Source organism: Xiphias gladius, chromosome 23, assembly GCF_016859285.1.
Source record: "Xiphias gladius isolate SHS-SW01 ecotype Sanya breed wild chromosome 23, ASM1685928v1, whole genome shotgun sequence".
NCBI lineage: Eukaryota > Metazoa > Chordata > Actinopteri > Istiophoriformes > Xiphiidae > Xiphias > Xiphias gladius.
The window spans coordinates 1,786,931-1,931,109 of record NC_053422.1 but is presented as its reverse complement, the minus strand read 5'-3'; positions in this window follow the sequence as shown (position 1 = coordinate 1,931,109).

Genomic DNA, 144,179 nt, shown 5'->3' with positions numbered 1-144,179 from the left:
AAGAGTTGACAAATGAGTGAGCATTGATTGAGAGAGCAAGTGGATGAAGTTCATTTGCTAATATTTCTGTGTGGTTTTGTATGTTGCAGAAAGGTCTCTCTCCTTTCTGGTGTTTTGGTCTCCTTTTCCAGCATCCGATCAAATACCACAGTTATCCAACCATAAATTGGAAATGAAAACACAAAAATCTTGATTAAAAAACTTTTTTCTTTTTTGAACTTTTCATGGACACCTCTGGGACTTCCTTTGAGACACAAAGAAAATAACACGTACCAGAAAATGAAATGTCAAGCCCAACTTGAATCTCAGATTTTGACCTGGTGGACTCCTGGAACATAGAAAATACACAGAAGACAGATCAGGACACCATTATCTTGACCAAAGCCACCTGATTCCCTGTGTTCAGTAAAGCAGGGAGGCCATAAACACAGTGGGTCTTTGGTTCAGTCCTGGGCTCGTGGTTGAACCTGTACGGAAGCCCCAGATGTTGAGTCAAGCAGCAGCAGGGGTCCGGTTGTCTTCACTGGTGATCTCAGCCCAGGTCTGCTTTCTGTTCCTCTTAATTTTTTCCATGAAATGGCAGATCTGCTTTGTCATGAACGAGTTCATTACAGTGAGGATGAAGGCGGAGAGCAGGGGAGGAAGTGAGTGAGTGATTACATGCATCCCACCTATCTCTCCTGTTCTCCGTGATTAAGATGCATCTGCCGTGTTGCTCGCGCTCTGACTGCTTCGTGCATTCATCAACATCAGTTTAATGAAGTGATCAGAGGCTGAGATCAGACGCAGCCCAGAAATGCGACTCCATTAGCCTTTCCAAGCTTTCTGCAAAACAGGAAACACTGACCCGAGGCATTAGGCTTGTTTTCCCTGGTGTTGTCTAAAAAAATAAGATAAAATAAAAATAATGATAATAAAACACAGAGGATCAATATGAAGTGTAACTGATTACCCGCCCAAGCTCTCAAAACACAAACCACCTTTTCTGAATAAGAGGACAATCTTTCATCCTTGCAATTCAAACAGGAGGAGCAGAATACGCCCACACCGCCTCTGCTGCTGCCGCCGCCGCCGAGCGGCCCAGGCCTCTCTCTTGCGGCAATGATGTTAATAAACTGTCAGCGTGTGGCACTTTGTAATTGGGTTTGTGCCTTGTTTAACAAAGAGCGATTGGATAGTTAGGAGGGAGAGCAGCAATCTATCCGCCTCTCTCGTGAAATGAGCCGAGTGTCTCATTCATGAATGTGTTATCCCAGAGGAGCGGCGTCTGAGATGTGTCTGTTATCCCTGGTAAATAAACCGAGGCGCGGAAAAACAACTCCCACCCTCCCCACTCCTGACATCATAAAGTCTCTGTAATGCTGTCATAAACATGACACGTCGCACACAGTAACTGTTTGCACCGCTTCGTTCGGAACAAATGAGCCCATGGCATTTATTTATGTCGTCTTGTGATTTAGCGACAGCGGTAACCCTGCAGACACTCGACAGGAAATACAGGTAGGTTACAGATATGACACGGGGCCCACAGCTGGCAGATAATGCCGGCAGAGGATGCTGCTGCCCCCTGCCTCAGACTCCAGTCAACTCATTTTGGTTTGGGACCCCCCCCAAAACCAGGGGATGTGCCAGGCAGATTTCGTAAGCGTGACAATAACAACAATTTAAGACTCTACAGCCGTTCTAGCGGCTCTGTGAGGCTGTAAGTAGGCACAGTGCTTTTTTGAGCTAAATGCTAACCTCTCGATGTTAAGCCGGTATTGTGTTTACCCTGTTATCCATCTTATTTTTTTCTGCATTAGCATGCTAGTATTTGTAAATTAGCAACTACATGCAAAGTAAAACTGAGGCCTACAGGAATGTCATTAGTTTAAGCCAAAGTATTGGACAAATAAAACTTTTGACCTGATGATAGTGCTAGTTGAAACTGAGTGAGTTTCACCAAATTAAATAGCAATCAATTCAATACCTGCAGAGATACATCATGCAAGACGACAAATATCAGCCTTACGGTGGCACTACAAGAAAAGTCAGTGGGCCAACAACGTCAGTTGGATTCATGCACCGAGGATCTGTGAATGTCTATTAAATTCCATGGCAATCCATCCAGTAGTTGTTCAGAGATTTCACTCTGGACCCAAGCAGTGGATCGAGTGGCTGACAGACGAACACTGCCATCCTTGTTAGCATGTCTAAAAATTTCAATAACCACCAGTTCAACTTTGATGTTTGCTAGTTTGACATTACAAAGTTTTGTGGACCAAAACCCGTCTGGATTGCTGGGTTCTTTTATCCATCTTTATTTTTTTGGCTCATTGTTTTGGTTTTCACGTTTACCAGCCCTTTCCTGGGAGCTGTTGCGTGCTGGTGATGTCAACCTGCACTGTGCTCTGAACACCAACTTGCTTTTAGCACAGCTCATATGGCTGATCATGTGTAGAGAACTTAAAGAGTGGAACGTGCTTACTGAAAATGCACAGGTGTAGTTCTGTGAGGTTGGCATGGCTCTTTTCTTTTATAGATTTTGGAAAACATTGGAGTCGTTATATTAGAAATGGTATTGTTATTTCCTTAAAGTGATATTGAAACATGATGTTGGATTAGGGTTTATCATGGTTTTGATCACCTTCAGGTCACTGCCGTTTTGCAAGAAGTATCACTTTTCCGAAAATTTACATTTCTATTTTCATTGGACCTGTAACAAGTCAAGTTTCATTTCTGCTGTTTCAACCTTCTCCTAACAGGAAATTGGATCAGCCAATGTTTGATCAGCAGGGACACACAAAAGCCTTGAGATGGTGCGTGATAGTTTCGGTGACCTCACCCATAATGCCACCTTTTTTGTACATATATCCAAAAGATGTTTACGTGTAGGCCTAACTTCTGCACACTCTCCAGGGTCGAAGTTCATTACGACCCACAATAACAATGTAAGTGCTGAGCAAACAACTGCCAATCTTTTTATTCTATAAAAGCAAATTTGACCTGAAGGTGATGCTAGAAAAGATATAATGGGTTTATTCATTTTACTGTGATGTTGCTTTTCGTTAAAATGTTATATGACCCGTAAAGTGTCATTTAGACTGAAAACGATTTTCATGAGGCCAAAAAGGCAGCCAATAAAACAGCATTACAGCAAAAAACAAAAAATATGCCATTACTACAGTCACAGAGAACAAAAGCACATGAATATTATTCAACAAACACAGCTTTCAGTTGAGTTATCTTTTAGAGTCCATGCTGAGCTATTTTTAACTCAACATGGACCCGCAAAGAAAATCCAGCCTTTGGCCTTCAACGCTTTAGAACCGGCCCTCTATGGTTTTAAGGACTATATCATCCAATAAACTGACTGGAGCTCTGTCCAGTTGCTATAGAGTCCATGTGACTCCAGCAGGCAAACCCCCCTCTGGCCACTTCTTACTGTGATAAAGCCATCAGCCACCAGCTCCTGCCTCGCCCCCTGCTGCCATCACTGTTTGGGGAAGACACAACCCAGTGAGGGATGATGGGAGATGGTTGGCAGCAAGTGACAGCTGAGAGAACCCCCCCCCCAGGTGACACCTCAGCCCCGAAGCACTGACGCCTCCTTATCACTGCTGACATGGAAAAACTGCTGACAATCCCCCCTCACATGAATCTGCAGTTTTTCAGTATTTATATGCTGACCATGTTCCTCCAAGAATATGCTCCGTCGGCCTCATAGGGGAAAAAATAAAACATCGTCTTCGCACTTTGTTTGGGTGCAAGGCGCAGTAAAAGCGACGTGATGCCTTATGGATGTGGTGTAGCCGAGCTGGCATCGTGGCTGGCGTCGGGGCAGTGTCAGGTGGTAGGAGCAATGCCAGGAGGAGGAGGGGTTTGACAGCTGTCAGTGATAGTTTCCTGTACGGAGCGAAGGCGACAGCCAGCAGAGCTGACCGGTCTGCAGCGCTGACAGCCGCCAGCTTCTCAGAGGAAAAGAATGAAACGAAGATATTCGAGACTCTCGACTCACAGCAGCAATGGCCTTGACAACCTCACTGCTGACACACTGCTGTCTACAGAGGGAGTGTGTTGCTGCCTGCAAAATGCAGAAGCCCATGTCTGAGGAGGGAGTGATAGTGCATCATAAAGGGTTGACCCTAATAGCTTCTGACATAGTAAATAAAAACTTCCTCATTAATCATGCAGGTGTAGGCTGAAATGCAGTTAGGGGACTTATGCTGTGTTACACCTCGATAGCACTCATATACTCACTTACATACGTATACTACTAATATCTACGGATTACCCCCAATCGATTAGACACTTGGACATTCAAGTCATACTGACATCTTTAAAGTAAACTCATTTGCCACCGCAGAAAGCTTTAGTGCTTGGGGGACGATTCGTCATGTGTAGTGACAGACAGGTGCGTCTTCCCTCATACATGCCTCAGAGCTCATATCACACGGAGGTAAAGCTGACAGGCTGCTGACGTGGCCAGCATCTCCGCTCTTTGACTTCCTGTCTGATTGGTCTCCTCCTCCTCCATCAGAGGACGAAGAGCTGGGACAATGAATCAGATCTAAAATCTTTTTTTCTTGTCCCTGTCTGAGACGCAGCACTCCATTGAGCCGTCCTGAACTCTCCCAGGACTGTGCTGGCTGCCTGACAGCAATAACAGCACAAAACTAACTTGTTAAAAGTCTTGGCCATCACTCAGCCACTCTGATAGACAAAATCCATCTATAGTAAAATGCCAAGGGCACAGAAAAATGGCAAAATGGGAAAAAAAAAACAAAAACAAAACTCAGATGGATGACAGAAGTTTAACTTTAGTTTTCCTAAAGAAGACTCTGGATATAAGTTTGTGTAAAACTGACAGTCTACTTTTGAAATAAGTATGTCTGTAAATTGGCTCTTAACTCATGAACAAAATGTTGGAGAAAAGTGAAATTTGTGCAGGACATGTCACAAATACTTAAAACAAAACAAAAAACAAACAAAACTGCTGACTAATTAGAAACCAGATGCTAGATCGTTACCAGGTTGGTGTCGGGGTGTCACTTGATTAGGCAGCTACGCCGTGGTTGCTTAAGTGGTCAGTACCTGTGATGGCTGCTAGGGACCGACTGACTATCTTGACAACAGCATACAACAGAGTCAACAGCTACACCAGCAGCTCTGTTAGGCTGCAACGCACGACCAACTTGTAACATGAGACGAAGTCAAGGTCCGAAGTTTGTTTTTCGTCCTTCGCCGTCGGCGTGAGGCAAATAAATTGTGGTGGTTGTAATGCCCAGCAGGAGATAAGACACTGACCTGAGAGATGATATTCACTGTCCAATCGGACGGTGCTAAATAAAGTACATGTCACCCGTGATTTGAAGTACTCATCTCTATCACTTATACGTATCAGCTTTGTACATGATGAAAATTGGACATAGCTTCCAATCTGAAGTGGCTCTGTAAAGAACAGTTTTTCAGGTGATTTGTTTTAGGCTTGGGAAGATATAATCGATCCTTTTTAGTAGCCTCCATTAGATTGTGCAGTTTCTGGCTTTTGTTTTTTTTCAAGCTAGGCTAAAAGAATTCAGATTACCCAATCAAATACTGATTCTAAAATAGGAACCTTGGTGTTGACAACTAGCTGGGATAGTGTGGATGGTGTTTTGACAGTGCTAATGTGACACTGTATGTGCATGGTGCAGAGATAATCCAGCAGCTCTGTTCAGTTGTTTTTGTTGGCGGAGTATCAGCCAACAAAAACAAACTCTACACACAGACTTCTTTTATCAGTCCTCTACCTCTCTGTTAACCCCAACCACCGATGTGGGTTTCTGAGTAAACTGAAACCTAATAAAAGCCAAACATCCCCACAAACCGGATCCAGATCCCCCTCAGTAAAGACAGAACTGACAGAGTTCCTTTTATACCCTCATCAAGGTGATGGCTAACACCTGGACCCCAGAGGAACAACTGAGAGATGAGGCAGACAGATTTTTGGAATAAACCGTGTCATTGGCTGCTCTGCCCCCCCCCCCCCCGCCAAAAGTCAGTCAATCAATCCACTTTTAATTATCCTTGTTTGAACTCGCCGTGGGCAGCCTCTCCTCCGTAATCTCTCCCTGAAGGAGCCTGGAGGGCGGAGGCAGGTCATCAGGTAGACCTGGCTCACCTGGTCTGATTTGGTGGTTTGCTGTATTTATTATATTTCATGTGTTCGCGTCGTAGACGCCGCTGACGTTGCTCACAGTTGTTCCTACGTGTTTTTTTAGATTTGTTTCTTTCCTAGTTTGTCACAAGTAAACCTTTTATAAGTTACATCTCGTGTGTGCTTGTGAATATGAATGTGATGAACTTTCCTAAAACTCATTTGTGATTTTCTCAAAGCGGGTCCAACCATACTGAGAGTTTTGCATTTTTTTTCCTCATAGTTTTAGAAAATTAAAAATGTTCACTCATTTAGGTTATTGTGCATGTAAATTTGATGCATTTTCCCCACAAATACATAAATCACAAATTACACATTTTCATTTACATTTTTTTTTCTAAATGATTCTTGAATTCTAATTTGTTCCGTTTTCCTTTCTGCTGGATTTTTTTCCTGTATCTTTAATCATGTTTCTTTCAACTGGGTGAATACTGAACAGTTGGGAGCAAGAAATATTTAGATGTGAAGTTGCAGATACTTGCTTTCACTCTTTCTAGTATAATATCTGTTTTTCACTACAAACTTACTCTAATGTGACCCCAACTCTAACCAAGGTCTTCGTCACTAAAATGAAGACCATACTCAAACACAATTAGGCAGGGCAAGTTATGTGTGCATTGTATATTCCACGTTTAATGTTTAAAGACAATTCATCATGATTTACATCATGATTTATAGATGTTTCATTTAGTTTTTGGTTCTTTAGTTTTTCTCTGTTTTGACCTGGTCTTTGAATTGAGTGTTTCTAATTGACAAGAGTCAGTACTGATCAGGCTCATCAGTCCCACCTGAACTGGTCCCACTGGGTAGGTAGAAGTAAGTGAGCCGCAATATGGTTTGTCCACACCGACGGAGGCGTTTATACTGAAATGTCTGTCCCTGGGCTCAGCCATGTAAGTTACTAAATAAAGTGAAACAGAGAATTCTGAGACGTCTTTCAGCGGTTTTCTTTTGCATGATGCATGGACATTAAATAAGACCAACACAGGTTAATACATTAGAAATTAATTCTGCAAAAAATCTGCTGGCATTCTCCTGATAAGTCTTTAGCAGTTTTACTTGACATTGTATCGCAAATCACCAAACAACATATGACAGGCGCAAACACGCGGAAGCAATTAATCACAACTTGCAGGAGAAATTTTGGATGCTCACCAAAGGCATTCTGGGAAAATGTGTCTGTGTTTTGTTTTTGTTTGTTTGTTTGTTTTTTAACACAGGAATAAGAAATTTGTCTTCAAATGAAACACTGAAAAAATCAAAAAAATTAGGAAACTTAAACCAACACCTGGCTCCGTGACCCAGCCCACCAGCCCCAGAACCCAGGTTCGGCCCCGGGCCATCATTCGGCAGCAGCTCTTCGGGCCCGGCGGCTTCTGTAGCAGCAGGATGGACGTGGAGCTCATCCAGCTCCATCGCTGCACTAATCCACCATTCTTCCACTGAATGGAGCATTAACATAAACGCTTGGCAGCAGGAAGGGGCATTGTATTCCAGAAAATCTCTGAGCCTCTCAAATGCGCATTGTTTAAATTCACCTGTTGCCTGGGAGATGAGAATGGACCATTCCCCGCGGCCGGGTCCATTATGTAATGTACTGGACTTCGGGCTCCTAAACCGTGGCCCCAGAGGCTTGTCCAGTCAGGCAGGACGTTTCGAAACCGTGCAGACAAGCGGTGCCAGAAAGCACGGGGCTGCTGTGTGTCAGGCTGTTTGGTTTAATTGAATTGTTGCCTGTGGGCTCCTCGCAAATGAGCAAGATTATCTGTCGTTTCAATTGTTTCTTTTGAAGGCTTCCACTGGTTCGGATTCTGCTGCTGACACGGTCGACTTCACAAGTTACATTCACATCCAAAACCGCTCTGCGCCCTCTGCAGCACTGACGCTGCAACAGAGTTTTCCTGCAGGTCGGGGGATAATTTGTGATCAGTAAATTAATTATGCAATGAGTAAAGTCCAGCCCAAGAGATCTTTCAGTTCTTTAGTCAAAATAACAACAATATGCAGATTTACACTGTTCACACTTCTGCTTCCAGAAGATGAAGCCTTTTGAATTTAATGACCCCATGAACTTCTGTCTAGTGCAGAGGTTTTCAAACTGTAAGGGGCACTACCCTAAGGTGCGGGAGAGTTTATGAAAATAAAAAATGAAAAAGTGTGTGTGTGTGTGTGTGTGTGCGTCCTCTCTCAGAACACACAGACATGATAAACATTTTTAGATTCAGTGGGACTTAGTTACTACAGATTTCATTTACTGATTTCCATTGCAAATAACATCCGAAAAACAGCTTAGAAATCATAGAACAAAGATAGTTCCGAACTCCAGAACTTGTCGGAGAGTAATCAAATTTTCAGTGATAGTTGTCTGTACATCAATGGGTAAATTGCAAAAAGGAACCGCTAATAAGTAATTCAGCAGACTTTTAAAGATGGCAGTTTGTCGAAACGTTTGGTTCTAATTTTGTGACGTATACTTCGTGTTATCTGTTTAATGTTTTTTGTCTGTAACTCATTTTTATAGCTGCCTATCTTGGCCAGTTCACTCTTGAAAGGGAGACCTTTTTTCTCAATTAGGTTTTCAAGCTTTTAAATGTAAAATAAATATATAAAAATACACTACATTCTGTCCAACCCTGACATACTGATGTTTGCATCCCATCTCGTACCAACAGCCAGTGTTGGTCTCTAACTTTCCATTTGACCTCGTGCCGACGTTGTGTTTACCATAGAGGTGGCAAGTTTTGGCCACATTCGCTTCGGGAGGCACTGACAAACAATGTCGTCCCACCAACCGCTGTGTCAGATCAGAAAACACACACGCACACACACACACACACACACAAACCACCAAAACAAACAAACAAAGAATAAAACAACGTAGTTTAGGTTGTTGACTTTTATGCAGCCCCTATATGGATTTCTTTCCCTCAAATTTGCATGAATTATTTTGGGGTTACTGGACGGCAGCAGAGAAAGCCAAGAAACACACCATGTGACATTATCATCCTCAAGAGATATTAGGGTTATTTCTTAGCAAACAGTAACCAAACCTCCACATCCAGCGACATGATCGTCACATTCGAGTGGGTTTTTTTCCTTGTTTTTTTTTTTTTTTTTGGTTCACCTGATGAATTTAACTCCGGGATCCAGTAATATTCTCCCCCAGTTTCTCTGGTTTAGTCTTCACCAACTCTCTCTTTCGCTGCTAGATGTTTCACTTTCTTCACTAGCTGAACTCTGACTGTGTCTGTTAGAGACACAGTCAGAGATCTAATTTGTCGAGGACAGTGGCTCTAACAGAGCTGGTTTGATAAGAACAGCTTCCCGCTGCTGCTGCTGCACACACTGAGACTGCAAAACCGATACTAGGAGCTCAAAGAGGCTAAAAAGGCCCTCAGAGCTGTAGAGTTGGCGCTGGTGCAGAGAAGTACAGGTAACATTTTCACATTACAGTTTTTTTTCCATAGTTACATATATTTTATACACATAAAAGTCGACTAGTGCCTTTTTTTAAATGTTTTATTTGTGTAGTAGTAGTGACCAATACTTTTACTGTTGGTGTCTTAAACATCTCATCAGTTGCCAGCTATACTGGATGGTCAAAGTGCCAGATGTGGTGGTAAAAAAGCCAAACATCCGTCAAATTCAAGGGTCAAAATCAGCTGTATAAACACTACCACATACTGACAACCGGGTGGTTTATTATGCCATAAACGGTAATGATTCACAGATAAAAGAGGAGAAATAAACCAATGAAAACAATGTGGAATTCAAAACATTTTGAAAAGCCCTCAGAAATGTTAGACTTCCTCTGCATTACCATGGTGTAACAACTGGACCAAATAGACAATGGACTCAATGGCACGACTCGGAGACAGAATCTCGATCCAAAGAACACAGTCTTTACTTGCAAACAGTTCGGTACACATGGGGTCAGTCAGGAGATCAGGTAGACAAAACAGGCGGGGAGAAGGCAAAGGCGAGGTCCAAGTAAAACAGGGCAGAGACCATAGAGACCAGAAGAACGAAGACTGGGACAAAGGCTGGAACGCTTGATTCGGAGCACAAAGACGAACTGGGACCGAGACGGGGTAACAAACAGACTAAATATGACGGACAGGTGAGACTAATAAGGGCAGAGCAGGCAACGACACAGGCAGGAAACACACAAAGACAGGAAGTGAGGGATCTGAAACAAGAGGAGAGCTGAGCGTTACAAAATAAAAACGGGAAACTATGAATGAATGATATGAGACAAAAGAAATCATGACCTAGGGAGCGGGGCGGGATGAAGCCCGTTCACATTCAGGTTCAGAGATATTACCAGATCAAGGAAAGTTCAACTCAGAACTATAAAGTTCATTTGCATTCAGAAAGCAGCAGGGCACTTCTTTTCCCTCCACTGAAGATCATGAAATCAAACTTTGAGACTAATGAGAAAAGGAGTGAGACGGAGTCTCCTCTGTATCGTTGAATCCCTGAGTCTTCACTTCAAAACCCTAATATGAGACGAGAGCAGGAAAGCAGGGAAGAGTTTTGTTCCACAGAGCAGCTCCGGTGTCTCTAAAGTGTCAGGGACCACGACTATCTTTTTGTTGAAGCACTCCATCAAATAATCCGTTTCTCTCTTTCATGTTTTTACTGTGGAAGGAGGAGAGATGAAACAGAAAGTCAGGGATAAATCAGCGCTCGTTCCCTCGGCCGTATGTGTCTGCATCTGCCCACGAGATGAAATCCTTTTTATCACAATTTAGAGGCCAAGTGGTGCAGTTATGAGAATTATAGCGGCACTTCATGTAGACGGGTCGTTACTCAAAAGCAGCGGGACGGCCTCCAAGTAGGTCCATCTTTTATACACGCAGGGGAAATTGCATATTGATTGCAATCTGTGTGTGTGTTTACCGGCATGCGTGTAGAAGAGAGTGTGTGCGTTTCCAGTGTCGGAGCATGTCGCCGGATTTGATGACAAGCCAAAAACCAGAGGGAGAAATAGCAGGAGGAAGGTAGAGGGACAGAGACCGACAGGGAAGGAGAGAGCAAAACACAGAGACAGACAGACGGACATATCGCTGATATACAGGAAGTGTCTTTGGACATACTTGACTGCTTGAAGACGCGCTCTTTCTGAAACTTCTGACTACTGCGATCCCACTGAGACGAACTGGTTGCCATCTTAAATGTTGCCATCATCAATGGTACTGTGACTGTACACTTAGGAGCCAGTCAATGAGAGGCAGACATTGAGAGAGAGAGAGAGAGAGAGAGACAGGGAGGATGGATGATGGAGCGGTGGCCTGGTTTGAGGGGGCGGAGGAGTGGAGGAGTCCGTTTTCACTCTAATCTGTTTACTTTGCAATTTGTGTTTTCAGAGTGAGTCCATTCATTCTGCTTAACCTGACACTTCACTCACCAACAGGAAGAGTGTGTGTGTGTGTGTGTGTGTGTGTGTGTGTGTGAGTTTGAGCGAGTGAGAGAGAGACCGAGAGAGGAATGAATCTCATTTAAAGCTCTCGTTTATTGAGACGTGTTTGCCTGCATCTATATACATATGTGAGTGTGTGGGTCTGTGTGAAATCTCATTCAAATCCTGCTTTATTGTTTTTTATGTTTTTGTTTATTTGTGTGTGTGTGTGTGTTAGAGAGTGTGCGCGGCAGACACCTCATTTGTATCTTGAAGGTGCACGTGTGTGTAAATACACGTTTGCTAAAGTGTGTGTGTTTGTGTGTGTGTGTGTGTGTGTGTGTCTGTGTGTTTGTGTCTGTGTGTGTGTGTGTCTGCGTGTCCGTGTGTCATGTTAGCGTCCATTAGCAGTGCAGAGTTGGACTGTAATGATTCAGCAGTGAAGCCATTAGCCGAAGCAACAAACAACAGTCTGTCCTTTGTATTATACTTCCTGTGTCTCTGTCTGTGCCGGAAATCATTCATTCACTATTCATTGATCATTATCAAGGCAGTTTTATGGAGGGGGCCGTACGGCGTGTTCACAGCGTGTGACGCAGCAGCAAAAATGGCCACTTTTCTGTCCAAGCAGTCGGCTCACTTAGTTTCATTTTTCTCTACGATACTTTGTCAAATATTTTGAGTCCGCGGCACAGGGTGAAATATTTCTCACGAGAACTTCAGACACCACTTAAAAATTGTGAATACACTGTTTTGGACAGTATAGTCTGTAGTGAAGGATTTCAGACACAGCCCCCGTCTGCCTCCGTACCAAACCCATGACTGTATTTCGCTGTTGCTAGCGCCGCGTTCTCGCAGCGTAAGCAGAACGGGAATAACCGGAACGCCAGGAACACCGATTTGGGATTGTTCACACCTTATTCAAAAACGGTTACTTTACACCTTTTGAAGCCTCCCATCGAATCAGTCAGTATTTAAAGTTTTGAAATATAGTTACTGCTGTTAGACCTGGCAAGGTTTGATTCTAGCACGACACTACTACACTTCTGAATGACAACAGTGGCAGATTCATCATTTTTCAAACTGTGAATTTCAGACAGGAATAGACAAAAGCAGCTCATCAGTTTCAGTCGGCATTTGTCCGTTTTTTTCCCGCTGAGTTGACTGCTGTCGCTGGAAGGTTTTATCAGCCGAAGCTCGGTGGACGGCTAACGTTGATGCAAACTCCGTAAGTTGGCTGGAAACATCCCAGCTGCCTTTTTTTTATGTTTCCAACTGACTCATATGACGGTGAGTTTCCCGAAAAACGGTCTTAAATATGGACACGACGGTCACATTACGATGTAATGATGCCAAAGTTAACAGTTCCCTGGAAAAAGTCTGCCTCCTTACCTGCTGATGGTCCATATGGAAGACATGGAAATAAAGGAGAAGTAATGTGTACAGCAGGGTAGAGCTGGTCGGCCCCAGTACCACTGCACGGTATTGTAGGGAACATTTAGCTGAATAGTTCGCTGACAATATGTTAACTATTCAGCTTAGAAATAATGCTAGGTTATTAAAACAATTAGTAAACCACACATACTAACATTACATATGACAGCAGAACATCACACTGTTTTGTCGACTTCACTTACACTTCAGTCTAATGTTTTTGAATTGGGAAAGTCAAAAAAAATAAATAAATGCAACCCCTGTAAACTCTTAGCATGAAAAGTATGACTGTATCTACAGTCCCATGCACACTGCTTCGGCATGTCGGGTACCCCTCCCTGAAACTGAGGCAGTCTACTAGAGCTCCAACCTTCATAAAAGCTATGATGTTCAGTTGTGTTAGCGGCTGTAGTTCGGGCTGTGTTGAATTTATTCGTTACGCTGAGAGACGTTTCTGATATTTAGTCTAACCTCTCTGACACATCCAGAGTCAAAGTCGGCCACAGTCAGACTATTTTGTGCACGTAAACACCGCAGGTGTCAGCCACTGGTTTCTGGTCAGCCAGCAGAGTGAAAGTGAGGGTGCTCCGACAGAGTCTTCCTGCAGAAATGGAGCTGAAAGGCATGTTGTGATAAGCCACCTTTTTAACACGCAGCGATAAAATGAGCAGTAATAACTTTTCCTGAGGTAAACAGTCATACATTTTTCAATGCAGAAATGTGTAAACAGGCTTGTCTTGACCTGAACTTCTTTCGAAGCTCTCAGGTTATATATATTTAATGCTAAAGTCAGGCCTGACCTGCCTGTTTCTCCGAGTTTCAGAGGCACAACAGACAACAGGACGCTGGCTCAGGACGATGGACGTGTCAAGGAGCTGTAATCCGAGCGGTAACTGCCGCAGGAATCGGATGAAACCTGAGGGAAGACGAGACAAGCTGAAGGACAATGCAGAAACACATCTACCTCGCCACAGAAAGAGAAGAAAGAGAAACTGCAGTTCTTTGAAAGCAGTGTGTGCTGTCAAAACAGAGGCTGGTCAAACATGCACTTTGTCAACAGCCATTGTACAGCGGCGCGTCTCTCTGTCGAACTTCAGTCAGAGCAGCGAGGATAAACTCCGGCATGACGCACGCTCACGCTCGGCAGTACCTGCGTGCAGCTCAGAGGCTCTGACAGTCTGGGTTTTCTTCTCTCCAGTCCTCCTCACCCTTCTCCTTCGCTGTCAGACGGTGGTTTGTTATGTCGAGTGTGTCAACACGAAAGAGAAAACCTTGAAAACCTTTTTTTGTATTTGATCGGGTGAAGGGGGGGCATGTTGCAGTTTCACAGCAGTGCATGATGGGCCGTGGTGAAAACACAAAAGCACAGCCGAGCTCTCTGCCGTTTGGGTGGTTTGCAGTCTGAACAGGTTAAATTCAGTTTATCCAATAATCATCTCTGACTGATATGTCGGTTAAATGATGTTGATTTTGATCAGTGTCAAAGTTAGAAAAGTTCATATTAAAGTGACTGGAACTGAGGAAGTTTTGAAATTATTACTAACAGAGGGTTTTCTTTCTTTTCTCACGTTGACTTGGCCTCTTAAAGCAGCTCATCAACATTTTTAAACTAAAATGATGGTGTGTATGTTAGAGATGTTGCTCGTTGCGGCAAAGCCACAGAGAATTATCGCTCAACTCTGCAGTCTCCATCTTACACTGCTTGAACTGAATTGGTTTTCCAGCCTGCAACTCTCACCTCCCGCTCTTCTAGCACGGTGGCCGTTTTCATCAGCTCTGACGAACCCACTTTACATGACCTGCTCAGCACCAAGCGGCAGACAGACACGAGCTGGTGAAGAAAGTGGAACACCGAGGACTGAAGAGCCAGGTAGTTATCTCAGGAATTGGCAGAGCAAAGCCAGAGCTAAAGGGAGATTAGATTAGGTTAGATTCCTCAGGTGGACACAAACACCTACCCCCAGCTATGCTAACAAGCTCACCATACCACCTTAATGGCGATAATGTCAGTGCTGTGTTTACAGCTTGTTCCGTCACAATTTCCATTTTGGTGATTTAACCCTCTGACTCCGGAGGGGAATAATCTCCTCCACTTATCTGAACATAATTCAGAATGCATGAACTAAAATTAGCATAATAGCAGTAACAATATTTTACAGGAAAATTTGAAATGTTAAGACACAAAATATAAGAGACAAGCGAACCATACAAAGCCTATAGAATATAATGCTCTGCAAAGGTTCAAACTGGCCAATGATACATTGAAAAGCTTTGGAAAATCTGTCGTATGTTGAAATGAGTCTGATGCATTCACGCAACCAGAGCACTCTCAGTAGAACAATTTTCCACAGTGTGAACGTCATATTCCTGATACATTTTCTTTGAATCGCCTCGACAGTACTGCTCCACCAAAGAGGCATAGGCTGCAGGTAGTCACGAGTTGATTGTCGAGTTAGCAACCAAGTAGCTAGTTTGCTAACTGGTAGTAATCTGACCGGTAGCTAGTGCCCACACATTACCAGGTGACTAGCATGTTTCCACCTAGTTAGCATGCCACTAGTTAGTTTGCCAGATACAGTCATTTACCAGCTAACTTTACTAGTCAAGCAGCTGCCACTAGGTCACAAAGCTTCCGACGCATTTTGGGAGGACTTGAAAATGGATTTCACAGAGCCAGTTTTTTTGTCTAAAAAGGCACCAACTTTGTTCAGTCCCCACAAAACTCCACCGTGCTGCAGGTGAGCTACAACTTTTCTGCACGACATATCAAAACAGTTGCAAACACTGTTCCGATTCAGTTGTTGGAAATACACTTCTGTTTATTTATCCGTGCCTAGTTGAAACTGCACTTTCCAAGTTGTCATCGAGAGAAAGATGAAGATATATGACAGGGGTAAAAGTAAAAGCAAATGTGCTGAAAGTCCTCAAACCGAAATCTGACCATGGAGGAAGAAAGTCCTGCAGGTAACAACGTTTTGTTGTTGTACCATATTTCATCTTTGTGATTGCTGAAAAAAGCTCAGGCTGCTTTGAGCTCGTTTACTGTGAGTCTGCCGGGCTGCTTAGAAACCACGAAAACTCCCGATCGTGTACAGGAAGTCCAGTGTCAGTCCTCAGACGGGAACGAGGATTCAGATCAGACAACAAGTCTGTCAACAGGACTCAGACTACTGGATATTCAGCAGAAGACTCTGCTCTCAGCCGAAGGGCTCCGACAAAGGAATGAACTGTCCCCTCTGGAGAGAAACCTTGACGTGGGTAGATTGGGAGGTGCAGCAGGTGACGGATTCAAACATCTGTCACTATGGAGCTGCTGTCTGTCAGACTGACTGACAGCTCGACTCGTATTTATTCAAACAAACTTTTAATACAAAAGTTTGTCTCAGAGGGCTACAAAGAAGAAAATGGATGAAAAACAGCTTCCAACTTTTGATTTTATTGTGTCCGTTTCACGTGATCAAATTTGCACCGAGGGTTTCATCGCACAACAACTGCTCACAAACATAAACACATTTTAAGATCCATAAAATCAACGTGTAAATGAAAACAGAGCCCATACATACATCAGACAGCCTTCTTACTAATTCAGTTTACTGCTCAGTTCTGTTCCACAAGCAAAGTTCAAACTCAGATAAAGTTTTCTTGAGCTTATTGTAGCTTTGAGGATAAGATCTTCATTGGGTGTTACACCAAGTTCAAAGGGCCACTTCACCAGTTTTACATGTCATTTTACAAGTCATGTGGAGTACTACTCAGCCTGTGAAAACAGTTGTATAATATCTTCTGTGACTACGGAGGAGCTTTTTCAAGTCTGAAAAAATAACCCTGATGACGTGGTAAGTGTTTTATCAGCTTAGGCTTGACAACCTCAGATTAAAAACAGAAAGCCGGTGTTGCAAACTAAATGCTGAGGGGTTGAGACAACATTTACCAAACATGGAAAGTCTAAAGCAAGGCTATCAAATTGAGTTATTTGAATTGTAGGATCCAGTTTTTATGGAGCATGACCTAAACTAAGGGATAAAACTCAGGATATTTCAGCCTCTGCACCTTTACCAATGTTTTGTTTTTTTTTGGCGGTGGGATGCTACGTTGCTGGAGTACGCTTGTAAAGGTTTTACATCTTTTTACATCTTGTTTGCAGTAAGCGGAGCTTAAGGGCATGCAAGGATACAAGTGCAATCGTATGTTAATATAAGTACTGAAACTGGACCTTACTTATCATACACATGGCCCCAGCAGCACCACTCCACCCATCGGGGCACAAACAGGTGCGTTTGGAGCCAGGAAATTACCAAACATGGGCAAGCACAAAAAATAAAGGAGGAACCGAAGAACACTGCAGCTGTGTATGCACCGCGGCTGTTGCTGAAACCATCTACCTTCATGGTTTTTAGGAATCAATTATAGACAAAATTGATTTGTTAAGATGTTTTTTGTGGCGCACTCCAGCCACCTGGAATACGGTAAGCTGAAAAGTAGATCCTGAAAAAAATCAGAAGCAGCTTTGTTGTGCAAACATGTCGGTGCATACAAGGAATTTGACTCCAGTTTCTGAGGCTCTGGATGCACTTACACACAGTCCACAGCGCTAATAAGAATGTCCAGGGAATTACACATGGACATACAGCAAAAACAAGGACAACAAAGCTGAGCAAAGATAGATAAACATTAACATATGACTAAACATACAGTGCAACGTGTAATTACAAATCAAGCAGTAGAAACAGGTGTCGCACAGCTGAAATAAATATTAAGGGGGTAGTGTAATAAGTTACTTTATCTACGTACAGTGGGTGGTCATGTACATTCATGTCTTGTACCTATATTTAACACGTGATGGATGATATATACATGTTATTGCACAATGTGAGTTTAAAACTAATATAAATATCATTTGCAGGTACAGCGAATGTTGTAGTATTACAGGGTTATAGCACAGGGATTGTTCTTGATATGATAGGACTGATTAACTGCTCATCAGAGTGATGGCTGTTGGCCTAGACACCGTCTCACAGTGCTCTGCAGCGCCTACCAGAGGGCAGGAGCTGGAACAGGTTGTGTCTTTTCTGCCGTCTTGACTGCCCGTCGTAGTCTGTTCTTGTCCTGTTTAGTGGCCGAGCCAAACCAGACGGTGATGGATGTGCAGAGAACAGACTCGATGATGGCAGTGCAGAACTGGATCAGCAGCTCCTGAGGCAGGTTGACCTTCCTGAGCTGGTGCAGGAAGGTCACACACGTGGCCCCATTCTAGTTCCTGGGGGACCGCGGATCCCAGAAGCCTGAAGGTTTTCCTCAGCCGACACAGTGCTGTTACGTACGGTGAGGAGGCTGCAGTGGGGGGGGGGGGTCATCTCCACACTTTTGAGCGTGTTCAGCTCCAGGTTGTTGTGACTGCACCTGAGGGCCAGCTGTTCCACCCCCCGTCTGTACCCTGACTCGTCACTGTCTCGGATGAGGTCCTGTTAACACATGGGTCTGCTGAGGTGCAGTTGTTAGTGTAAAGTGAGAAGAGCATATGTGAAGACTGCTATTTAGCTCTTTATAGAAAATCAAAGATGAAAACAGCACAAAATGAGTAGAGGTTCTCTAAATTCCAACATGGCACGGTCAACGCAGCCTAAAGGGACTTGACTGTTTTCCTTGGCAATAAGAGATTAGTAAGACTAATAATGGTTCAAGCACTAAATACATTTGCATTGAAATGAAATACATTATTCATTTACTTATTTATTCTTTTCAACATACATAAGCAGAATGTTTGAAAATGGTTGAAGGGGCCACCCTGGTGTCTCTGTGGCCCTGACTGGGTGTGTACTTCGCTTGTGCCTTTGGCCAACTCTGCATACGTCCATAAAGTGAATAAATAAATGTGTGTTTGAATGAAATTCAAATGTTGAATACCCCTGAACTCTCTCTGTAAAGTTTCCTCTGTGGATCTGATATCAGCCTCCGATCTCTGTTTGTCCTTTTCCGAGCTGCCCGGCAAAATGTCAGCCCGGCTGGAATGGATTGCTTTTTTTTTTAAACCATAAAATTTTGTTTTTCACTTTCACTTCAATCTGCAAGCTCACATCACTCCAGCAGCTGCCCTGACATTTTTTTTTTCTGGATTGTCAGGTGGACACATTGGGGAAAAGGCCCTTGACAGGCTGAAAGAATCCGCAGCCTTGAGCCAGAGAGTATGCAGCAACAACGGCGTCTGATTGGCTGGCGGCCCCATCCTCCAGCCGCCATGCTTATCCAAGCTCATGAAGGGAGGACCCCCCCCCCACCCCCCACCCCCGTGACAGGCTTAACGGTGATATGAGGGGATGTGTTATCTGCCGACTTCCAAATTCATAAATCTTTGAGATCAGATGAAATTGAAGTGGCTTGAAAAGCTCGGAGGGGAGATTGACACGTCTGAGTGGCTCAGCGGGCGCGCCGCTGCAAACTGCATGCTAATGCGCCATCATGCATATGTTTGTATGTACTCAGTATGGCTGTGTGTTTGTGTTTTCATTACTTGTATGCATTGTGTTTCATGCTACCCCCGTATACATGCAAATGCATGAGGGTCAACGCTCCACTTGTACACACTGTGGAAATATCGCAATTTTTTCTTGTCGGTCTTAAAAATCTTTTTTTTTTTTTTTTCCTCTTGGCGGAAGGGATTCTGAACTAAGAGAATGATTTCTCTGGCCCCTGGTTTGTCAGTAAGAACAGATATAAGAACTGAAACGAGTATTAAACTCCCTTTTTGTACATTTTGATCTCAGCTTCGTGACATGGCGTGGTTTTTTGAGGGTTTGAGCCATGTGGTTTGTGTGTAAGGCTGGGTATCATTTCAGCTTCTTATGTTTTGGAGCCATGGGTGTAGTTCAGTTTTGGTACCAAAACAATTCTTTTTCAACTCCTCACACTGACAATACAGAAATGTTTTTCTACAAAACCCCTTTTTTTCAACTTTCCATTTGCAACAGTGTTTTTTTGTCTTAACATATATGCTGTGAAGCAGCCTTACAGGAATTTGTGTGGCGGTCTTATGGGACAACAACATCATTAGTAGTAACATTGGTTGGTTACTTAGTTAGTTGTTAGACTGCAGTTAGGTTCTTTTTGAGATGTGATTTTTACTTTTCTAGGGTGTAGCTTACTATATGATTCCTACCGGCAATTTTATACGTGATTGTATTATTGTATTTTTTTTATTATTCTGATGATTCCACTTATTTCTGTTAGTCTACAACTCACTGTTACTGTTCCAGGGGACTCTAGGCCAACCTGGCTAAATATAGGATAAAAGATTTAAAGATTGGTGTCACTCAAAATCAAATGATTTCAGAGACTGCAAATGGTTAGCATCTGCATGTAGTTTGCAGCTGAGAAACTGGGGTTCGATAAGGGGAACTAGGAGCATTGTGTTTCCCAGGAATTTTTCCCAATATCTCCTCCTTTTTCCCAGGAAAAATACCTACCGGAACCCAGGATGTTTTCAGCATGTATATGCTAGTTTGTGTACTGAACACGAGACCTTTTCCACAAACCTCATCAATGCTGACACAAAACTGTCATAGCTACTCAACTCAATACCAATGTATGGCGGGAAATCCCAGTTTTCAGGGAAAAATATGGATAGATTCCAGAGAAATAACAACATTTAAAATAGAGGAAAACCGTCAGCCATATTTAGTCAAGAATCTTTGCAGTGAGTGTGTCGAGGCAGTGGCGTGTTGGGTGTAGATTGAGTCTGAGATGGAGTGTGAGATCTGAGCACTCTCTGCCTCCTGATAAAAACACCCTCTCCCTCTCTCTAATTCATTTTCCTTCCTCTGATTTATCGTGTTTTCCTCCGTCTCGTCTGCTCATGCTCAGATAAAATCCCCGAAAATTGCATCACCCACCCCTCTGTAGCTCTTGCCTCTGTTTCAGGCCACAGGGCGCTGAAACAAAAAATAACAATGCATCTGTATCTCTTAGATTTGAGTTGTAACACCATTTATAGAGCCGACAACTCTTTTGATGTAATTATCTTGCGTGTCTGTGCCGAGGCGTCCGGAGATGGTATAGATATCGCGGAGGGCTTCGGCGGCCTTGTGCTCCGCCAAGAACGAACCAGCAGACAGCGGCAGAGTCTGGAGAGTTACTCCAGCAAAGTCACAACTTTGTAAAAGTTTTAAAACGAATAACACTACTGCACAGAGGAAAGTGGCCCAGTACGTTTCTTTTTGGTGTCTGTCCAATTAAAACTCAAGCAACTGCTGAATGTTTTTGTCTCCGAGTTGCTCATTAAAGTCAGAGGTCTCAAGCGGTTGTAGTTGCGGAAAAAAAGGATTTGAGGTGTGTTATCTTGTGATTGTGACTTAAAACGTTACTTCAAATATTACACGTCTTCCTCTCATCTGTTGTGTTTAAAAATCAACGAGAAGCTCAGGTTGATCAACACGAAACAGCTATACTAAGCAATTAAAATACGAAGAAAATACAAACTGGCTGCTTCTCCTGTAATTTCAGTCCCGTCTGGAGCAACGTCCTTGTACTTTAAGTGGATCTCTGGTTTTTTTGGGGGTTTTTTTTCGTGTGAAGAAAATTTTTAATCAGTCCAGTGTGAAATTTGACTTCTGTATGAAAATGGAGTAACTCATAATTGTTTCTGGTAATCTGATAAAAACATATCCCAACACCAATATATACATACAACACTTAACTATATGTTACTTATATAGAGCAAAAGTAAACCCAGGAGAGCAAGACCCCGTAAAAGCTCATCAAATGTGCTGTTGTCATGTCAGCTACATGTCGGTCCTGCTGTTCCCCTGAGAGCCCTGTCTTTTCAGCCTATATTTGATTGCAATATGACAAACTGTCCCCATTAAAAGTCTGCTGGATTAGCCAATAGCAGCTCCTGTTTGCAGTCAACCCTTGGATGTACAGACAACTATCACTGGATTACTGTGACACTGAAGAAGCTGAGACAACATGGGCCCACGTTGTCGCACGTGTCTCGGATTGAAACGCATCCAATTTAACTCCATTATCTGACCTACTAATTTGGAAGACGAAAAAAAACCATACGCAACTACTTTAACGACAGAAATTTAAAGCTCAACCAGGGAGTTTAAGATTAAAGGAGCTTGATTTATTTCCCACATTTGTAGCATCAGACGGGGCATTAGTTTTAGATCATATTTAATTTGCAGTGGCTCTTTTCTTTGGCATGTTCATCTGACAACATGCTTCCCCTCCTCGGTCCAGTTTGTTTCTTTTCATCTGATTTTCAGTAGAGACTTTTAATAATGACTAAAACACCTTGGGAATCCATTGCTGAAGTGTTTGTAAAGAGATTCGCAGACTGAAGCGCAGTGAAAAACTGGGCTCTCTCCCTTTTTGTTTACAGTATGTTTACTATTAATTGGCTTGATAGTCAGTTGAAATTATCTTCCAGTTTTCACATTAGAATGTGAAATGGCACAAAGCATCGGATGAGCCAACCTTTGCCAGCAGGTTGCCTCAGTGTCTGAGGGCCTGAGAGTGCCCGTCTGCTCCTCAGCGGTGTGATCAGCTTTCAGGTGCAGCTCAGTTAATCCTGATCACCTTAAACTCAACAACTTGCGTTTTTACTGTACTTTTCTTGAGCAATTCTTCTTGAGCCTCTGTGGTGGAGAGCCGCCATCACGGGACGATGCGTGCGTTGATAGACACATCCAAATGAATGAACAGTCTATTGAGAGGTCCGTGGTATATCTTTTTCACATCATTACTGGGAACATCAGTAATTTCCATCATGAATACTGCAGCGTCCCCTGACAGGCTCTCATCGTGCTCCGACATCCATCGGGGGAAATGACGGTATTAGACAGGAGGCAGGCTCTCGGGGTGATGCTTTGTGATGAAAGGGGGGAGGGGGGGCTAATTACCCTTTTATTACTGGGGACCGAACCCCCCTCCCAGGAGGCCTCGCCTGGCCCTATTTGAGACGAGGAGGATACGGCACGCGACATTGCCTCACTCGCTCAGTCTTCTCTCAGTGATGCCTGTCACATTAAGAGCTGCGTGTACATACTGACTGTCGGTTTCTATCGGGCCTCTTCTTTAAATGCACACATTTCATTTACACCTCCAAATGGTCTGCCATATTATTTGGGTGTAGAGCAGGCCGGCAGCGGCAGAGACTGCTAAGATTGATTGTTTATTTTCATGCAATGCACAAAGTGTGAACAGCCCGTGCAAGCTGATGAGACACAAAATATGGAGTAACAATGGCGAAACAAAACCTGCTGTTGTAAACAAAACCCGACGAACGAAAATATCTGTGCACACTTGAATGTCTGACGGATGATTCCAGGGCCGTAGCCGGAGTTTTGAAAATACTGACCTGAAAAAATTCAACCATTGTCGTCCAGGTCGTAAGGTAAAGGACTCACCTTTTCTTTAAAATAATCTATAGCCCATCACATTGTAAAACTAGGGAAGCGACAAGTTGCCGATTTTTATCAGAAAATGGTAAATTCACAGTTTCATCAACCCTAAATGGTCCAAAAGTCACATACCTGATGAACTTTGTTTAGACCGAAACCTCATGCTAAACAAATAAATCAGCAGTAAGCAAGACGTTATTCAAAGTGTTAACAGAAGGTTCTGATCTCAGAGAAACTCTTTTACCTATTTTTACAAAAAAAATAAATGCATCTGCTTGGCATGGATATTGTATATCACCTTAATCCATTAAGAATTTAGCAGGTGTGGTGGCATATGAGAAATCTGACGAGACTTGGGAGTCATGGTGTCAGAGGAATTGAATAGGAATAAATACATGGGCTATTTTTACATGAAATAAAGTTAATAAAAATAAATGTAAGTCATTCGGTGGTTTAGTACTGCACTGCCATTGATTTGGGGATGTGAGCGGCAGAGTCAAAAAAAGAGGTCAAACTAAAAGGGGCAGAAGCAGAGAGATCCTGACTTTTAGCTGCTCTCATGGATCCAGCTTCCAAAAATCAATGGATCCTACATTCCCCATAATGCAACTGAATGGCATCTTTCATCATACTCTCCATGCCCGTTGTCCACATCTGTCCAACTCAGTAATATTCCATGAGTAGACTGGAGCGGATGTGTGAAATTTGTGAAGCGCCACTTTGATGGGAACTGTGAGGCAACAGACATACGAGGGGGCATGAATTTCACATGAATTGTATATCAAACAAAGTGATTGTTCCTTTAGGAAACATTCAAAGTCCCGTTTTCATGGCTAGTGGAGATGTACCTCGTTCGGCTTAGTATACTGAATGTTTCTATGTTGTGTTTATTTTTGATACAGCAGTAAATTCTTCATTCAGATGAAAGATGGTCGCTGTTGGCTGGTATCTCCACAACAGCTGCCGCCTCCCGGGCTGTTCTTGGCACAGTGGCACCCGAGGCCTACCAAGAGAAAATAATGTGACAAACAAAAAGCATCTGACCGGTGAGAGTCCTCTGGGCTGAAACGCATTACCGATGAGCGATGCTGAATGAGAAAGGCTGCAGTCAGTCAGGCAGAAAGCAGGTGAACTACAGACATCGGTACATGCTGAAACATCCCCGTGCAAAAGAAATGGGAACCGAGAGTTGAAGTCCACTGAACCTTAGGGAGCACCACAAAGCGTTTTACAAGCTGACAAGAAAAGAACCAGAGAGCCCATACTGTCCATCCGACGAGGCGGCACACTTCTAAGATTGAGGGGTTTTCTTGTTTTATAATTGAATCCGAAATGTAATCTGCATCTGAATCCAGCCTCCAACTAGACAAAGGCACGACATGCACAGCAAGAGAATACGCTACTCTCCTATTTCCCAGCACCGGCGGCTATAGACGCTCTTGGAAAGCAGCGCTATTATATATACACTGCACCAATAAATATTACTATTTAATGGCCGCCAGGTATTTATTTCGTATGCAGTCCCATGCCAGTACTTTGATATTCCTTTATTCTGCATTATTCAGTGAAGATGTTAGAATACAAAACAAAACACAGGTACAGGTAACATGCTGACGGTTTAACCCGTTTAACCTGTCGGTGGCACTAGGTGAAACGTCGAGGGATGACCAAAGTCCCACGGAGTCATCCTCGGGGAACAATCCGTACCCTGGTTCTACAGGTATTTCACTCTGGACTGGAATGTTGAACTGACAGTCTGTGGCCACTAAATCCGCTAAGGCGGCTGAAAAGTGTATTTAAAAACACGAAGAGAACAGGATCTGCCCCCAGTCTGACCTGAGTGGAGCTGGTCAGCTGTGACCGCACTGAGCCAGAAGCTTAAAGACCGAAACCCAGACGCTGTATTCCGCAGCAACTTTCACCACACAGCAAACTATGCAAAATCTGGAACATTTGTAGCTGCCAACGAGGCTGCGTCTCGTCCAAATGTGTCAAAGCCCATAATAACAGTTTTTGGTCCCCCCCGACCTAATCCTTCCTGCAGACTTTGTGTTGCCACAGAGCGATGCGAGCATGTTGTTGATGCTGTAGTACACAGCCAAGTTCTGATTCGACCCCCTCGTTAATGAAGGGAACACCATCCATGGGGCTCAGCTGTCACTGTTCACATTATAAGTTCATAAGCCCATCTCTAATTCATGGAGGGTAGATTACTGTGTGGACCCTGTTATGTGTTTGGGAAGAGTTTCAAAGGGGAGCTCGCTGGTTGATTTCGTGCTTTCCGCTTCACATGGGTTAATGAGGCAGACTCAGAGAGACAGCCAGAGTACGACACTCGTGTTCATGTAGCTGGAAGCTTCCAGGAGAAGGCAATTTATTCTGTTTTATCTCATTTCTATGTAAACAGTGGGTATTATCATTCTGCCCGTATACTTTTTGAGGTTGAACACATTCACATTTCTCCACTCTGGGTGTTTTTGCTGTTATTATTATTAGTAGTAATATTGGGTGATTACTGACGAGTCAGAGCAAACACTGCTCCGTCTGAGCGTGATTCATCTTCGAGGACGGTTTTTGTTTCAATTGCGGTAATTTTAATGAAACATCCTTCAGGGTTTGCATTCATGATTAATAGCAGTGCCTGTAAGGACTTTGTCACTGAGTATTGTCTTGTACCTAACATGCTTAATCCGCTGCCACAGTATGCTTTTTGGAAGCGTACTGCCATGTGACCGAGGGGTTTGCTGTGTCTACTGTGTGTGAAAGGAGGTGGTGTGTGTGTGTGTGTGTGTGCATGTCTGTGCGTGTGTGTGTGTGTGTGTGTGTGTGCGCTCGAAACATCATCATATGCACAAAGCATTCAAGAGCCATCTTTTATAAATAAAAACAGAGGAAAGATGAAGAATCTGGAGTGAAGAGAGTGCACAGCGTTTGCATTCATCCCCCATCTCTTCAAACGCTTAGCCCCATTTCCGTACCACATACTATACACCACGTACTGTCTGCTGATTTTCAAAGTATAGATTTTTTTGAGAAACCAATGTACTTTAGAGTTTTCTACAAACCCAATATGATAACACATGTGCTGGGTGCACTGTTGGCGGTTTGAATCCAAACAGAAACCCATGTTGTGTGTCAACCCCCTGCCCATCGTTGTACAGACTGATAAAAATACCACAGGATCCAGAACTGGGCCCTGAGAGGATTTTGGCGTAGTGGTGCCACTCACTACTGTGAGATCACATGACGTACACTGTCCCAAAAGAAAGAAGAAATATTTTGTCTGTGTGACTAAATATACAATTTATGTATAACAATTTTGTCCTAATAGGTGTGAGAGATCAGAAAATACTTCCTCTGTCGTTATGCAGAGCGGTGATTGGTGGTTAATTTGGACTACACGTTAGCCAGGGGACGTCTCCAATGCTCAAGTGCTACGGGCCCAGGAAAAGCACAAACCTGAGAAACCATGAAGAACCTTTTCAGCGTGTTATGCCCAGTGAGCTGCTTTAACGTGGATCAGATCAGCCATTGGGCCAAAAAAACAACAACTACAAAAAACTAAACACTTTCACTGAGGAACAAACTGTAATCAAGGGATGTATCACGGTTCTCCCACTTGAGTCTAAAAAGCATGTTTTAACTCTAACTCCTTTCCAAGTTGGGGCGAGATTAACCCTCTATCCATTTGTTTCCTCTCTAATCTACCTGCTGTGCCACAACAAATTGTAAATTAAAGAAGTAACATGCATCTCTGCCACAGGAATGGAGATAGCGACTAAAAGAGAGATAAATAAACAGATTTACTGCATCCGTCAGTGGGTTAAGAGCGAACGTTCACTGGCTTTGACAGTTGGCAACAGAACAATATGATCCTGTCTGGACTGGACACATGGAGATGAAACTGATATTGATCTTCTCATCTGACTCCGGGCAGAGCAACAAACAATAACATGACCCAAAATGTCAGTGTGCTCCTTTAATTAGGTATTTGTACACTATCGGAATACAAAAGCGAGCGGTGATGCTGATGATGATGTGCAGTCAGACACCTTCACCGGGACACGACGGCTCTGAACACTCGGCCCGATGTGAAATTGAGCCCCTCTGGCAGCCGTCTGCTGCAGAAAATACCCGACCCTCATAAACAAACACAGTCTGCTCTCACCCCGCCACGCTGCTTCGGGCCTGTATTCACACACCAATCAATGAGGGGATCCCGCACGCTGATATATAGGCTGAGAAAATTGGCTTTCTGCTTCTTCAGAAGATTCTGGTGATTACCTATATAGTGCTGTTGATTGGAGATTGATCGCAGGTTGAAATTAAGCAGCAGTGGGTCCCCGTTTTTGTGATTTGTGCAAGGCTCGATGCACTGATAGAGGATGACAGGTAGAAGAGGAGGAGTAGGGGAGAGATGGAGGAGCTGATAACTGAAGACACACTCCAAAAAATCTCCATCTTAACAAGTCATCTAGTTTGTTGTGAAGTCCTAAATATCTTATTTTCTTAGAACAAGGGAAGAAATATGACAATTTGTGTTTTCAGCACAATTCCACTGAATAGTTTTTTCATTAATCTGCTGTTTTTTTTCTTTCAGTTGGCGTTCCATAGACTCCCTTCAAATGCAACGTGTTGAATGAAATGGCGAAGATCAAAGTGTTCAAAGTGTTCACCTGTGATCCACTGTCAAACCCAACAGCTGTCACAACAGAGTAACAACAGAAGGTCTCTCCTGCTCAAAGACTGAGTCATCAACAAGATGGTTCAGTGAAATAATTTGTAGAGGGTCAGAGAGACAGAGCCTGTTTTTGCAACTGCACCAAAAAAAGCTAGAACAGATATATCACTTCACTTGACTTTAAAATTACCACACAGCCAAGATGGTGGAATTTGTTGACGGCACAGTTCAAAAGCCACGATATTTTCATCACAACATTATCCTGGTCAACATAGTAATTTAGCTCCAAACAGCATGAAATAGTTACGCTGGTGATTGAAAACACAGTTTCATTCCACAGCTCTGTGTGTTTGTGGACGCTCATTCTTGGTTGGGACAGCGCTCGGTCTTAGAGGTTAGTGCTTTCTGGCCCACTGTCAATCAATAAACATGTTGGGGCCGTTCATACAAATTAATATTTTGTCAATAGTTGATGTGCTGTTTGGTTTGCTGATGTGAGCAGATGTTGTCTTTTGACCGTGAAGCATTAATATGCACCAATAACCGAGCTCTTGGTTTTGATTGATCTGCATTTAGAACACGTAAGCAAGGCCAACTGACCCTCAGGCACTCCAGGTCATCTCTGTGGTATTCTGATGAATTGTAAATCTGCGTGTAACGTAGTGGGTGTCATGAGCTGGTTGATGGTGTATAGAACATTTCCAGTTTATTGTAATGGTAACTGTAAAAATGGCAGTAAAATGCTAAAAAAGACAATGGACTTCAGGGTTTTATTGAAGTATGCATCAACTGTGATTCAATAATGTAAAGGACCAATATGTTTAGGACAAATGTTTGGCTCTGGCACTGGCTTCCAGTTATCTGAGTATGTTATGAAAATCATTCGGCAGACTTTAAAACCTGTGTCACATGTGGAATCAATCACTTGAAAAATAAAGCCTAAATGGATATTTATCAGTTACTAACTTATGTGGTAATGCAGTTGAAGCGCTGATTGATTGGGAAAGCCTGCGCTGCATTACTTCGTAATGATAACAAAACTTATCGGAACGTCTCGGAAGTGACTGCTGGTTAACATGTCGTCTTAATGGGCCACGTTTCAGTCACTGTTTCATACTTGTTCCGTCGGCTGACAACAGAAACAGAAAAACATGTAGATGACAGCAGCTTTATTGGGAATTCAGCTGGTTAAAATACTGTATATGTGAGCACAGACAGTAGGAGAGAAGCAGACAGGTGCAGGGTGGTCCAGCCATGTTTTGACAAGTCTTGTTATTCAAATTCTGGCTCTGCAAGGCTGCAATTCTGCAGTGGTGGTTTTAATTTTAATTATACTGTTATTCTCAGTCTGCTGTATTGTGACAATTTCCCTCACGGAATCAATAAAATCAATCTTTCTTTATATCTGGTGAGCAGACCGGGTGCACACCCAGAACGTCACTTTATGTAGCAGCCTCAACATTTGACGGACATTGTTTCTTGCTGAAGGCCAATACCAAGCATTGATGCCCGCTTCATTTTTTTAAAGTGTGCACTACATCTCTGAAAGTATACAAAAACATAAAGCAGTAGAAGAAGAAGTTTCTGGACCCCCCCTCTCTCAGTGATGAGCTGTGACTTTGGAACGTGAATGCGAGACAAGGGAGGTCACCACTGCTGGCGGAAGAACATTTTCATTGTATCCCCAGAAGCAATTGTATTCAGCACAGAGTTAGAGAGAGCTATTTTGTAAGAAAACGTTCTGAAGTGCTCTGTGAAAGACGGCCGGCTCCCCCTTTCATTATTTGCAGTATCTTAAGCAGAGAGAGACACCGCCATGTTAGCGGGAGGCTGACTGAGAGCTAAGGGCCCCGACTCTGACAGCTCTGCACAAATGCATATCAGCCAGAGCCGAGATGGGAACTACAGAGAGGTTTAACTCATAAAACATTTAGGGGCCTGCCTCAGATTGCACTTAGAAAGTATTTAGAGCAGTATACACAGCGAAAGATAATGAGAATGAAAATGTGGCCCCATGTGAACCTGGAGTGAAAGTGTGGCTGGAATTAACACGGAAAACCTTAAAGACACTTGGTGCTTCATAGAAGAATTTGCAGACGATATCCTCCTGGCAGAGGACGCTTTAATCAGTATCTCTGAACACAAGCAGAATCTAAAGAAACCACAGAAGCTCGAGTACAAGACAAGAGCCGCTCTATATACAAGCGGAGGGATGAGCTGCCTTCATAGGCTCATGTTTGGAGTTTTTACGCACAGATAGACTCAATTTTACAACAGCGCTAACCTGATCTGAACCAGAAAATGGACCCATACGCCCGGAAAATCTCTCAGCAGGCTCCCACCGTCATTTCTCCCAGTAAGCCTTAGTGGAGCTCTACAATATAGGGAGAACAACGGATTCCTGCACAGTGCACAGACTTGTTTCATCCACTGCAACCAGGGATAGAAACACAGTGATAATAAACTTTACTCATGTAGAATTTGGGCTTATTGTCTCCTGTAACCCCTTAAAACTTCAAAATTCATTTCCAAATTCTCTCACCATATCTCATGTTTTATATCAGCTCTTATATGCTGTACACTGAGTGAGTGTTTATTTTGAATTTGAAGTTTAACAGTTCTTGGCCAAAACGATGTGAGTTTTATAAAGATAGAGCCACTGAAAGCACTAAAACAGAAGCAGTTTTACACTTAGTAAAATAGTAAAAGTCAGTTGTGAAAATATTTATTGTTAATAAAATATTAGTGGTGCCCATCGGTGATGCCAAAGTCTTTGTTTTTTAAAGGCCTGGTCGTTTTACCTGCCTAGCCTACCACTGGTACACTGCCATTCTCAAGTCATCTGGTTTTGTTTCGCAGCTGAAGCGTGTGTGAACCCGCCCTCGATGGCACTGCGAGGACGGGTCTCCGCAGGGCTAAGCTAGCTGTTGATGGTCAGTAAACACGTTCAGACATCAGGCAGCAGGCTTTTTTCTTTCTTTTTTGTATCTACGTCTGTTAAAAACAGAGGATTCAGCATGTGGCCGTGTAAGTCATCTGACCAACACTGTTTATAACCCTGCAAAGTATATGTATATAGGCAGGTGTTCACACCAACAAGTTGCGAAGGCACTCAACTGCAGGTAACCATAGCAACAGTACTGCTGTTTTAGGTTCACACATGGGTAAAACCGGTCACGAAAACACTTTAGAGGAGATCCTTCTCTATGTTTTAAAGAGCATAAACTATAACAACGCTTTTCATTTAATAAAGTTGTTGCTCCCAAAGTTTATGGACTTTGATTGTAACAACACAATGAGCTTTGATGGGAAATTTAAATTAAAAAAAAAGATATATATAGTATATAATGTATAATATATATCATTTAATCTCTAAAAATAAAATGAAGGCTAAATATGAGAATATGATCACTTGTTTTGTGTCCATTTAACCTGGCTAATGTGTTGTGAACCAGAGATGTGTAGACCTGAACCGTGTGAGGAGGAAGGGAAAACACACATGTAACTGACGGCTGAAACTCAGTTTTGCCGCCTTTTAAAGCCTTTGCTCAAATGCAAAAGAAAAGAAATTCAGCAGTGCGGCCGGTGGGAAATTCCCTGGGTGGGATGTTAGCAGCATGTGGTTAAAGGCTGCATGTCTGACTTAGTTTGCCCTCCTGTGAGAACAATTTCATCAACAGAAACTCAACAAGACCTCTTGGAAAATAAATTCAACTGGGGTAATGAAGGAGCGGTATGTAGCAAGTGCAGGCAGAGAACATTTTTGACTTTCAAATCTCCATTTTTTACACCCAGCCCATTTTTGATATCTGGGGCGTCTGCAGAAATCCTTCCATGTCGATCGTCCAGTCGAGCCTGTCTGAAGGTAAACCCCCCAAACCGCGGGGGAACGACAGCGGCTTAATGCCGATGATGTCAAGTCACTGAAACATTTTCATCATCCGGCAACAGTGGGGAAATGTTTTCAATTAATTCTTTTCATGATTTAGTAATTCCAGTTTCACTGAACTTAAACGGATCAGAGGAGCTCTTCCGTCCTTTCTTCTTTTTTTCTCCTTCGCAACTTTTTGTTTTCTATTTCTGCAGCCATTATTTTGTTCATACTCAAAGGTGTCTCACTGCTTCGGTGTCATCATGTTAAGGTCTTTCTTTTTCAGGCAGTTCCAGACCTACAATTCAGAGCACTTGTGATTCTCTGCTCCCTCTGTCTGACAATCCTATCAACCCCTCCATCTACCTCTCCGGCAGCCACTCCATTCTCTGCTTATGTTTGTTTAATACTCGGTGGAGTTGTCTGCCCAGGATTGGGTGTCTGAGGTGTGATGCTGAGAGATTTCGAATTGATGGGATGGAAAGGATGGGAAGGAGAGAGGGGAGAGGAGGTTATAGAAGTGGAGGAGAAAAGAGAGGAGAACGAGTCAATGGGCAAGCAAAGTGTTTTGGTCCAGAAAGCCTTGGGGTGGACTATTTACCACAGAGAGAGACGGCCAAAGTCGAATGGAAACTGAAAATACTTCAGTGGAGTGCTGGGAATTCATTGTACATGAGAAATTGCACAGTTTTGCACCAATGTATTGAACCGAAATACTTAAATCATTTTTACTATGAAAGGCAATAGAGCTCAGCATTAAAATGATGAGCTGAACTCTGCTTGGCTTCCATGAAATCCTTGGCACTGCTCCTTTGAACAAAATAGGTTGCGATTTTTGGTATATCCACTGGGTTTGTATGGATGAAGTCAAAACTAATCAGTTTTCACCTCCTTGGATAACATCATGTTGGGGTCAAAAGGTCAGAAGATGAAACACGAGAAACTTCCTACCTGTTTCTAGTCAGGTGAGCATCCACTCATACATTCTCTCTGGACAGGTATGATCCGTATAGGTTTGATGATTTTATCTGTTTCTGGATATGGAAGAAAGCATTATGTAAATACTTACGTTTCGGTCAAAATGTTAGTGGATCTGGAGGTAGTCTGGTTTGGATTATGATCCAATCTCAGCCAGGTGGAAAGCTTGATGTATACTTGATGCAACAGGTTAATGACATACCTCCAATGATACCTTGCCATTCATAGTTCATTTGGAATGGTGCATGTGTCCACCTGATGAACTTACATCATAAATTTGGTTAGATTATCACCAGCTGGTCTCTGATTGGGTCTGTCTGCTGTTCGCTGCTGAGCAAGTAGTGGACGGTGACTTTTTACAGCTGTTTCTCTGAAAACAGCTGCCTGCTGGGGCTGCAGATTCAGCTAATAATTCTCCATAGGTTCGTCAATATGAGTGATGGTTTCAAATTGTCATTCAGTGCATTGTAATTATAAAAGATATCCGTTATAGCTGCGTATTCCCCACCATAGCAGTGACATTCTTACTTCACTTTGTGTGCGGGGCAGTAGTGAGGCTTTCTTTAGCTTGCATGATATTTTTATTCACTATCAACATTCCCCAACATCAAAAACCTAAAGGAGAAAACACATGAAGTCCTTGTCACAACTCCGAAGACGCTGTAGCCCTGACATGTAGTTGCAATTTTGAGGCCGGGCATATCAGGTCTGGCATAGCTACGTACGTAGGTTCTGTAGCTACACCCTGACAACTTAACTCACAAATTAACTAATCAAATCCGTACAATTTGGCCACGTTCTTAGTACATAAAACGTCTAACAGTCATCTTGACCGGCCACCTACTTCTTTCTTAAGCAAGCCTGTAAAATAGGCTACAAAAAGTAAGTAGCAAATCTTCCTTTGCAAATTTGTTTTTAAATGGATGACTCCCATCCTTAGAGTAAGGAGTAAATGTGTAGCTTAACAGCACTACTGGAGGATAAAGACGCTCAAGCAAAACAAGAGGCATGTGGGAATGAGGTCGATGTGTTCAATGATTCCATCCCATGCTTGGCCTCTCTTGTTTAACACTTTGGTCCAAAGCAAAATCTCTCAAAAATTAAAGGCCAAAATGTCATGGAATTTGGCATTGACATTTACAGTATGGTCCCCAGCAGATGAGCCCTTATAATTTTGGTGACTCTTGACCTTTTGTGTAGGGCCCGCATCAAATTAATTCTGATCACTTTCGCTTTATCAACATGACAAGGTGCTACGGAAACTGGATTTTCATGACGCTTTTTAGCCTTGCTAAAAAAAAAACAAAAGAAAATGGAGTCTGCAGAGGGTTAGTGTTGTATATCAGGCTCAAGTCGACCATGTTCAAACCTAACTGAGACTGTGTGTTAGACTCTACAGATACTACAGGACAGGTCATGGGATCATAAAAGCGTGGTGATTCATCATCTCCTCGGGACCATGAATATTCTCAGTCTATTATTTCTGAGACTGTGAGATAACTTGTGGTTTTTCCTAGGGATGGCTCTAGCAGTAAGTGAAAAAGAAAAAAAAGAAGCCAAGCTCATAAACATTAAACATTTACCGAACAACCCTTTTTCCATGAACCTTGCCTAAATAAAACAGTCCAAAATTGGCAAAATGCAAATCAGGATATATCTGATCAAAGAAGTGAACATGAATATGAAACTAAGCTGAAATTCATTTTTTAATATTTTAATACAATTGCTGTGTATTTCTGTATGACACACTTCAGTTAGTATCAAAAACGGTTTGATACCAATCGCTACGAGCCGCTCATCAGATTTTAAAACTGTCTTGGCACATCTGGAAATTCTGGCCTGATGGTGCTAGGTCAAACGATGGAGGGCTCACCAAAATCATCAGAAGTTTCATATAGATCTCCTCAGGAAGTTTTAAGATACATTGTCATGGACCAAAGTGGAAATTCTGAACTCAGGTGGAACTTAAAAAACTGTCAGAGTTCAGAAATTAGTTCATCCCTGTAGGCTACAAATATCCAAACCATACTTCATGAAAATCTGTCCAGCGGTTGTGGAGGTTATCGTGCTCCGGACAGACCAACTCACACGACTATCCTTAGGCCTCGCTGCAAGCAGCTCAACAGTTGAGTCACATGACTGTGCTCAGCTGTCGACCCTGAAGGAAGATCCCTCAACTTGTCAACATCTGTCACCACCAAACAGATCATCCCAAATGTGATTCTACAACATCTCTGAAGTGCAGTCAAACTTTTACATCGGCAGCCACAGAGGGGAAAGCCCCGAGGGGACAAGTGTTACTGGAACGCCGCCTCTCTCTCACATTCCATCACCGTCAGGAGGAAGGTGCCATCTGATTGCTTTGCCCTCCCTGCCATCCTCCTCCTCCTCCTTTCACTAAACGTTGGAACTCGTCCAGACACTAATGAAGACTGGCTCTTGTCGTTTTTCTGCAGATGTGGCGTCTTTTCTCCCCCCTCTGTCATAAAGCGGCGGCCGGTAAACGGTGGCGACAACGGTCTTCAAAATGTCAGAGATGAGAAAAACGGCAAGGGAGCCTGCGGTCAGCAGTTTGGAAAGAGGAGGAGGAGGAGGGATGTTGTAGTAATTTATGGTCCCGGTGTGGAAATGCAGGTCCTTCCCAAACATGTTGGACGTGCTTCTGTTAATGAGCACTTTAAGTACCCTGCCAGCCCTCTTTAAACATCCCCATCGTGATGCAAAGTGGGGAAAAGAGGCCGCTTTTAAAAGGCAGCATATGGCTGCAGAGGATCTTCCACTGATGTATTGTCATGGGAGATTTCCCCTCCCCGGCTCTGCTGCTGAGGACGGGCTCTGAAACTGAGCCAGATGTCCATGTCTTCACAGGTACAAGCACCCCCCGTCCCGATGTCTCGCTGCTTTAATGGCATCAGCGTGCAGTTGGTCGTGACTGTTAAGGATGTTGTGACATGGTGATAGTAATGATAATGACCATGATTTTTATGGTTATGGTATTGATAACAGATGAGGATGGTGATTAAAAAAAGTTGCAGGTACATGAATTATACAGTTGGGAGAATGATTGGATACCAACTTTGATCTATTTTTCTTTTCACTGGTAGGGTTTTATGTTCTTGTGAGAACCCAGGGAAGCAAAATTTTAAAAAGTAAAGTGATGAAAGAGCTTTGAACATGCCCACCTACAAGTACCAGCTTTCATAATTTAATCATGTGAGCTGCTGAATGTCTGATTTCTCCTCCATTCAGAGGAGAGGATTTTTTTGACCTCTTCAGTTGTTTTTCTCCTTTGCCTGCATCTTTTCTTTCTACATTTTCCTCACTGACTTTCATTATTTTCATTTCTATTTCCTTTCCGCCACTGCAACAAACAAACAGACAAACTGAAACTAGCTCATCTACATCAAGTTTATACAGAAATATAGAGAGGATCAATTCAAATATTAGGATGTTTCTGATCACCTTGGATAGCTCAAAATCTAGGTGTGAAACGCTCAGAATAATGAAATGTGACGGTTTATGTCCCATTGAACTAACCTTGGACCGGATCTCTAAATTGCCACCAACATCTACGATTTGTTCAACTATCCAAATAGTTCTAGTGTTGTGCAGGCTGTTGTTCAAACTTCACCAGATTACTTGAGTCCGGACCTAGAATCATTGTTCAGAAATTAGTGATAATGTATCATAGATACATCTTGGTTTTTTAGGTACTACTAGCAAGTTGAGTATATAGGTCTTAACAGTATGTAAATCCAAAAAAAAAAAAAAAAAAAAATAACAATAGAACAAAAAACAAAAAAACTTTTCTTTCAAATGCATCTAGAAGCTATTCAATTTGAAAATTATGGAATCATTGGAATCAAGGGCAAATTTGTGCATATGCTTTCCATATCTGTGTGTATGCATCCAGGCATGTTTTTGTATTTGGGTGGGTGTAGTAATTATTAAGTGCTTGTATGTATGTCAGAGATATATTTATACACTGATCAGAAAACCAATAATTGGTTTTAATGTTGTGGCTGATCGGCGTATGTGTGTTGTATGCTGCCACTGAGTCCTATTCTTTAAATATGGAACGGATTTCCAACCATGCAAATGATACCTTACTGTACATTGACAACCTTTGGATGTAACAAAGCTTCCAGCAATTTCGCTGAGAAAAGAAAATGATCCATTTATTGAAACATAGGCACAACTTATAGACAGAAGGTGGTTGCAAACTTCAACTTCAAGCCTTAATTTGTCAATCTTCCAACATCCAACAAGAGATATATTTTAATACAAGAAGAGTCTTTTATTTTTCATCTCTCCTTTCTATCAGGTCTTGGTCTAGGGTCAAAGCCAAGGCCTGAATCCAAATGTCCTGACCTCTCCACACTTTGCAGACTTTAGGCCTCCACACCAATTTAGGTTTATAAGTCATCAAATCTGTGAGACCTAAACCTTTCAATTGAATTGCTAAAGACTTTGAGAGAGTCCGCTCCAGGGTCAAACTTCAGCAGACTTTGTGTGGAACATTAAACATAATTTGGAAGAATATCAATATGATGAAAATATAATTATATAATTATAATGATAATACAAGGAGTGACAAAGTGCGAGTAAGATGGACAAACTTTAAATATACAGTACATAATTGACAGCTGTTTAGATGAAACAAATAAATATCCTTTGTTTGTTTGATGTGAGCCTTTTTCAGACAAAAGGGCATTGGTGAATTCCATCAAGAACCATTTAGAAAAGATTCTGATATGGATTACCCGGCGACATCTTCACATTGGTCATATCCATGGCAAGTGAGTTCTGAAGTCTGGTAGACCATTTTATTCCCGCATGGCAAAGCACCTTCACAGACTATAATTAATGACAGTGAGCCCATCAGACATGTCAGAGTGTATGTGACCGTGAGAGCCCAGTCCATAAGTCTGAAGGGTAGACATTTGGATTCAGCCAGTGTCAGATGTGAAGCAGCCTTTAGTGCATAAACAGGCAGACAGATAAATCTGAGGGTCTTGCAATTTGTTAACAGCTACAAGAGCAATTCAGTTTTTCAACATAGCATTTACATAATGACACACCTCTGACCAAGTTAAACTGTTTCGGATTATTTAGCAGAGCTTTTTTTCGTGAAACATTTGCTTGAAATACAGTGATTTCTACTGTGGCACCATAGAAAAGTGTGACTAATTTATTGACTTTAATGGAATTATATAGAGAACATGTCGCAGTTCAAAGATTTCAGGACCCAAGTGCAGACACACACACAAAGGCAGGTAGGGGCAGTAGGGGCATGAAGGTGCTTTATCAATGAATAAATCTTGGTTATAGGAGGCGGATAGATGAGCTGTAAAGCAGAAACAGGAACCCAAAAACATGGAAACGCCAGAAACACTAAGAACACGCGCAGGAAACAAAACAGGTAATCCAACATAGGTAGAAAGGCCACAGATAAACACAAGGGAGCGAACACAAACCACCAAGGAGTGAAGGAAACACGGAGACTTAAATACACTAGTGAGGGGACGACAGGTGGGGCAAGCGATCACAAGGGGCAGGAAAGAAAACACATACAGGAAGTTAAACAACCAACAGACAAACGAGGGGATTAATTTCAAAATGAAACAGGAAATAATATTACAAGAGTCCAGGAAGGCAGTCACATAGTGGGCAGATCATGACAGAACATGTACGGTATCAGAAAAAAACAAAAAAACAATGAGCAGTAGGCATCAGGAGAACTATTACTGTAATAGATCTTCTTGCCTCACTTGGACTCTTCACATCTTACCTCTAACATGACAAAGATGAGCAGGGATCAGCTCACTTGTCCCATCAAATACCTAATATCACACAGCCTGAAGGTAAGACGGCACCTCAGTGACGGTGCACATCAAGGAGATGACTCTTTGCCTTTTAATTGGCTCCAGCGGGTCATCTCTGCTCGACTCTCATGTGTCTGGGATAATATGCGAGACACATTTGGATTTAATTCTCCCACACTTTTGCTCATTTGATTTTGTGCCGGGCCCGGAGAAGAAGAAGAAGGGAAGGAGGAGGAGGTTTAATTGAGAGGGAGAGTCGGTTGAAAGAAGCCAGAGAATGACTGGAGGTGACACATGGAGAACAAGAGTGTGGATTTAAAACATGAAAGGCAGTGAGGGGGGATGAGGGGGGGTGGATGACTTGGCCGACCCGTCGATTGAAACACCCAGAGATGGAGAGTGACTCATCTGAGATAAAAGAGGGAAGTGAAGGCTGCTGCTGCGACAGCTAATGAAGAGCTCCTCCAGCCACTCTCTTCTTCACATCTAACCCTCATTGTTTATTGATGCCTTGCTCCAAGCTTCAGACCAGAGCAGACGATCACCACTTGCCCATCACGCCGTTTAGAGGCCTTTAGCATGAAAGCAATCATTTTTAAAGGCTTTTCCTTTGCTGCACTTCAAAAGGGGCCTCGGTGGCCCTGGTGTTGGGGGAAACAAGTCCTGCCGTGTTCCCGAGCGGAGGGGGAATTTGAGTCGCCGCCACTGCCACCGTCTCCTGGACTCCTGCAGACTAGATACAGAAGACTTTGATGCAGCAGAGAGTGGTGAAGAGCCTCCCTCTGAAAACTAAACAAATACCCTCTCGATTGGCTGTGAAAAAGAGCAAATTAGGCCTGTCTGTTGAAGTCAGAGTGCTACATAAGCCACTGAAAAGAGATGGAGAGGAGGTAAATGAGTTTTTAGCTGAACTGATATGCAAATGTGGCACATTTACATGACCCACTCATACCAACAACAAAGAAGACTTAAACCGCAGACACTTTATTTTAAATTTTGATGGGGTTGGAACAGTGATCGCACACACAGGAGCTGCTCAGCTGCAAGAGGAATCAGTTTTATGTCTTTGTACTTAAATTGCATCCATTCAAAGTATTATGAGGCTCCAAGGTTTTGTACAGGTTACAGTGGGGTGGTCAGCTGGTGACTGAACAGGTCCCTGTTTCCAAAAACCACCTTTAGACTAAGATGGTCATAAAATCTTTCTGCTTAAGCTTAAGAGGTGTTTCCTGAAAGCATTGTAACATAAGACCCTCCTAAAAACAACCATCGATTAAGGACATACTCCATTTCTTCTGTCTCGTTCTATTTTATGGTGTGTATGCTCTTTACCAGTTAATTATAAAGCTCTAACACAGAAATGGTGACAGGGTGACATCCACCAGTGTTGATGGACATATTCATTAAACTTAAATGATCCCTGCTTGATTTTAGGTTAAATATCTTCTCGATCGATCAAAGTTTACTCACAAAAGACAGCGAGTTGGAGGCTCTGACTGAACATGAACATTTGTTTCCATATTGAACAAAACAGTGTAAGTGTGTTTTTTACAACTTAAAGCATGTGTTATATTTATATTTTTGATATGTAATCCGGCTTACATACAGTTAAATACACCAAGTTGAAGTGTATTCAGCATCCTCTTGTTGGCATCTGCTTTCACTTGCTTTTAAGTGCTGCTTTATAAAAGCTGTGTGAGAATTTAAGAGCTTTCTGTGGAAATGCTCTTCTGAGGTCGATCCCTATCAGGAAACGAGGCTCACTGCTATGAAATCTCCTGTGGGCATACAGTGTCCCTAGAGGAGATATCCTCACCTTTACTGTGACCTCCACATCTTCACTAGGAAGTAGGGGCACCACTAATCGGGGGCCCACATCTCATTGTTGTCACCAGGCCCCCAAGCAGGTTAATCAAGCCCTGAGCAGGTAATGCTTTCAGTTTTTACTGCAACATCGATGGATGACATCGACATCGACTCTTCGGCTACATGCATGTAGTGCAACTCATTTGGACTAACATAGTATTTGTCATTGAGAGATCACCAAATGATGCACTATAAACTTATCCTTGAAGGCTCTGCGAGACAAAATCCAGGGCAGATCCACACTGTTCTTTTGGTGCATATTATTGGCATATTTATTCACACAGTTTTGCAACTGTCCAAGAATTGAATCTATTGTTCTTTCTAGCCTTTAATAAAATATATCCACTGATGATCATTAGTGCAAACTAACTAAGTGTATTTGCTCAAGTGCTGATTTGAGGTTCCGCTACTGGTATTCCCTTTTTATGCTACTTATTTTTACTTTACTACATTTGGGAAGCCAGTATGTTTTTCTGACTATTGCTATTATTATTTATGTTACAGCTATAGCTTCTAGTTTCCAGTTTAAGAATTTACGAATAAAACTTACATTTGGGTTAAATATGATGTTTTGTTGTAGATTAACCACCCAGCAGTTTTGATAATTAGCCAACTCAACCATTTACAACCATAAAAAGCTATTAACAAATGTATGCATTAATTACATCGAGTCATTTAATTTTATGTAAGAGTCACAGGGGCCAATCGTCTGCATAATGAATACTTTTACTTTTGATACTTTAGGTACATTACAGTGATATTAATTCAGCTTTTTCTCTTTTTTAAATTTAAGTATAAAGTAAATATAAAAATATAAGGATAACTATGTTTTCCTTTTTTTCCTACACATCCATCTATTTCAAATTTTATTTTGTTTGTTTTCACTTTGTTCTATAAATATACAATAAATAATCAGTCACCAGAAAAAAATAAACTACCTTGGGTGTATTGGAAAAACCTGCAGGGGTGTAAATATATAGACAACAAGTACAGACGGGTGACAGATTAAAGGAAAAACCAACATAAAGTTTCTTACGTGTTGGGCCCCCACGAGCCGCCAGAACAGCTTCGGTGCTCTCTGGCATTGATTTTCCAAGTCTCTGGAACTCTCCTGGAGGGATGATCACCATTCTTCCATTTGGTGTGTTGATGATGATGGTAGTGGAGAGCGCTATCTAACACGTCGGTCCACAATCTCCCATGGGTGTTCAACTGGGTTGAGATGTGGTGACTGTGAAGGCCATAGCTCATGACTCACATCATTTTCATTCTCATCGATCCATTGAGTGACCCCTCGTGCCCTATGGAGGGGGGCCTTGTCTTCCTGTTTCTCCACCAATTTTTCAGGTTTTTCCTTCAATTTGTCACCCATCTGAATATGCATACACACACTTATGCTCCGGGATACTGTATGTAATATATCTGTATATCCACTAAGAAACACTCACTTACTAACACCCAGTGCTCTCAACATCATGTAAACCACCTCAGTCCCTCTTCTCTTAGATGGGTTTACTGAAATAAATATCCCAGATATGGCTCATATCAAGGGACCAAAATAAAACATAAGGCAAAAACTGAAGTCCATAATAATGAGGGCTGCACTGACCTAGGGCTCTATGGAGAATGATACCAAAAGTATTACAACAGTATATGATGGTCCTGTTCACCTTGTAACACTGATCTGATACCACTTCTTGGTCAGCCTGGAGTCAAGCGTAAGCCTTCCCACATTGCTAATTAAAACCTAGAGCTGTTCATAGTTGGTGTGCTACAGGAGAGGATTATGCAGGGGATTTTTTTTTTAAATCTCCATCATCTACAGTTCTGCGATGTAAAAGCACCAAAAAGTTTCCTCAAAGTCAAACTCAGCCTGAGTTCGTCCTGTGTCACCTTCGCAGTTTTTCCAAGGTGGTGAAGTGCAGGTTAAAAAGTTAAAAACAGCACAACAAAAAGTCATCGTTACCGCAGCTAATTAGCAGGTCCCCCTAAAAAAAGACAGACATGGAATGAGACGAATGGCTGCCTGCGGGCCTGTCGTCGGGGGTGATGGATGGATGACACCGATTCCCGGCGGCAATGGCAGACGCTGAGCTGAGCTGAGTGGGGGGAGGGTTGGTGTCGTCCAGAGGACAGCGGGATGGTAAACAGGTCTGTAGGACAGCAATGGCGTCCGGTTCTGCTGCTGTAAGTCCCTGCTGAGTCGGATATATGGAGCACGGAGCATCACCTCTGTGTATCTTCCACTGCCACCTGGGAAAGACTGTGATGCTTTTAAAGTTCAAGCCATGCGGCTTAGTAAGTGATTGAAGGTACAATATGCAAGTTTAAAAGATTAAAACAACAGTAAATCATAGGGTGTTAAGGGTTTTATTCCACAATAAGAAATGTTTGTGTCTGTGTCATCATGGCAAAATGTGGTCGTGGAGACACCTTTACAGCTGTGTAGTTGGGATCAAAATGAAGGCCGAGTGTGAAGATGAGTGTGGTCCGAGCAATGGTGCCACCCTTATTTTACCAACTCTCCCACTGGGAGCGCTCTGTTTTTCATATCAGTGCCATTTCGTGCGGCCCCTGAAAACTGGAGGGCTGGGCCCCAAAACTTGTTTCCAGTCAGCTGTATCCTGTGGAAGGCTCCATATACACAACTGAGAACAGTTCAAAGACAATATACTGCAAATGCTTCTACTACTAGATCACTTATGTGTAGCTTAGAATTTGTTTAGCATACCACCACATTAGTTAGTCTGACTGTTTCCTGACTTCATAATAAACCTCTGTGGTGTGGCTTGATCACCAGTAGTTCATGAAATTATTTCTGTCTTTGTTTTTCCTTATTTTCGGAGCTTGTTGCCACTAAAACAAACTTTGAGAGACTTAATGCGGCTTTGTTGTTATCAAGCAGTTTGAGGAAAATAAACGGTTGACTGGAGCCCAGAGTGCAGATTTGTGCTTCATTCAGTACAAAACTGCTACTGTAGCAGGACAGATTGTCATATTCCACTATTCATGAGAGAACAAATTAGTAGGATGACACAGGTGAATATTGCAGATCTACGAAATCATTGGTGAATGTTAAGACTCGTCAGTAGATACGATAAAATGGGTTGTTTCAGCGTTCAAAAACTCTTTGCAGGTTTTTGGTTATTCAACCAGTTTAAAGCCGAAACTGGGAGCAGATGACAGGAAGAAGAGATGAAATTATCGGTTTTTTATGGTATTTCATAAAAACCAACTTCCATTTTCAGTGAGTCATAGCAAGGCGCTGCATCAGTTTTCTCATCGGTATGGGAGTTTGAGTTTGTCGCTGTGTGTGGGAGAATATCAATGAGAAAACACAGACCGTCCCAGAATACCGTGTTCCCTTTTAAAAATAGGGCTGTGTGGTTAAAGTGGGGGGTTTCCTTGCTTTCCATGCAGAAACATAGACTTACACACACACCACCACGCATGCATGCACGCACACACCCGCAAAAGCACACAGAGTCAGTCTCTGGGGTCTTTCCTCAGTAACCTCTGACTCTAAAGCTCTTTTCATGGTGGTGAAGTTGAGAGCGGCAGGGTGGAGGTTTGGCTCATCCTCCCATGGAATTGGATTATTTCTGGATGAGGAGAACACCCTCCTTCTTCTCCTTCCTCCCCCTTCCTCCTCTTCCCCGCGGAGACGGGCACATGCAGTTCATCATGCAGAAACTCCCCCGCTCTGCTGATGTCGGTGGACAGGAGGGAAGATACCAGTGCTGCTCTGGTCTCTTTAAACACCAGCAGGTTTTAGAAGTCCCAGATAGTGAAAAATGCATTTTCTGTGTTAGCTTCTTTTCCGGCATTTATACCGACCCAGAATCCTTCCCCAACTCTTCTCTGTCATTATAATGAAAGAAACCATCAATGAGAAAATACACACGTTCCGTGTTCCTAAGCCTGTAGATTAATCTCGTTACCCCCTGTGGTCCAAACACCCAGGTTGGGAACCACAGTAAGCTAGAGAGCAGAACAGCTAAGAAGAATTTGTGGCATTTGAGTCAGTGGCACGATGCATGAACACATAAAGACTTGTACAATGTGACGTTAACTGACACAAAAATGTTTAAACCAGCAAACAGTGATTGATATTCCAAAGTTATATGACAGAGACGTATAAATGTGAGTTTTGACCAGATGGATTGATTTCATCCTCAGGGGACCATGAATGTCCATACCAAATTCCATGCTAATCCATCCATTAGTTGTTGAGATATTTGAGTCTGGACCGACAAACTGACCCCCCCTTCCTGTGCCGCTAATGTGGCTGAAAACAACAGGACTCTCCAGAAATGCGTCCATTTGAGCTGCAACACAACTTTCTATTTCTACTCCACCACATCTGTATTTTTTATTCCACTTCATTTTTTAAAGGGTGTAATTAGTACTTACTTGACCGATCAAGATTTCACACAACCCCCAATTAACCATTTTAAAATGGCATCAGCTTTAATGCGTTTTGTCACCTTGCCTTGCAACACTTATACACTATGAGTTATTAACAATTAACATCCACTCTGCAGTTCTAAGTGACTTTTGGCCTCTTTTAGCTCATTGTTTTGATTTTCTTTGAGCACAGGGACTGTATGATTGAGTCCTTCAGGCTCTCAACAACTCCAAGGCATTTCCAGAAATCAAGCTCCGATGAGCTGAGTGTTCACTACCTGCTCAGCAGACGGACACAGTCAGAGACCAGCTGGTGAACCTGGTGGAGCATTTAGCAGCTAAAGAGCCAGATACTTTTCTAAAAAGCTGGTGGAAACCAAACCAGAGTTCAATGAGAGTGTATATTGGACTCAATTCAACAGGTTGACACAAACACTCCAATGAGATGATTATGTTGCTCTGTGTGGAAGTAGGCAGATGGTTGCTACGGGTGGTTGCTTGCTTGGTACGGAAATAGCTTACCAGGACTATGGTTCTCTCGGCGCTTTTTTTGAAGTCTTTCTGCCCCTTAAGGGTTAAAAATGTTTTGTTGTTAGAACAAAATGAAAATAGTTTGATATTGTGATAGTAATATAAAATAAACAACATATAGACACTTACAAGCAGTGACTGTCTGAACCGTTTTCCATTATCCTTCAAAACAGAAAAAAACTATTTCAATTTTACTGTTATGAGCTAAATGAGCGCCTTTGTTTCCACAGTAACAATATATTTGACACCGGAATTAAACACATTTCTGTGTCACGAATAACAGGTAAATCTTGCCTACTGCGGATTGATAAATTGGCACAAAAACCAGAAACCTTCCACCTGTTGTTTATTCATAGCATATCGGGGTAAAATAACTCAGACAAATGTAAAATGTCACTGTACAGCTTTTATCCAGGACTGAAAATGATCCTTACAAATGTCAGCATCGGTTAACCTTCACGCTGAGTGGAAACTGCCATCTGATCAATTACATCTGCCGGCCCGCTGACCTTTCCCAGCATTTGTTTAAGGGAGAATGCCATTTGATTAGCCCTAATTGCTCCACTTTAGCTGGCTGTCGTAACGTTGCTGTCGTTAACGAGAACGTCCTCTTCGCTTCCTTTGCGCTGTGATTCGAAGGTGGAGTTTGAGTCTGAGAAATGACCTTTGATGAAGTATAGGCTCCATCTGATTGACTAGACTCCAAGCTAACCAAGGTCAAACAAGCTTAGGTAGAAGAACATCAGCAGAGCAGGAGGTAACTGCTTTTAGATTTGTTGTAGTCACTCGTTTCTCCTCTTTTGGTATAGGCTAGCGCCTACCATGTACCTCAACCATATCCCAGACCAGTCCGCCCACTGAACACAGACACCAAACTGATCTCAGCGCTCATCAAACTCCCAGTATGAGTCAAAGTAACAGACCATTACTGGGATTAGTAACCGAACGTAAGTACTGGATTTCAAATTGTATTCCCCTATACTACTCATTTGATGACCGAAAGGGCGCCAGCTCTCCAAGCAGCTCACTACTGTGTCTCTAATGTTGTCTATTAGATACATTTTAATGCACTGTATAGACTAGAGTTTTGAGGCACTTGCTTGACAAGCTTCCTGGGGACTGGGCCAGGTTTAGTTTTATCTCAATACGTACTGTACATCCACGCACTTACTTATTATACAGATTCATTAGGTTTGCTAGCTAGGGTTTAACTTTCGTTAGTGACAGGCGGATGAGACTTGAAATTCTGAATTTTAAAAGGTCCTCTTTATTTATTTCGTTGACTTGACCTACAGGCCCTGTTTCCTTTGTAGTTCACATCTTTTGTTGTTATTTGTAAATCCAAGTTATTTAACAAATCAATCCGTGCAATAAATAACATTATCTTACCGAAGTCCATCTGTTTTTTGGTTTTTTTTTTCCTTCCCTAGAGAGCTGGGTTGTACCATACAGTATACTGAAAGGTTTTTCTTATATTTTGGACACCGCATTCATATCATTAAGGGTAGACCAGTTTCATTTTTCTTTATTCTACTGCAGCAACACAGTAATTTCAGAATTCCCCGGAAAAAGATGATTTGTATAGGATGGTGTTTGAAATTCTATTAGTGCATTTGGCTTTTTTTTTTTTTTTTTTTCGAAAAATAAGGTTTATAGACCTCACCAAAACCATCCTGCTGGCCTGGACATTCAATCAGAAAGAACTGTTAACAGCCTGTAGCCTTTGTCGCTGTCAGTACTGACGATGCTGCAAGTACGAACGCATCCCTGAATGTGTTACCGTGTCCTTCATTTCAGCAATGGATGAAGCTCGCTGCAATACACAGGAGATCCTCTGTTGGCTTCCAGTGTCATGATGAAATTGGTTGAAAGACAAAAACTTTACCCTTGTTTGTCCATCTGTCACACACAATATCTCAGGTACACTGATTGGATTAAGACATTCATTTTTCTTCATTCTAGTCCACTTTTCTTATTCTGTCTTGTCTCCAGATGCTGACACTTCTCTTAAGAAATGTCTGGAAAGAAGTTGACTTGAATTGAAAACAGGCTGAAGTAATTTCACTCCATGAGCAGGTTTTCCACTTGTTTTAGAAGGTAAGGTTTTTAAGGACTCTATATTGGACAAATTGACATGGGATGAAGGAATATGATCCAGTAAAATACACGTTTTCTTGCAGTGTCCCAGAGATCTGATTTTGACAAATTCAGGGACTTGATGCATCTCATTTTAGCTGCAATCCAGCATCTAAAATGACTCTGATTGGCCCGGTGGGGGACACCAGGTACAAACTGAAAACAAGACGTCATATTTGTCAGTGATTGGCCCAGCCTTGATGGGGGGGGTGGGGGTTACTGCAGCTTGTTTTTCATCAAGCCTCACTACTACAGCTCATCAAGCTTCTCCCAAATATCTCCAGAATGGAAATAATTGATGTGTCATGGCATTAAATGTTCATGCATGCCAACAAAGTCCATCTGCATGATGCCAGCATGTAGATGTCACTGACGGATGGTACAGTATGTACTGTGGGAGGGGGAGGTAAGGGGGTCTCTTTGCTTTGTACATTAAGGCAGAAGCTTCATAGCTGTACTTCTATCTCATAAATGCAAGAAAATGTAATTTCCTAGAGGGAAATGTAAAAAGTAAAAAAAAACAAAAGTAAATGCTTCTTAATCAAAAAAAGTGGGAGTGAATTTGAGGATGAGTAAACAAACATTGTAAGTATATTTAAAAAAAAGAAAAAAAAGATGGGAGGAAGAAAGAAAGGAGAGGGAATAGAAGGCTAGAAGTAAATAATGAAAAGATGAAAGGGTACTACAATACAAGGGAACAAAATAAGAGAGCAAAAATAAGGAAGACATGAAAAATAGAAGAAAGCAAGGATGACTATCAAAAGATGCAGAGTCAAACTTAGACTTTTAGCTGTTTGAATTTGGCAAGTTGAACTCAGGAGTCCAAACTCCTTGAAACAGGAGGATGCAGTACACTCAGTTTGTAACTGGGACAGCGATGTTCTGACGTCACCAGCTCAGCTGGACTCAGGTGAGTTACAGTACATTAAAGTTTATCAATTCAGAGGTCCACTCCTCTTTTTAGAGCTGTTAATCGCGTTGACAATGAGATGTGCTCTACAGATACACCTGTTATTCCCACTGTAATGTATACTTAAAATATACAAAATGTAGAATCATACACTACCCTCCCTGTCATCATTTTTAAATCGTTTTCACTTAGGTGTTGCCTGATTTAAGGTCCACAGAGGCACAGATGCAGCGCTGTAATACAACGATAACTGTCCAATAAAAACATGAACCTTAGCTTTACCTTCAGACAACGAATGTGGCAGCAACAAATAATAGATTTCAACTCTGGGACCAAGGTTTATCTTCCAAAAGTTTTTTTATGTTATATGTAAAATGCCTCTGGTAAATTACCAACGAGCTGTTGGGATGAGGCTGTTCTCTAAAATAATGGAGGCGTCCGAGATGACCCGCTGATCTCGCTTGGCTAAGGAGTCCTTAACACCCCCAAAATGTCAAAGCTAACTTTCAAGTATCCATTATTTTTTGAATCTAAACCGATAGTTTTGAGACGCAATTATAGGTAAAAATTATAACTGTAAATCTGGATTTGCCTCATGCTGGGATACTTTTCTACCCCACAGAAGTCGACTCCCAAAGTTTTTGAATGAGAAGAAAATTTCAAGGCATTTGAACCGTACTCGGCTAAATGCGGAATTCAAATTGGAACAGTACCTGGGATATGACTGAGGACGTTTCATGAAAACAGACGAGAGGTCCTTAAGAGACAGAATGGAATGATGAAAAAGCAAAGGGGAAAAGATAAGATGGGAAGAAAACCAGACAGAGATGTGGTGGAAAAGGAAGGAAAGGTACAGATAAAGAAGGAAAAAAAATGAAATACAAGAAAAGAATAAACCAGTCAAACATGGTTAAAAATCAAGATGGAGTTGTGTATGGAATACATGCAGGGCTTGAACTCTGTGATAAATCACCCAGGATTCACTGGGACGTCAACAAAGTGTCCCAGAGCCTCAGAGCTGCGGCTGCTGCATTAACAGGAGATGGATGGAGATGTACAGAGTCCTGTTGTACACAGGCTCATGCTCTTTGCTCTTCACCCCACCATCCATCATGATTCTAAACTCATATGCTGCTGCATGCGTGTACACACATCCATCAGGGACGCACTCAGGAAGAGTAAAAGCAGGAGATCTGCTATCTTTCATTTCAAACAACAGAGCTGCGCCTCAAAAGAAGAAAAATGAATAAATAAATGAATATTTAAAGTCGTCTCCGGCTTTCATCTACTGATGAATATCATTTTGACATCATCTTGACAAGGACAGACTTTGGTTATCAAGCCTGCAGCACTTTAAAGAAAAGTACACAATTATTGTGGCTACTGGCTATCACTGACTTTTTGCTAACAGTTAAGCTAACACAAACCCAGGCAGACCTAGCTATGAGTTAAACTGACAACTAACAAACGTTAAAATACCGATGGCAATTTGATCACCACTTCTGTATTTTTCCTTTGGTACTGTAACTGGTCGTGGTACAAGCGGATCTCCTACCACCAGTCGAACTTGCGAAGTTGTGATTCAGGGACGTTCTTGGTGCCTTTTCTTTTAGACTCGTACGTACAACTTGCAGTACATAATGTTTGTCTCTGGTGTTTTAAACCCTCCTTCAGACAGGATTGGGATCGACCAATCAGCTCGCGTGACACGCAGGTCAGTACGATGCTTTACTGAGGTTTTAAAAGGTGTGCATGTCAGCTCCTCTGCAAACCTCTGCGACCTTCGGTTACCCATAACACGCATTTCTCTGTAAGTTTGCGGAGACGTTTATGTGCCTCTTCCCGGAGGCATAATTCAAGCTACATACTGCAACAGCAAAGCCGCTTCCAACAACAAGCACAAACAACAGGTTAAGAAGAGATTCTGAATATTATACACAACACAAACACTGTAAGGTCACGAGGTGAAGCTGTTACCTTGGGCTGTTGAGATTTAGCCTATTCAGAGCTCCGAGTCACTGCCTACATCTCTGATTTCTTCAGCGATACAAATAGGTCTGATTGGTGGTTCACACTGATGGATGTTTTCTCCAGTTCGAAAGCAGTTGACTAATCAAAGCTTTTTAGGTGGGCTAAGTATGGGGCTGTCAGTATTCTTGATAGGTAGCTGCCTAGCTACATTCAAAAAAAACAGTAACATAATGAGAACGATACAGCTGTATAGGTTTCTGCAGAAATAACTCCTAAATTGATATTTCTTTAGTCACCATGATAAATGGTATGTTTACTACTCCTACACATCTCCCATGTCAACTGCAAGGGATATTGGTGGGACAGATTTGTCACTAGCTATTGATGAGTTGGGACAAAAAAAAAAAACAAAAAAAAAATCCCACTCAAAAACAGAAATGAACTAACATAAACAAATGTCAGGTTCACTGATGCAGTGAAAAAAAATGGCAGTTGTGTTTGATTATCAGGCTGAGGAGCCACTGGTTCTGGAAGTGTTTTTCCCCACAGTAAATTCTTTGAAAGTTTTCTTTTAATGATCTCCTCAATTTTCCTCCACAACACAGTTAAACTACACTTTCATTAGGAACACCTGTACACCTCCTTATTCATGCAATTACCCTATTAGCCAATCATGTGGCAGCAGTGCAGTGCATAAAACCCTGCAGATACAGGTCGGGAGCTTCAGTTCATGTCCACATCAAACATCAGAACGGGAAAAAAAATGTGATCTCAGTGAAGATGACCGTGGCGTGATTGTTGGTGCCAGACGGGCTGGTTTGAGTGTCTCTGAGACTGCTGATCTCCGGGGATTCTCACACACAACAGTCTCTGGACTGGTTCAGTCAGACAGTCTCAGAATGGTGCCAAAAACAAAAACACCTTGTCGAAGAGAGAGGTCAGAGGTGAATGGACAGACTCTTTGGAGCGGACAGAAAGGCAGGCTATCTCAGATAACCACTCTTTAAAACTGTGGTGAGCAGGGAAGCATCTCAGAATGAACAACACGTCCAACCTTGAGGTGGATGAGTGAAGTCCACCTTTTGTTCCACTACAGAAGTCTGAGGCTGCAGTGGGAACAGTCTCACCAAAACTGGACAGCTGAAGACTGGAAAAATGTAGCCTGGTCTGATGGATCTAGATTTCTGCCGAGGTAGCAGACGGTAGGGTCAGAATTTGGCTTCAACAGCATGAATTCACGGACCCAACCTGACTTGTGTCAACAGACCAGGCTGGTGTTGGGGTAATGGTGTGGAGAATGTTTTCTTAGCTCACCTTGGGCGCCTTAGTACCAATCAACCGTGGTTTGAATGCCGCAGCTTATCCGAGTGTTGTTGCTGACCATGTGCTTCCCTTATTGGCTGGAGTTTTCCATCTTCTAACGGCTACTTCCAGCAGGATGACGCTACAAATTTGTCGCAGCGTGAATGTGCAGCAGGCAAATCGGCAGAATTGAAGTGATGCCGTGTCAGCATGTTTCAAACATCTTGTGGAATCCAGGCCCACGATGAACTGAGGCTGATCTGAGAGCAAAGCGAGGCCCTGCCCAGTATCGGTATGGTCTTCCTCATATTGCTGGGTGGGCATGCCTCTGTGACTGGCTGTTTGTTTGTGCTGCTGAGATTCAGTCACAACATCTTTTAATGTTGTGGCTGAGCATCAACCACTTCACTACTGGAAAGAACTGCAGGTTCTGCTTCGCTAGCCTGTAGGATTGCAATCAAATCAGCCAGAATGAATGGGGCCTCCCAGAGTGTGTGTGCGTGTGTGTGTGTGTTAGTGTGTTTGAGGAGCCGTGCAGCGCAGTTCGAAATGTCAGGGCCCGATTGATTTCTTCTCCTTCTGATTAATTCATCTTACGCTCTAATATTCTGCATAGAAAATTGTTGAATGGCATTCAGCGAGATTAAAACCACAAACAGCGCTCCTCATAATTTGACAGGTGATTGGCAGGAGGCAGACTCCTGGATGATTGCATCATTAGGAGACTTTGTTTTTCCCGAGGGAGAATTAAGCGCACCATCAGCCTTTTTTACATCCATATGGCCTCGCTCAAACACTGCTGCGCCGCCTGTCAGTTCACTTAACTCTCACGCTATTTGAGTACTTGAACGTGGACCGTGAATACACACTTATTGTTGTCTGGAGTGTTCTAAGTTCTCCATCTCACAGAACAGTTACACTTCCATTTCAATGAATGTGTCAATCTACAACAACTGAGAGCTGATCCACAATAAATGACCCGGCCTGTTTTAAAATCAGCCATTTTTTTAGCCACACTAGGGAGGTGGTCCAGACTGAAGTGTCTCCACAACTAACGGCTCTATTGCCATGAAATTTAGAGCAGACGCTTCCAAACGATGCATCCTAATGACTTCTGTCCCTGACTTTTGTCCCAGTGCCACCATGAGGTTGTAATTTTTAGTTTTGAGTGAAATGTCTCGACAGCTATTGGGTGGATTGCTTTGAAGTCGGGTTCAGAAATTCATGTTCCCCTCAGGAGGAATTGTAATAACTTTGCTAATCCCCTTTGCTTTTTTATCTAGCGCCATTATCAGGTCAGAATTCAAATTTTTTGTGGATAACCAAATACCTGAAGACATTCCTGTTAACCTCAGCTCTAGTTTGGGTTTAATGCTAAATAAGAAATTTTAGGAGACTAACGTTCTAAACTAAGATAGCGGACATTGTACCTAGTAAACATCAGCATTAGAATTGAATTGTTTAGCATTCGGCCCGAAGCAACGCTGTTCCCGAGTGCAGCCTCGCAGAGCTGCTAGTGTGGCTGTAAACTCTCGTGAAACTTCCGGCTCTCTCTATCTTGTCAGCATATGCAGGTGATTATAACTGACCAGGTTATCATTGTTATGATGGTCAAAACACACACACACCCAGTGTGTGTTTTACTGAACATCCAACGTGCAGCTGCTGGTTAAGAGTTAATATTGAAAATACAGAAAAATACTTATTTTAACAAAATGTGCTTATGGACAGACTGTGTAGCAGGAGCTAGTACAGACGTAGCCTCATTTCCCAGATCAGCAACATGACCATTAGTGTGTGTTTAGTATGTGTATATTTTGTATACACACACACACACACACACACACACACACACACACACACACACACACATTGATCAGCCACAACATTATAACCAGTTACCGGTGTTAATGTTGTGACTGAATGGTGTTTTTCTCGTTGTTTTTTTTTTTCTTTTGTAACCTCAGTTGTTGCTCAACCATCACCTTCTTACCTGGATCAGGTGTGTTCAGCCGACCAGAAGCTAGAGGAACCAGAAGACCTGGGACAGATGGAAAACTATGCAAGTGCTGGGACTCTCCAGGACCAGGACCATCAGAAATGTGTACCACTTGTTTAGGGTTTCTACATAATTGTGGTACAAAATGTTTAAAAGAGACCTGTTCTAACTAGAGGAGACAGGATGGGAATTACAGTCTTCTGTGTCGCAGTATTACACTTTGTGTTCTGGGTACTACATGTACACAGAGAACTAGCTCCTCTTTTTAGATTTTCATTTTTTTTTTTCTTTTAATTTCAGTTCAAGCAGTGGTGGAGCTACAGGAAAGTTCCCCTACACGTTCTGAGACTGATTAATAGCAGCGACTGGCTTGTTGTAATTCATGACCGCCTGAATGTCTCTCCTGTCGGTTCACTGTCGTAGTCACTCGCTTCTAAAAGTTGCTCCTCCCTCACCTTCAAGTACAGAAACGAGAGAGTCAATGCAAAATATTACAGTTTCCTTGTTATTGTACAATACGCTATGCCAACTGTGTGAGTCCACACACCTGCTCATCTTACTCTGTACATTTTGCATTTTGTTTCATGTTTCTGTATTTACTATAAACTAATTCCATACATTCCATAAGTGAAATTAAGATGTTCATTGGTTTTGACCAGTAGCATCCTTTTTATGTAATGTGTTCAGATTCTATCTCCAGGCCCTTGAAAACAGAATGACAACAAAAATAACCCGCCGACTTCTGAGTCTTAAGGACCTGGGCCCTCAACATGAAGTCACGGGTCAAAATACTGTCCCTCTTCCTTTACTGCAGGGGGTCATATTTACATGTGGTGTGTTGTAACAGCACAGGTCCTGATTTATCTTTGAAGCATAATTTTGTCCGGTAAAACACTCAAAAAAGAAATCAATTCACCGAACTCATTAAAGTTGACTGTATACAAACACCTGCAGCGACTAGAGTATTTAGACCGGGGCAGAAAATCCAACAGGTCCAACTGCTTCAGCTCCATCCATCGTTTTTTTTTTTTTTTTTTTTTTAACTGTTTCACCCAGCATGGAAGTCGAAACAATGAAAAAGTGATTTATGGTCTTCAAATGAATAAAAATGTCAGCACGCCTGGCTGTGAGCGATTTATAATTTCAGAAAAATCCACTGTAAATTCTGCACGACAAATACCTCCAGAGAGCAAGTAATCACTTCACAAATACGCTCCCTCGCTCCCTCTGTCATACCCAGAATGCTTTGCTGAAACATGAAATATTCAGAACCAAACTACAATTGTGGAAATGCGATATGACAATAATAATAACCTGCAGTTTGTAAACATCCGCTGAGGTACGATGCAGCATTCACATCCACATGGCTGCTCCTTATTTATCCGTTTGAATAAGAGTGCGATAATACAGGAGGACTGCAGCAGTCTTTGGGAAGTTTAATCATTCATGGTGGGAAAATTGCTCCTTTATGTGTAATAAATATTGATTTATGCCTCATGCATATCTGGATGTGGCGCAGCCTCACCAGGTCCTCCTCATTGTCCATATTTTACTGCTTTGTTAGCTACTCCATCTCTTTCTCTGTCTGTGTGGTAACTTAGCAGTTTTGCTTTCTCAGGAATTACCTCATCATGTTTACAGCTCCTCTCCGTTTTCAGATTCCACCGGCACGCGAGGAGGCAGATAATCCTGCCACCCGCGTCACGTGAATGCTTTTCGGTCACTTTCGACCTTTTATTCACCCACAGTGCTCTCTTGAGATGAGAATCTCTTTTTGGACAGAGAGCGTGGCTGAAATGGCAAAATAACTATGTTCCATGGAAATAACTCACACAAAGGAGAGGGATGAAGAAGAGATGGGGGAAGCATCGACATCAGGCACTAAAAGATACTAAAAACATCATACAGAAACTACACGTTAGAATTGAAGTCATGCCTCTACTGCGGTTAAAACAACTTTTATCATCATGGATTATTGTGGATCTTGTTTCTCCAACAAGATCTCGCTTTATTTCAGTGTTTTTCTGTGCAGAAGGCCAAAACTGACTACCAAGTCCGGGAAATCACTGCTCCTAGCCAAGTAATAGACCTGCACATAAATGTGTGTGAATGTGACAAGAAGATTGTCTCTGCTGTGTTTTGAAATGTGTAAAATCTAGTGTTATATTTCCTAGTTTTCCAATGTCTCCTTAAGTAAGTCAGTATATTTTCATGTTGTAATGTGCAGTTTCTACAGACTTTCCTATGAGATGGAATGTTCTAGTTTTTTTTACATGAAGTCTAGTGACTCTTTTATTTTACGTACCGAACTGTATTCGTAGCAATTAGCATAACGTTAGAACCAGTTCCCGGTTCTATTGTTGTGGCTGATCGGTCTAAGTCTGCGTCATATGTTTTGCCACCTCTAAGTTCTCTGCGTTACCATACATTAAATACATGAGATGTGCGGTTTGTGTGATAGCATGCATGCTTCTGTACTCAGTCTGAAAGCATGTGTGCTTATGCCTTAACTCGTATTAATCATCTCACGTAGGTATTGACCTTCTGTTAATATGTATTGTATTGTTATAAAAGATATTGTACATCTGTTAGCTGTCACTGCGAGGACTCTCAATATGTCATTGTGCCTCACAAGTACTCACGGACTTGACTTGCCGCAGGCCTGACCAGAGCAACTGAATGGCGGAAAGCCCTTCAGATTCTCAGTACATCAGTGCGATGGAGGTGACAGAGTGCCTAAGTGGGACATCAAACCATCACTATACTGCAGCTGTAGGTGTTGTGTGGAGACAAACTGCTCCCGAGGCTCCGTGTTGTCCGTTACCGTCAGCTCTCCTCCCGGGTGACTTGGCCTCCCGTAAACCTGCTGTCACGTTTATTTGCTCCTTTTGGCGGCGGTGGCGGCTGCAGTGGCAGCGGGGGAGTTTGTCCTGGATGGGGGCCGTGATTCAATGACCCACAAGGAAGAGAATGATGGATCCCCGGGCCCGGCTCGAAGGGGGGCCACCGTCACGGAGCTCGCGTGGTCATTAGAGCGAGCTCCAAACACCGGCAGCAGCAGGATGACAAATCACAACAAACTCCCAGCATGCCACAGCTCTCTCTCTCTCCGAAATCCGTGACTGAACCAACGCAGAGTGTTGGACAGTTTCTGCAGAACTATGATTAAGTTGTCACCGTGGGGAGGCCCGTTTGTCAGCAGTTGGGATCTCTGCAGCAATTTCTTTAGACAAGTCTGCCTTAATTGAGTATTCAGTCCCAGCGCGCTCCTGGTTGGTTTCACCCCTGCCTGTTCCCTCGAGGCTAAACAAACGGCGGCGCTAGCCAGCTACGGCTTTCCACAACAACATCAGAAGCTGGCTCGTGACCAAAGCAGCAGCAGCAGCGGCGAGGGAGCAACATTGTCAGTCTTGTTCTCTCACAAAACAACCATCTGTAAGACTTTCCCCCTTCCTATTGTTATGGGAGTGGAGCACAAGGGCGTTTAGCCGAAAAAAAGAAGAAGCAGTAAATAGGACAGGTACGAATCCTTTTTTTATTCAGAGCAGTTTGGCTTTCAGAAAGTTTCCTGCAGCGTTCTTGCATACTTTTTGGTCCCTGGGGGCCCCCCGCCCGCTGTTTGCTTGGCTAAAGCAGAGGCGCCAGCTGATTGGCCAACCGGAACTCTCAGACAAGCCAGTTTTCACCTGTACTCCACTCTAGCTGCCCAATTACCCACAAGTCCGGGGGGTCCTTCATTACCCAGAGGCCCAAGAGCTTCTTGTGTGCCAACGTCCTAATGAGCAAGCGGAGAGACTTGAACTTGCAGCAGCACCGGGGCTCTGATAGTTCGGCCTCGGACCGAAGAACATCACTTTACACAGAAACTGAAACAGATCCTGCACAGACCGGCTGGTCTCAGAGAAGAAAATATGCTGCGTATAATTTCCTCATCAGTAATACTAACTTAAGCTACTATGTGTTCACCCTGCGGGCAGAAACGGCTCCAATCTAATTATTTCTCCTGAGAGAAGATCTGTTTTTAACGGCAGTGCGAGCCAAATCTTTAACAACGACTGTAAAGACAGAGGGAGGATACAGGGTGATTTTGTAAAGCCCTGAGAGAAAACTTAGGATTTGGACTTTTATAAATAAACTAATATCAATTTCTGATTTCCTTCTTGCATCCAATGCAAACGCGGTGTTAACGCTTGTATCGGAGTTCATGAGACTAAAGTGGCACTGACGTGACCTTTGCCCTTACTCTGTGGTGGCGGAGGAGAGGACAGGGTGATGAAGGTGGAGGGACAGTGAACTAGTTTAACTCTTTTTGTGTTTCTTATACTGTAGATCTTGTCTTAATGCCTTTTCATGTCTTATGTGCAGTCCTTTACATTGACTAATTGTGGAAATGGGTTTTAAAATGAAACTCCGATTGCCTTTTAACTTTCATGGATTAATACGCTTTGGTGTGTTTTTTCTTCACATTAATAGTTGTGCATGTGCACGATTACCAGCAAGACAGCACTTCTAGAATTAAAATAAAGTCCTGTGGGTCCAACTAAAACCCCGAGCAAACAACATGAGTTTGTAAAGCTGAAGGAGCCAGCCGAGGGTTTGTAGGGTGGAACAGTGAAGGACCTGAGTGCTTGTTCCTGCTCTGCTCAGCAGCAGTGATAAAGTTTAAACAGAACAGATGCATGCTGGGAGAGTTTATCACATCTGCAACTGCACCATCTGTGTCAGCGTCTTCATTAGCTGTCCTTGTTTTAAGAATTACAGCGCCCAGGATCCCTGAATTTCCAAGTTCTCTATGAAGGCAACTGGACTTGCTTGAGGTTCTTGAAGATGTTTCACCTCTCATCCGAAAGGATCTTCAGGTCCAAACTGGACTGAACTGCACTGAACTGAGGGATTCCTCTTGGATTAGAGATGAAACGTCCAGTTCATATAGCTCTCAGAAATACCGTGACCTGGATGGTGCTTGTTTTCTCTGCAGCCAGCAGACTTCGTCGTTCTTCCTTTCTTCCCTTATTGTCCTTCTTCACTCTGTCTCTTATTTTCTTGTTTCTTTTGTCGGTTGATCTGAAATTCCCAAACTTTTACCATGAGGGGTTCCACTGAGAGAATATCCAACATGTACTCTTTATTTTACTCTGAGTACTTTAGATCATTTTTTACAACTTTGACTTAACATCTGAATACATAACGATTTGTTTCTCCACCGTGCCTCTATGACTCTAACTTAAGGATCTAAACCCTCACGGGTCTGAATAAACACCAGATAAGGCCAACCCTGCACCCGAGACTCGGGCTTTGGCTCGACAGCGACAAAATGGTCTTTAGTCCCGGCCAAGTCTGCAGTGTAGATCATCCAACTGCCCAACAGTTCATTAATTGTCGGCACTCAGATTTCTGCTGCTGCAGCTCACATCAGAGACAAACACGCTGCTTCTGTGTCCGATCCATTGGACCGCAGGACGGCAAACGCCCTGACTCAAGCCCCTCCTCCTCCTCATCACCGTCAATGTGTCAGTAAGTGTCTGCTGCCTGGTGGAGGAAGAAAGGAGTCAGCAGCAGGGGTGAATGAATGTGTTTTGGCACAGGGGGGGTGTCAATAGTCTTGATTTGACTCGATCAATCCTCTCCGGTATGCCTTGCAGTCAAATTACCCCTGAGAAGGAGCGAGCAGGAGCTTCCTCTCCAGCAGAAAATAAAAAATAAAAAAAAACTGGAGAAAGTGTTGAGGAAGCCAAGGACTGAGGAGGGGAGAGGGAGGGAGGGGGAGAAAGTAAGGAGGGATGGGTTGTGTTCAAAGGATCTGAGGCTTCGCCTCACTCACATTATCACCACAGTACAAAGGGCCAAATATATTCAGTGGCTTTTCTGTGGCACAAAGCTGATTAGCGGAAGGTAGCCCCCATTGTGAAGAAAATCACTTCCACGGCTGTAAAGCAAGTGATTTCATATCCTTTTTTTATTTAAGATTACACAGCAAGTGCCTAATCAGCTGATCCTTAATCATCAGCATTGTGCCCCTTCATGTTTCCTGTAACCTCCCGCCTCCCCCCGCCGACTGCCTGTGTTGCCTGGCTTTGCCGGCTGACGACAAAGGTTATGAGAAACCGCTGGAAGCCGAGGAGGGAAGAGAGGGAGAAAGACGAGGGAGAAGAAGAAAAATCACTTCCAACATAATCGCCTTAAACAGCCTGGCTCCGTTTCCATCTGCAGCAGCAGCACTGGTTACTTCATCTGTTCTCATATCATATTAGAGCTCATAGAGGCCTGTTGGGGAGGGGGGTTGATGGTGTTAGAGCTGAGGGGGGTAAAGAGAGATAATGAATCAATTATCAGTTCCAGGAAATTAGCAGCAGGTCTGAAATCCAGAGCATCTGCATCCCCGTTGTTTGACTGAACACGGTCTTGGTACATGTAATCCCAAAATAATTCGCTCGCTCGTCCGGTTTCAGATGTTTCAGCAGACTTTGGAACCTGGCCGCAGGGACTTGTCCACGGTGCTGAACTGTAGTCCTGTTGAGACGAGCTCAGGAGAAGTTACAACACCATGCGATTGATGGCATGTTTACATCCATGCATGTTTCACTGCGAGGGTGGAAAACTTACTTGTGCATGGGCACCCAGCTTCACAATGGCTGAGATTTAGAAAGCACAACCCGGCTCATGCATAGCTTTAAAAATAAGACAGTTTAACGCTGCATGCGTTTAACGCAAAAGGTTTTAAGTGTGCTATTAGCACAAAGATTCATTCTGGCAAATCACTGTGCAAGCCTCCAGGCTCCAGACTACGCCACACAATGCATTTTACAACTTCCATGCAAAATGGATACAGTAATTATGTGCATGCTTTATAGACAGATGACCTAATACTAAAATGAGCATAGTCACAGGTATTGTTGTAATACAACACAATGGAATATGAAGGCATACTTGAATCATTATTTCTGGCATATATGGGCATCAGAGTGCTGCCGTAAACTTTAGATTTCAGGCCACTTGACACACTTCAACCCTGCTCTCATATAAATTATATAGAGAAGCCACAGTTCAAAAGCCATAAAGAAAAGAGACAAAATAGGGAATAAAAAGCCGTACAATTTGTCACTATATCGCTTCCTGCAGCTGCAGCATCATCAACCTCTGCAGTCACAGCAGGCTTTTATGTTGATGCTTTTTTTTTCTTCTACGTTGTGTGTCACAAAGAAAATATTAAAAAAAGAAAGAAAAAGGAGAGAGACTCAAGTGCTCATTCAACAGATCTTATTTTTATCCGGTGGGGCTTTAAGAGTCTCCAGCAGACGAGTTCTGAGGGTAAATGAGAGCGCAGCAATAAAAATCAGCTTCTGCCACTGCTGGAGAAGAGGGATGGAGGAGGCCACCAAGAAGGGGAGATAATGGAGAATTTATGTTCTCTCAGAGAGGGCCTCTTAGCTGGATTTAATTCTCTTAATAGTGGCAAGATCTCAGCCGGCAACACTTGGGCTCTAACCTGCCCACAGTTTGAAAGCCGGACGTGGGGGGGCGGAAGCAACAGATGCATAATAAATGAACAAAGCCCTCTGGCTATGGAGAGACGTAATTGCTCTTAGCACCGTTAATGTTTCATGATTTTAATAGCCGTGTTCAAACGGTTTCGCTGAGACACTCAACGAATGTGCTGATGTCACCGGGATGGTGATGCGGGTGAAGAGGTGAGAAGCGAAAAGGCTTTTCCTCTGAGTGGATGATGTCTTACGCGGGGTTACACAACACACTGCAGCGTCGGCAGGGCAGAGGTCCACACAGAGCAGACTGTCGGGGGCCTGCCGGGAGGATCGGATTTCCTCGGCCAACTCGGGTCTTCGTGCAAAGCTGGAAGGAAAGATTTAAGTTCCGATTTGTAATGAGTCTGGACTGTGCTAAGTGTACGGAGTACAAGCGACGTGTACAGTAGCGATAAGATGATAGCACCTGCATTACGAAAGAGTTGAAGAAGGCTTAACATTCATTGAGAAGGCACCTCATTAACTTGCACATTTTGGCTTATTCAGCTATAGAAACAAAATTAACTTAGATAGATATACTCTGTTTCCAGTTTATTAGGTGCAGCTAGCTCGAACTAATGCAGTCTTATCCACCAGTCTTGCAATAAATCCCAGACGGTAATAATGTTCTTTTTTTTGTTGAAACTGTTTTAGAGAGGTGTTTAATTCAGCTTTATGATCATTTTGGAGGCTGCAGTTTGGGCTGCTGTTCAGCTGTCTGGCATCATACAATGGCTTGCTTCTGTTATTTAGCCTATCCTGGAGCCTCGATCGAAATGAGGGGGACAAAATAATAGAGGCCCCTTTAAATCAGTGGCTAACAAGTACCTTTGGATGTACCATTACGTTTTGCAGTGAAGGATCAAACTGTGCTGCAGTTATGTGGAGTTTGATTTATGTGGAGTTTGATTTAAAATCTTTGTGGTTTCAAAATGGGCCAATTTCCATGTTCACCATCAGTGGTTCGCCTTACATGTGAAAATCTGTTTTCACGTGTGAAAAGTTGCAATGGCGGAAGAAAACTGAAAAAAACCTCCTGTTTCACTCCAGTTTCTGACTTTTTGGTGCTTTTGTTCAGACAGTCCCTACAGTGAGTGTCTGAGTGTTATTGCCTGTAAAACTACCCCATCTTTTCTTCCTCCTACTTCTTCTGCCCCCTTGGCTCTTGACTCATCTGCTTCATGCCCCACTTGACTCTGATGATATGAGATCTCAGTCCCCATGGCAACCGGCGGGACTCGTAACCATCCCCACTTTCCTGTCTCTAATTCCTGCCCCCTTCATTTGCATAGAAATAACATTTTGGGATAAATGAGCGGTCCCCTCCAGTCCCAACCTGTGTCTGTCTGAGCGCTTGGAGCATCTTATATGTGTTCCTGCCTGCCTGTGTCAGCGCGAACATTTACCTCGTGATGTGAATGATGAAGCTGACGGCGTAGGGGTGCCGATGCGATCTCTCCAACCTCTGGGCCTCATTTTAATATTGCCTTTGGCCATGTATTTTTATTACTCACATATTTCATCGAACAATCTCACCAACAAGCGGGTAATGACATAATTAACCTACAGGGGGGAGTGCCCTCGCCGTCGGGACGATGGATTTAATTGGGGAGGCATCAAAGCAAGGCCGGCCAATTGGAGAGGTCGGAGAGAGGCGGGATGGTGAGCGGAGCTTTGACAATGTTCACTGGAAACAGAAGGCAGGAGGCGGTGACAACAAGCACAGACTTAATGAGGTTTTAATGGTATCACATTTGAGGTCCAGGTAGTGCTGAGCTTTGTGTTTCACATCCAGGTCAGTGATACTAAGACTATTAAAGTGCTTCGCTTTCTAAAATACAAAAAATAAACATTAAAATAAATCAAGTTTTTATCTTTATATTTTTATATTAATTGCAGTTTCCCCAAAATGCAGATTGTAACTCTTTAGACATGGTTGGCTTTTGAAAGCGAAGTATATTAAGACGAATTCAGATAAATGCAGATGCTGTTTTATTGCTTCTGTAATAAAAGCTTATTATTCAAATCCACACAAGGAGCTGCAGTTGGACTTTTTGCCAGGTACACTGTTGGCGCTCATAATTCTTCCCAGTCTTCCTCTTGGTTCTGTGTTAATGGACTACGTGAAGGCTCCCTGCACAGTTTTCTGTTTTGAATAGGATTTGTACACCAGAGGTAACTAATAACCTACATGAGCTTCATTTTCTACCAGTGGAGTTTCTGGGTTTTGTTGTTTGCTTTTCCCCCACTTGCCACAGGACCTAAGGATAGTGACTGGCCTGTCCAAGCCACCTCCACAACTCATGGTCAGGTTATACTGAAACTTGTTACGGGTATTCATGGTCCCCAGTGGAATTAATGATTTTGGGGGATCCCCTCACCTTTCCTCCAGCAGCATCATCAGGTCATAATTTATTCCTGAGCACAAAAACATATCCAAGTGTGATGCAAAGATTTGCATGGAACTTCCTGATCCCATTCTTGCTCCACAGAGGACAAACCATCAGGACAGACTTTACCTGTTTAACTCCATTTCTGGTAACGTTATAAGAATAGCTCAATCTTTAGTATGTTGCTCCAACATTTTAATATTGTGGGGTGTCATAAACAAACCCGAAGCCTCTACCGGACATCAATGGGATCTCAGACTGTTAAGTCTGCAGTGACTTACCTTTGGAGTTGTTTGGAGGCAGAAGAAACAAGTTGTTATTACAACACTGGCATACACCCATCAGCCAGTAACTAGTTTAAAGTTGGGGCTGATCGGTGTATTATCACCTCATCGAACGTGTTAACAAACAGACCCATTTATACACCCAGCACAAACGGAGTATTTGGACTGGTGTTGGTGTCCACACGATGAATTCAGTCCCAGTATTAACTCTCCTTCATTCCTATATCATTCCTACTATGTTGACATAATACTCACAAAACATAGTCTTGTCATTCCAAGATGCCATATTATAATAATAATAATAATAATAATAAGTGTACAGTGTAAACAGACGGGCAAGAGTTGAAAATTTCAGGAAAAATATCCGGCTCCAAAACAAAGAGCTGAAAGACACTGAAAGCTCCACAGAGCCTGAGGGGAACCGTGGGTTTGTCACCGACCGACTCTTTGAGCCTGGAGGTTGTCATAGGAGCCACTTTCATAATCCTTTATGTGTGGCTTATTAAACACTATTAAGAAAGGCCCAAAAAAAAAACCTTATTTCACTGCATTTACTGCAGAATCACCTTAAGGTCTTTGGGTCTTTTTTCGTGAGTTTTTAAAGCAGAAGATATTCCTACTGACCCTCTTCTCCAGTTACCACTCCACTGTCGAGACCGGCTTTCGGAGCGGCAGCGGCAGATAGCGAGAAGGAACGGGCGCTCTGAAACCCCGCAGGGTCACAGCGGCCAAACTTAGTCTGAGAAGAGACTGAGAAGTCAACTGACTGGCTGCCTAAAAATGCCTAATCTCATAAGAAGTCTGCTGCCTGCTGACTGGGGAGCGCTGGGACACCAAATACAACTTTAAAAGCTTTTTTTTTTTTTTTTTCCCTTTTGCACTCTACATCCCTTTATCACAGACAGGCCATGTGTTACAGGATGAAAGGCGAACACACCAGAAGACTGCCTGGCAGGAGACCCCAGTGAAATGGGGAGGTGGGGGGGGGCATGCGTGTGCATTTGTGCTGCATGTTTCTTTTCTTTCAGCATTTCTGTCAAACAAACAAAAAAAAAAATCGCTAAATATTTAATGTTATGAATTTCCTCTGGAATAATGCAGCTTTTGTTTTTACATGCTTCCCCCCACTGTAGTTAATATTAAATAGGGCTGTGGCAGAAATGTCTAAATGGATGCATTGTGTGGGTGGAGGGTCTTTGGAGGAGTGGGAGCAATAATTCTCTGGCGGGAGTCACGCAGCCATGTGGAAACACAGAAACGCATACAGTCAACAGTATTAAGAAATGACACTAACTTGTTTTTTTCTGAGGTTTTAAATAAAAAATAAAGAGCGCTCTGGCTGCTGGTAAGAAATAAAAGTTTCAAAACGAACTGGGTAATGTGGAGAACAACTATTATCTCCAACTGAAATCACACATCTCTTAAAATACAATCACTCATTTATAAGAAGTGAAAATGTTAAACGATGACGACTTGATATTTGTAAAAGAAAAAAAAAGTTCTCTGAACCTAGAAAAGCTGTTTTCAGTTGTGCCCTGGCATCCAAATGTAAAGGTAATGGGCCGAGGTTGAGGGAGACAGACACTAATGCACATCTGCAGTGGGCCACACTACGGAGATGCAGTATGTGCGTCTGGGTGCTACCTTGAACAACAGAATCTGGTTCACGTATACATTCAGCCGGACTGAATGACAACGTTGTTTCGTTAATTGCAGTCAAACAACATTGTCATTCCCTAGGTTGCTGAATAGTCTGAAAAACTCAGGAGGACCTTCGACAAACTCAACATCCCTGTGGGTTTCAAGCCCGGTAACACTCTGAGGCAAAAACTCGTCCACCCTAAGGACAAAGCACCCAGGCACAAGCAGAACAACGTAGCGAGGAATGCACAGACCTGTACACTGGGGAAACTAAACAACCACTACGTAAGCACATGACACAGCACAGGAGAGCCAGTTCCTCAGGACAGGACTCAGCAGTCCACCTGCATCTCAAGGACAAAGGAAACTCTTTCCAGGACAGCGATGTACGCCGTTTGGCCGGAGAAGACTGATGGTTTGAAAGAGGAGTGAAAGAAGCCATCTTTGTCGGTCTGGAATGACCGTCACTAAACGGAGGAGGTGGTCTGACACCTGTCAACCACCTACAATACAGTTCTAAGTTCAGTCCCCAGACAGCTGAACACCCATTCACACCGGGACTCATGTGACCTCAACGACTCACTTGATGGCAGGTTGGGTCAACGACTCACTTGTCACCCTAACGACCCTCAACGTGTTAGCACCCACCCACAACTTGACCCATGTGATCCTAACGACTCACATGATGACCGGGAGGGTCAACGACCCATGTGACCTCAAACATGTGCTGATCTCACCAGAGGATATGTACCTGGAACTCCCCGCTAGTCAGGTAGAACTGAAGAAGCCTTTTGGATGAGAGGTGAAACGTCTTCAAGAACTTCATGCAAGTCCAGTAGCTTTCGTATGGCTCTTACAGAACACTGTGACCTGGATGTCTGAGATTCTTCACAGACTTCATGTATAGATCCATGTTACAGCCTTACCATCTTAAAACTCATTTAAGTATGTAAAAAATGCGCTGCCCCAAAACTTTAAACAACGTTGGTTTTTTTTCCGTCATCAATGATAAGTTAAGATTTTAGACATAGATGGTTTTTATTAAATGGCTACAGTGAGTATCTGTTCCAATAATAATATTTTTCCACCGAAAAATATTGTGTTGCAATAATCTGGCCAGAAATGGAGACATATTTTTGTTTGATAAAAGGTTTATTATGGCAATGAAAGTGGTGTTGTTCAATTTGACTTCAAAGCATGAACATCATAAAAAAAAAGCCAAGATGAACCTGGCCCTTGGATACCCTCCTGCCTGGCTCCTGCCTGAACCAAACCAGAACCACTTCACAGAGATGTTTTTCGGCTCACGGTGCTCAGGCTGAAGATGCAAACTTTCTCCACTCGGAATTATTATAAACCGAAACGCTTAGAGAGACATTCTTCTACGATTAATTTTCTTTCTGCTGTGGGATGCTCTGCCTCACGCCTTTGATGCCGGTCCCTTTCAAAGTAAAACAAGACATGAATTTAACATCGCTGCTGTTTATCTCGACTGAGGCTCGTGCGTCTTTCAAATGCAGAAAATTTCCCGCGGCCATGTTGCTTAGAACAATTTAAGAGTTCAAAGTTGTTTTAATGCGTCTGTGTGTGGCTCTTCTCAAGGAACTTGCCAGCACTTTTCAAAGACTAACAGGCGAATTAACATCAAACTCCTTGTTGTTGCTCTATCTTAGAGGTTCCACGGCACTTGAAAGCAACAGTTAACATCCATTTTTTATCAGCCATGTTTGAAGAAGTTGTGGAGATCTCGGTGTACAGAGCCTGTGGTGTTTGGTTTGGTCTGGTTGTGGTCTCTGTGATCCCTCTTGCTGCCTCGGGTCACTCAAAGCTTTGTTTGTTCACTCTTCTTTTACTTTATTTTTTTTGCTTTTGTTTTTCTTTCTGCCCGTTCCTCATTTTCCCCTGCACTCAGCAGTGAGCTTACGCCATGGGGAGGAAAGTGATTCACCTCTGAGAGAACGGGTGAAATGAAAGAGCAGATTTCGCCTCAGCCAAAACGTGTAATGGACCAACATGTCTTTCCCCTTTCTGCAAAACGTCTGGTGAAATATTAAAGTTCTTTGTAGTTGATGTTTTATATTAATAAGTCATTACTGTGTTAATTTGAAGACATGATTGTGAATGGTTTAAGTAAACCACTGCTCAAAAACTATTATATTATATTATTATAACATGTCTATTATATAATTTTACTTTATGTGTCATGTTTAGTTAATTAATCTATAAGTGACTGGACGTAAAATCTAAAAGCTGCTGAGCCACTGTAACACTCACGGGAGACTGCCACCGTTTCTTCAACCTTCTGAATCACTCTTAACAGTTTCCGTCATTTTGAGGGGAATGAAATTCAAAAAACTAAAAAAATTATCAGCCTTTCAAACATCAATCGCCTGTAAAATCAGAACCAAAATGCCTGACCCGAGTTTGGCCTTTCAAAAAGTGTCTTAATCCAATATTTCCTCATCCACAAACACAGAATGCACAAGACAGACATTCATTTGGATTTTATTTTAGTTATACTACTACATGGGTAATATTCACAGGGCTTTTTAAATAGCCCAGTATAATTCACAAATTTGCCTCAAGGGGCAAATACGACAGCCTCTATTCTTAGAGCCTTGATGCAAATAAGGAAAAAACTCTTTAACAGGGAAAAAAAAAAAAAACTTCAGTAAGAGCAACAAAGGAGGGATCCCCAAGAGGCCCAGGTGTCTATCGACAGCGTCAGATGATGCTGAGGGCGTCGGCGGTCACAGCTGCTGTTGTTGCTGAGCGAGTGCTGGAAACACTCTCCAGGAGTAACACTCTTCATTTAAAAAGTTGAGATATATTTAACCTTTGGTGCTCTGCGCCCTGAGTGCTCAAAATATGCAAAGCCTGCGGGAGCTGCGAGTGATTTCTTTAGAAATGATATGAAAGAAGTCGGAGCTTTTCCCAGCAGGCGCATGACCCAAAGCAGTGCTGAAGCCACAAAGTCACGACTGTCACGACCGAATCAAAGGGAACTTTTATCTCACCCCGCTCCAGAAAGCTCAGTCGCAGCCGCTTTATTCTCCCACTACAATAAATGTTCAAGAATCAGGATTACAAAGATGCTCTAACCTATCGCACAAAACCCACCAAACATGCTGTGATTCATGTCCGCTCAGCCGGGTCACTTCAAACAGCCGACTCTGTGTATCAGAATAAACACCGAATAAAAAGACAGCTGCTGTGCCTTGCTCTGTCAGGGTGACAACACCAAGCACATCCGAACGGGGCGGCGCAGTGTCTCTGACATTCGAAGAAGGTGGAGGTGGTGGAGCTGAAGTGGGAAGAGCCAACATACGGGAGCAGCTGAGTGTGATCCGCTGTGACGACGGTCAATGAAGGTACATGTGGCAGAATCTACACTTCTTCTACCGGCTTCGTTCCAATTTCGAACACTATCACAACAACTTATCACCTGAGGAACGATTGTCCAGTCAGAGCTTCAAACCTCAAATATGCTCATGTTAGCACGTCTGGCTGAGTAGTTTACTATCTAGCCTAGCATTTCTTCCGAGGCAGCCGCTGTATGGGAGCACGTTTCCGTCCGCTGCCATTGTGCGAATATTAGGAGTTGGCTCGTCAAGATAAACGGTTGGTGGCACTAATCTTCCAGTTGGTGCTATTAAACCCTCGCAGAAGAAGACGGTGTGAATAAAGAGCTCCACGCGGATCTGATCTCTTGATGCTTCAGGCGAGACTCTGCTGTCTGTAGATTTCAATTGCAATACTTATCTTTAAAGGCTGTTTTCTCAAAATGAGTTTTTTCTCCTACTCTGAGCCAGAAAGCTCCGCTTCAGTGGCACTAACAAACACCAAACTTTTCCAGTTTAATTACTGTCTGTATTCTGAAGGTTTTTACAGAGGGGTGTGTTCATATATCATTCATAGCCTGGTTTATATAACTTTTAATTCCTAAAAGAACGGGGGGGGGGTTGTGGCTGTATTCTCTGTTCTCTGATTTACGGAGCGATGAAAAGAGATATCCAGAATTCCCTCTGTGAAACCTTTTGACTCTAACGTGTCAACAAAATGAAAAAAGAATTTTCAACCTGCTTTCATCCAATGTTCAGATTTATGATCTGGAAATTTATGCAAATTAGTGCATATTTAATTTGATAATGCATCATTTTTCATATTTAAAACACAAACATTTCATAATATAATTGTCTTAATGTAAGTACTCAGCCGGGGAAGCTAAATGCTGTTAGGTATTAGTTCGAATTTTACCCTGTTGACCTGCAGGGCCTTTCGGGGGCACCTTTCATTTTCCTGCATCGCTTTTATTGATACACCGACTTTTCCACCTAAGTCAAGTGTGGAAACTCTGATTTTTCGCAGTTTTGGCGATTTTTTTTGAATGCACAAATTGAAAGCTTTGCTTTAAAACAGGTGGATTGAACCCCACCTACGGTAAACTACACACGTGCATTTGTAGAACACAAAACTTGACTTGAGTAGCAACGGTAACTGAGCAGGGTTGGGAAACACTAGAATAGCAGCGAGTTGAGGATATTATGGTCCACTTAAATTCAGCCTGTTTGGAGCATCTTCTAGTTGCCATTAGAGGGACTGCAGCTCAGCTTTGGAGTCTTATCTCTTTGTTGATTAGTATTGAGGTTCTTGTACGATGTTGGGGTTTTTTTTCTGTGTATGCGGGGGTTTGTGCTGAGGATCAGGTCTTCCAGGGCTGAAGGACTGCTCTTTCGTCACCTGTGGGCAAGGCCTCTCTCTATGGAAGAGGTATTTTTGTGGTCATGGATTTACCGTGTCTGGGGTTCAAAGCAGTGTTGGCAGGGCAAGAGTCGGGGTCTGGATCAGGTACTTCTAAAAATGTTAATATTACAGAATAATGGCCTCTCATTAGCTTTTAGTCAGGGCAGAAACTCAGGCTGTGAAATGACTAAGTGTTGTCATACTGGTGATGTGTGTGTGTGTGGGGCAACTGGGAGCAACGTTACCGATGTAAAACGTGACAGATCCATGTCTGAACAGAGAGCACGAATCGGTTCATTAAGTCGACCTGTGTGTGACCTTGACTTCTGCTCGAAGCCGATGTACAGCTGCTCTACATCATCCTGCAGTCAATTATGTTGTTTTTTATGTTTCCAACACAGACATCCAACAGAAATCACTTTGTAGTTCTTCAAGGCTCCCGGGTAATTTACCCGTAATCCTAAATGCATCCTTTTGGGTCGAGGAGTTGTGTGACGGCGCCATGTATGATTGCATCGCCATCAGGGTCACCTTGCACTTGAATAAAAACAGACGCCGGTGTTTGTTCCCCTCAGTCTCCCACATCTCTCTCTCTGCTTTCTTCCAAAGGGATGTTGGGTAGAAGCTGATGAGAATAATCTACATGAGAGAGAAAGAGAGAGGCGGGAGAAGAGGGGAAAGACGGCGCGGCGAAACTTTGAGACGGGAGGCGATGATGCAAGTCCGAGGCAAGACGCCTAATACCCCTGGCTAACGATCCAGCAACTGGAATGCAAACCCTCGGTGAGTTCAGGTGGGGAGGCTTGGGTTGGAGGAGAGGAGGAGATTTTTTTTTTCTTTTTTTAGGGGTGGGGGTGGTGGTGGTGTCACTCTGCTTGGAGGCCTTTGACATTGTTGTCACTTCCTCTTCCTGCAGAAATACTGTATGTCAGAGAAAAGGAGCGATGATCAAGGAAGGAGTATTATGGTGCAGACGTGACGCCTCAAAAAACAAGTCTTTTACTCTCAAAATGAAAATAATATTCAAAGTTATGTACAGCTTAACCGGGCATCTTGTCGATTTCTTTTTAAGTTGAAAAACCTTGCTTCCTTTCATTTTTTTTCAGAAAATGAGGTCCAATCAAGTCTTATTTCCTTAAACCTTGTGCAGTGATTTGCCTTTGTCGACTTGTTTCAGGATCCTCACACTCAAAAAAGAAGAAACTGCACTGGAAAAGGTGGAACCGCACTCGCTCATTTACTTCTGCATTGGCGAACATTTGAACCGTTACATAAATGGGTGTTTTGCCAAACTCTCCAATACACCTGAGGTCTTGAGAGACCTGCCCCCCCAGTAACACAGACAGAACTATAAATCAAATGAGATATCCAACATTACTGCTTTTTTTTGATCATGTTTTAATCCTAATCCTAATCCATACCCAACTGGAGAAGTTCACAAAGGTCTGACGTCTTCAAGAACCTTACGCAAGACCAGCTGCCTTCGTATGGCACTTTGAAATACGTCAGCCAATGAATGACAAGAAACTGACGTACAGAAATGCAAAGGTATGTTTAGAAACAGTGGCACCAATCTATAGTTTAGAAAAGAGTGGTGACAAGTTAAGTTTTTCAACAGTAAAAATGTTTCCTTCTTCTTCGCAGTTAAACAACAAACAAACAAACAAACAAACAAACAAACAAACAAACAAACAAACAGCACATTTATGGGAACCTTATCAAAAGTGTTTATATCACTGGTCGTGGAAAGAAAAATATCATCTGCCTTGTGGCAGTGAAACAAAAATCTGCCGAAGTGCTTCAGGGAGGTTTCTGCAGAGATCGAGCTCTGTCTGCTTTATACTGATCTTAATTTGTAGCCCAGCCCTGCCGTACCTGGCCTCCGCTTCCTCCTCTCGGCACACAATGAACAGAAAAACACGAACCAGCTTCTCTTTTTATCTCTCCACACTTCAAAGGGAATCCATGCAAGATTTAACGTGCCGACTTTACCGCCGGTGCGGCTGATAGATCGTCCTCCCGGCGTCGGAGTGAAGGCGTCTCGCTGGGGGGAGGTGGGCGGTAAGGCGGGGGTGACAGGTGTGTGTCCGCTGTGCAGTCAAAACCAACGACAGAGACTTCTTACTCCGTGGTTCCTTCAGCCAGCAGAGGCTGACAGAAAGCTCTGGGGGAGTCAGCGCACTAACACGCCAGGTTTATCATCCTTACCGGAGAGAAGATCACAAAGCGTTCACTTCGACTGCAAAACTCAGCAGGTACAGCTCCCCAGAAAATGTCTTTTTATATACTAGAGAGCTGCAACTCTGGCTTGTAGAGGTCGGCGTGTTCTCTCTGTGTCAACAGAAAGTTTCTCCACACTGTAGCAGCTGCGACAGTAGGTCTCCACAAGTGCTCCGCTACTTTGAGCACTGGATCCCTTTTAATGGCTTGACATGCCTCGAGGACCCCCCCCCTCCCCTTTAAGCGAAACTACACACATCCTGAACTGTCAGTGGTTTGTGACTTCACTAGAACATGAAAAGAACATGTACAAAGCCACATTCAAGTCATGTGCCCTGATGAATAAGGCCTGAATAAAAGCTAAGCAGGCAGCCAGTTCTTTTGATATAAGAAAATGGAAGTGCTGAGAAGAAAAAAGAAAAAAAAAAAAAAAGGTACCACGCTGAGAAAATATTTCTTATAATGTGAAGATAAGAAAGAAAAAGAAAAACGTATGAGAATGAGACAGCGAGAGACACTTTGGAGACAGGCCAGACAAAAATGAACAAAATACCAGTGGATCTGGCTACTGAGGCTCAGACTCGTCGAAGACGTGCTTCTGCAGCGGGGCCGTGTCGCGGCCACGGCACAGCCAGAACACAATGTGGTCAACTCCAGTGGAAGGACGCGTTTCAGTCACATGTCTCAGATGTCGGTCTCCTTCGTGTCTCATGGAACAGGTAAGTTTCATTTCTGATTAAGGCAGCTGACTACAGGAGTCACGCTACGCTGCTTTACACGCCTGACCTCTACACAGCCAGTGGAGACAAGGCGTGAGCTCAGCACCGGGGCCGTTGTCTTGTCAAACGAAATATTGACATTAATCATTGATTTACTTAGCAACAATTACTATCTGAAAAATCCTCCCGCGATATCGCACAGACCAAACCAGCGGTTGAGAAACAGCGAGCGACGAGGCCGCAGGAGGAGTCGGCGCGCGGGATGTGAGAACTGAGAGCCAGTGATGCTGTCGCCGCTGGTATGGGGCCTTACACAGAAAGTCCACATTGTTGTGGCTTTGGAGTTGATATCATCATCATGAATCAGGGTGTTGGACCCCGTTTCCAGTACAAATCAGCCTGTTTCAGGACAGTTCAGGATCCTCTCTGAACTGTCACGGTAAAGTATTCTCACTGCCTAGAGATTCTTCCAGAAGGAACCAATTTCCTACAGCAGTGAACGGAGCAGGAGCTCAGTTGGTCTTAATTTATTCAGAATACAGTTCCTACTGAAGACTGTCTAGAAGTAGGCAGGTCAGAGATCGGACGATGTGTGTCTGAAGTCTGCTTGTTAGACTGAGACTAAGACCAGCCTATCAGTGTGCATCAGCAGCAGATGAGGGGTCGTGGTTCGGAGAGCTTCAGAGAGCAGAACGGAGTGACCCTCGAAGTGGCAGCGACGCCCTCTAATCTCACATCACAGCCTGCCGGAGGACGGCGGCGCTAATGGAGTCTCGGTGAAGCCGCGAGGAGGAGGAGGAGGAGGAGTCGGGGTCTGCAGAGGGCTGGAGGTGGAGCACGGAGGGCTGCAACCGCCAACTGGCTCCAGCGCCACACACACTCGGAGGATTCAGCAGGTTGAGGCCTGCGGGTCATCGCACTGCGCGCCACTGTACATGAACAGGTTCCCGTTCCTGCTCTAATCAAAAGAGCGCTACACAACCTCGTCTTACCAAGTCAATGAGGCAGTTTAGTATTTAGCCTTTAAGACCTCTCCTCCATCAAACTAGTAGATCAGTAAGTTCCCCAACGTTAGCGTCCGTATCTTTAAACGAGACAAAATAAGGCAGATGACAGAACTAGAATCAAGAAACAGCTGATTCGAAAAAAATTACTAATTCAATTTTATATATAAGAAAATCTACTTTCTGGACCAGTCTGAGATGAACAGCTACAGTCCTCAGAAAAGCCTCCAAAGAAGGACAGGGAAGATAAATAAGACCTGAGGCAGGAGACTCCTGACCACATGTGGGACCTAACAAAAGGAGGTGGGGTTTCAGTATCACAAAACACAGACTGGAGAGTGCCACCGTATAGAGGTCTGGGTGTTAGCGGGGCCATGGCAGCCACCGAGTCAGTCATGTTATACAAACACATGTCCTCGGCCTTTTGTCTCAGACAGTGGCAGTTTCAATGACAAAATTCAACACAGTTTTAGACTATAAATAAAATAATATGTCCTAGATAGAATTTGGATACGTGGTCGGACTGGGGGACGATATTTCTGAAATCTTGATTAGATTTTACTGACTCTAGGTAATGTTGAGTGAAAGAGTCTCCTCAAGAAAGTTGTCCCAAGCCCTGAGGCACGGTCAGCCTCGTTTTGCCAATAATGTTTCTGAGTTACGGTGCGTTCACATGCACATGAAAAGCTCTGAGATTCAGCAGCTGAACAGCGTCAGCAGCTTGGACCGATGCTTTAGATTTTGGACTTTGACAGCGAAACTGTTTCCACTGCTCTGTTGTCTGTTTTTAGATCTTACAGCCGAAAATGCTGTGCTACGTTGTGGACGAAGACGCCTGGTTAAGCGCGAGTTCAGCAGGGTTCCAGTCCCCGCCGGCTTTGGAGGTTTTTTTATTCAGTTCGGGCGCCGTGACCAGTTGGGCCGGGTCTCGGTTGGAGGTCCTGCTGCTCAATCACACGTCCACGCCCGCTCATGTAGTCGGCCGGTAAAACTGTGAAAATGGCTGTTGGCGTTTGGCATCCGGCAGGTCATAAAAAAAATCAATCGCTAACACTTGACCCTGGTGTGTAAATTCACTAACACCCGGATACTCAGCTCCTCCATTGTGCAACAGTTTATTCATATGCATGGGTGATAATTCTTCTCTTGAAAAGATAAATAAAACAAGATTCAAAAACCAAAATTGACTGAGCCTTTGTCAACAGGTAAATCTCTCCCCTGCAGCTTTCCATATTCATAACCACAGACAAGTCTCTGCTGAAAACGACACGTAGAGATAATAAATGCAGAATAAATATATAGAGCTGCTCTGTATGTCAGACTTGTTGTTTTCTCCTCATTCAGGCTGTTGAGAGTCTCTATGAGCTGAATTTAATCCCTCTCCTTGTTTACTTTATTACCTTGTTGCAAGTTTTTGAACAGCACTCCAAGCAATGGCTTGTCAATTATGCATATTGCATATTAATACTTAATTTTATTTGATTTGCCTTTCCTTTGCTGTTAATCCATGCACAAACAAGCCATGGATCCTTCAGTGCAGAAGAAGAGCTCCAGTTCCACTGTTTGTACAAAGTGAAATTTCCCCAAAACCTCTAAATCTGAGTAATTAACTCCTTCCCTTCACGCTTGGCAGAGAGGGGTTTTTATTTTAATGATTTGATTCACTGATCCTTTAAATTTTGCCCCGCAGGAAGAGATGCAAATAAAACTCCGTCTTCATTTATTGTCTTTGTGGCCTTTTGTGCTGCATATTGAATCAGGCAATAAAAGCCTCATTGAATTTATGGAGCACAAAAGCCAAAAGAACCTCGGGGCCGATTCGGTCACTTCGCTGAGGTTTTCAGCGACGAGCGTGTCCAGATGACTTCCTTTTGTCTGACACGCGTGTTCGTCAAACCGGTGTGTGCTTGGCTCCGCGCGTCGATGTCAAGATCGAGCTTCAAAGGGCTGGGTCCCATTTGATGAGGTGATTAGTCAAACACGGGATGACAGGGAGAACATACGACTGTGTGTGTGTGTGTGCGAGTGTGAAAGTTTTGGCAAGAAAAGAGCGATTGCACCCGGAAATACCCGCACCGTTCTGCTGATCAATATCCATTCAAAATGCACTGTATCGCCGAAGCCGCAGATAAGACATCAAACGCAGCGGCTCCTTCCTCCACCCGCCTCGGCCTATCGCGGAGGGGTTGGAGGCAGGCGTTCACCCTCTGCAGCTGATGGCTGTCATCCATCAGATACGGCTGAGTATGAATATGGATGCGGAATATTTGACTGCTGCTACATTAACATGTGAAAGTCGACGGCGCTCGTTACTGCGAACTGAGAGGATTCACGCGCATCCTACAGCGGAGCTGAAGCAGGAAGGCGATGATGTCAAATTAAAAGCATCACGGCTGATTAAGCATGAGAAGAAGATGTGTTTTCTTTACTTTTAAAGAAGATGAATCCATCATCTAGAGTTCTGCACTTCAGTCCGGTTTAGAGATTCTGCTACGTTACTTGAGCGTTCTCATTTTGGAGGCTTTCTGTTCCTCTACGTTCATCTCGAACACAGTCCTCGTCCCAAGACATCGCGTACGGACGCTCGGTCAGGACCCCTTTGGTGTCATTTTTGAAGGTGCAGGCTAGTCACATATGAGTGCTGTCTCCTTAAAATGATGTTTCCATACAACTACTGTTATTTCCACTGAACCCAAACCGCCATCTTTCCCAAACCCTAACCCAAGAGCTGTTGTGGCCTAAACCACAGACGGGACTCTAGATGCAGAACCCGGTCTCTGGTGTGACAGTCGTGCGCTTGGTACGCCAACCATCCACCCCGAACAATGTAGCGCTTCGCTCATGCTGCGGTGCTACCTGGTTGTCAGTGCGTTGAGAGGTGGCGCCGAGAGGTCCCGGCCGCGCGTCCGTTCCTCTCAGTGACTTTTAGATCACAATTGTGGTTTCAAACTTTTATGATTATTTTGTCAAATCAAAGGTTTTGGAGGATTTATTAAATATGGAGATGGTCTCCTTGTTCTCAACGTCTTACTTCCTTGTTTTTTTTGTTGTTTTTTTTACGGTGTTTTGTATTTTTGTCTTTCGTCCTCACTTGCTTCTGTTGAATCTGCTGTCTCTCTTTTTCCCTTCACTCTTTCTCTCTTTCCTTCTTTCTTTCTCTTCCTACAGTGTGTTGCTTCTCATGGTGTTTGTTTTTTTTCCCTACTTTACTGCATAAACTCTCTCTCTTTCTTTCTTTCCTTCCTTTTATTCTTTTTCATACCTTTTCCTTCCTGCATTTCTTCTTTCCCTCTTCTCTATGTTTCATCTGAACTTCCCTTACCTGTCTCCCTTTATTTCATTTCCTCTGCTCTTCTCCTTCCTACCTTGCGTCTCTTTTTCATTTCTTCTTTATTTTGTCCGTCCATTTTTACAACATTATATCTTTTCGTCTCCACTTCCCTCCTATCTACCTGCTTTTCTTCGATTATTCGTCTCTTTTGTCCTTCCCCTTTGTTTTATGTTGTACAGTTCATAAACCCATGTGTGACATTGACTTGAATATATTTTACTTCTAATATTCCTTTAGTTTCACTCAAGTAAACTTACATGTAGAGGATTTTAGGACATTTTCAACCCTTGTTTTTACCTTTTTGTCATTTAGAAGACATGTTTTCCACCGAGTGATGTCAGGGAAATTAAAAAAAAAAAAAAAAAAATAGGTTATAGTTTTTCAGGAGGGATGCATGTGTGTGTGTGTGTGTGTGTGTGTGTGTGTGTGTGTGTGTGTGTGTGTGTGTGTGTGCCGCACTATCCTACTTTACCTACTCTAATTGCAATTACCAGCGGTGGCCCGGGCTATTATCATTTTGACAGTTTACAGAAGTTTCTTTATTAAAGAGCTGAAAGCGTCTAAGTGGGTTAGGTGTCTTGAGCTTTTGCGTTGGCGCTCGACAGACTCCTTCCTCCTGCTTCTTAATTGCTTGCACCTCGGCAGGTCGGAGGCAAGGCGCTCACGTTCCCCCCTGCCGCCGTCCCACCGAGGACTAATCTGGCACCGTTTAATAAAGCTCAAAAAACAAATCCGACAAAAATTAACTCCTGTCACAGGAGGAAGGGCGATGTATGGAAGTCAACACAGGCTGTCAAGATTTGAAACGTTTAAGAAACGGAAATCCTCAATGTGAAATTTAGATGATTTATTGCATTTGATTTATTTCAAGTTCTAAAATCTCTAACAGCACCAGGGTTCCCTGATTTTATTTTTCCCTATTTTATTTTTTTAATAGACCTGCAAGCTCAAAAAGAAAATTCAAGTTTCAAATATTTTTTTTTAATTTTTAAAAAAGGGGGCATGTTATAGTCGTTTTTTGGATCCAAATATTCAAGTCGAGTCATTTCACTCAAACGGGAACGGTGACACTCAGACACAAGAATTCCAGATAAAAATGTTTGGAATAAACAGGCAACTGCTTGAATGCAAAACTGTCTGCAGCTATTTTTCACCGTAAGCTTTCAGAAATTTCAGAAAAAAATGATGGTTACTGTGTGGACCCACCGGCACAAAGCCAATACTTATTACGCACAAAAAACACCCCGACCACTGGATGTGAATTCGCCTTGAAAAGAGTCAGCATCTCTGGGCAGTATATTTGAGCTGGTGCATTCATATTTGAAACTCTCCGGCCCCCAGACAACAATAAGTTGTCTGCAGGTTTCCCAAACGATCAGTGTGTCATTACGGGCAGAGCTGCTCTGTGTTTAAAGTAATGAATGCGGCCGTCCACGTTCGCCAAAAGCCTTCCAGGCTTTTCAGCAGCCGGTGGTTTCAGATGACTGACACTCGCAGTGGAAACGTGCCGTCACATTCCTGCAAAGACCTGCTGCTGAGGACGGGTCGCGCCCTCTCCGGCAGGCGTTAGCAGGAGCACGGCGTGCGCGCACATCTGTTTCCCGCCTGCGTGCGCGCGCTTGTGCACGTCCTCTGGGGTCAGCGGTGGTTTATGGAATAATCTGTAAGACAAATTAATTGTCAGAGCTGTCAGTGGCTGGAGCAACAGCTCAGAGAGGCAGCTCTGGGAAGAAAAAATTAAAAATTGAAAGATGATTTGAATATTTCTCTCTCCTTCCCCCAGTGTCACATTTGATTTGACAGGACTTAATGCCTGCCAACATTGGAAATTCACCAGTGCTGGAATTAATGTTGGAAGGAAATCTCCTCTGTCGCTTTGCTTTCCTTCTTCTTTTTTTTTTTTTACATCTTATAAAAGGGATCAAGAACTTTTGCCTTGTTAATACTTTCTTTTGTACCTTTGACATTTGGTGAATCCTCGGCGACGAATGCCGTGAATTTCTACAACCGAGCGAAGAGGAAGGGAGGGAGTGTGTGTGTGTGACAGTACATTCATATTCATAATCTCCACCTGTGGAGAAAAAGCCTCTCTCTCACCTCGCCTCCATTTTTAATCTTATGCAGCTTCTCATAATTAATGCAGCGGCTGTGTAGATCCACAGGTATCAGCCTGAAGCTACTGACCCGCTCACCTGCAACACAACAACGCAGTCCCAGTGGTTCAAATTAACATTTTAAAATTTACATTGTAAGTATTGCACTTAACTACATCTTTGAGATACTTATATTTCACTTGAGTATTTCCATTCTGTGTTACTTTATACCTCTGGTCCACTTCATTTAAGAGATAAATATTTTATTATTTACTTTACTATACTGTTAACTCATGACAGATTAAGATATTGTAGACAAAACATGTAACCTTCTTACAGAAAAGCTTTTGAGCACATTTTGCTTTCAACAAGTCCCCCAACTTAAACAACCAAGAGCACACCAGTGGCAGGCGTGATGGACCTTCCTCATCATGGCTACGATAATAAATGTTCAGTTAATGGTCGTGGAACGATGATGATGAAACGAACAGCCGTCTCCTGGATGAAAGCCCCATGGGTAAAAGTCAACCCATCCATCCACCCCAAACTACACCTCCTAATGTGGAGGTTTTCCCTCTGTATACTAGGTCACCTGAGTACTGTATTAACCTTACATAAAGCTCCTGAGTGCTTCTTTTGGCCGGGGTCTGCTGCCAGCTGCCTGACAGAACCAACTCGGGGGGGGGACTTACCAGAATGGGTTCCACAGGACAAATCACCCAAACATGGTATTTCTCATCTTATGAGAATAGTTTGACTTGTGGGAACCAGTTTGTGCAGTTTAGTCTTGATGGAACGGGATTTGCAGCGCTAACGTGTCCAGAGTTTATCTGGCGGTGAGACTTCACTTGGTGACAGAACGAAAACCACACGTAAATTCACACACACTAACTGTGTGTGAGCCGAGTAGCAGGTGTTTTAACAAATGCTTTTTTTTCCCCCAACGTAGAGACTCGTTTGACCTCTAACCCATGTGTCCTCGTGACTTTGTGGTAACACAACTGAAAGCGTCTTTTCGAGATGTCTACGGCTGAGTGATGGTGCGTTCATGTTCCTGAAAGACTGCAAAATCTGACATATGAGAGTCAGCTGCTGATGAGCATAATTCAGAGCTTCATGATGATCTATGCAATAACTCGGATGGCAGTGAAATACCACGCAATATACGAAAGTTAAATTTTAAATACGGTCCGGTGCTTTGTAGGCTGTAGGGTTTTTGCTCCACCAGTGACACACCTCCTGTGCCTCTCTGTCCACTCCAGTGTGTAATGAGTCACTAAGATGTTACGGTAAGGAGGAAAATGCCACTCAGCCCCAACAAAAGGGCCCTCTGTCTCAACAAATGCACTTTTAAACGGCAAAAAAATACTGAAACCGAAACAGATTATTTTCCCGACTCTCTGCGAAGTAACAGTGAGGCTCAAACACCGTCGCTCCCACAGCAAATGAGACAAGTTTTATTGCCGGTTCCCTTAGATTTCCGCTGATTTGGGATGAAAGGATGTCCATTGTGTTGGGACGAGGGAGAGAGAGCTGAAGGGATGGAGGGAGAGTGGTTTCAGAGCAGTAATCTGGTTTGGAAATCACGGCTGGTCCATACACTCCCAGTAAATTTCCTGCTGTAAATGGGGGCTAATGGGGGAAAGGTCTGTGTAATTCTCTCTCCATTAGCTGCTCTGCCTGGCCTAATTGCCCAGCCAAGCCTGAACAATTTTGTTAGACGTTGCCTGGGTAATTATGGTTGCTTTGGCTAAAAATAACAGCTGCCCAGAATCCAGAGTCAGACAGTGGTTTTCTTTTCTCTTTGTCCTCAAACCCCAACCGACTCCCATCCTCCATGCGCCAGCAGCTCCACACTGCCGGGATGGACCGAGCCGTAAATAAAAAGAATATGGAGGCCGCGCCGCGATGGAGGCGATCAGCTGGGCCGAGGGAATCGAACCGGCGGTGGTTTGTTCCTCCGCGGACACATCTCTGCCTCTGGTGATGAGCTGAAGGACACTGACGGGGGAGGAAACTGATCATCCTGCTTTGACTGCCATCAAGTGGCAATTTTTCACCCTCAAAAAAAACTGTGCGACACTCGGTCGATTTGTCATGTTTCAAAAACTAAGTCCATTTTGAGGATGTTCAAATCAAAGCACCAAAGAGAGACCAAAAACAAAGCATTAGCATGAATACAAGAATATACACCAGACTCCCAGTCCCCACAACCCAATTTGCCTCGCTCCACCCTCGACACTCGAGACCACCGTTCAATTCCTGTCGCCCATCAACTCGGCACCGCTTTCTTTCAACAATGACGATCACGACCTTTCCCCAACTTGAACCGTTAGTTTCCTAAACTTAACCAAACCTTAACCATAGGGGTGCCAGATCAGAAAACACCAACAGGTTGTTTTGAAAGGCAAAAACAAACCTGTTTTGTTTGGAAAATGCTGTCTTTTGCAGTTTTCATGGAAATCTGGCCAGTAGTTGATCCAAAGCCACAACTTATCATCTTGACAAAGTTTTGGAAGCACGGTTCGACTCCTGACGCCACGAACATGGTCAAAGTAATAGAAAATGTGGCGAGAGTCTGTGTTTTTGCAGGGAGGGCTGCTTCAGGTGAGGTTTACATTATTTCGGATCCCAGTTGTCCCAGTTGCTGGGTCTTGCTGTGTGTCTCCTCCTGATGACAGGACGTTTAAGAAAGTCGTGACAGAAAAGTTACGGAGAGCAGCTTTCTTTCTAACACTATCACTGCAAGGAAACAGTTCTTTTAAAATGAAGATTTGTGTTCTAATCTTCCCTCCATCCTTCCTTCCCTCCTTCTCTCCAGACAGATTTACTTCCCGCTCCGTCAGCCCCGGCCTCCATATTTATCCCAGCAGCCCTTTCTGCTGGCCTGGCACTTGTGTTTATGTAGTGCTGTGATTGTTGATTTATATTTTGACAGCATGCATCTGTGTATTTTGCTGATGTGTGTTTTTTTATTTGCGTGTACGAGCACACTGCTCGTTGTAGGTGTGTATTTATCTGCCAGCGCGCGCGTGTGTGTGTGTGTATTTATCTGCCAGCGCGTGTGTGTGTGTGTGTGTGTGTGTGTGTGTGGCTAACAGAAGCTATTGACTTGTTGTAAAGCCGCGGTCCTTGAGAGTATTTATGAGAGGGGAAGCAGAGCAGCTCGGTGGCATTTTCCTGTCGCTGAAGCAGAACGACTCTCTCGACTCTCTCTCTCCGCCCTGAAAGCCTCTGCTGAGCAAAGAGACATGTTTCCCAGAGTTCATAGCATTTCCCCATCTCTCTCTATCCATCCACAGCTATCTGGCAAATCCATATGGAAGCTTATGGATGACAAAAGTATTGAACGAGCGCCGAGACGAGCCGTAATCGAAATGGGAGTGAGGGCCACATGAACTCGGGTTTGTATGTCGCCTGTGAAAACATGTCCTTCATACAGCATCATATTCTAAGAAAAACAATAGTCCTTATCGTACATATTGCTGTTTCTTGTCAAATAACAAATACATCTTTGTGAAATAAAAACATGAAACAAATCTTTGTGAAATGTTAAGAGTTTTGGTAAGGGCAATTTCTTTGGGTTAATGTGTGTTGTTTTTTTTTAAACTTTCAAAATATAATCATTTGGATAAATTTCTAATGTTTTTAGATGTGTAATTTCAGGAAAAAGGACTGAATGCGTTAATCTGTGTTCTACATTCCACAAAAAGACTGTCTGCAGATTTGAGAGGAGCACCTTTCTTTGATTGTCACCTTCAAAACTGCCGAGACTGGTTGGTGATGAGCATCTTGTATTTGCTTGTGACGTGGCATTTTGTTGTCCTTTGCGACATTAAGTCCTGTCTGTTGACACAAAGCGAGCTCCGAAAAGTCGACAGAACGCTCGGCGCCGTCAGTGTTGCTTGTTGATTAATTCCTTACGCTGAAAGTTGCGTTTGACTGTATTTTGTCGCTAACGAACCTCCATACCTCTCCCTGTGCCGAGACGAGCCGAGATGCTGCGTGTCGATGACGGATCCAGACATGACCCGCAACAGATGCACAGCTTAATTCCCTCTGCAGACTCTAATGGAGACAAATGGACAAGCCGGCGAGCAACAGAAGGTGTCGCACATCTATATTCATCTAAATTTCCTAAAATGTGTGTCTTTATAGTGTTTGTGTATTCGTGTCGACCAAGTGCATATACCTGCTGCTTTGACAGACGGTCTGAACAGAGGATGTTTCTAGGTTTTCTGACCTCCGACACTGTTGTTTTTTTTTTTTAACCTGCCCTGAGTTAGACAGGTATCAGTCTGTCATGTGATTATGACCTACAGCTGTATTTTTTTTTTCCTCTCAAAAAACAGAGGGAGATTCAAATGAATTGTTCAAAAATAAAAAAAGATATAATCCAGAAGGAGTTGGTGGAACCAGACCAGAGCTGAAAGGAGAAAGAGTTCTGGACTTCTTTCTTTCTTTATTTTATTCATCTGATAATGGACTAAAAGACTGTAAATGAGCCAGAGTTGGTCCTATGGGCTAATTTTCATCTGCTGTCCCTCGCCGGTTCTTAAGGCGGCAACCTAAAATTAGAATAAAATGACTTATCAGAAGTGACTAATCACAGTTGTCAACAGACATTAACAGTAAATAATACAACACGATACAACAAGGCAACGCAGCACAACCATGATTAAGTAACAACACTGCATAGAAAATAAAATGGAAACAAAAATTAACATCATAGACTTGGTTTAATCAGGTCACAAACATGACCCCCGTGGGGCGGTCGTGTTGCACTGACTGCTGGATGTGGGAGGAGGCAGCTGTTTGACAATCCCTTGGTATGTCTTTCATCTTTATAAAAGGTGATATTATGTCAATGTTGCGTTTACGGCTTGTTCTTCATCAATCAACACTGCTTTAAGTGTAAAAGTAAAAAGAACCGTATGCAGAATGTGAATTAATTTCCAAGAATAGCTGATGGACACTGTCAGCAGTGGAGAAGCTCCTCTCAGCTAGACATTAACTGCCGAGACACGGAGCTGTGATCGTAAGCGCAGTGTATAGCGAGCACTTCAGGGTGTTATTCGGCAGGATTTGGGACAGCTTTACTTTGCTCTGAGCATGAGCCAAATACGGAGGTTTTCAGATTTTAGGACATAAAAAGAAAGAAACGGATGGGAGCGGAGATGCTCAGCAGCTGCTGTAGTGCTGAAGCCACGTCGACCTTGCAGCGGCGCCCATTCAGACGTGGACGCCGGCGAGTTTTGGAAGCCATGTCTGTTGGTTGAACGTGTAATTCCAAACCTGAACCAGATATCGGAACCCGGCTTCAGGAATTTGCTTCCATTCAGCCACAAGAACATTAGCGAGGCCCAACACTGATGCTGGCGATAAGGTCTGGCGCGCCAGTTCAGCCCAGAGGTGTCGGATGGGGTTGAGGTCAGGGCTCTGTGCAGACCAGTCAAGTTCTTCCAAACCAAACTGGGAAAACCACTGAAATGGGAAAAGGCCTTCCTCAAACACTGTTGTCTAAAATATCATTATATGCCGTAGCATTAAGATTAATGTAAGTTGGTTTCCACATACCTTTGGCAATATATACTCTGTTTATTAAGGTACTTTTTCTGTTACATAATAATAAATAATAATAATAGCAAATAAAAAGTATTGTTTTTAATTAACTGTATAGACAATTTGGTCCATCTTATATTGCTAAGAAACCGTTCCAGTCAAAGGTTATATGAATTCTTCATTTTTATTTTATTTATTGGAAACGATTCTCCGTCATTCAGATATTATCTGTTTGGTTTTTTAAACAGTCATATTCTGTCAAGTCGGTCCCATCTTGTAGAAACTCATTTGACCCCTCCCTCCCCCGTCCGAGCAGTTCTTTGCAAAACACTACATGTTTCTTTCGTGTTGATTAGTGAGCATTAGGTAGATGGCTAATTGCTTCAGCCTTTTTTAATGACACTTTCTGCACTTTTGCCTTTGAATCCTAAATGAGAATTGGCTCTTTCACACACAAACAACAATAAAAGGTATTTAACAGTAATTATCTGGCAGCAACAAAAGACGATGACATTTCAGAGCGTGGAGTCGCTGTCGCCGTCGCTAATTGTGCTCCGTCGTACCTGAAGATTTATGGAGGAGCTGAGCAGTGAGTCGTCCTCTGCTCCGCAATGACACTCTGCTGCTGCCAGAGAGAAGAAAGAACAGGAGGCAGGCTGCTTTTAAATGTGCACGCTCACGGATGCATGCGGACACACACACACACACACACACACACACACACACACACACACTAACAGCTAAGGTTGTTTTTTTATCTGCTGGTAAATACAGTACCTGGAAAAAAATTACAGTCGGAGGAAATGAGCTTCAACAATGCGCCTAAACCGGATTCATTTAAAAAGAAAAGACAAACACAAACAGACTTTTCAGCACTGAAAAAAAACTATAATAACCTCCCATTTTGCTCTGCTTTAGAAACTTACAGGTCACAGCTCTGCTCCACTTTTCTTCCATCTTTTTCATTATTTACGCTCCAAAAACTCAAGACACTGGAAAAAAAAAAGAACGACCTCTATTCAGTAACAGTGAGGTCTGAACACCTGTAACTCTGGATAAATGTGCACGGGTTTGTAGGTGGAGCGCCTCTGTAAACGTGGATAGACATTAGCTCAAAGAACCCAGAGACACCACGGTGAAAAAGCCCTCTGAGATGCCGGTGGTGAAATCCATCTGAGGCCCTGGGCTCAGTCGGACTCAGCCCCTCCGAGTCTGTTCAACAGATGGGTCACATCCTGTGTCATTAAACAGCGTTTAACAGGTGGATTTACTGAGCCTCCTGCAAACTACAGTTTGGGTCACCTCAGCGTTTTGAGTTAGGAAAGGGGCTCACGGACAGATGCAGTCTGAACGCAGTCTTGACAGTTGGCATCCCTTTGTTCCTCTTGGCCCATCACAAAGAGAAGCAGTCTACTGAAGAAATGAACGGAGGGACACATTTCAAAATCTTGCATAACAGACTAAACCGCCAGTTTGCAGGTCCACCAGGAAAAAAAAAAAATTTACATTCATCATAAACCTCACACGCTGAAAGCTGAAAAACACCACCTGTTTGTTTGCATTGTCACGGTTTTACATTTGCATGAATGTTTTTGTTTATACTTGATATATACTTACGTTAACTAAAAGGAAAATATTATACTTAATTCTGTTTCTCCATCCTACTTCTGTCCCTGAGGGTCTGTCCTCAGTGGAATTTGTCCTTATCCAAACCAACTGTGAACAGATTTCACAGTTCTGAGTCAGACTAAGTTCTCTGAATAAAACTGACTTGACTAGCTCCTTTGCTGGCTAGTTAGCCTGCTAGCTCGCACCCTGACTTTTGACCCTTCTAGCTTACTTTTATTTGCTCTACAATATTTACCTAGCCTACTTATTTAGTCACAGTGCTAGTTGAACATTGGCACCTCTTTTTTTTTTTTTTTAAATGATTAGTTTTATTTTTATTATATTTGTTTCCATTATGTAATGAACTTACATCAGAATGTGTGTTGAGCATGTCCATATGAATAAAGAGTGAATCGAGTCAAAAGTTAAATAGGTTATAAAGGAGAAATGCGTCCCCCAGGCAAAGAATCACACACAAAATGTCACGGTAGTCCTAAAAAAGTGAGCAGATTTAGCATGAAAATAACTACACCGGTGACACTGTAAAAAGTAGGAATAAGACAATAAATACAAGAGAGAGTTGTGTGAAATACACTGCTCAAAAAAATTAAAAGGAACACTTTGAAAACACATCAGATCTCAATGGGGAAAAAAAAATCATGCTGGATATATAAAGTGATATGGACTGGGTAATGTGCTAGGAACGAAAGGATGCCACATCGTTTGGTGGAAATGTAAATTATCAACCCACAGAGGACTGAATTCAAAGACCCCGAAAATCAAAGTGAAAAAATGATGCGGCAGGCCAGTCCATTTTGCTGAAACTCCATTGCAGCAGCTCAAAATGGTACTCAGTACTGTGTGTTGCCCCCACGTGCTTGTATGCATGCCTGACAACGCCTGGGCATGCTCCTAATGAGACCAAGGATGGTGTCCTGGAGTATCTCCTCCCAGATCTGGACCAGGGCATCGCTGAGCTCCTGGACAGTCTGAGGTGCAACCTGGCGGCGTCAGATGGACCGAAACATAATGTCCCAGGGGTGTTCTGTTGGATTTAGGTCAGGAGAGCGTGGGGGCCAGGCAATGGTATCAATTCCTTCATCCTCCAGGAACTGCCTGCATACTCTCGCCACATGAAGCCGGGCATTGTCGTGCACCAGGAGGAACCCAGGCCCCACTGCATCAGCGTCGGGTCTTACAATGGGTCCAAGGGTTTTATCCCGATACCTAATGGCAGTCAGGGTGCCGTTGTCTAGCCTGTAGAGGTCTGTGCGCCCCTCCATGGATATGCCTCCCCAGACCATCACTGACCCACCACCAAACCATCATGCTGAACGATGTTACAGGCAGCGTGACGTTCTCCACGGCTTCTCCAGACCCTTTCACGTCCGTCACATGTGCTCAGGGTGAACCTGCTCTCATCCGTGAAATGCACAGGACGCCAGTGGTGGACCTGGCAATTCTGGTGTTCTATGGCAAATGCCAATGGAGCTCCGTGGTGCCGGGCAGTGAGCACAGGGTCCACTAGAGGACGTTGGGCCCTCAGGCCTCCCTCATGAACTCTGTTTCTGATTGTTTGGTCAGAGACATTCACACCAGTGGCCTGCTGGAGGTCATGTTGTAGGGCTCTGGCAGGGCTCATCCTGTTCCTCCTTGCACAAAGGAGCAGATACCGGTCCTGCTGATGGGTTAAGGACCTTCTACGACCTGCCCAGCACTCCTAGAGTAACTGCCTGTGTCCTGGAATCTCCTCCATGCTCTTGAGACTCCTGGAGGAGTTGGACCGCCTGTGCAACCTCTGTAGGGTCCAGGTATCGCCTCACGCTACCAGTGGTGACACTGACCCCTGGCCAAATGCAAAACTAGTGAAAAACAGTCAGAAAAAGATGAGGAGGGAAAAACGTCAGTGGCCTCCACCTGGAAAACAGTTCCTGTTTAGGGGGTCTTCTCATTGTTGCCCCTCTAGTGCACCTGTTGTTAATTTCATTAACACCGAAGCAGCTGAAACTGATTAACAACCCCCTCCGCTACTTAACTGACCAGATCAATATCCCAGAAGTTTAATTGACTTGGTGCAATACTCTGATTAAAAAGTGTGCCTTTAATTTTTTTGAGCAGTGTATTTAGAAATATGCAGATAAGAAATTATTTAAAAAAATATTTAATGTGATTTTCTTTCTCGTTTGGATGCCCTCTAGTGGTCATGTAGAAGTCAAACAGATGCCTAAGCATCAAAACACACTAAAATGGTGAGACCAAATACAAACATATACAGAACACAAGAGTAAAGGTAAAAAAGAGGCAAATAACGTATCATCAGTTAGCTCAAAATTAAATGAAGTTATCTAGAATAGCGTATCATCAATGTATTAGCCTCATACAGACAGTATAATGGCTAGCTTGGTTAGCAGTACAGAGATCGCAAAAAAAATTAAAAGTTAGATAAAATAAAAGAATGGAATAACAACGAAATTATTATTTGAAATTATAGACAATTATAAAACAACAGTCAAGCAGCTGTAAGAAAGCACCTGCAGAAAAAACAGGAGCATCTGGAGAACTTTTATATATCTTTTATCTTATATTTTCAAATATTGCCACATTTCAATAAAAATCAACCATATATATATAAACGAAAATGAACAGAGGCAGTGAAGTCTATATGAAATTGGGTTTTATTTATCAATACATAGGCACATTATGATTGGATAACAGGCGTATCTTTCGACTGCATCTCGCTAACAACTAGTTTTTTGTTGTCCGAACCTGGCGTACTCTGTACTGAGAAAGGCCTATGACTTACCTGATCTCAGATCTGACCAACTGGTGGATGTAACAATGTCAGTTAAACTGCAACTTCCATGCCTTCAGTTTGTTTACATTTTGTTGCAATAACTCCGCTGTGAGTGTTCAGCGTTTTCACCATAAAAGTTGTTCATTTATTGGATTTACATTTGAAGACAAAACAGAATAAATGAATGAGAGTAAATCAGGCGGTGGAGACGCCTCAGCAGCCGGCAGTTAAACAGAACTTTCTCAGATTCATCTGGGAATCATAACGTTCCAGTGAATTACAGAAATGTCCTTTCCCAGGTTTTATGACCTTCCCGCTTTACTGCTGCTGCTCCATCCCCACAAGAGCTGTTTGGAAAAATTAAACTCTGCTGCTGCAGTGTCCACACCTTTCTTCCCTGAGCCTTCCAGCAGCAGCAGCAGCAGCAGCAAAGTGAAGAAAGTCTGAAAAGTTGAGCGTTGCAGTGTCCTGGTTTGGTCTTACGCAAGACAGGGGGCATTTGGTTGTACTTGACTCCTCTGCTTCACTTGTCACGTCCACTGGCTTGTACCTTCGACTTTCTATCAAGGAACCAGATATAACCAGATAGAGCGTAACTCCCGCACTAAGTTTAAACCCTTGCTACGGATGAAGTTACACATAGCTGGTGCAACAGCTCGCAGGACCCTTGAAATAACTTGTCCACTTTGCTGGTCTCAGTAAAAGGAAAGTTAACGAAACCTCGTTGACCCTTGTGTTCTGTTGAAATTAACTTTATGTCCTTATTATTTAGGATCCCACAGACTCCACTGCTACATGTAAAAAAAAAATGATAATTGCAAAATAAGTTTGTTATTTTCTTTTAAATACGTTTTTCCCCCTTTTCTTCTGACATGAAAACCCAATATTTTGGGGAGTATTAAATGGGTAACCATTCCCTTTACTACAAATAGGGCTGAGAGATTGATGCTACATATGTTTTGGGTCAGTTAGACCCAAGAGAAGTCAGGCTCCCTAATAGTCCTCTTATGACCCAACTATTATAAAAGTCCAGTGACAGAAATCCTGAAGGACTAATTTGGGAGGTGAAATGTTGCGTAAAATAAAACACCGTTAACACCAACCACAAATACAAAGAACGCGGAAATCCATTGTTTTTAATCATGTTCTAACAGCTAGTGTCTGAGAGACCGTTTTCTCATAAAATTGGGAAAAGTCAAAAAGTACCAAGCTGATTAAACAATATTAAGTGTGTCTTTTTGAGCCGTTTAAGACCCCAAAATCAGCCCTAATGTCGTGTTCGGGATTTTTAGACAGTTTAAGCTCTAATGGTTAAGCTGCCTAAAATACGCAACATGTGTATTTGTAATCCCTGCTGTTATTGAAGTTCGTTTAGGCTGTTTTGGGGGTTATATTATTTTATACACATATTTATGCACTGCAAGTCCGCCGCTGTATTTTTACAGCTGCTGCAAGTTGACTTTCCAGTGAAGGAACGATGAGGGGATGCAAAGAGACGATCCAGTCTTACCGTTAAAAGGCATCATCTGAAAGGTTAAAGAAACCTCCTTCCCGTGCTTGTGACAGCACGGAAAGTTCCAAAATTAAAAGGCCTCATAATTAATATTTAACATGAGCACTATTACTTTTGGTATGCGAGTGAAATTTACCGGCCTTGTATCCTAATCAAAAACAGTTTGATCATGATGCACGTGTATGTGTGTGGAATCTGATGTGTGCTTCATTAGGATCAGTTCACGTTAATCAGCTCTGGCAGCGTTTTATTGATCAGTTCGTCAATCGATCAAACTTAAATCAGATCAGGTTAATAATAACAGCATCAGCCACATTATTAGCTTCATGCACAGGACCTGACCGACGCTGCTGTCTAATTGGCTGGTCGTTACCCCTCCCTCCCCTCCTCGCGGTGTGTGGCAGTGCTTGGCTTTCATTATGCCGCCCACTGATGTGCAGGACGAAGACGGAGCGGCGCTGTAATGGGTGACGACTAGCAGCGTGTTGGCCTGTCCGTCCTCCTCCGCCTCCTCTGCCATCATCACCACCCTCTCCTCCTCCTTTGCCACCAAGAGAGAGGGAGTGATGGTGGGGGGGGGGCAGCACAGAGGAGAGGGAGGAAGGAATAAAGTTGAGTCGGGCTCTTTATGCCTGCAAAAATAAAAATAAAGAAAAGGGTGAGAAAAAAAATGAGGCAGGGGGAAAGATGGGAAAGAGGACAAGCTGATGAAGGACAAAATAGGGAAAAAAAAGGAGGAGTGACAGGGAGAAAGGAGAGGAGGCCATTTGAAGGAGTGGAACGTGGAGGCAGGGGGGAGTGATGGAAATCTTGTGAGCTGGTTAACTCATGACAGAAGATATTTTACAAGCCCCAGACGTCTTAAGCAGAAGCATTTATTGAAGCTTGATCGATCAAAGATAATGATGAGCAATAAAAGTTAACGCTGTGTAATGCCACCCCGGTACTGAAGATTGTCTTCCTAGCATTAAACCCATACAAAACTCACATGTCCAAATAAGGATATTCTTCACGGGACCACCGTACCTATCCGTGTGTGTGTGTGTGTGTGTGTGTGTGAAGAGTCTACCGAACACCAAAACCAAAGCATTAAATCACGTTCACCTAACTCATTTTTATATTTCAAGCAATACCTTCCCGAGGGAAGACTGAAGGGCCCCTCTGTTCTGCTGGATCCATCATATCTTTACAACCTTGGTTGCTATGGCAACTGCTACTGGGGACTGGGCCCACTTGACACTATCGTCGTCTTCGCTGCCGTCCTTGAGACAGACAACGAACCGCTGCTTTTGGGGCTTACTTCTAAGAGCCCTGTGGAAACGCTGCCTAATACAGCACGAGCTAAAGACCTAAGGAAGGAAAGATTCCTTCACAGGGGGGAAGAGGAGAGTGACAAGGACAGGAAATGATAACATTTATACATTCTGCACTTTACTAGATGAAAAACAAAACTAAGAATAAAAACAAAACCTACGACACTGACTGCGAGTGTCCTCCCAGAGACTGACCTGGGAGCCGTGAAAAGGGCCCCATCAGAAGGTCGCCACAAGTGATCAGGCTCCTGAGAATTAGCAGTGGGTTGATCACAATGCTTAACAACAAGCAATAAAACCGTACAATCCTAGACTTTGAGAATTTCAGGTCCCATTTCAATGGCCTTAAAACGGGAAACTACTGTTAAAGTCTCTTATAAGCTTCAAATATTGATCTAGTGCACATTTTATTTTGGAAATGGAAACGAAGAAACAAGTGATGTGAATAGTCAACTTCAAGATTTATGGTATAAAAATGTGGCATAATATATAATGTTAGAGTTGCAAGCTAATTGTTGCTGAGACCACTTGGAAATATTTTTTAATTTAGTTTTCTCTGCCACCGGTGGGGTCGCTGTTCATAGTCTTCCCCCACCAGTTTGGTAGTTGTTGCTATGTCTGGTTCCCCGGGTTCAGAAATACAGCAAAGTGTCCGACATTTCACTTTCCACTCACCACAACAGTGTTTCCCAGAAAAACCCATTTAAAGGATGCAACTTTTATCAGTCTGCAAGTGTCGGATTTAACAGCTCCTCACGAAACATCAACACAACTAATCACTGGGGTGTTTTGGTGGAACTGACAACTATGAGCTAACAACAGACTTACAGCATCAACAATGAATAGCAGGCTAAAACGCTACTCCACTAAAACCATTTCACCTGCTTTATGACTTCATAAAAAGTTATCATCTAGAATCTGAATTATTTACAAAAGCACCATAACCGATAAATAACGCAGACAACCTTTCACAATAGCAGCGAGGAAGTGATTCTTACCAACCATAACAACAACACACGAGGAGGGTTACAACCGAACCGGCGGCTCATTTTGCTGATAAAGAGCAGGGCCATCGATATGTTGAACGGGAGCTAGAGGCAGGCCACGTCTAAGTTCAGGGGGTAGAACACCGTGGCCCTGCTGAGACCGACCGGGTAACGGTCAAATTCACGGCGAATGTGATTCAAAGTGGGGTCCTGGAGGTAAATACAGCAGACTGAGGCCTGGCAGGCCTGAGGTATCCCAGGTCAGTTCCTTCATTGAATTTCACTGAATGATTTTGCCCAGATTAGCTCACAGAGATCTGGCTAACATTACTGCAGCTACACCTGAAAGTGGATTACTGCTTCCTGCCTCTGCTCCACCTGCCATCTTACATTTATTCCATTCTTAATTTGAAGGAGAACAAGCTTCATATGACATGTTTATGTTCATGAGTGTGTCAGTGCCGTCTGGTATGAAAATAAAAGCTCAATTCCCACATCTCCTTCTCTTCTTTCCTTTGTCGCCTCCTTCCCTTCCTCCATTTCCTCTGCTTGTTTTTTCCTCCCACACTAACTCTTTCCACTGCTTCCTCTGTCTTATTGTTCTGCCTTCATTCATCCCTTTTTCTTTTTCGGTTGTCCTCCTCCACTTCTCTCTCTCCAGTTTTCAGGTATTGTTTTTAACTTGGAGGGGATTTCATCCTCCTTTTTTTCCCTCTTGTTCCTCTCTCCGTCCTCACTTCCCTTCTCCTGTTGTGCCTTTCACACCTCCCAACTGCCTGACTGACGCCCATCTTCTTCATTCACACTCTTCATCCTCCTCCTCCTCCTCTGCTGTCTGGTTTGAAGCCGTGGAGATGACACTGGTCCCACTGGGACGTCTTGAATGAATATTAAAGTTGAGTCTCAGCAGGTCAAACTGGACTGTTATGGTTGCAGGTTCAGTTTGGAGGAGTCAATATTACTAAGTCTGCAGCTGCTGCTGTTTAATAAAAGCATAAAAGAAATGATCACAAGCAACAAGGAATAACACGCTAACAAATCGAGCCACAAGTTGAAAATATGATAACTGATTTCACTGTAGGCAATTTTCCAGTGTGTTGTTTAAAAGCTGCCGCTGCTTAAAAACAATTTCTCCATTTCTACTTTCAAATACGTTCTGCTCAGTATTTAATAATAACTATTTATATAGCACAGTTGGTGTGTGATGCAAAAGGCTTTATGTCAAGTAAATGATACAAGGTCAAAAAATGATGACATTTTAAAGAAAACATCCAAGACAAATGCAATAAAGACCGTTCAGTCTTATGGTCAAATAGCCCGTGTGACCGCTTTGCCATGACACATTCATATTAAATGATTTCTTTTTAAAAATTTTTTTAAAAAATTTTATTTCTTCCACATTTCAGTTTTCTTTTCTGCACTCGTCAGTTGTTTTCACTTTACTGCTGATATTACACAGCCAGTGTAGCATATTGCACATGTAAATGCTCATACTACTGTTTGCTTTTTTCAAGTTGTCATCGAGGCTACGTGATATCATTTTCCATACATTTTCTTATTTCCTTTGTCAAAAACACTTTGCTGTGAATGAAAATGTGCCAGACTTTGCAGAATGGTCCCATCTCAGCCCAAATGATTGGATGCTGATTTGTGGGGAAAGAAAGACCTGATGATGGATGAATCAAAAAGTATGAATTTTAAAACCTCGGAGAGAAAAAAAAAAAGTGTTACATGCTGCAACTGTTTGGCCCTTTTAGGCACATGTGTATGAAATTGATCAGAAATCAATCTGCACTTTCACAAGAGAAAGAACTGTGCTGGAGTTTAGACGAATCCGAGACCATGTTCTTCTCTATTCTATAGTTATAACCCTTTGAAGTTGTTTGTTCTGATAATGATGAATCCTGTTTTGCTGCTGTTTGGTGTCTGAGCTGTCTGAGCTTCATTTGAGTCTTTTCAGCTGTGTTTTTGTCAACATTAATGAAAAAGTGAAAATGGAGGCGACTGATTGAAGGGCAAACGCAGACCTTCAGAAGCCAACACTCAGGCAGGAGACAAAAGAGCCAGAGAGAGATAGTCAGAGACCGAGAGTAATTAAGAGAAGCCATCAGTCATTGGTCCAAACGGAAATGTTCAGAAACGGAGATCCCATCTGGTTTCTGCCGCTTGCTGTGCTCCATGCGGGGTCAAATTCTCTCCCTCTTTGCTTTTGGAAACTCAAACAAAAATCCAATTCAGACGATAACAAAATCCAATTGATTTGTGATGATTTTATGTTCTTTGGATGGTTTGCCTAATGAGCAGACATTTCCACTCTGAACAGAGCAGCACACTGAATGGAAAATTAGATTTTCCCTGCAGTAGATGCTTCCCCCCGGGCTACTGAAAACCCCACCCGCCCAGCTGAAGATAACATTGAAGTCACTGAAGATTAGCGAGGGCTCCGCTCCACGAACACCACCACCAGAGACTCATAATTCTGCTCAGAGAAACCCAAAACGGACTGAGAGAAACACTGGCCGTCTGCTTTTATTCTCTTTTCCTGCAGCAGTTATCACTTTTGGAGTTTGACAGGAACTTGGCAGCAGACTCCTCGCTGGAGTTCTCTCTGCTGGTTTCCCCCACGATGCACCTGGCTAACTTCCATACAGTTTCAACTTTAACCCCCTGAGGGTTTTTCAGCTCCTGTATGTAGGAGTGTGAAATGTGAAATCACTGCTGACCTCCTGTTCCTGCGAAATAAAACCTGAGCCTCAGTGTTCGCTGTTGCAAACTGTTGCTGTTTTAGGAGTTTGGTTCAGATATTAAATCCCCATCATCTGAAGTCGTGATAAAATAACTCTGTTGAAGTTAAAAAATAACTTAAAATGAGAAAAAAAACAGGGTTCAGTATGGAAATTGTTAGAAAAAATAGCAGCTGGATCTCTATTGCTTATATACAATAACTAGGCACAACAGGTCTATGATACTTCAGATTTCTTCACATGGCAAAGTGATTTCTTAACAATAAAACACACAATAGCAAAAGAGTAGGGACTGAATACAAGTGTTTTCTGTCATTATAAAAAGGCAAATGAGAAAAATAGGGAACACGTGATACGGAACGGATCCCAGGCTGGTACCAAACCAAATACGTTGCAGCCACCTGGTACTGGACCCAACAGGTCCCCAGAGTGTCCGTACTGTAACTGAAGTACTGGACGCATGATAAGTTGCTCATCAAGAATGAGTCCCAGCACAAGGCTCACGCTAACGCTGCAAGCTGTTGTCTTTACATTTGTGTACGTGCACGTATTAAAACACACGGGACACAACATGTGTTGGCTGGTGTATTTTCGTACTTCGGACGGAGCCAGGCCGGTTGTTTCCCTCTGCCTTCGGTCTTTAAGCTAAGCTAGGCTAACCACACATCCTGACTCCATATCCATACTTAACACACAGACATGACACCAAGAGCCACGTTCTCATTTCACGCTGGGAAAGAAATTAAATAAGTTTAACTTATTGGCCAACAACACAATACAGTTGAAATATTTTAAACCAAAAACATGTCAGTTGTTTTTTACAAGTTAATCTCAGTCATCTTCAGAGGTAACACAGTACGTACGTCTTGTCCATGGTGTTGAACGCTTTATGAACTAAATATTTAGCTCCGAGTCTCATTGTGGTTTTCATGAGTGGATTTAACTTTGGGCTCTGACTTTAGGCGTCCTCTGCTAAATTTCTTTCTGTGGAGGAGAAGCCAGTGGCTGGCACCACAAGTCCATCTATTTCTTCTGGAGAAGGTTTTTTTCTAGCTTCCCTCACCTCTGCTGCTGTTAATTCCTGAGATCTGTCCTTTTCTCTGACATTTGCACAAATGCTAAAGGGCCCGGGCTGTTTGCCTACCTCCATGATGGAAGACGAGGAGTCTGGCTCGGTGGCAGCCGCAGAGAGCTTGACATATGAATTCAGCCCAGTTTCCCTCCACATCCACGAGACCCAGGGATGAAATCCATCTCTCTGTGATGAGACAATGATTTGCTGAGCTCCATTGTGGCTGGAGAGAGGCAGCAGACGGGCGAATTTGCATGTAAATACACGAGGAAATGATTCTGCAGCGACAGCGAGGCGTCTTGCCCCTTCCTTACCTCCTGATGTTGTTTGCTCTGCTACCACAAAACACACGGAGCAGCAACACACACACACACACACACACACACACACACACACACACACACACACAATTCAGAATAAAATGCATTTACATTTTCAATTCCACCTCAGGTGATGCTCACAGTGCTCTGAGCAAAACTACAGTGGACCAAAAAACACAGATGGGACAAATATTCTGATGATAATGATGTAGAGAATTGAAGGGAAAGAAGAGCAAGCCATCAGGGAAACAGGAGGGAGGTAATCTTAAGTACTGTATATTTACCTTCACATTGAGTTAGATGGTTAAGTTTTCATCACCATCGCTTTGAATTTCGTTTCCTTTATTGGTCTTTTTGAAAAAGGGAAATGTGTTCAGGGGTTTACTACCTGCCCATCGTTTAACACAATGTAAATGAGTCTCAACTGCAGCACTTGATAATAGAAAAACTAGAACTATGAGTACGAGTTGTTAGTGTTCAAAAAACTACAGTCACCACCAAGTCTTTCCCCTTGAGTATTATACTGTGTATTATATGTGTCATGGGGACAGTTGTAAAAGGGGGTTTCCACCAGATGCTCCGGTTTCCTGCCACAGTCCAAGGATTTACAGGTTAAGGTGAACTGGCGGCTCCAGCTGTTTAATCTATTAAGGGACTCGCAGGCGAAAATTTGCCATTGGGCCCCTACTGGCCCACCACCGCTACCTCATCGCCTTTGCGTTGTGTGTACCCTGCTGCCTCGAACTTGTCATTGAATACAAGGCAAAGAGCAGATTATACAGGACAGCTTCATTATACAGAAACCAACTCGCGCTCCTATGCTGGAATAACACGTATCTGGTTGGTTTATATTCCCTGACAAATTTACCGATTAACCAAATTACCAAAACCATGCAGCGATGTTTCCTGCTTTGCTGGTTGGTGGAACGTATGAACAGGTGACCTATTCAAGGCGTTCCCCTCTTCTCTCCCAGTGTGAGCGGACTCCGTAAGACCTTAAACTGGATAAGCAGAGCCAGGGAGGCCTGGTTTCACTCTGGCTGTCTATAAGATAAAACTGTTGATCCCAGTGGAACTAGGAGAATTGCACTGGAACAAAAGCAGGAATTAGACCTCTGTCTCAAACCTGTCTAACGTTGAGGGAGTGTTACCCGAGGTGGAGGTAGAAAGTTGAATTTGCCGACAGGCAACTTCAGGAAAACCTCACACAACTCTGACAAAAAATGATGCGATTTATTTTGCGATTTTTCAGAGTATTGTTAGTTTCACAGCTGATGGTCAAAACCCTGACTGATTGATGATTGTCCTTCACCTTTTTGTGCGGATCTCTACTGATGACCGACATTTGATGCCCCTATATTTTGAGCAGTGACCGAAACCTCTGCTACAGTAAACTTAGGGGGAGTGCATTTGGCCCAATAACTCATGCGGTCAGACATTGTACATGAGCATGATCACACTCCGACATCATAAAGACAGACCCTGCTGTGAACCCACATCCTACAGAGAGAAAACCTCCTCCTCTGTCTCCCTCCAGCAGGAATAAATGGCATGCTCACCTGTCCGAGCTGCTGAGAAGGTCAGAGACTTTGACAGGCCTCCGTTAAAGCCCCTGTGTCAATGTTTAATTACACCGCAATTACACGCATCAACCCAGACAGCTCCATCAAGGACTGCTCCATGATAATCAATGCTTTCAACCAGTCGTACGGGTCGGGGTTGCTCTGCTATTAGCAGACAAGAGGATGAAAACAGCAAGGGAGAGAAAACATGGTGGCATTTGAGGGGAGGGTAAAGAAGACAGCAGGAAGAGAAAATCCTTTGACATGTCCCTAAAATGTCTCAGAGCGCCTCAGAGTTGGTAATTATCCGCATTTTCCATATTCATTTCTGTATTAATTCACCTTAATGCCAAAATATTACAGCCGTAATCTCGTGCAAATACCCACCTGTCATAGCAGTCTTGCATGTCATTATGACAACCGGAGGGGAGGAGGGGAGGTGGGAGAAACACAGCTGCCACGTTGATTAAGGAAGTCGAGGCTGAGAGGATACGGAGGGCCGCGGTGACGCTCAGCACAGGCGGGAATCCTTCCAGAGCTTCCTGTGGATCCTGTGAAATACCAGGGTAAAAATAAACCCCAAAATGTTCATCTGACGGAGGTGAGACACAGCACCTGCTGCACCGCCTTTATGCCAAACGGCTCCAGCTCATTGGGTGTTTTCTTGGGCATTTTTGAAAATCTGAAACCGGTTTGAGAAGATGGGGGCAGTTACTAATACGTATTGCAGAGAGAGCTTTTTAAATAAACATTTTTGTACCTACCTCTGTTCATTTTAAAAAGGAATTAGTGTAAACAGTGGGTTCGCTGGCAGAGGTGAGATAAATCCACATCAAGCTTTTACCTAGAGTTCGACTTTGGTGAACGTTGACACGCAAATCGCTGACCAGTAGGAAATCACCTTGACAGGGCGAACCTCATGTTAGCTGTGCTACACCATCCAGTGTTATATAAGCCTGCTCTGGCTCAAATGCAACAGAGCATCCTGGGGCGCAAAGGGTACAACATGCTAATACTCTAACGCTTTAGAGTATTTCTGGGGTGAGCAGGCACAGTTCTGCACGTTTCCGGGTTCAGGGGATACTGACGGCGCTTCGAGCTTTCAGTGGTGTTTGTGGATTATAGCAAGAGGAAAATGTACAGTGATGAGTAAGTTTATCGTCCTAAATTCTGAATTGAAGTGAGTTTCCCGTGTCGTGGCAAGAATGTCACGGGTGAATGTAGCGACAGAGCTTTCTATTTAGTTGTTGTAGTCAGTCAGTACGCACGGTAACAGGGCTCTGACACTCAAACACAAAACGGGATGCAACTAATTAGCTTCATTTATAATAGCTGTGTTTGTCAAATTAAAGTGTGATGTGAGAAAAGTATTCGTCTGATCAAGACAGGAAACCTACTGTTTTCATGTCAAATTGAACAAACTGAAATATCTTCCTCTCACTGCAGACAAAGTCAGTCTCAACAACTTGCTATTCAGGACGACTAAAGTGCTATAATGCTGTGTGTGTGTGTGTGTGTGTGTGTGTGTGTGTGTGTGTGTGTGTGTGTGTGTGTGTGTGTGTGTGTGTGTGTGTGTGTGTGTGTGTGTGTGTGTGTGTGTGTGTGTGTGTTCAGTGAATACATTTGTCTTTAAGCAAATAGCAGATGCAGCTGTCAGAGTTCTACAGTTTGTTGACAAATGCTGTTTACCATCAATCTGCCTTATTTTTTTTTCCATTTTTTTCTGGAAGCTGATGGAGCTGCTTTCTGACAACAGGACGACTAAAGGATAATAATGCTGTTTCTTGGTTGTTATGACCCTGAGCTCTGTGTAAAAGCAGCCCTCTGTATGAGAGTGCACTTTACCGGGGAAATATTAAAGTATAAAAGCAGCGGCGGCGTGGCACGAACAGCGCTGAATAATTTCAGGTCATCAGAGAGCTGGTAGTGAGATTGAGTGAATTTACAGCAGGTGAGGAGCTCCAACCCTGCCCGTTTGCGTTCTATCAGGTGATTGATCGATCTGATTGATGAGCCAGGACGATCATTCGCCTGCCGTGTGATGGGGCCAAACCGCCGTCTGATTAACCAGCAGAATGGAGGATGGCCAATCCCGACGTTCCCCTCTCACAGCAGTTAAAGGCCTCTTATAGATTTTCCTGGAGCGTCGTTACTGTTCAATCACTGAACTACTTCATCAAGAGGCATCAATCAGCGCCCAGCAGAGCCGCCGGTAATTACAGGGTCCGCTTCCAGCCGCTGATTTCTCCTGGGGTGTCGGCAGCGGCGGCGCTTCGGATGCCAAACCCCGGCCAATGGCGGTTTGATGGCAGAGCGGCGGCACGCATTAGCCGCTGTCATGAGCCAGGTGGGGATTTTTAATACAACTATTTTACTGAACATGGAACGCAGTCCAGCCTCAGAGAAAAACTGCTACCAGCCTCTAAACTACGGGTTAAAGGTCAGCCAAACTCAGAAGGCTGTGGTGACACTGCTCACTAATTGTGGTTAGGGTCTTCAAATCCCTAACTTTAAAAGGATAGTTCCAGTTTATATTAACGTGGGTCTTGTTTTTCTTGTTTCGTCCATCGCTTCTATCAGTCATAACACTCTCACCCAGTTAATGTTTAATACCTGAACATGCTGACATCTCTGAAAGGGAGTCTTCCGTACACCATGGAAACAAACCTTTATCAAGGGGCGGCGTGGCTCAGGAGGCAGAGAAGTCATCTAGTAATCACAAGGTTCCTCCAGAGAGCGTGTCCTAGTGTCCTTGAGCAAGACATCGAAACCGTACTCGCCCCTGATGCTGTGCATGTGTGTGTGTGATAGGCTGAGTGGGACATACGTTGTAAAGTGCTTGGATTGGTTGATAGACTAGAAGCGCTATAATTGCAGTCCATTTACTACGGTTTGTTCTTCAGATGATCTAAATCACTTTACTTGGACGTCAAAATGAAAGCGAGGCAATAAAACCACTGACAATCTCTCGCTGTACAGGAAAAGGCTGCGCACACAATTACAGTAAGTCAACTTTAAAGCAGGCTACTTTGTAGTGCACATGACCTACTTCTCCTTCCTCATGCGTGGACAGAACCCTGCCAGATATGCAGTTGTAGGAAAGAGGTGAAACCTTGATATCACACACACACACACACACACACACACACACACACACACACACACACACACACACCCAGCAACATCTGGCGGGAGGCTCCGCTTGGCGAGGCACTAGTGAGCACGGACAGCTCGCTCGTACCACTGAGCTCCACGCCGCCAGCCGACCTGCCTGGTGGACCCCGTCATCCTTCACAACACGCTGCCATTGATACGGTTCCTTCATTTCATTCGTCGTATTATGCTCATGGGACGTTCTCTGATTAACTCTATTGTCTACTCACATAAACACTCTCCCGCCTTAGAGTGTCCTGACTAACCAAGGCAGCATGAATATGACAACTCATTTGATTGTTTATTATCCGACACGGTTATGCCGATGCCCTCGAGTCGACTATGCACCACATTTTATTTTCTCTCCGTGTTCATTATATGTTAAATAAATGACCGTATATCTGAGAGAAGTTGTGACCCTTCACCCGTGTGTAAATCGCCGTTCCCGAACTTTCCAAGCGACTTAGCGTCTGGAAATATATTTTATACAGTGTCTTCACTACAAACAGAGCATTTGACAGTGGACAAAGTAAGCTAGTAGTCACAACAGAAAATGAAAACACAAAATCAGTCTTTTTCCAGTATTTCTATGTGTAATTATTAAACTAAGGTGCTGGATGTAAACAAACAACACCGACTAAGTGAAGCATGACCTCATTCTCCATGGCAGTTATATTATTCTGTTTTTCTGACATTTTTCACCCCACACTGAAATTATGCTGCATTTAGCTTCTTCAAACTGTGTGATGAAATAGCACATCTGTATTTTCAAACGTTCCCCACAGAAACTAGCCTTTAAATGTTTGGGCTGTCAGTGTTGTAAGATTTTATGTGTTATTCTAATCTGATTTTTAACAATTATTTTGTCATGATTTTTCCCAAAAGACCAAAACCAGCTATTTTACCAGCTAATTTATTGACTCCCTCTTTGACCTCTGAATTTGAGATTACATAAATAACCTGGAGGTATAAAAATGGGAGTAAGACATTGCATGTTTCATTGTCAAGTCCTTAAAAAGGACATTTCCCTTCTATGTGTATGGACACCAAATAATATGATTTCACTTTTTTTTCCCCTTTCAAATTATTTTTTTCTAAATTTTTTTTCTCTTTTCTTTTCTGGTCTTTATATGTCCTTGCCAGTAAAATTTCTGTGTGAAAAAATAATTGACCAGGGCTCACTCATTACTTTAAACGAGAGAGAGAGAGACAAGTCTTGTAATGGGGTCGTGTCTGTCTCTGGAGAGGTCATCAGTGCCGTGTGTGCGTGTAAAAACTCTGCTGACTCAGCAGGTCATGTGACGGTGAGGCCCAATCCCAGAGCAGCCGACGAATCAAACATTGTTTTCCAGCCTGGTTTGAGCCTGGAAGAGAAAGGAAAACAAAACCCGACAGAGAGGCAATTAATTTTAAAGAAAAAAAGGCGAGTGTCCCGGGTGACAGAGGGGATTCTGGGTAATGAGGGTGCAGTATATTTAATTAACAGCAACGACAAGCCTTAGGACTGGACCAGATGTCCAGATGGAAGCTGGATCAAGACGAGGACATTTTGGCCGCAACTGGTTCATTATTAACAATTCCAGGTTTTATCACATCAGCAGATGTCCTCCTTATTCTACTTATAGTACCAGGAATAACTAGCTCTTCACTAAAATACAAGAGCAATGCTGTTCCTTTATTTCCATGTCTCTACAGGGAGCGTCAGCTGGTGAGGATGCTGACATTTTGCCTGAGACATGCAGATTTAGCTTCAGTCTGTTAGCACACTAAGTTCTAATTAGTTAATGTACTTTAAAAAGCATGCAAACTGATTGCCTGAAGAAAAACTTGTTGTATGTCATTCTAACAAATGCTTATTTAGTGTAGTAGCTTACCCCTGAGTTTAAGAAACTACAGAGCACTTGGTAAATTTACTTTTGATGTCCCCTTGACTTAGCATAGACTACTCAGAATTACTATTTCAAACAGCTAAATCATTTCCAGTGACATATACTGTGTGTTTATTCCAGAAAATGTATTTATTTGAATCGGACTAACTAATGTGGCATTTCCTGAAACTTAGAATTTCTTGGTTGTATTAAACTTGAATAGCAATCTGGTTAAATCCATGCAAAATTCAATGCTTCAAAAAATCCAGTAAAAAAAAAAAACTAATGAAAAACAGGTTTCATTCTCCCAAAATAATAAAAGTTACAGTTACACATAATAAATCAATGTAGTGACACAGTTCAAAGTTCTGTGATATGCATTTTAAAAAATGTTCTTCCTGGCATGCTCCTTTGAAATTGTGATTTGTGCCAACAACAGTTTTATTTACTAAACTTCCTGTATCAGAACCAATTTGGAGCAAAGTAAAAATGGACTCCTCTCTGACTTTGGGTGTTTCTTTTACAGGGGGAGGTGGCAGTAGGAGGAGCTTAAGTGTGGCACAATCTTTGGTAAACTAAAAAGAGAGAGAAAACAGGGTTGATCCCCACAAGTCGGCTTTAGTTTGTATTATAACATCACAAAAAGTCAAAAAGCAGACTTTAGTTTCAGGTCTGCTTACAAGTTGCGCCAGTTTATAATCATATTGTGCTTCTTTAAAACAGTTTTGAGAGACTGTGTGCAGCTTTTACCATGGCAAGTCATGGCTTCTGTACACTACCATTAAATTACAGTATAAAGAAATAAGACCAACCGGTACTGAATCTTTTAGGCCCATCCCATCAGGTGCAACTAAAAAAAAAAAAAAATACCCAACAACGGTATACCGGCTGATATTTTTTTTGATTTGAATAAATACCTGTAGTAAAACGTCCACTCTGACGATACAAACATGTACTGGGAGGTTGCTCTGCCAACTCATTACTAAAGGAACTTGTTACTGTGAACAATGAAGTTTGCTGGACTCTTTTTTCTGCCTACATATACACCGGTACCAAACACGGTGATCTACTACTACTACTACTACTACATACCTGCAAGCTGATGTATGCTATCCTGTTGAACTCTGCAAACACCTACGAGCAACAGCATTAAAAAAAAAAAAAAAAAACAAAAAACCCACAAAGCGTCAGTAACCACTAACTGGTGGTTAGTCACATGATTTTGGTTATTCGTTCCTTCACCCAAGCTGTGTGTAAGAAAGATAAAATATGTATATGCTATACACAACATCAGCGCCAGCTTTATTGACAGCTGCGTGAACTTACTGTTCACTTAGTGTTGCCTCTGCAGCAAACACGATTCATTCTGCCTAACTTGGACTTTTCCTTGTTGGAAACTTCCAACCTGAGACCAACATGCGTTCCCTGGGTCAACTTGGGGAAAACAGAAAAATTTGGGACTTTCACCTTCATTTTGGAACGGTTAAAACAGGTTTTCAGGTGACCTGGGGAACGCCAAACATGACTGAACACGTTCTGCCAGTTGACTGTTGTGCAGTGCCTGTTGCCTAAGACAGCCAGCGTTAGCCAGCTAATGTTTAGCAAATGGTGGTGTGGGCATCACATCCAACCACAGAAACTTGTGTCGGATTAGATTCACCCCAGCAGAGTCTCCTTCCACTTCAACCAGCCACTTATTCCCGTTTCATAAGACAAGCAGGGAGGATGACACTCTCCCTCTCCTTTCATGCATAAAGGAATCAAGAAGAAACAGGAGAGGGAGAGATCTTCGTCTTCTAACTTATTCTGATGGCGTATCTTCTCCCCATCAGTCATGCATGGCTGCTAATCCTCTGCTATGCTTCTACAGAAAAAAAGAAGGAGGAGAGGAAAGAGATTGAGGGGGGAGGGGGACCCAAAAAGATGTGACGGAGTGTATTTGCATTCAGGGGGGAGAGTTATAGAACGAGGGATGAATCCGTGATGGGAGAAGCCATTATCAGCTTGCAGGTTAGTCTGACGGTGAGAGAAGAATGAAAGAGGGAGAAAAAGAAATGTAACTGCCGCTCTCAGGCTGCGTTAAGCTAAAAAGGTGAACAGTCATCTCAGCCCATTAGAGGACCGAGAGCGACGCTTTCTACCTTCCCTTTTCATTCTTTAAGATGACAGAGTCGCAGGCTGCTATGCGATCAGAGCTTGTCAGGAGGTGATGATACGATGGTGACAAGTGGTGGCGACGGCGGCGCTTTAGACAGCAGCTCGGGCCGGTTTTAAAATTCAAACCTCAGAGTGTGAGCTGCCAGTCGGCTGACAGTCTGATTGTCTTATGATAATCACCTCCAAATCATTGCTTAATGGGCTCGATCACCAGCTCCAACGCTGCCGCCCCAGAGCTCAATTTGCACTTAAGACTTTACGTTCTGATGTCTTGATTTATTTTCCATTTTGTATCACACATCCAAGACTCGTCCAGCTTAATGTTTTCACCCATGAGGGGACAAATGGTCACAGTCAGTAGCTACAAAAACCCAACAAAAACCACAGCAAAAGCCATAGAACATAAAACAATGAATAATAAATATAGTAAGTTATTATTTTTATAGGATTGCATGACTGGTGCTATACAAATAAGTGTTGTACGCACAAGATTAACATGGTGAAGCAGAAACTGGAGCAAAGTCACTTAAATTTATTCACCTTCAGATTTTTTCCTGAGTTGGAAAAGGTCTACCTTTAGGAATGTTCCCAAGATGATAACAGATCTTTTAGGTACCTTGTTGCATTTAGAATTAAAACTCACTCGACCTATTAACATCGCAGGTTAGTGGCGGCTGTGGCTCAGGAGGTAGAGCGGGTCGTCAACTAATCGGAAAGTCGGCGGTTCTATCCCCGGCTCAACCATGTTCGCATGTGTCCTTTGATAAAGATACCGGACCCAAAATTTTCCCCCGATGTATCATCAGGGTGTGTGTGACAGAAAAGTGCCGTGCGAAGGTGGCTCAAAGTGTAAAGCACTGCGAGGGGTCGATAAGACTAGAAAAGTGCTATATAAATGCAGTCCACTTAACTTTTAGAGTCTGATTAAGGAGACAGCCTGAGCAGGTATGTTAACTTCGACCACCGTGCAAACCCGCAACCCATTTGTTAGTCTGCGGTGTATTCCATCGTGCTTTGTGTATGCACTTGGCGAACTACCTGATGGTAAATGTCATGACCTGAATTTGATTTAGCCAAAGAACTCCACAGACCCTCCACAGCAAGGCCAGGAGATCAAAGAAATGCAGCTGGAGCCAGAAGAAAAACCGAGAACAGATTTAATGAAACGGGCTGATGATACGACGGGGTACAGGTCATTAGTGTCGGGTGCGGAGGGTACTGGACGACTGAAACGTCTCAAAAGCCAGAAAAATGGCCCTTTTTCACCAGGAGTTACGTCCATATTTAATGACTCTGCAACTCACGGTTTACATCCAGTGCCAACTTTACACACAGTGTCAATGCAGGAAGTAGTGTGGAGATCGGGGGGGCGCGCATATAGCACATCTGACTTTATTCATAGTTCAGTTGTTGTGACCACATTGTCAAAAGCAAGAATTTTACAAAATGTTGGCAATGGATGTATTTTTTTAGATTTTAATTTTTGAAGATAGTTGTTGAGGATTCTCAGATTCTCATCCAGGTCTTGGTATTACTGTTGTAGGTGCTATACTAAGTGACACCTCTTCTAAAACCTCAAGCAAGTCCAGTTGCCTTCATATAGCACTTAGAAACATTCAATGTATTCTGTACTCTGCGAAGGCAGCTGGACCTGCTCGAAGTTCTTGAGGAGGTTTTGCCTCTCATCCGACTGACAGAACTGAAGAAGCCTTTTCAATTTTACTGTCAAATACGTCTCACACATTGCAGAAGACAAAGATCCTCCAACTGTACTTTTACCCTGTAAAATTTAAAAATGTAAAGTTTCTGCAAAACCTTTCCTTAGAATAGAAAATTTCTACACAGCAGTGGTGGATCTAAATACTCCAGACTGAGTGACTGATAAATGCTCCTGCTCAAACTGAAAGGAAAAAAAAATAAGTAGCTTTGTGTGTGTGTGTGTGTGTGTGTGTGTGTGTGTGTGTGTGTGTGTGTGTGTGTGTGTGTGTGTGTGTGTGTGTCTAGAAAAACCAGACTTGAGAGGCACGTCTGCAGGTCCCTCATGTTCTCTAATGGATCAGGCCTTGTGTCTCTACCTGATGGCAGCCGTCCCTGGTTAAAATGTTGTCAGCCGTGCTCACAAATTGAAATAATAAAAGCAGAATGAACTCGTGGTTATTTTTCCTTTTTTCCACTGAAACCTTTGCAACCTTTATTTAAGCCCAGAACAGGAATGAGGCTCATTTTCCTGACGCAGGATGGCAATTAAACCTCATTCTGTCTCCTGTGTGGCAGCGGGACAAATGGATTTCAGTACAGTTCATGAATTCAAAGATGATGAAATTGCCAATAATTGCTTCAGCGTGAGTCGATGCAGAAATATTCTTCTCCATCATCAGCTCAGACACAATGTTCCTCCTTTTTTTCTCCACTCAAATGAGAACCACTGCAGATTGTTTCCTAACAAGGCCAGGCGAGCACACAGAGCGAGATAAGACATCTGCGTTCGTCTGATGTTCTCTTCTGCCGGTTGCCCTGGCAACCGTGATAAGCCCCGCTTCCTCTTGACCACCGAGCCACTTAGGAGCACCTCCATCATTATCCCAAGGTGCTTTTCAATGAAGAGGGTATTGTGCGAGTGTGGTGGCTGACTGTCTCCGTCTGCACGAGATGGCCGTGTGGGGGCCTGATGAAGGGAAGTCAGTGAGGCCAACACATGTCACCGTCATACATGCAGTGTGATTTTAGGAGTTTCAAAGCATCTGTAGCTGCTTATCCTCTCCAATCATCATCTGCAGCTGCCCCCAGTTCACCCTCTCTCTTATATTTCATCCACCTGGTCTAAAATGACAGCACCCTAAGCAGTCGCCAGCGGGTCTGGACGGCGCACGCGACTTCGTCTTGTATTAAAAAGTCAAATCCGGTTAGGGATGTAGAATCATGTCGAACCTAGCGGTGTAGTGAAAGAAGTGGCGAGCCGGCGCTCTCGTCTCAAAGTGTGAGCCGGGGGCTGCTGGACTGACTCTCCAGCGTATGAACAACAGCAATCTCCGTCAACCACTTTGTGCCCGTGTGTCATTCCACGCCACGTAATTTCTCCACTTACTAACCCTGACCAAAAGAACCTTTATGATAACTCAAATGTATTAGGTTGCATTTACATTTTTATCATTTGTTTGCTGAAACAAAGCTCAGTCATCACACTCTAATCTTCCATCATGTAATCACCGGCCGCGTTTGTCAAGCCTGTTACATTTCTTCCTCCGGGGATAAACACCGTTTGGCGTTTTGGTACCTCAGTGCTCAAGTGTTTACGACGGCAGCAGCTACTTTTAGAAACCCCCAATGCAGAAAAAACCCATTGATCAACGAAGCAAGTCAACAAGATCATTTGGAAGCGGACAGAACTTCGACTGCAAGTGTTGAGGTTCAGTATATAAAAAAAAATAAAGTAAAATGAGGAGTATTGTTCTGATTTCGCAGTGAAAATGTATTAAATTGTTACCTTGAAACTTGTTAATCAGACTATGAATTTTCTACCTGCAGTGATGGTGGATCCCTCCAGTTTTGGTTTCCCTGAGCTGAACTGTTTTCTGTTTCTTCATAACTCCTCCTCACTGCGTTTCACACCGTCAGACTTTAACAAGCAGATCTGAGTCATTATCAGTTACATCTTTTTATTCCACAGTTTTACAATGTTTCATTAATATTTTATTACTATCATAAAGACAGGCTTTAATGTGATTTTATTCGTATTCATACCCTTCACCACCTTTTCCCCACTGTTTGCTCGGTAATATGTACTCCTCACTGCTGCTGTTAAACCAGTTTAGCAATTTAAAAAAAAACAGAACTGCCAGAATCAGGGAGAAAGAAAAAACAGATTCAGATTCTAATAGAGGCTGCAAGAAGAAAGAAAGGAAAAGAAAAGAAAAAACCTTCATCAGGATTTAAATCTCAAAAATACATTTCCAAAAATGCCAGGGCCAATCAGAAAGCTGATCATGTGTCAGAGTCAAAGATGAAGTTTTAAAAGCAGCTGCACACAGAGAGAGAGAGAGAGACATACAATCCTAAAATTACAAGGACGAGCTTCGGCTGCCGGTTTGTTTTTCTTTTGAATGTAAATTGTCTCAGTCCACAACTGCAAAAAATGCCAAATTTTTACCTGAGCTTCAGAGGAAAAACAAACAAAGTCACATTGTTCCCTGTTTTTATCCAACACCATTGCTCTACAGCTGTGGCATAAAATAAACTTCAAGTTGGACCTGTGTCCAGTTACAGCCACTTTCTACCACTTTACTGCTGTGGTTTTATAGTATTAGCAGAATATACAGGTACTAAAGTTACATAGAAACACTTAACGCTGTTGAACCCACTGCCACTGAAGCGCAGGTGACTCCGTTTTTTCCCCTTTTAACTTTTTAATGCAGGATTTTATTTTAACAGTTTATGAGGTGGCACTGTTTGCTGGTTTTTTCTGCTTGTGGAAACAATGACTCAGCTGTAATAATTTGCAAACAGTCTCTCTCTCTCTCTCAAGCTAAGGACAAGTGGCAGTTGGAGTAGTTTAGTGAAAGAGGTGGTGCATGGGAGGCTCTATTCTCTTCTTCCCCAGTTTTTGTCATGTGTAAAAAAGGGACCTATTCCGGTGTTGGGGCCTAAGTTGCACTTTTTAATTGGCATGGACGTTGGGGTCTGCGTGATGTAAATGTTGTCACCTTCCCATGTCCAGAAGTGTCCACGTGGGCCCCTGTGTGGACGTCCATTTGCTGGTCAAAGTTTGGGACTGTATGGATGGTAAGTCACAAGTGCACCGACCGCACATGCGCCAGAAAAGCAAACGGAGCACTGGTTTCATGTGCGGTTCCTTTTGTTCTGTTTTCCCACTATTCTCTTTAAGCTGTCACACACACACACACACACACACACACACACACACCTTTTTCTTATTCAGTACAGGAGAGCTTCCACTTCCCTCAGTCTCTGTCTGCTGCTGAGCAGGTAGTGTACAGGGATTTTTAGCTGAACCAGACAGGAACTGTGTCGGAAAACCAAAAGCTAACAAAAGCTGAGTGAGAGGCAGACTTGGATTCTGTATCTATGAGTGACCCTCTTCATGTTACACTTATTTTATCCCTTATTTATATAACAATGCTGATAATGTGGTCGTAAAGCTACTCGTTGAATCACAGAAAAGGGAGAAAAGGGGATGTTGAGAAATTAAAGCAGTGTTTATTTGACACAAGTCTAATCCCGAACCTGAGAAACTGTGGCCCTCAAACAAAAAGTGAGGACAAAATGTCTGTCGCTCTGAAACTAATTGGTGCTCACACACACACACACACACACACACACACAGTCCTGCCTGACCCTCAGTGTTCTCTTGTTTGATATTAGTTTTAATTGAATCCGTCTCCCGTCATGTGTCGACCCCCCCCCGTCTCCACTCGTCCGCCCTGACAGCGGCTGTCGGCAGATCACCGCGGTGACGACTGCGGCAGCGGCCGTCAGAGGCGAGGAAGCGGTGACGGCAGGAAGTTATGTCAGGAAGTTGGTAGTTCGGCGAGGTGGATGGAAGGTGACTCGTCAGGCTGAGCGGCTCATTGTGTCCGGCGGCTGTCAGGTCGCCTGACCTCCCCCTGCTCTCGACATGACAGAGAGGAAGGCTGAGTGTCAGCTTAACTGCTCCGCCTGTCATGTCTGTCACGCCCGGCGATACAGGAAGTCATGTTTCCCGAGCAGACTCGGAACAGTTGAAGCCTTATTTATTTTTTTATCGCTTCAGCTGTAGGAAGACGTGAAGTGAAGGACATCCCATTTCATCCCGAATTCAACTTTTTCCTTCTTCCGTACGGCGCCGCAGACCTCAGAGCAGCACGCCGTCACCAGGACGGAGCTTCCTGGCAGAGTTGTCTGCAATTCGGAAAAGTTTCGTAGGAAAGAGACGAGCTCAGACGGAAAGTGACAAGCCCAGAAGCAATCTGTCGACTTTCTTATTTATGTTTCTTAACATTGTGAGCAAATCAACGAGCATCGCTGTAGAAGTTCTGGACAATTCAGCCTTCATTTATCTCTGTGTTCAGACAGTGGAAAATCCCAGTTTGGGGCCTTGATCACTGCAGATATTCAGCACAGAACATCTGGTGACATAAACGGATCAAATCTTAACTACGGGCTTCAGCAAAGAATCAACATAGAGGGCGTCAGGGCAAAACTGAGCTGTGGGCCCCTGCTGACATCCTGGGTCCTCCTTTTTCTTTAAATTGTGTCCTGTTGCCTTCAAAAGTGCCCTTCAGCTATAGCAGCACAGCAGCCTGAACATGGCAACTTTACATTTTGTCCAGAGCCCGAGAAAACCAACAAGTAGCTATTCCCCTTCAGGAACATTATCCTGCCTCTGGTTTACTGTGTCCGCTTGATTAAACCCAAATTCACTTAGGTACACACATCATGTAAGAAAGAATTAAAAGTCGACTTTTTGTTTTGTTTCCAAATACACGGGCCTGGAGCACCGTGCAGACGTGACCGCACGCCGGCCGGAAGTCTGCATTCGCCAGTTTCCCGTCAGAAACTCTGAGAAGCACACCGAAGTCCAGGGGGACAAAATTGACAACGTGCAGACTCGGGAAGTGTTCATTTGTGCCGTAAGGTCACTTTCTCGTTGTCAGACCATGAAAGCTCGTTAAAAGATTTACGGTATTATGGCAAGAGCTGACCACCGATCAGATAGGAAGAAGGAAGAAGGCTCAAAGAGAAGGTTGTCGGAAGAAAGTGATTCCTCCACAACGCAAGTCTCAATATAAGATAGGAAGGCAGAAGCAGCCATAGGGGCCTTATTTCAGTTGACACTTTAGCATTACATATTTTCCCACATATTTGCCACCAGATTACCACGCAGTGCTACACGGTGACCACGTTGCCTTTGGGCCCCTGATTGGAGCCCCGGGGCGTCTGCCTGCTTCGCCTGGCTGGTGATCCCGGCTTGGACTCTGCCCGCATCAGCAGATTAATTTTACTTCAGGCTATTTCTGTGAAACCTCTTTGCTTGTTTAACTTTAACCTATGCAGCTTGCAATACTCTAGGAATATGAAGGATTGTTTAATATCACCATTAAAAGTCACCTAGTTTTTTAGGGTGTGTAATGCTGAGAAATATGAAAGTCTCAGCCCCTTCTGGCTCCTTGTTTTAGTTTTCCAGCAGCACAAACTATAAAAGGTGGAATATCCCCGAGCTCTCCAATTGTGGCACTCCACTAGTAGAATTGATTATGGCCTGATATTTCCCAGTAGTAAATGCTGGCGTGACCAGGACCTTAAGGTTTTTGGGTGGCTGAGATCGATTGGTTCCCGTCCAGTCCATGGTATTGAATTTTGGCAGTGGACAAGGACTTTACATTTGAGTTAGAGGGGTTATCTGATGTAAAGGACTTTCACACGCATGTTTCTCATCACTTATCAGTTCACCTTTCCTTCGATCTTTCCGTTTTTGTGACGCCTCTCCTCAACCAGGTATTACTGTTCAGGGGTGACGAAATGCTGTGCTTTGCATTTCTTCATTTGTTTTCATTTCAGAGAGGTAGATCCAGAATTTGTCTTTTTCCCCCCGCAGCACTTCAGAGAAGTGTGCCATATATTTTGTCTCTCAGCAATTCAGAGTGAAATCCCCTTCCTTTATTATGCGTAATGGACTTTTAATGACGCTATTGTTGAGGTTAGAGGAGAGTAGAATTAAGTGCACACCTGAGGTGTAGTGAGTGCTGGTTTACATAATGTATACCAAGGAGGCTCTAACTTCTAATGAAGAAACATTCATTCTTACTGGTAGCATTGTAAATGCTTGAGTTAGAAAGTCAATTCTTTCCCCAGTTCTGAAACAGGAAACTGTAAAGGACTTAGCATACGCTGAGACAGTTTAATATTTTCTACCCCTGCAGGGAAAATAAGAGATCAGCAAAAAAGGAACCATTTTTCTACAAATCATCACAGCTTCCGTTCAACTCTTCATCTGAATTTCCATCTCAACAACTAATTTGGAATATTGACTCCTGAAATCTTATTTGTTTAAAACAGAAATGCCCCCAGGGGTCAGAAAACAGACCAAAACAACAAACTGTGGAAAAAAAAACAAAAAAAAAAAAAACAGTTGAATCTCTGGTTACCTGGTTTCCAATAAGTCAACTACCTGTAGGAAGTAGGAGCTGCAGGACTCCTTTCCCCAGGTGGCTGAGGTATACTGTGTATTAATACAACTGGTTTTTTCCCTACCTGTCTGGGTTCCTGTCACATAATATACAGTGTTAGTTTTTTTAAATGATCATCATTATCATTATATTAATAATAATTATTTTCAAATGACAATCACAATCTGATTGTTATAGATTTATTAGCGTAAAAAGTTAAACAAACTTGGCAATACTTTGGTACTTTTATGCAACTTTACTCAACTTCTACTCAGAAGGCATGTCATCATCAACATTATTCAGGCTTCTAATTGCCCGACATGTTTTTGAGTGTTCAGTGTCCCAGATGGTCTCTAATTTATGTACCAACTGAGATATACTGTACAACTGTATTTTGTGTTCAGTCTGTGTTGATCTGTTGTGGAAGGTTTGGATGGGATTTAAACAGCTTGTCTGTCTCTCGCAAGCAAAAAATACTTTGAATGCAGTTTTTAAACCAACAGCAACACTCCAGGAGCAGCGCTTTAGAAGCTTAGTAGTTGATACTAGTATCAGCCTTTCTGCCTTTTAGTGTGTTCTTTCAGGATGGGGACAAGGATAATGAATTCACACACTCTTCTCTGAAACTGAACAAACTGGTGATGTGTGTTTTATTGCCATCAAATCCCATGAAAAGATCAAAAAACACTGAATGTCTCAGTATTGTGTGTGTGTAAAGCCAATAAATATCTGATCCTTCTGAGCCATAGAGCTCCATTATTGTCCAAAAACTATTAAAACACATCCATGAGCCACCCTGTTGCACCGGGTAACATGTTCCATCAACACACACGAGTTTATTTAGGCCCAGTCCCACTGTCTCAAATACTCAGTAGTGGGCCACAAAATAGTCCCCAACAAATGCACTTTTTCCTCCTGTTTGATAAAAACTGCAGTGCCCACCTGTTTTACTGAGCCTTTATTGAAAATAGACCTATAGGTCCGGAGCTGAGAGAGTACTGACAGACAGACTAACATATTGTTGGTTGGGGTCAGCGCATGGGATGTGTTGACAATAGGAAAACTGCAGAACACAATACTTTTTTGGAGGTGATTATTTCTGCAATGACGCAACAGCATCGCTTCCATTTTCTGTGTTAAAATACTTAATTTTACTGAAATTTCAAAACTGTGGAAACAAAAAAGTCAGTCACTAAATCAATGAACCAAAGTGTTGGAGTTCCCCCTTGCCCATATTCGAAAGCCTGCTAGCGACCACACCATGTGCCTAAATACTTATTGGAATGTACCATTAACCTCAGCTACAGGGAAGGCTAATAAACAAAAAGCCATATAAGACGAAGCCTGAAGTCATTACTCCTTCCACTCCTTCTGGAACTTATATCAGTTGACTAGCAATATCAAAGGGAGGACTAAAAGCCAATGAAATAAACCAGCACTCAAGCCAACCAGTCCAACCTAACCTACTACTTCAGATCATTTGGTGGAGTCCAGCCAGCAGCAGCTGCCTCACATTGCACACTGATGAGGTAGGCACACCTGATCTCTATCAGGATATCGATTTCAAAGAAAATATAGAAAACTGTTTTTAAAAAAAAGCAGAAATATACACCGGGAATCAATATATGAGCTCTGCCAGTCTAAGTAACAAAAATAAGTTGCTCAGCAAAAACGGGCCGTTTCCCTCCAGTAAAGTTGCAAGCTAAACGTCATGTTTGCCTGAAAGCCCGTTTACAGAGAGATAAACTAATTTAAAGAGAAGAAAAAACAGTGTAAGGAAAATCCAAGAGTAATTTTCAGAGGAGGAAATCATTTCAGACTATGTCCCACCAAAACAAAAGCCTTCTCAAAGACTCATCGCTCTGATTCCAGATGGGAAAAAACAAATGGAGAGTTAGTGCTGTATAAAAAGTAATTTCATGTCAAAATAAAGGGTGTGATTTATCTGTTAGCGTCAGTGTGTCCATGTGGTTAACAAATATATAGAAAAGAAAAGAAAAAAACAAGAACAAGACAGCTCAAAAAAGAACAGCAGAACATAAAGTACCAGAGAACTAAAAAGGGATTTATCCATTTATCCAGTTTTATCCCATTACATGGAAATGAATCATCCAGTCTCTTCCCTTTATATACAAGCGTTGACAAGATATCTGTAATAGAGATGGTGGAGTTTTAGGAAAGTTGCTTTAAAATGGCAAAAATTGAGTTTTTAAAGTGGTCACTTTAGGCAGGCAATGATCCAGCAAGCAACAAGATTTGCAGCCATTTCAGTAGCATTCAGTGGCTTATACTTGCTCTCAGTTCTTTGGGAACTATGAATTTCACCGGAAGGAATGGATGCATTTTGATCAAATTGAGATTAGGCCTAATCTAGGAATCGGTTACCCATACGCGTTAAGAGATGGAAGGGTCTGAACATACTGCGCTTTGAAAAATAAGGTTTTCAAAGTATTTGCTCTTTTGTATCGGAAAATGCAGCGTAGTGTGCAAAGTAAATGTTGACCCACTAATGGATTAAGATGAAGACGGAAGGTGATTGTAGTGTTGTTTTTGGACAGCCTGTATTACACTGAGAAGTTCTGGGACTGATTGACGGACCTCTGATTCCACCTGATGATGAGGCGGGCCAGGCAGAACCATTTGGGGAGTGAAGCATGATTTATTGGGGACTTTTATATTTGTTACCACACATGCTCACAGGATAACCTCAACACGTTAACACGTGTTGCTAGAATGTCTCCAATGTCAAGAATGACTCAGCGTAAGAGACAATTCACATTACCATCCCCAACGAGTAATGAATCGGTATGTTAACAGTACCTATAACTATAGACCTTTGGCGGTGTGAAAACTTTTGCAGACATATAAGAGAAAAAGAAGTTAAATTAATAAATCCCTGGATAAAGGTTTTCCTTACTGTTTAAGATTTCAAATTTGCCAATCTTAAGTTTGTTCCACAGTTGCAGTTTGTTTGGAGTCTTTATTTTCCCGTTCAGAGAAAACGGAGCAGTACAGTAAGTTCTTGTATGCTAATTGCCCAAACAATTCACTGTAAACATCATTACATAGCGTGTACTTAAATAGTGCATGCGGTGGGACGGGGACACAGGATATAAATAATGTGTTAAAATGTAGATTTTTGGCAGCGAGGGGTTTGTTTTTCACTGGATAAAAACCCCAGTTTTGGAAGGACGTTTGTGTTTCTGAAAATCTCAGTGTGACTGATGAAAGATCAAGGGGATAAATCTGTCACTGTTATCATTACCAACACGTAGGCTCAACTTTGAACACAACTCAGTCTAACCTGCCAAGGAGAAATGTTAATTATACTAATAACAAAACATAGATGTTATCCTCCGTGATGTGATGTGAACCACAAATGGACGTGGATGGACGTGCCATTTTGGCATCGATAATTGCATGTTACCATTTTACTGCGGGTGAGTGCATTAGCTGGAGAACTCTTTGAAGCTTCCTGGCTGTTTTGCAGCATTGAGGTCTCTTCCATAAAACCCATTAGCTTCTGTGTGATAGTGGAGCAGGAGCGCCTGTTAAAATCAGCCACCGCTTTCTCACATTGACCCTGAATGCAGCCTGAGAGCGTCGAGGGCTTTAGATGAGGGCTGCCGCTGAGCAGTAATTACATGACAACCTTTAAATAACTGCAGCCTATAGCTGCCATTTGATAATGTGTCTGTGCTGTGTTTTCAGGGAGAATATGGCCACGAGTGTATGTGGCTGGAGCAGAGCAGTAATTCATCACAGCGGTTTGGCAGGAAAAAATACAACATTAGGGCCGGAGAGTGTACTTTATATGTCTGCTGCTAGGTGTAAACTATTACTCTCCAAATTTGGTGATGTTCATGATTTGGCATCACCACGAGAAGAACACTGGTCGCTGCAAAGACGTCCCTCTAATGAGGTCATTTTGTCTGTAAATGGGTCTTGTTTTGAAGGACTAGACAAAAGACGATTAAACACTGTACTTTTATAGAGTTGGGGGACTTACAAGTGACAAGCATAAACAGCAGCCAGTGAGACACACCCGTGTGTGGCGACAAATGAGTTTCAGATTTAATATTTCTTCAGCTTGTAGATGGGGATGTTAATTATTTAAGCTATTTTATCACCATGTTCAGTAGATTATAGCACAAGACTTAAAAATGTGCCCTCTTTGGTAAAGCACACTGTGGAAACCGTGGAAACACCAGACCCAGAACTAACAATACTAATTCAGACATACAAACTAACAAAACAACAAACTAACACACAAACGTCTCAGGTAAAAATTTCAAACTTTCCTAGGAAATTGGACATTGTCACCGCTTTGATCACCCTGAAGACTATTAAAAGAAAAGAAGATGAGACGTAACGCTAAATGTCACTGAAATGTCTTGCCACAGGATTGGTTACGTTTTTCTTCAAGCAGAGCTCTGACGGTTTCTGACTCGCTCTTTGATAGATCAAGACATTTTAGCAGTGTTCTGTATATTTTACCACATGGACACTGATAACATATACATTTCGTATTTTGATTTGCATTTAATGAAACATTTGTAGGGAAAGTAAAATAATTAATGTTCTTTGCGTACTGGGTGTGTGCGCATGATGATGTACTGTTATAACTGGTAACATCTTTAGGGTGGAGCGCTTTAACATGCACTGTTGAAATTTAATTTACGGGGTTAAACCCGTTTTTCACCTGAAAAACTGAAAATCCTGAACTGTTGACTCTATTTGGTTAATTCAGAAATGACAAACCAGCGAGGAGATCGGGACATGAACCCGGAGGACATTATCATCATGTAACCGGGTTACTCTGTGTTCCATGTAGACATCAAATCCGGAACATAATCCAGACCCGATCAGGCTCCTGACCAGGACACTGAGCTGTAGAGTCAAACAAGGGCCATGACCTCACCCTGAAGAGACGTGCGTCTCTTTGCTGGATTGATCTTCTTATCTGTGATTGGTGGTCAGACAACGACAACACACACCCGTTGTCATTCCCGCCGCTGATCAATGCTGCAATTCCACGCGGCGTGACCTCAGCGAGGGCCACCGCGCGCGGGCATAAGTCACTCAGTCTTGGTTGATGCCGGCGGTCTAAAGCGGCTGTTTTCACCTTGTCGCCAACGCCGCTGCAGCTGCTGCAGCTTTGACACGGGCTGATTGGTGTGTCATTGAGCTCCGAGCTTTATTCGACTGTCCATCAAAGCTGAGAGCTGAAGAGTCGCTGTCTCTCCGGTTAAACCCGGCCCCCCGGGGGCCCCGAGCGCAAGGTCACCAGGCAAGTGGTGTGCCGGCGACCTTGGCGGGATGGGGTATAATATGAATACAATCATGCTGAGTGGCGAAATAATGGCGCCGTAAATTCAATAAACAACCGGGCGGACCTGACATCACCTTCCTTTCATGACATCTTTTTCTGACAGGACAAAGTAATACAGCGCTCCCCCGAGAGTCCCTGAAAACAGTCAATTTCTCCATACTAAATGTCAAGGCAGCCATGCGTGGAAATATGAAAATGGAAGAGCAGAGGAGGAGGCACTTAACGGAGAGGAGAGGACAGCGGCACCTGCTATCAGCAGGAATCCCACTCTCCACCTGTCTGAGCATCTGAACTCTGGAGGAAAAAAAAAAGGGAAAAAAGGCAGTTAACCAGACACAGGGTGGAGGATGAGCCGCAGTAATGAGAAGCTCTCAAAAAACAAAACAAGCTGGGAGCCACTTTTGTCTCTGGCCTTTATTTGAGCTGCAGACCAAGGGAAGTAGTTCATAAAAGGTGCTGTCGCCTCGGAAATGTCTCGGAATAAATATCTGCACGTGGTCCTTGCCGTTACCTGAGGACCCGAAAGAGCTCGTCTTTGGCGAGGCCTGTAATGATGGGAACCCTTTTAAAAAGCCCGCTCCAGTTCAGCATAGTGCTGAGAGGTTCTGCCACGTTGCGTGAGTATTTCCATTATGGCAGACTTCTTCCTTTTTTCCTCTGCATCTACCTGTCAGAAGCAGTTTCCAGGTGTGCGGACTAAAAATGGCAATGCGTTCAAAAGAACAAAGGGACTGTGTTGGTGGGGGCATGTTGTTTCAGATGCTGCCTTTATTACTCTGATCTTTTACTGCATCCATATACTTTAGATCTCCTGCTGTATGCGTGTGTCTTGATGCTTTTATGTTTTCTCAGACGCTTTTCCCCCTCTGTCCTAAAGAAACAATGTGAATATAAGCTCCAACTTAAGACGTTAAGTCAAGTCAGTTTTTCTTTTTATGCAGCCCAAAAACACAATTTTGCCTCAAAGGGCTTTACAATCTGTACAGCAGTTGACATGCTCTACCCTTAGACCTTTGAGTTAAAGATCCACGAGTCTGCATGTTTATCAGACACCAAGACACTTCACAGAGGTTTAGAACGCTATGAAACGGGATTTAACAACTGTGGCGAGCCTTCACAGTAACAATCATTGCATCCTCAGTCTCTTCAGTGTACTATTACCGGGCTGACTTCTTTTTCCTCTCCGCTTTTGATGACTCCAATTTCACCGTTAGGAATGATGGACTACAACAAGGAGAAGAAGAGCCATGTTGTACGAAACCGCAATTTACCTTTTAAAATGTTTGTATATAACGCCGGATAACTACGGCTGTCGCCGGGTTCAGGAAAAACAAGCTTGTTTCAACTCAATAACACATTGACTCATTATCTAATTATCTATCGAGATGAGCATGTGACCCCTCAACCAAGCTACGGGCAGTTTTATTCTTCTTTTGTTGCTAGCCCTGCCCAGTACATTACTAATACAGCTTGGTAGTGTTCTCCCTTCTTCTGTCCGGACTGTGTTGGCCCGTGTTGTGTTGTTGCGTATTTTCCGCCTCAGCCCGTCCTCGTGCAGGTGAGCAGGGTCGTCAGCTCAGTCATAAACCTCTCAGCAGCTGCTCACACAGAGCCATTCAGCTTTGATGGACGTTGCCTCTGATGAAGGTAAAGCTGCGCTGACGCCCCTAAAGGACACTTCCACCATGATTACATTTACATTTAAAGTGTCAGTTCACCCAAATCACACAACATTTACTTTACCATTTTCCCATCGTGGTATCTAACCATGCGGATAACTGGGATTGTAAACCAGAGGGGCAGAACCCTTCTGAGTTAGTGGCGGTTTATTTGGGTTCTAAACCCGGAGGGATAGAACCTTGCTGTGTTTATTATTATTATTATTATTATTATTATTATTATTATTATTATTATTTGTTGTCGCCCCCACCTCCTCAAACTGCCGTCAGCTGGAAAGAGCTACAAACATGAAACTTGGCCAAATAACTGCAATAACTATGAGCAAATGCTTCCCAAGAAACATGAGCCCAATCGACCCGATGGTGGCGCTGTAATTAAGGGCCAAAAATGCTATTTTGGAAAGGCCACACCCCTCTCACCGTAAGACCAATTGGTTTGAAATTTTAAAGTCCAGCTCAATGTGCTCTACAAAAAAGCCTCCTGGACCACAAAAGTCTGACATGATGGATTTTTTGCTAAATTGCATAATGTGAAAAGCAGTGAAATGAATAGACTTTTTTTGGATTTCAACTCTGTCATCACCGAATCTAGTATACAGCCTTGCGGGATTGAGATACACAATTCCATTATAAATGGGCATCATCGGTCCAGGAACATGGCCGCCATCGATAAAAGAAGGTCACCAAGGACAGGGCTTAGCAGGATATTTGCCTTAACTCAAGTTGTGTTGAGTTGTGAAAATGCACACGAATACGCTTAATACCTAAGATGTATACCTGTGAAAATAACAATAGATCAAACATCCCACACCACCTGGATCAATTGTAGCTGAAACAGGGCAAAAACAACTTAGCATCGTGACGGTACCTTCCATTGCATTACCCTTTTTCTCTTTTCATAAGCCTGTCGTTTACTGTGGTCAAAGTATTTCCTTTTGCTGATTCCTCGATTCATTCTGTGGTGATGAAATAAGTGTGTGATTAGCCTCACTCCTTCTTTAAACACAATTAAAATGGCGGAGGTGACTTTGCTCAGCTTTGTCAAGCCTGAAACCCGCTCGTTGATGCTCGCGGCGGTTAGGCTGCTTCCTTCTGTTGAGTGCAAAAAGGTTAGAACCCACAAATTGCCGCTTGCGGCCATGTTTTAGTTTTATGTGCTGAGGTTCTGGCAAATATCAGCCAGGAATAGATCTGCCTCCACCCGAGCAAAGTGAAGGTGAATGAGACATTCTTGGTGGTGCGACGGCATTTCAAAAACTGCAACAGCTACATTTTTTCTAGAAACAATGTCCTAGTTACTCTACATCAGCGGTCTCCAAACTGGGGAGGCTGGAAAGCCATCATTTTGGGAGGTCATGACCAGATGGAGAAATGTGGTGTGAAATGTGGTGTGAAATGTGGTGTGGTATTTTTCACAGCAGAGAGTTTTGACTTGTCAAACACAGGTGTAACTAATCACACTGTCAGCTGTAGCATTAAATTGCAATAATAGCTGGAACTGAGCCATTATTAATGGTATTGCTTCCTCTGCTTTTAATATTAAAAATCAAAATATTCAATGCTTTAATAAAAAGGTCTGTGAATCTGAGTCGTTGTGGAAGCAAAAATGCTGGGAGGCCGCAAGGCTGTCGATAGTTGTTCAGAAAGAAAGAGATGAAAATTATGGGACAGACATGAAAAAGCCGGTCCTGCTCTCAAATTCAGCCAGTATAGTTACAGGGTAGTGCAGTAGTTTCTGAGTCTAAAGGTTTAGGTTTGGGCAAATTTCTTTTTTTTTTTTTTTTGGTTTTTATTTGCACAAACTTATGCAAAACAGCTTCCAGATGGAGGCATGATATCAAAAAAAGTTGGGAACCACTGCTCTGGGTAGTCAACAGACACATGGTGGACAGTTTTCAGTTCTAACTTACTGACTAAACAGTCCCCATAAAAACAAACAGCAACAAAAAAATAATAAACATATTTCTGCAGAGACGAAAGTATTTAGTTACCATTAAAACACCGAAAATGAGCTGATTTCCGCCTCCTCTATTTAAAGATTTCTTAGTGCTCGGCTGATGAACAGACAGTCATAACCTTGGCCGCGCTCCATTTGCATGTGCCGGCACGCTGCTTGTTATGTAGCGGGGTAAGGGTGGGAGAACCGAAATTGAGTGCTGGCAGGTTGGGGAGCTCCTGTGGTAAACTTCATTTTTAAGCTTTTCAGTGTTGGCAGAGTCAGTACGGGGCCTTTTCCATTTGGATTCGGCGGCCGCGTACGTTTATCAGTCTGTTTTGTTTTACGATGCACACTGCGCATGCGGCATTCTGTTTAAGTGCCGCACTAATCCCTGGAATCAGGTGGGCATGAGCGCCGAAATGGAATTGGAAACTGGCTCAGGCTAGCACTGTGCTGGTCAGGCTTTGGAGCGCACCCAGTAACTTTTTGAACTGTTTTTGAAGACATCACTTTGGCCTGTGGGAACTGCTTATGGACATTTGTTTTTGTTTTGTTTTTTTTCTTTAATTTACGACATGCTATAATTTAAATCATTAAGCTTAATCGATTGCCCTGTATGAGATTTACCATCACGATTTTCAGGGGGTCACACAAAAGACACTGAGCATCGCACACACACCGTGATGTGGGTGTAAGGCAAACGTGCACTCGATAAGATCACGTGTTAAGCTCCAGGGCAGCTACTAAACGGAGGTGAGATTGTTTCGTGACACTGAAAGCTGTTCCCAAGGTCAAGAAACCCGGTAAAGTGACTTATTCCCAATCTAGGAGGGGTAAGGTTTTCCAGAAGACTTCAAAATGCTCCTAAATAATGAGATGGATGGTGTAGATCAGAGGATCTTAAACTTATTTCAATGTCCTTGTGAATATGAGGTTTGAAAGCACAATTAAAATAAATGAATTTTAATTGCAACCCCAAAAACGGTGCTCACACCGGACTTTGGAGCAACCTTGGAAGAAGCCTCACGGGAACCAAAACAGGTGAAAAATTTAAAACACACCGGTACTCGTTATCGTTCTCTAGCCTAATGATCTCGCATGTATAGATCTGTATGAGTCCGTTTTGTTGCCGTAAAAGGCTCTCGTATGAGTTGACTTGCTCTGATAGAAAACAGGCCATTAATGCAGAACGTGAGCAGACACTCAGATGAGTAGCTGACCTCAGTGAGCTCAGCGGGCGTCTCACTCTATGTTTTGACATATCTGCTGTATGTTTGCATGTATCTGTGACTCGGGGAGGTTTTTTAAGGCCTTCCTAGCTCTCTGTTGTCGTATCATTGCTGCATTACTCCTCGTGTGTCCTCCTGTAGAGCTAGAGGCCGGCTCTCAGCAGCCCCTCTGCACTCCCTCCCTACCTCCCCACTCCCCCCCCTCCCTACCTCCCCCGGGGGGGGGGCACTCCTCCTCTGTGTCCAGACTTGTCAGAGCGGATTCACGTCAAATTACCAATGTCCTGCATCGGGGTAATTGCTTGCCAAACCCTCTCCACTGATGCAAATTTAAGGGGTCGCCTGTGATGGAGATAATGCCAAATTGGTTTTGAGATTTTGAGATGTCTACTCAGCATGGATAGATAGATATGTGGGCCCCTAAATTAAAAAAAGAAGAAATGAAATAAGGCTCTGTGTGGAGAATGCTGATGTGGCATTACTCAACATGGGAGCAGACGGATATACAGTATTTCTCCTCCCTGCGGCCTGCTTCTCACAGAGGAACAATTGTGAGGTAAAGTCTGCGAGGCTCATAGTGCTACATAACATACACATACACTGCGGTCGTAACACCTCCCCTCTGGTCCCGCAATGTTCAATCGCCTCAGCTAAACAGCCATTAATCTCGGCCAGGCTAATGGCCGAAGTCCAGCTCGGCTGCGGCGCGACCCGACTGTTAATGAGGCAGAAGAAGCGGCTCAAATCGGCGCGCCAGTCTTGGTGCCGTGCCGAGCCGCCGCAGGACTCCCTGACGCTGATGTCACCTGATGGGAGAGGCTAAGTGCAGCAACGTGAAGCACTCAATTGGCTCACCCAGAGGGAGATATCAGAGCTCGCAGCTCATTTCATGAGGATTAAAATCTGGAGGCTTTACAGAGTCGAGCTGAGAGTCCTCTGGGGAAGAACCCTCTCGTCTCTGATGGTGGAGGGGTTTTAATTTCCGAGTGGCTAAGTTGGTGGTAGTGGTGGATTTGGTGATGAAGAGGGGGAGGGCCGCTCATGTGTAAATTGGCAATGACAATTAAAGAGTGGTAATTAACAGGGTTAGGAGGAGAGCGCCCTCCGGGGAGGAGGAAGAGCAGGGGCTCAAGGGCAATCGCAGAGTGTGCCGTGAGAGCGACACCAGAACATCGTCAGGTAGAAGTGGTGTCAAGAAACTGAGCACAGCAACAAGCAGTGAGTGTGGAGTCACCGGTCAGGTCATGGAAAGGATCTGCTCTGATTCATTTTTAAATGTTTTAGTTGAGTGACTGGCTTCATGTGTAGACATTATCCATTCTGTGCGTTTGCACGTGAAAGGTAATAATAAGCTTCTTTCCAGGTTTTGAGAGATCCAAAGATGCGGGCAGGGGTACTCCCACAGAAACTGGGCTACTGTGGCCCGTAAACAACTGAACAGGGGTTCTGATCTCTGTCTTGCACGTGAGCAGGTGATTCCTCCCCTTGAATTACCTTAGGAGTCAGTGGTGACATACCCACTGAGGTGAAAGACAGCCTCTGACCGGGATGTCCGATAATCAAAGCACCGTATACACTAATACCATATCAACATGCATAAATAGACATAGCTCTATCACTCTACAAGGTTTCCAAACCTTTTTTCAGGCAGTGGTATAAAACCTACCCTCAAGTGCAAATGTATTTTCAAAGCTTGAAGAATGAAAAACAATCAATTGCTCAACTGGCCAAATCAGGAGATTCTTATAAATCTGCTCCTGTTGCATGCGTTTACATGTATCTTAGTGTGAGGATGTTAGGATTTAATAGTTGTGACCATGCACTTGAAAAGGCTAGTGTCAGCATCGAGCCTTACGTATCCAAAGATGGCCGCTGTGCAAAGGCTAAACCCGTCTCTCTGCTCCAGCCTCGGGACAAACTTTATATTTGTGCCACAACGGTAAAGGAGTATCCCCATCTTTCATTTATCCAGCAATTCGTTTTCTGTCATGTAATGGGCATTGCAGCTTCACAGAGTAGGCAGATATTTCATCCTGCTCCATTTTCATGTGGAAGTGGATTATAAAATAAAACGGATTAATAAAACCGTCAACTGTGTAAGATCTGTGCGGTATTTTAGTGTCGTCTTATTTCCGATGACAGTAGCAGCAACAAGAATACCATTTCCAAACATTGCTTTTGTTTTTCTCGCTTCTAAGTAGAAGTGGAGGAATCTCGGTCGGTCTGTCTGTGTGTATTTTGATTTTCTCGACACTTGCTCTGGCTGAAGTTCTGTGGATGAGCGGTTCTCAAGTGAGATTCAAACCTCGCTTCTCTACATGTTACCTGACGCGAAGAAAAAGGCGGAACTACGCTACGAGGGCAGTGCAGGTGGACCTCAGCTGCGATGGCCCTTTCTACGCCGTCACCCGGACACTATCGGAGCAGTAACGAACACACACACACACACACACACACTGCAGCCCGGACACGATTCCTAGCAATCAGCCGCTACCGGCATTTTGAACGGGCTCCGTGCTAGTTTTCCTAAACGTGCAGACACCTTTGGAATCACTTTCTGATCAAACGGCGATTTCGATGTATCATGTATCTGCAGAAAATTTCAAGTGTCTGCCAGTTGATTTTCCTTGAAATGAACCAATGACTGCCAGAAAGAACTTAAACGTCAGCATTACTGTAAAGTAAGTGAGATTTTTGGTAATTTAAAGAAAGAAACAGTAGGGTCCTCTTTAAGCAGCTGAGATTCACCGGTTTAAAATTTTGTCCTGCAAATGAGAGCGGAGACAAGGTCGACGGCCTGAGGCAAAGTTCACATACTGCTGCCAGTGGAAGGGCCGATGAGCTCTGGATGTTTGAGTGAGCCAACATTTCAGAGGCTAGTGAAATATTTTGTCATCCTGCGTTGTCCCCCTGGACTTCCCTTCATACCTTTGTCACTTCACTTCCTCTGCCTTCACAGTCAACGCTCAACGCCGCCTCTGCGGGACTTAACAAGCCTGGAAAATAATTAAAATTCAACCAAATGATGAAACACTTGCAGCAAAGCGTCCTTGAAGGGTCGGCAGGGCCTGTTCTGAACGCAGCAAGGAGAGAGGGAAAAAAGAAGAGAGGGAAAAAAAGAAAGCAGGGAGTTTTTTTCTCTTCACAGAGAATAATGTTAAGCTGCTGCTCCCAGCTTAAGGGCCTCTTAAATTGGAAAGGCACTGGCCTATAGAGACATGTACCTGTCAAACAAATACCACGCGCCTCTGATTCTCTCTCTTCTCCTTCTCCCCGGCTTCGTTTAAAACTCTCAGATGGTATTCGAGTCAGACGCGGGGTGCCGCGGAGATTGTCGGGTTTTAGAACAGAGACGGGGATTCGCCTCTTAGAGGTATCACAGCGACGGTGCTGTCGGAGGAATTAAGAGGCGAGCTCAGCGGCCCTCCGGTGATCCGCTCAGAAGATGTTTCTCACGGCCCGGAGGAAGGCTGTCAGAGGGGGGAATGTGTGGTGGCGGTGCACCGTGGCTCGCATGTGGAGATGAACACGTTAGAGGCGGAGTGGTGAGGAGGAAAGTAAAACTGCGGCGTGACCGGAAGGGGCCCGCTTTGTCTTTGAGGTCAAGCTAAAGGTCGCAGGGAACGTGCATACGTTCAGTTTACCATTCTAATTTATCCGTCAGACAGTTTATAAGCTGTTCAATTCATGTGATGCAATTTCACAGTATAAATCCTAATGGGTATGAAATTCATGTAATGCACATGAAAATTGACGAGGATATAAGGATCATTTAATCAGTTTAGTTCATTGTGATTCAGTAATTCAATGAAGGGGTTTTTGAAAAAAAAGGTTTTGCATTCCCGGTGCTAGTTGTAGGCTATGAACAATCATGCAAAGGCCATTTCTCACATTAATTGATATTTATAAAAAGCAACGTCGTGCAAGCTTCAAACCCAGATATACACATATATACGTCTACATATTTCCAGCGTGAGCCGAATGTGATATACAGTAGTGGATGAAAATAAAACATAAGTGAGGGACGGAATCTAATGATAATGATGTTCTGAAGTTCACAAATCAAATAGAATCTTTAACCTGACACACACTGAATTAATTACTTTTGTGTGATCAGTGTTCAGTTATTTTTATTTGTGTTTGCAGCATCACTTTAATTGTGTGTGTGTCTTTTCATTTCATCTCTTATTACAAAGTGCTCTAAATGAAACCTGCATCAACATAGGCCCTAAATCATTAATTATCTTTATGATGTTTGATTTAATGCTAATACAGACGGTGGTCCCAGGGATGCATAATGGCTGCTCCGGTGCTGTTGGAGGACTTGGCTAATACAGCACAGATGGTTGAATTACACTCCTGTCCGTCTCTGTCCTCTCCGCCAGTCTGTAGGCCTGTCGGTGAAAAGAAGTTGAAAAGGAAGATTGGATTATGGGTGGGCCGCCATCAATTCCTGGCTAACTGTGGGAGTGGTAGTCAGGCGTCACGTGCACCAGGTTTATGCAGCTGGTCCTGGGCTGCGATGAAAGCCCCTGAAGCTGAAAGAGACTGGACAGTCTGCACAGACCCTTATGGCCATGCAGACAGAGAAAGCACAATTTAGGTCAAGTCCTCATACACCGTCCTGCTTCCCGAGCACCAAATGTGGATTAATCCACTGCTAAAAATAGTCTCCGACAAATCCACTATTTCTTCCCGAGTAACGTTTACTAAAAACTACATTGCCCAGCTGATTGAGGAAAGTACAGAGCCTTTGTTAATAATGACACTATGCAGTTTATTTTTTAGGTCTTGTTAAGGTTTGGGTGTAGCGGTTCCACAATCCATGTTTACCTCCTCTCCTGTAGCCGCCCTCTGCGCATCATCCTGTACTGAAGTTGCGTTTCCAGCTCCCCATCGCTCAGTCCCTCGGCCGACCGTCAGTCCATCAGAGCCTCGCGGTCGAAGCCGGCCTCCCTCCCTCCATCGGGGGAATTGATCCGTTGGGTCCCTTGACACTCCCTGTTAGCACTGATTAACCAGTGAATCACGCTACCTCTGCAAAGACAACATCTGAAGCTTTCATTTTTCCCCTTAATTATTTAGAGTCACAGTGAGGTGCGCACTCGTCCCGGCCTCATACATCATGCAAAATAGTCTGACTGACAGCCACGCCGCTTTCAGGGATTTTTTTGTTTCCGTAAACCCGGAGTATTTGTTTTAGTTGCGAGCTCTGGGGCAGGAGGTGCAGTTAGTGTGTGCTCTGATGGGAAGCTGAGAGCTGAATTAGCGCTAATGGCTGCAGCTGAGAGGAGTGAGGGATGATTTTATTCCTCAGATTTAAAGGTCTCTCGGAGAGGGCTGTCAGCGTTCACTGGGTCGTTGTGTTCCTTCGCTCGACTCCGGCTCAGTCTATTTACGCGGTGATAAAACAGCACAGTGATTAAAATGGTGTAATAAAAGCAGTGAGAACAAGAATGCTTCAGCAGCGGATGTTTATATGACATAAAGAGTGTCAGAGGAACTGAGATTTATTAATAACTCGGCTGTGTGTGGGGAGGGCTAAACTTTTATTCTGAAACGTTTCACACGCTAAAGCCGCATTAATCAATATTTTGGGCGTGAACCATGGATCAGATGACTCAGCTCTCTTGAATGTATCAGCTGGAAGACGCCTCAAGCAGGAACAGGGTTTGAGCTCAGCGCGACTACGAGGTGCGTCCACAGTCGTGTTGGTGACTCTGTTACGCACCATAAAAAATAAATGTTGGAAAAATGGTTTAAAGAGCTCCAAGTGGGGCAAAAATGTAAAGTTTGTCCTCGTGTTGGCACCGGAGGGAAGGCCACGCTGTTACCAAAACCAAAGGTTGATCCTCTGAATGGAGGCGGTTTTGGGATATCTCAGACCCAGCATTTGACCCAACTCTACACCAGGCTTTTTCTCAATATCGAGGTCCCCCAGGTAATATCGCAGACTCCGGACAGTATATGCAGTACTGACCGCTGTTGACGAGATCAACTTAATCACATCCGTTTCCCGTTGCACGCAGAAGTGCAACTGACAAACTCAGGAGGATGCAGTATGTTCGATTTGCAATGGGGTCAGCGATCTTACCGACGCCACTCGGCTGGGTTCGGGTATTTACGCTCCAACACGTGTTCGTTTTTATTCAAGTGCGGTGACATCTGTGATGCCAGCATCACCAGCAAATTACCAAAGGGCTTGGCAAAGTAAGGCTCCTCTCGAACAGCGACGACCACGGACAGTATCGGGGACGTATCACAGTCCATACACAGACAAACGTACCGTGAGTTCAGACCAGAACGCAGATTTAGAAAGACCTGTTGTCAGACCTGGCTCAGCTTTCTTCAGTGTAGCTTCGGCTGTTTCCAACACTCTCATCGTCCAGACGTGCCGCTCTGATTAATTGCTGAGGAGCAAACATTGTGATCAAACAGATCCCGAAGCTTCTTGTCTTACGATCACTTTGGTTATTAGACAACAGTATAAACAACTGCCTCAGGCATAAATCGTAGTTTTTGCTGTGTGATACAGCAACTCTCATAAAATTCTGGTGGTTTCTTGTTCTGTTAGTGGAGATGCTCATCGTTTTAGGATGGGCAGCTCACCTCTGCTCTAATGCGCCGCGGGAAAATGCTTGGCCTATAAGGAATGCTCATGTATGCACGGCAAAATGCTGAAATTTAGAAACGGCAGGTCAAATTTACAAACATTCTTCTGATTTGACCACTGTTTATGGAAATACTGTAAGGATTTCACAAAATTGCACACTTGCAGAAAAGGGATGGATTGAACGAACCTGTGTTTGTTTCTGAGATAGCAAGATTGAAAAATCCTCGAGAGACTTTATTCAAATAGCATTGATTTTAAGTTTTTACTTCAAAAGGCGGCCGAATGTCAACTGTGATCGATTATCAGCCTGCAGCAAGTTTCAGGCCCGTGCAAGTTGACTTCAACAGAAACGAAACCAGTGGCAGCCTGGGAGGACGGAGGTCAATTTGAGGAGTTCGACCGAATTTTTGCGAACTGTCGGCAGCTGATCAAAGTATGTGGAAGTTACAATGAATTGGCCAAGACATGACATCACCTCCACTCATTTATTTTCATAAAGATGACACCCAGATAACCAGCAACAATCAACAGATCCAAGCAGATTTTACACGTCAGGGGAGCGAAGGTGTGAAATATAATAAATACGTCTTCATTTATCTCCCGTCTCAAACATATTGTTTATATGCACCAATTAGTGGTGAAATATTTCCGACTGAGAGACTGCCCCGAGATGCCAGAGGCCCCGCGTCGCCTCTCATCTCTTGCACCTCTACCTCCTTCCAGCAGCATCTCAGAGAGCAGATTCGAGCTTTCATTTGAAGCCTCGGGGACGGAGACAGAGCAGGAGCCATTCTTCGTCTTTTAATTGGTGCCTCTACGTGCTCGTTAGTTCATAACACTTTAATTTGGCGGCGGCGTTGAGGATCGGCCCCTCCGTACGAGACGAGAGCTTGATAATGCTGTCAGTAACTAATTAGCGGTGATGGCATCTGTCAGGAAATCGCAGGCAGGGGCAATTAAAAATGATGCACTATTAGTTTCCGCCAACCTCGCTGACCCAGTTAGCGCGGGTGGTCACGGTGGGCAGGGCCGAGCGGCCGCACTCAGGAGCGCTTGGAGGTTTTCTGGAACAATCGTCTTCCGGACGGATTTTACTTTATGTTAGATGTTTTTTATTTTTCTAGTGCTCAGACATATCATTTGGCAAGGATGCATGCAGCACGCACACACACACACACCAGAGGTCAACCTACAGTATATTGTTTGCTGGCAGGAGCGCCGGTCGTGCTGACTCTCTGCGAGCTGCTGCCAGCGCCTGCAGAGATAATAAATGTCAGAGTTTTAAGGTGCCTGTCCACCTGCTGCAGGTCGTTTACACACACAGCACAAGAAAACCCCAAGTCAGTGAAACAAAACCCGGCGTTCAAATCTCACAAAGTGCTCGCTGTCATGGCAACCTGAAGGCCAAATTAATGCAAAAGATTCCTGTCCCACTAACAGCTGGGTCTGAGGATGGGGTGTTCCATCCCGCCAGAGCAGGAGACCTCAGATTTGAGATCGGATCTCTGTTCGAGTTGTGCGACCCCCTGACCTTTCTTATCGTGCCACCCTCAGGTGCAAATGTCAACTTTGTGTACAGTGTGAGTAGTTGCAGATGACCATGTGCATTGCGAGGTTTATTGCTATTTTCAACAAAATAAAATCTCATGATCTCTTGTCTTGAGCTGCCTGGAGGTTGAAATGTCAACATGACACCGACCATATCCCAGATTTGCATGAACTCTGCTGATCACCTTCTTGGTCCTCAGAGTCCACGATCTTTACTCTTAGTCCTCCACTTTGGTCCCGTGACACGTCATTTGGCACAGACATTCCTGTCGCCTGCAGGACGAGCTGTAACAACTTTGGTGACCCTCTGACTTTTCACGTAGCGCCATCGTCGGGTCGACATTCCCGTCAGCCTCAGCATGGGTGAGCATTGTAATACAATTACATACTAAAAGTCACATGCTAAATATTATCATGGTAATGCGTTAACTATAATTTTCTTAGCAAGGTGACATGTAGCATGTTAGCTTGTTAGCATGCTACATGTCATATACTATAGGACGGTATATTGACACCCTTACACAGTCTCCATTTTATCCCACTTGTAACAGACTATTCCAAAGTTATTTTAATATCTTCAGTGATAGTCAACATAGAAATTTAATTTGATTTATTTTAATTAATTAATTGAATGAGTTTAACGTTTCATGTTTGTCGCCATAGTTGCCGACTGCCTCCAAAACTGACCAAGAATTTGAAAGTGAGGCGATAAGCTGCTGAGTGTGTTAACAGGCCTGTATGAGATGTAATGTTTAGCTTCAGCTCTCAGTTAGTGGCCGCACACAACAGAATTCAAGCTCTGCGACTGGAGGTTTGTTGCTGAAATGCATCTTGGGAGTCGTAGCGGACATCTCCGCTTCAGTTTTTACGTCCACAGGCTCGGAACCTTTGACAGTTGATCATCTTTGCTGCTGATAATTCAACCAGGTTCTTGTCCTTCGAAGACTTACAGGGTTCCAACCTACAGTTTAAAATTATCAGCGGACATGAGGATGACTTTTACGTCCAGGACCCCCGACCTGGACGTTCCACGTAACAGCTTTATCGTGAAAAATGTTTCTCCGTTTCTCCACTTCATTTTCTTCCTGAGTGACTCGCGCTCCTGTCATCCTGTTTGTTGGTGTTTAACCGTGTGATGACAGTCGTCTCTCCTCTACGCCCACTTCCTTCACTCTGTCACTCGCTCGCGCTTGTGTTTGTTTGTTTGTTTTCTAATTACGGACTTTTTTTTGACACCTGTGCCAACTCTGCAGTGGTACGAAACATACAGCTCTCTGCACACGCTCGACACACCGCTGCACTCAGATAAACACACATCCGCACACACTTAGACTATCTCCCATTTGCACTCCGTCTTTAATACACACGCACACGTAAACACACTCGTCCCCTTGTGTACAATTACTTCTTCTTTACTATTTACCCCACTCGGCACGCTTGCTGTTTTTGAAGGGTTGCAGGTAAACAAAAGAATCACACAAACTCCCTCTCACACATACACGCACAGCTCAAATCCCTCAGCTGTGGAATGGCGTAGCGTTGCCGATAAAGCGGCTGAAGGTACCTCGTGTGGCGTGATCCGAGCCCCCGTAAGTGCAGTCTGTTGCGTCGTGTCTTGGCACCGACATCCCACAAGGCAACCGTACGGGGCGTCAGAGAGTAAGATCGCTTTCTGTCAGAAACTTCAGATGAGTGGTGTCGCACGTCAGGCGTCTCCCCCGAAGACGCGGTGGCAGCAGATGGGTTCAACGTGCGTTTTGAGGAGTGGAGGAGAAAAGAGACGAACTCCCTGAACGCTCCTCTGCCGGTGACTGTCGCTGTTGCGTGGCAGCGTACCCGGCGGGCTCTTCCCCCTCCTCTTCTTCTATTGTCCTTAAGTGTATTCGTGCAGCCAGCTGAGTGATTAGCTCACCGTGGGTGCAGATGGAGGCGTGCACAAGAGCATCCTACAGGGGGAGACGTGGCGATCTGAGGAGGAGTGCGGCCGTGGCGGCGACCGCAGGTGATGGGTTTATCCACCTGCCTCCAAGCATCCTGATGCCTTCAGGCCTTCTGGACAGGACAATGCATGATCTGGGAATCTCAGCAGAAGTATCGGTGTGGACATGATATCATGCTGAACAGCGTGTGGCGATTATCTGCTGTAAAAAAACAGCAGTGTGTCTCTAGAACACAAGTCTTGTAAACAACGCTGGAAAAAAAAGGTTTTATGAGGAAGGAAATGGCCGTAAGGATACATACATTTCACTTTAATGAGATACACTGACTGTAGAACAAACAATGAATGTTAAACTCCACTTAAAAAAAGAAGTAGTCATTTTAATTACAAATTATATGAGATACATTTGTTTGGCTGAAGTAAAGACCCAATAAACTGAAATCTTAGAACAGTTTCCAGGCCTCCTATTTAGAAAATTGAATTTTAAAACTTAATTGTTAAATTCAAATTGACTTTTGAAGCTGAGCTGTGGTTCTGACCCCAAACCGTATTAACTGGATTAGAAAATAATCCTCATTTACAATACAAAGCACGGTTTTACAGTTTGTTCTCTGTTTTTGGTTATTCTTTTGAACAAAATCACTTTTTCCCCCTTCTACATGATTTCGACGTTCCAGATTCCAGTTTTAAATGTCAGACATGTTAATAAGCTTAATGGCAGGCAACAGGCGGCAACTGGATCAGAAGAGAAACGATCTGAATCCTTCAACTACACACACTGTATGATTTTATCTGTTGACTGTCATCACCAGCTGACCAGCACTGGAACAGACTGGGTCCAACGTGGACCAGTCGGTGATGCCATGATGCCTAAATGGCCTCAGCAACCGTAACGTGTGTCCCTACAGTTAGCCCAGTATTCCACCAGGACGACCAGACCTTTGGAACCCAGCTCCAGGTCTGCATTTGGGTATTTTACCTGGATAATAACGTCTGATCTTGGGCCTTTGCCTCCACCAAGGCCAGTAGCTGTCCAGTCTGGGACCGGTTTCACAAAGACATTTTAGACTGGCCTGTAGCGGTAGGCTGGTATTGATTAGATTAGTCTGACGCAAATTAGACAGTTTGACAAAAATAAAGACTGACTTGTTCAAATTTTAAAAAGTGAAGAGCTAAGAGAACTTTACGTTTCCATGGCAACAGCCGGTGACTCCTGCTGACCAGCGGCACAAAATGTCACAAGAGGAAAACATGGGTCATAATTTGTGGTATTCTAACAATGTAGTGAAGTGAGCAAGGAGAAGGCAAAGAGTTCTTAGAGAGAGAGAAGCATGCTAAAGAAACTATCCTGACCATGACACATTAAGACGCTACAGTTCCTCATGTCTCCTGCGGCCCCCCTTGGAATGCTTGTTCAGCCAGGTTTCCAAAATTCATTGCAAATTAGTTCCGTTTAAGATAGTCCAGACCCAGACAGCCTTGTGCTACGGATGCATTTAGATTTCAATCTGAAGTCTGAGTGTTTGTTTGATCTGAGCCATGGTCAAAGCTTGTCTTTGGGAAACCGGCCCCTGGTCTTGGTCTCAAGTCTGGTCTTGATACGTTTTTCTTTTCTATAATCTCATGTATGTGTTGTCGGTCCTGTGTGTTACAGCGTTTGGTCTTGAGTCCAGTTGGCTTTGTTTTCCCTTTCCTGCCAAAAACATGTAAACTGGATGAAACTGGCGGACCTGGCAATAAACATGACATGCCTAAGGTCAAGCAAAGTGAGATCTAACTACCCCCCATGAACGCGTGTGGATCCGTTTCTCCTTCTATACAATTATGACGGTCTTGAGTCCCCTCAAAAAATTCAAACGTCTAAGATAAAAGAAATGGAGAATAAATGAGAAGGACAATCAGAGGGATCTGCAGAAACCTCAGACTGAACTCTATTGTACAGCAGCAGGGTTTTCTTTTTTGAGGTCAGTGGCTGCCATCAAGACTAAAACACTGATATTCAAATACACCCCAACTACAGAGAGCCCCTATTAAAGTACAGAAAGATGAAAATAACGATCAGTGACAACGGGACGTGACCCTTCAGAGACTCTGAACAGAGGCGACTCTGCTGCAGCGGCCGTGGCTGATAACCTCCAGGCCACGACAGGAGCTCTTTCCAGGGAAATTATACGAGGAAGAAGACCCATACTGTCTGATTTTAAAAAAGGAGAGAAAAAAAAACAAAACTGGCTGACCAAGATGGAGTTGCCTGGGGACAGAGAGGAAGAGAAAGAGAGATGAAGGGAGGGCGAGCAAGATACATTTATATTATGTGATTAAAGGGGAAGGGGAGGCTGGTTGGCCGGTGACAGACAGAGTGATGTAGTGGGAGTCGAGCGGCAGCTCTAGACTCTCTAATTGACCCCGGTTAGGATCCACACATCCTTTCCCCGGCTCACAAAGAGCGCCTAATTGCTGCAGCTGATTGGGTCCTGATAGAATTACGGCTGTCAGTGAAGGTCATTAGGCTCAGATTCATCTTCCATCTCGGGGACGAGCAAAGCCGCCCTCCTTATTCCACAAGCCGTCTTAACGAGCTCGCCATGAGCTGTTTTGTCAGGGAGAAAATCCCAGATAAAGCAAAAAGCCGCCCTGCCCGTGTGTGTGTGTGTGTGTGTGTGTTTCAGCGTGTTGTTTGCCTGTGATCTCGCATACATGGATCAAAATCCTGCGGGTGAACAAACCCCCCCCACACACCCGAGGGTGGAGGGAGGAGGAGTGGCGACGGCGGCTGTCAAGCCCAAGCTTCCTGTAGCCGCTCCGCTGGCGGTGAACAGGAAGTAGACCTCTCTGATAACGATAGTGTCTCACTAAAATTCGATTCATTTGATTTCATTTTTTTCCTATAATTTATTTCACTTTCAAAACTGACATTGTCCTGACTGTATCTGTGAACACGGAAACACACACCTTATCCAAAGGTGTGTGTTTCCAACGTGTGCGACTCTGCGTCCTGAACCGCCGCCATGGTACCAGGTCTCCGAAGCGTTTGTAGAATTTGCCTTTTAATCACATGTGGCCCACGTGTAGTAGACTGCTGCCGTGCCACACTGCTGCTCGGAAAAAAACAAACAAAAAAACAACTGAATTAAAAAAAGGAATGCATATTGAATTTCTTTCTTAAATGTCTGCGTCAGTATTTGTCTTCCTGTTGCTTTTTTTTAAATTTATAAAGTAGTTGTGATGTTTTATGACTCAACTTGAATTACTGACACAAAATAAAGTTACTTATACTGTGATGTGGTTCTATTTTTTCCTCTACATTTTCAACCCCTCACACCACAAATCTCCATGTTATCATGTCTTTCCTGTCAAAGATTGAGCCCTGAAAAAACAACTGAAAAAATTCTTTAGTTGTGGCTAAAATACCTGGTTCCAATGAAAAATAAAACGAGTTGATTTGCGATGACAAACAGAAATATTCTTGCTGCTCTGAAAGAGTATTTTTAAATGCTTTGTTAGACAGTCACTAGATATGAGAAAAGAGATTTTTTGCTGCGGGGTGCACAAATATACCTGTGGTCCTGTAAACCAAAAGCTATCCCACTGCTGTAGGTGGTATTAATATTTGTTTTCGTGTACGATCACACACGGTTCGGTCCTTATGTTCTCCATCAGACACTCTTGAGAAGACAAAAGCTGACAGGATGTCTGAAAACCTGTTGATCCCTCAGAGCTCTGAACAAGGTCGGTCAATCTGCCTCAGTTTGTGTGAGGTGGAGAAAAAATAAAACACTGACAGAAACACAGAGAGAGAGAGAGAGAGAGAATAACAATGTATGATGGATTTAGTTCTTAGCGGGAGAAGCGGAACATCGATGATGTCCACTGTCTGTGCCGTGTCCTCTCGTCGGCGATTTTCAGGATTTACTGTGTGAAAATCATAGAGACAAAGAGAGAGAGAGAGAGAGAGAGAGAGAGAGGCCTGCAGGAAGGCGAGGGTTCAACCAGCAGCTCTCGGTCCATCACTCCAGGACTGAGCTCTCAGCCGCCGCGACTACACCTCTTCACGTCCGCATTTCTCAGCGGTTCCAGCAGAAAATGTTGTAATATTGTTTTTTATGTATGATTCACAATCTAACACAATTTTGCACAGACCCAGAGACCATTGCAAGTTAAACATCAGCAGCTTGACAGATCGATGCCACATTTAGGTCTTATCGTTCAAGCCACCATTAAGCCTCTGAGTTTTAATTCTGAATTGGAGACATGAGGAATTTCTGACAGCAACATTATTTCCCACTTGGCAAACTACAAAAAAAGGTCAACCAACATGGCTACAAAGCCCCGGTGCATCTAAATAAAATCCAATATTAACTCTGAGCAGAAGAGGAATCATTTAAGCTGGTGAAATGTGCATCTGGGTTTACCTGTCAACAAACCGCTACAAATACGTGGCACAGTAAAAGTAGGTGAGGCTACAAGGTAAGAACCAGCTGGGACTGATGCACGAATGCTACCATGTCGGAAAATTAGGGTTTCCTCGTATTTTCTTTCCAGACTGGGAAAAACGTTCCTTTCACCGGTTGAGTGGCAAAATATGAGAGTGGAAAGAGACAGCAGAGATTCCAGTTCAAAAACTGGAAGGTTTAACATCAGAAGGGAGCTTTGGTGGATGGATCCAACGGAGAAAACAATAGAATACACACATGGCTGAAGGAAAATCTTCATTGAATGCTAACACACTGATCTGTTTAACCTTTTGGGAAACTCCGGCAACATTAAGACATATTTTTAAAAAGGAGATCTTATCTAGTTACAGAGGCTAGCTGTCCATTAGCCGACTTTCAGTGTTCAACTGTTTTCCAAACGTGCTGCTCAAAAAGTAATGAGCTCCAATGCCGAGACTAAACCTGCCTCAGGAACGTGCTCCCGTTCAGCCACGAAGGGACAAACCCGAACTGCTGAGACAGAGTCGGAGCAACACGATTGTCTAAAATATCACTGTGTGCTGTAACATTAAGATTCCCCTTGATTGGAACTAAGGGACCAAACCAGGAGAAACAGACCGAGCAGTTTTTTGTCACTTTAGTTTTTAATCAAGTGTTAGTTTCCTGTAGTTTGCCTGCTTTTCATATATCTGCACATAAAGAGAAGAAGTTTTACCAGCGTCATTTACTCACTTTCTGTCACTAATGTTAATTTGTTGATTGTTGTTTTGCACCTTGCAAAGTTCATGGAAAGGTTTTATCCTTTCAAAGTAAAAAACATTGTTTTTTCTTCTCATTACAGTTTTCAAAGGTTCTAATAGCTTAACCAACGGGTTACGTTGGATACATATACATTTTTCTTAATTTTGTTTTTTTTTACCTTTTCAAACTCCATGTTGGTGTAAATGGCTGCTGTTGCTCTGCTCTGCGTGTGATCTGCTGCAGGGAGATGGAGGCCGGAGCTCTCGGCTGCTAGTTGCTCTTCAGTACATTAAAGCCCTCCAGCTGTCCATTAGTGCACCTTTGTCACGTTTAAGAGCTGGGGGTGGGAGTTGCACATTAGCTGAAAGCTAACATGAATGATATAGGTGTGCAGAATTTAACCCTTGACCTCCGTTGGAACACCCACGCTGCCCAGCAGAGCCGCCGCCGCCTGCTAACGCTCTGGGAGGGAACATGGAGTAATCAAAACAAATGAGTCAGTAAAAGGAGCGGAAACGGGCGCCGTGAGCAGATTTCTAATGACGACCAATATTAGCATAACCTAATATGGTTGTTGATCAAGGGTAAACTTTTGGGGGAGGACATGTTAGGTGCAGAATAAACAAAAGCAGCTGCTGCCAAGGCTCCGGCAGCCTTCAGAGGGAGGAGGAAGATGCCGAGGCCATTCTTAATGTGGGTTGAGCCCGCCGCATGGATATGAGGCAATCTGTCGGCTCTGCACACGCTTATCGACTTCGGTTTATTTCCGCAGAGTTCTCAAAGGCTCCAATTAAAGTCGGGGAAAGGGAGCAGTTTGAACAATCACATTAATATATTTATTGTTCTTCTTTTACCAAAAAACATTTTTCTGTCTTCCTTTCCTCCTTCCTGTTTTCCCCCGACAGTTAATTGCACGAAACTCCTCGGTGCTTTCAGTGACAAGGCCGCCGCTGCAGACCTGCCACGCTTGTCCCTTAAATATTATATGAAGACTTAAGTAACAATTGTTGTTCTTTTGCCCATCAAGTATTCATGCTCTCTAAGTGAGGTGCGCCGTGGGAGAGGAGTGTGGGAGAAGCCCTTGCGGGAGACCTGTTTGCCATGCATTTTGGGGAAAGTAAACTAACCGCACCACATCAAGTGAAGGCACAATCAGCACTTTTTTGACCATATAAATAACAAATGCTTTCACGTTCATGCGCAACTTAATTGAACCATTTGAGTTGTATGTCATAATTAGCAGATTTTTTTTTTTCACTTATTTTAAGGAAGAGGAAGAGTTTCTGAACTCACTAATAATATAAAAATGTACTGGTAAGTCAGGATGGGGGCCCCTTGAACTGTACTGGGAATCTAATTGAATTATCTCACCTCATTAGCCAAAGTTACTTGTTTTGAGAAAATAAGATATTGGGACCCGATAATAAACTAAATATTTGGTTAATATTTCTTGCAGTGTTTACAGTGTAATTGCAGCAACCAGAAGCAAAGGCACCGTTACTCTCTCAGTGTAACACAAACACACACACACACACACACGTATAAGAAAAATACCAACTCCCAAATCTCACTGAACCGCAGTGGAGCCTCAGAGCGGCTAATAAGTCAAACTGCAGGCTGAGGAGGCAGCGCATGAATACCAAATGCAGCCTAATTGATTACCTAATTTATGCAGTAACCAGTATTTTTTAATTATAGTTATTTATTGCCCAACTGTTTATGGGGCTCGGCTGATTCATGGCCGGCGTGTTGAGCCACAGGTCAGGCTCAGTGGACCCTGCTTTATAACACTGACAGCAACATTATCACAGCTCCACTTCATCATCGCTGCTGCTGAAAACCAGAAACTGAGCACAGGCTTGCAGACTCAGGAGGAAGCAGAGGACGATCCGAAGTCGGAGGGTTATATTGGGAAAATCACAGATTATGTTTGCTCCTACAGAATACGTCCATTGTTGTAATGAGAAGCCTGTAAGGAAAACACAGCTACAGTTAACAGAGACTCACCGTTTTTAAATGTGTTGTCCTACAAACACATCACTTTAATCAATGTCCCTCATTTTCCAATGACTACGACAATGTCACAGATTTGTTTTTTTTCTTATTTAATCTTGGATCACTATCAACATCTACCTGCAGAGATTTGAAAGCCGCTGCAGGCGGCCGATCCATCGCAGTGAGTATAGCTTCTTCTTCTTTTTTTTAATCACAGGGACTTTATCATTGTTGCAATCCAGCCGAAGTGTGAATCATTTTGAAAAGTCTACAGCAGCTCTAGCGCCCAGTGCCTGATACAAAGATGATAAAACCATCTTCAAACATCTCCTCATCTCTTTATATCTATTCTGCTCGTTGTCCTACTCCATACGGCCCACCCTGTCTTGTCTCTGTCGCTCAAACGGCATCTTTTCGCACAAAACTCCCGCCACTCAACAGGAGTTGGATCAGCCAATCGGTTTGCTTGACAGGCCTGAGTTGTTGGGATTTGGGAGATGTGCTCGTTGGCTCCTTTGGGACCTACGGTTACCCAGAGCACCCTTCTAACGCTGCATATAAGTATGAGGGAGAGGCTATGAAACCTGAGATATGACAGTCAGCTGACCAATAGTATCCCTTTCACAAACTCTGTTGTCGGAAAACCAAACCAAGAATCCACGTTATCCACAAAGTCCTGCAACCTTGACAACAGAACAGGTTGTTAAGCGCCGCCTTCCTACAAAAGTTAATTACATGACTGTTTTCTGATCTGCCCTCTGGGAGCAAGATTTGGCAACGTTTGTCCAAAGCCCAACTAGAACTACTTTGTTTAGTTGGGCTTTGGACAAACCAGAAGACCAGCTGAAACCCACCCAGACTCGACAAACCTCACAGAAACATTGTTTCCACCAGCTTTCCCAGACTTCTCAGTCTTGGACAGTCAGGGAGGAGTGGAAACACACTGACCCACTCCTCAGTCACCACTGGAGCTCTGGAGGCAGACGACCCCGCAAATCTTGTGAGAATGAAGCTTGCACTGTTTCTAGACCGTCCAACGATAAGTACGGATTAGAATCTTTACTTGTCACACGCTGTGAGATTTTATCTGTCGGCTGACTGGAAAAGACCCGGTCCAACTTGGTCCCGTCAACTGTCACGCCCAAATCACATTCACCATCAGCTCCCTGTCGTAATGTTTGTCTCCACATCTTGATAAGAAAGGAACAGGGCGTTGAGGACTCAGTTACAGACAGAAATGACTTAATAAAGGAGAGTTTTAAAGCGTACACACAACTGTTTCTGTGTCAACAAATTCAGCTACAGAAACAAACAGTGACATCTGAGCGGGCCTCGGAGGTGTGGGATGTTTACTTCAGCCAAACGGAGAAGCAGGGGGAGCTGGGTAATAACCGCCTGCTGTCACAGCGTGCTGCCAAACGCTGTAAATGCAGAACTCTTGTACCAGCATTAAACATGTAGCGACGCAGGCGAGTGACAGTGAGGCGATGGATGAGCTGGAGATTGACTCGACACAACAGGAAGTTATCGTAATCCTGTCGGGACTCCAGCATAATGAGATGGATTTCTTAAAGGAAGGAGAAATGAAAAATGAAAAGGATGCAGGGCGAGTCCCATCGGAGAAGACGTGTCACCACGCAGTTGTCGTCGTCTTTGTCCCGCATGCTCGGGGTTCAGCTTTGAGAAAAAACCTCTGAAGGAGAAGAGGACCTGCAGACTCTGCTGACCTCTGACCTCCTGTCGGAAAAAAAAAAAAAACAGCTCTGGAGTTCAGCTATAGCTGCCACTTTCAATTTGAAACATCCCTTCTCCTTTCCCGTCCTCCCAGAATGCCGTTCTGCACGTGGATGCAGCTGCCAGCACTGAGGCCTGCCCACCAGCCTGTCCGTCTGTCCTGCTCACTGACTGTCTGCCCGTCACATCAGCGGCTTTAGCTGATCAGTGCTGACAGGCCGTTCGACAAAGAGAACTGGGGGACTTTTTTCAGCTTTTAGCATCCGAACCTTTGATGGAAATCAGAAGCAGGAAAGTGACCGAGTTCATTGAAGGTCCAACTGAAATCACACAATCATCCCTTTTTGC